Raw genomic sequence first — 144,179 nt, forward strand, 5'->3', positions numbered from 1 at the left:
TTCCACCTCAAGCCATTGATGTATCTGATTACTTTGATGCAAGGAAGGGGTGAATAAATAGGGCCAAAGGCTCACCCAGCTATCCAAACCACCCTACAAGAGTTAACACAATGGAAGCAAACACAAAGAACAACCAAAGGAGGAAGAAGAGTGAAATAATTTTATTGATTCATCAAAATATCTTCATACATGCTTAGTTGTAAAGCCTTCTAGGTTATGGCCAAATAAAAATCCATTCACATTCAAAGATCCAACAGCAAATTTGAACCTTCCAGTTCTGCTCTGCAATTCTCTTCAAAAACTACTTAACTCCAAGCCTAAACACCCTATATATACTTGCCAAAATGGCTTACAAATCATTTTAGAACATTACATAAGAGGAAGGCCAACCTAATAATGGTCTAGACAAATCCCAAGAAAAGATCTTAACATAAATATTGTGATCGAAATAAATCCCACAAGTTAGCTCATAGAAATCATGTCCAAATGTTGAATCTAGGCATAAACAAGAAAACTCAACACATGAAGGGCCACTCAGCATACACTGGGTAACTCAGCACATGAAGAGTCACTAGGCATACACAGGGTAACTTGGTAGCAACTAGCACTCGACAATAACTAGAACTCGACAGCAACTGGCACTCGATAGTAACTGGGACTTGATAACAATTGGCACTCAGCAGTAACTAGAACTCGATAGCAACTGGCAGAATGAATAAAAAGTGTAGGATTACAAGGAAACCCAAGATGCTCCTACATCAGACAACCAAGGTTGGAAGAAATGAGTCTCCTAAATCATTGAGATGTCACAACCTGAGCTGAATCTAACTCAAATTGAGAAATCCATGAAGCATCTTCAATAGGTCTATTCTTCCACTTCACCAAATATTCATAGTAATCTTTTCCTCTTGTGCTCCTTCTAACTCTCTAATCCAATATATGTTCAACTTCTTCAATTTGCTTCTTAGGATAATCATCTGATACACCAACTTCATCATCTGACTCATGATACTTATATAAAGATCAGTAAAATTGAACATAGCAGATATATCCATGTCATTAGGTAACTCAACTTCATAAGCATTACCACTATCAAACTTCTTCAAGATCTTACAAGGTCCAAATTTCTTTATCTTCGGCTTACTATATGTTCCAACAGGAAATTTTCCTTTCTCTAAATGAATCATCACCTCATCACCAACTTCAAAATCATGATGTCTTCTAGAATTATCAGCATTCTCCTTATACTTCTGATTACTTTGTTCCAACCTCAGCTTCACTTTCTTATGCAAAGACTCCATAAAATCAGAAAATTCTTCTCTTCTAGTGCTTTTTTTTCTTCACCAGCAAAACCTCTCAAATTTGACATACCTCTAGGCTGCATTCTAGTAACAATCTCAAAAGGTGTTTTCCCTGTTCTCCTATTCATAGAATTGTTATATGTAAACTCAACTTGTGCCAACACTACTTCCCAATTACTTGGCTTATCTCCAATTAAACATCTCAGCAAATTACTCAAGCTTCTATTCACAACCTCTATCTGTCCATCTATTTGTGGATGGAATGTAGAACTAAACTTCAACTTAGTACCCATCTTCTTCCACAAAATCTTCCAAAAATAACCAAAAAACTTACTATCTCTGTTAGAAATAATACTCCTTGGTAATTGATGCAATCTCATAATCTCTTTAAATAAAATCTTAGCAACATGCTTAACATATGATGTCTTCTTACATGGTATGAAATGAGCCATCTTAGAAAATTTGTCCACTACAACAAATATGGAATCATACCCCTTCACTGTCTTAGGTAATCCATGAACAAAATTCATATTGATGTCACTCCAAGGTTTCTTAGGAACAATATTATGTGTATATAAACTAGTATTTTGACTTATTCCTTTTTCAATTTGATAAACTCCACAACTCTTTACAAATTTCTGAACACCCTTATACATTTGTGACCAATAATACTTCTCTTTCGGCAAACTCCATGTCTTATCAATTCCAAAATGTCTAGCCAATCCACCACTACGATTTTCCTTAATCAGATTCAACCTCATAGAACTTATAGGAATACACAACTAAATGCCTTTGAACAACATACCTTCTTGAATGAAATACTCATTATACTTGTGTGATCTCTCAGATTTAGTGCTCTGCACTTTCTCCACACCTCAGAAAAATCAAGGTCAATATCATACAACTCTTTCATTTCATCAAAATGAAGAACTCCAACCTTTATTTCAATCAACAAAGAACATCTTCTACTCAATGCATCAAAAACTCTTTTAGTAACTCCACTCTTATGCTTGATCATAAATGTGAAACTCTACAAGTACTCAACCCACTTCATATGTCTCTAGTTCAATTTATGTTGACTTCCCAACTATTGTAAATCTTTATGATCAATATACAACACAAACTCCTTAGGAATCAGATAATGTCTCCACTTTTTTAAGGCTTGAACAACAACATAAAACTCTTGATCATACACAGAATACTTCCTTTTAGCATCATTAAACTTTTCACTAAAGAAAGCAACATGTTTTCTTTCTTGACTTAATACAACTCCTATTGCATTACCACTTGCATCACATTCAACTTGAAATAATTTGTTGAAATTAGACAAAGCTAGTATAGGTAATTCAACAACCTTTTGTTTCAAGGCCTCAAAACTCTTATCAGCTCCATGTGTCCACTTGAATTCCTTTTTATCTCCTCTCATTGTCTTAGTCGTAGCATTACAAAGAACACTAAAATTCTTTATAAACTTTCTATAAAAACTAGCCAAACCATGAAATGATCTTACCCTCAGGTCTAGGCCACTCCAAAATTGCTTTAACCTTCTCAAGATCCATCTTCAATCCATCAGTTGAAATCACAAATCCCAAATACACAATCTCCTCTTGCATAAAAGAACACTTTTTCAAACTAATTAGCAACTTTTCCTCTTTCAAAATCTATAATACTTGTCTAATATGCTCAAGATGTTCTTCCTTAGTCTTTTTGAATATCTGAATATCATCCAAATAAACAATTATGAACTTACCAAAAAAAAAAATTAGAACTTCACTCATCAACCTCATGAAAGTACTAGGTACATTAGTCAAACCAAAAGGCATAACCAACCATTCATACAAACCATCTTTTATCTTGAAATTAGTCTTCCATTCATCACCTTCTCTAATTCTAATCTAATGATAGCCACTCTTCAAATCAATCTTGGTAAAATGCTTTTCTCCACTCAAACAATCCATTATGTCATCCATCCTTGGCACAGGAAACCTATATTTCACTATTATCTTGTTAATAGCTCTAGAATTAGTACACATTCTCCATTCTCCATTCTTTTTAGGTGCTAATACAATAGGTACAACACATGAACTCAATCTTTCTTTGATCAAACCTTGCTACAACAACTCATCCACTTGTCTATTAAGTTCTTCATTCTCTGTAGGTGTCAATCTGTATGGTGCTTTGTTTGATAAACTAGTTCTAGGAGTCGGATCCATACAATGACTTATGCTTCTTACTAGAGGTAAACCATCAAGAATATCATTAGAAAGAATATCTTTATAGTCATTCAGCAATTCTACAATTTTTGTTGTCATACCAACTTTTTCTTCTTGGTCATTACTACCAACACTTGGTTCTCTAAGAACTATACCAAAACAAACTTGATTCTTCTTTACTTCCTTTTCAAATTATTTTCCATTAACCATGCAAAATTTTATTTTGGTAAAATTGACCTCATCTGGACTTTCAATCAAAGGTAGAAATGTTTGTTTCTGTCCATTTACCCAAAGAGTATATTGATTCAATCTTTCATCATGCACAAGATATCTATCATATTGCCAATGTCTACCCAACAAAATATGACAACAATCCATAGGCATAATATGACACAAAACTTCATCAAAGTAATGTCCAATCTTGAACTTCACAAGCCATTGCTCACTTACCAATATCTTATGCTCATCTTTGATCCATGAAACATGATAGGGTTTAGGATGTTTCAGCCTCTGCAACTGCAACTTTGTAACCAGCTCTTTTGATGCCAAATTTATAGAACTTGCATTGTCAATTATCACTTTGCAGCATTTTCCAACCATCTTACATCTTGTCTTGAAAAGACTTCTCCTTAAAATAGGTTCCTCATCACTTCCCTTATTACATAAGGTTCTTCTCACCATCATATTTTCTCCAGCCTTAGGTCCACTTGGTGAACCCTCATCATCTCCTTGAATCACAACATTTTTGTTACCTTGCCCACTTTTAGAGGATCTACATTCAAAATATTTATGTCCCTCTTTACCACATCTGAAACAATTACCATGAAATCCACCTCTAGAATAAGAGTCATCTCTTCCTTGATAAGAATTAGTACCTCCTTTGTAAGAATTACCACTTTTCCATTTCATCTTGCCTTTGTCATCATTCTTCTCCTCATATTTTCCTTTATCCTGTACAAAATTGTCAGATCTGCCACCTTCACCATAAGATCTACCTTTGCCTCTTTGGAATATATCACCTCTACCTCTTTGTATTTGTTCATGCTTCTTTGTTAAGATCTCCTCAACTTTCAAGGCATATTGATATTCTTCTTTAACACTTTCCAACTTCAAAAAACTTATTTCATCTTGAATTCCAGATCTCAATCCATTATTGTACCTTGTAATTTTCTCAACATCATCATCCACATGTCCAATTCTGATGTCCAATCTAAAGAATTCCTCGGTATACTCTTTCACAGTCATGTCTTTTTGTTTCAAATTTTGCATCTTTCTCAACAAGCTAACTTGGTAATCAGTAGGAAGAAATTTTTTCTTTACCTTGTTCACCATCTTTGGCCAAGTTTCAATCTTCTCCTTTCCTCTCCCTTTTCTATCAATTTTCAAATGTTCCCACCATAGTGATGCATGACCTTTCAACTTAGTGACTGCAATCTTCACCTTTTTATTATCAAGAGTGTTTTCATACTCAAAAAACTTCTCCATATCTAAGATTCAATCCAACACAAAATTGTTATCCAATTTTCCATCATAAGTAACAACTTCTACATTAGGCTTTGAATTTTCCCTAGAAAACACTCACAACAGTCTTTCCTCATCTTGATCTTCTTCAGGTTCTGGATAATGGTTTGGTGTTGTTGCTTCATCATCACTTACATCATCAAGATGTGCTCCTCTCCTCTAGGTTTTCTCCACAACATCTAATTTGGCTACAATTTGTCTCAATTGATTCAATATGACATTATCAACATTTACTCTACCACAAACCATCTTTACAAATTACATTCCTACAAGATTGTAACCCTTTGCAAGTTATAGGTCAAATCCGCAGATCTGCCACCCTATAACCAAATCTGAATTAGGGTTCTACACGATCCAATCTCCACAAGGATGAACCTCAAGCTCTAATACCATTCTACATAGGGAAGGGGTGAATAAATAGGGCCAAAGGTTCACCTAGCTATGCAAACCACCCTGCAAGAGTTAACACAATGGATGCAAACACAAAGAATACCAACCAAAGAAGGAAGAAGAATGAAATAATTTATTAATTCATCAAAATATCTTCATACATGCCTAGCTGTAAAGCCTTCTAGGTTACGGCAAAATACAAATACATTCACATTCAAAATCCAACAAAAAATTTGCACCTTCTAGTTCTACTCTACAATCCTCTTTAAAAACTACTTAACTCTAAGCCTAAACACCCTATATATACTTGCCAAAATGGCTTATAGATCATTCTATAACATTACATAAGAGAAAGGCCAAACCAATAATGGTTTGGACACATCCCAAGAAAAGATCTTAACATAAATATCGCAATCAAAAGAAATCCTGCAAGTTGGCTCACAGAAATCACATCCAAATACTGACACTTGGCATAAACAGGAAAACTCTACACATGAAGGGTTACTTAGCATACACTGTGTAACTGGACACATGAAGAGTCACTAGGCATACACTGGATAACTTGGTATCAGCTAGAACTCAGTAGCAACTGGAACTCGGTAGCAACTAGAACTTGTTAGCAACAGGAACTCTGTAGCAACTAGCACTCGATAGTAACTAGAACTTGGCAACAACTGGCACTCGACAGTAACTAGAACATGTTATGCATCCATATTCCCACTAAATAGGGCTACTCCTTCAAGGGATTCTCCACTGAAAGCCTTGATAGCTTTGAGGAAAGGTTCCTCATTCAATATTGGATTAGAGGTAGGTACCACATCTCCTGTAGATACCTTCTTGAGCCTCTCCTTCTCTTCCTTTTGAGTGACTTTTCTTGTCACTTCCTCAACCTTGAGGGCTACTTCTCCAAGCTTGGCTTCCAGGGCTGCAATCTTATCCTTCAACTCCTAGTTCTCAATTTCTTGATCTTGCACCTTCTTTTCTAACTCTACATTTGTCACTATGATAGATTCACCAAAAGAATCTTGGTTAGACACGCACTCTTACTTTCCCAAATCTAACTAGGCTCTGATACCACTTTGATAGGAAAAGCCTTGATATCATACCTTTCTTCTTATATCTTATAGGTTACTAATTAACCTAAGTATCTCCTAGGGAATAAATGATCTCTTGGAAGAAAGAAATCTACCTTGCTTAAAGGATTTCCTATCATTTATGCTTGCTTCACCATTAATGTCTTTGCTTCCTTCATGTGCCTCATGCCTCCACACCATCAAAAGATCTTGCAAGAGTGTGGAGGATTCTTCCTTAGGTTTGGATTTCTCTAGTAGGTGTCTTGATTCCATGGTTTAGTGGATCTTACTTAAAAATCTCACCTAATTTCTTTAATCTCTCATTAGGCCAACTAAGTCTTCAATTAGGCATCCTAGTTCAATTTTTGGCTCTTAATTCTCCAAAAAAAATTACAACCCTATGAACAAATTTTTTTTTGGAATACCCTTTTGGATGGTTTCCAAGATTATTAAGACTCGGGACCTAATAGGGTTTGCACATGCCCTAACCAGAATATGAGGGTTTACTAGATTTTTGAGGCTTTTACAACTCAACTTGGAAGTTGATCTCTAATGCCTACTCGAATAGATTGACAAACCCTTCTCCTTGGCCATACACCTTTGTTAGGCACTCCACTAACACAATACAAAGTTCTTCTTCCAACTTCAATCTAGTCCTACAAATACCATTCATCTTTTTGTGATAGCCACCTAGCCAAGTTGCTTTAGGACTTGCCTAGAGATGACTTGTAAAATTAGAAAAATATCTCTTTTCTAATCTAAAAAAAAATGAATTATTATACAGAGAGTCTATTCTCATTTTCCACAAGGCAATCATTTTCTAACAGTGGAAAATGAAGTTAGACTCCATTCTTCCCAAACTGCTTAGGTTTGTCTAGAGACTAGAAGAATGTAGAAAAATTAGCTTTACCATACCAAAATCAATAAAAAGAACTTAAAAATATGTAGATAATCTCAAAAGAATATAATATAACTATATAAATTCAAAAATCAATCTATATGATCAAGGGTGTTCACACTTGCATAGTTCTACAGTAAAAAATGTTCAACATTCAATTGCTCAAAATTATAATCACAACATCCAACTACACAAGTTGGTTTAGATGGGACTAAATAGTCACACCTTCCCCAACTAAATCTTGGGAATAGATAATTAACTAGTGAATTCTTCTATCATGTTGCAAAAGTTGTCAAAGTGGCAAAGTTCAACTTGAAAACTTTTGTAATTTCTTGACAATTCTTACAAATGCTTGGCTTCCTTTCAACCAAAGTATGTAGAAAATTTTGAAATGATTTCTTGATTCTATGTGGACATATTTGAAGCCATTGTAGGTCTTGGACCATATTCTTGATCGGTTAATTAGACCAACTTGACACCTTTTCACCTAATTGTTACAACTTTTATGCCTCTAGAAACAACTTTGTAGTTGACCTTGCACATATGAAAGATAATAGTTGACCAAAACCATGTGATTCTATTGAACCTGTTGAGCTATCATTTTGCACAATGCTTAATGGAAGGAATCCTTTTGAACTCCTCTCTTGAAAAGCTAATTTGTGATCAACTCCAAGGTTTTGGATGATCTTGTGACCTACTAGAATCCATTGAGCTGAAGATAAATTTTTTTGTTCACAAAGAGGCCTTTTTTGGTTCAAACCAATTTCAAATAAGATGACCAATCTACTTGTTGTTTCAAAATTAACCATAAACGAGATATGTTTTTTGGTATTTTCTATTTTTAAATGAATGCAATCTAACGATGCAACTAGATGAATTCCTAATTTAACCAAGGGTTAGCAAAGTAAATAATGAAGATAAGGTAATGAGAGATTGAAGAAAATAACATGAAATGGAAATTACCAACAGACATAAACCATAGTAACAACACATCTGTGAGTTAAATTATCAAAAAGATCAGGTAGGAAACTAATGAAAATAGGAGCAAAAATTTCTCAAACCCACTGATGCAATCATCGATGGAAACTTAGTAAAAATCGAAAGATGTTTCACTTCTCATCAAATTGCAAGGCCATGGAAAGTGCACTCATGCAAGACAAGAAGCTATGTAGGAACAATAGGGTGATCTCTTCTCCAACTCGGTATGTTAGTGAAATTCATCAACATGCCACAAACACCAAAACTAAAAGATTGCATGATGAAATCAACAGAACAAAACCATTGGCTCCATTATTATCATGAACAAGAATTCACAAAAAATAACACACTCTAGCAAGAATAACTACACTCAGAATGAGAGCACCAATAGCATATATTATTGCATCAAAATAATGGCCTGAAATACATATTTAATTCCTCAATTTATAGGCAATTGTCTCCTCAGTTTGCAATGAGAGTGAGAGATTCCTTTATGAAAATATATGCTTAAAACTAATAATAATCATCTAATTATATACAAATTGACTCTCTAAGTGGTGCTAAGTATGACTCCACCCTTGTTTATATTAATTAAAGGGTGTATGAGGCTTTACATGTCTTAAAACAAAGAAATAAGTAGTAGATAAGAATAAGGGAGTTTTAAGAGGATTTGGGAGTCACTGGAAGCTCTAAAAATGGAAGCTTGGCCTTCTCTGAATGTTTCTAGGAATTAAACCACTGTCAGAATGCATTTTCAGTGCATGGAAAGCTCCAAATTTGGAACTGGTAGTTAACTGTTAGCGCACCTCTGACTTCTTCAAAATTGTTAGTGTACCTTTGGAGTAGCACACTTTGCACACCTTGCGCACCTTTGGAGTAGCGCACCTTAATGAAATTTATGCAAGGTGCTCAATTCACCAAAAAAATCAAAGTTCTCAGTTTTGATAATAGTTTCTGGGTTTTACTTAGACAAGGTCTAGGAGCCCTGTAGTGTAATTATTTTTCCCTTTTTGATGATTTATACCCTCTTTATAGCCAAAATTTTCATAGACTTATACTCCTTTTACTTCTTCTATCTAAAATCCCAATGCACGTATGATGAATCTTGTCATTAATAGTTGCATAAGATGAGGAACCTGTTTTGGTTCTTATGTCCAACCTCTATATCTTTGATCTTTAGTGTAAATTTCTTGATTTTTTCTTCTCTCCATCTACCTGATCCTTCCCAGTCAAAGACCAAGTGATCTAGATTCTCCAAAATGATCAAATGTTTGAAACTTTTTCATATCTTTTTAACAAGCTTTACAAGGCATTTTTAGCTGGCCTTTTTAGAGACTTCTGCTCAAAATTTCAAGTTGAAACTTTTGTCGGTCCCTAAAACTAGGCAACCAAGGATTCTCTATTTTAGGGATTGAAATTATATTTTTAGTTCTTCTTTCCAACGGTGTAAACAATTTTGAATTCTGAGCTCTAGGTCACAAGTTATGACCCCAACAAGTTAAGGATGCTATATTTATCTACACAAAGAAGCAAACATTAGTCCAAAAAGCTAAAAAATATAACTTAAAAAAAATGGTAACTGATAAAAAATCTAGCCCAAATCACCAAAACAATAAAAAACTAGCTTAGTCCCCCCTAATAACCCTAGAAAGCAAAACAACACACCTTGTGCACCTTCACAGGTGCACTGAAAAGATTTATCAAGGGTATTTTGGTGTAGTTGTGCACCTATGAACCTAGGTGAGCTATGCACATGCACATGTGTGCATATGCACTTAGTGCAAGTATTATGTTAGTGGGGACTTAACTTTTAAATGTGCAAAAAAGGGTGTGCACTTACGCACCTTCACATGCACACCCTTATGTTGGTTTTAAGAGAAAGGTGTGCATGTGCACACCTTGGAGAGGTGCACACCTTTCCTTGGGTTTTTTATGTTATGTGTGAACAAAGGTGCGCACATGTGAACCTTGGATAGGTGTGCATGTGCGCACGTTTGGTATTGTCTAACTTTTTTTGTGTTGTGTGTAGGTTTAGCACACTTTTGGAGGTGTGCACCTTGGAAATGTGTGTAGGTGTGCATCTACAAAGGGGAAAGAGTGTGCACTTATGCATTTAGCGCACTTGCGCACCCAAGTTTGGTGTGCAAGTGCGCTAGTGCCCTTTTATGCAAAAAAAATTATTTCCTACAAAATTTCCTAGTTCTGACACAAGGGGGCTTCTTAGCTAGAGACAAATGCTTGACCCAAACTCAAAAATAGTTTCAAAAATGACCCAGGACCCAAACTAGAGGTCTGGGAAACAAAATTTTTATTAGAGGGTCCCCATTTCTAGTAGAAATGGGGCGTGCATTGTGAAACCCTAACAAATAGCCCCAACAAAAAGGAAGAAATGGCAAAGGCATTTCTTCATCAAAAAACATTCTTCTGACATGTGTCAAATAACAACTAAATTATGAACACTTCAAACAACTTTCAAGTTCCTTGATAGTCAAAACTTCATAATCTCAAATCTTCAAGCTTAATTTGTACACAGTGTGTTCATTTTCTTTGATATTTCAAGATGCCATCTATTATGAGTCATGTAACAACTTAGAAATAGTCCTCAACTCCACCAGTCCATTCACCGGGAATCCTAGTAGATCATGTGTAGTAATCACTGTTTAACCAGATGAGAGAATCCGTTTAGAGGTCTCTTGATGGGTTATCATATTTTGCATTTTAGGCCCCGAGTAATCTTTTGAATCTTTCTTCATAAAGCTCGCATGTTTCCATTTGATTCTTCTATGAAGCAATTTGTATAAGTACTGGATAGCCATTTTGGAGGGCATATTCCTATTGTTGGATTATCTTTCTCAAATCTTTTTGAATATTTCATTCTTAACACTATCATTCCTTTTTTTATTTTCATTATGTACCTTGACCATGCTTAGACTGTGTGGCCAAGGCATTGGTGTCATTTCTTAGATTCTTTCCTTAGTTTGGAAACCTTTGCATTCATCTTTTAAGAACTTTTGGATACTCTCACACTAAATAGTGACCTTAGCAATTCCTTGAAAAGACCTTTTGTCTGAACTGACAAGTTTTGGACTATCCCTTATTGTTGTCAACCTTAATTTTAAAAAAAATACTCCTATGAGAATGCAAATACCAACAATAGCCAAACTGATAATCATTCCTTGGCTTGTGGGTTTCCTTCTACAATAATCATGGCCTTCATAACAGAGATGCACATTTCCCAAAAGACTTCAAAATAAATAAATTTTAAATCAGATAATTACTAACTTTTGGGTTTGAAGTAGAAATAAAAGTTTTGACACAGGGGAAAATGACCCACAAAACTATAATTAAAAGTCCTTATTCATAATGGATTTTTGTTGACTTAACCGAAGAGTTAGGTTCTTTTTACTTTTCAAAGTTGCAGGCACTATTCCTCTAAGGTCGTTGCTCTCCAGGTCATTGAAATCAATGTTTCATTCATTCACAAAAGATATTTAGATTGAAGAATCACTATCATCTACCTGAGTTCTATAGCAAGTAAAATAATTCCCTTGACATATAAAATAGTAGAACAAGTAGGAGAACAGAGAGTGCACAATTTTAAAATTTCAAGGAGATACTCATAGTTTCTACAAGTTTGTTAGACTAGCAAGTGATTCAGGTTTTGTTCCATTTAAACTATTGTCGGACAGATCACTGGAAAACATACATATAATTTTCTTACTTGAAGCCTTAAGAAACACGTAATCCTTATTTGAAAATTGTTGGAATGTGTAATTTCCCCTCAAATGAAATGTAAAAACATAATAGAGGATTCTAGAAATTCCAGATTCACGAATAGGGTTAGGTAAAATTAATACTTAGGTTTGTAAAGTTCTAGAAGTCATTTATGTTTAGATAGTTCTAGAAAAGTCTATTTGTTTTAACCATTTCTAGAAATAATCAAAGACTCTATAAATAGAGGGCAAAATATAATTAATTTGAGCAATGTAATTGATATGGGAAAGTTAATGAAATATATTAGTGTGGAAGCACTGTGAAAAATTTTCCATTTTTAATTTATTTTGTCCATCCACCTTTCACAAGGTGTATAAGAATTTTTTTCAGTTTCAAATTTGAATGGATATTATACTTGTACTTATTTAAGCCCTCCTTACCAGGGCATATTATTTACCCAAATGTTCGGGTGTTGGAGTAAGCATAATCCAACCAAATTAGATATCAATTATAAATCTTTAGATTAGGCATCTAGTGTATGAGGTTATAAATCTTTAGGTCTACTTAATTTTTATTTTGGAAAAGTTGGATATATTTCTTTAATACAAAATATACAACATTCTTAAATTCTTAATTCTTTTAGAAATCATCTCATTTCATCACTTTAGGAATCATCCATCTTCATCATTTTGGAAATTTCAATATCTATAGATTGTGATGTCCATTAAAAAAACTTGGAAATAATTTCACAATATACCTAAGCTTGGTCAGATTTGATTATAGATCAGTATACACCTAAATTTGGTTAGTGACCTCATAACAACCTTCTCATTTTACCTTTGGTAAATGTCATCTACAAGAACACCACATTTATATGACAAAAATATTTTGTTACATACATAATCTGAATGTGATGTTTTAGTACTAGCTCACTTCAACCCACTCGAAAACCATTTACACAAGGTTCCTCTAAAAAGGAGATCATGTTACAATACATGATTTTTGAAATTAATATTTTTTCATACTATACAATTAGTTGAAAATAAATGAGTATTTATGAAGAATGCAACACTATTGATTCTCTTCTGATTCCAAATACCATTAGTGAAAACATCTTTGTTAGGCTCATAATTTTTTATTTAATTTTTAATTCAAGTGGGCTAGACACCATAAATATATTAATAATAGAAATTGATTCAAAGACTAATCTGGGAAAGAATCAAAAGGAAAACCCAAAATCCTTGTCATATACATGCATAAAATTGACAGTCACATTCTATTTTCAACAGGGAGATCTCGCATTCCTTGAAGATAAAGCATTGTTCTTAATGTCCTTCAACATCAGCCTATTGAGTTCCCTATTAGACTTAATAAATGCCCCCAGATTTAGATCCTCAAAATCCATCTCGTCACATCCCATGTCAACCAAAAAAATTTCTAGGATATCACCTTCTCTTAGGGTGTAGGAAATATGGATAACCTTAAATGAGTCAAAAATCAACCAAATTTGTTGAAGGATATATGAGAGTTTCCAATTATGAGATTCTCATTTAATACATGCATTTATGATCACCAAGGAATCACCTTCAATTTGAATTAATTGATAACCCCTTTTTTTACCAAAATTAATCCTTCAAAGAAGGCATAACCCTCAACAACGTTGTTGATTTCTAATGGAATAGGGGATGCTTTGATTGCAAGAACCTCTCCATGATGATCTCTAATACAAATGTTGATCCCAAATTTTTTTGGATTGTCGTAGGAAGAACCATCAAAGTTAACTTTAACTAAACCACATGTGGGGGGCAACCATTTAACTGAATCCCTAAGTGATGGGAAGGTAGGTTGTTTGTGATGAAGCCATCCAAAAGGAATGTGGATGCCTTTGTGATCCCAAAATGTTTAAAATTTTGACGAAACTTAAATTTAGTGTCAAAATTTTGACATCCCTTAAGTTTAGTGTCAAAATTTTGATGAAATTATGATATAAACAAAAGAATTCAAGCTCAACATTTTTTTTGGGAGGATCATGGGTGGGAGGAAGGGCTTGTGTTGCATGATGTAACATTGTCTAGTAAGTCTTTTTTTGCATTGATGGTAGTATTCCACCATAATGATCGTCAAATGAAACTATGAATGTGTGTTGGTAGTAATGGTGTAAAGTAAGTGAATGAAAAAATATGGTTTGCCCTAGAAAATGGGTGTAGGTAAGATCGATTAAGGATTATCTTCATTGCCTACCACATACACGTGTTTTTCCTTTTCAATTTATTCTATCTCCACTGAAACCTAATACAAGGAGTAAATCATTTCTTCCATCTCCAACTCCTTGGTTTGTACATGTATAAGTTCCGAAGAATATAACTAGTTTTGGTGGCTATAATGAAGTATGCATTTGGAGACAATTTTGGGCTATTATTCTATTGGGATCAATTAAATGCATTAAAAGGATTCACTATTGTCAATCATTATTACCAGAGAGTTTATATTTTTGCATTCTCATGCCATTGTGTAGTCTTTTAAAGAGAATAATTATGCAACAATTTTATTATTATTAAAAATGGTATTGCTTGTTAAACATCTTGAGCATTTGATTACGACTAATCGATAAACTTCGGATAGAAAGAAATGATTTTCTCCTTGTATTAAACTTCTAAATATTATGGAAGATCATTGCAGAGACATAGATGACAAGGGTACAACAATAGACAAAACACATAGTCACTCAAACCTAAATTAATGAAACCTAAAAAAAATCCACCTATTTCTTATAAAATCCATTCAGCTTTATCAATCAAAACCCCATAAATCAGGGTCAACAGATGTTTTTTTTCGTTCAATACATATTGATGTATATTGTTATACCCTATTGTGACATAGATGGACTTGGTTGAATTTACATCTAGTATTTTGAATCTGTTTCTTCATTAATCCATTATTGGATGTGTTTAATGTGTTTCTTTATTCCTTTATTTAAGAAGTATTTACATAAAAATCTTCAAATTTCATAGCATAGATTAGATGACAATCAGAATAGGACAATGAAAGCATGTATGTGATGTATATAGAATGAAATAAATCAACATAGGGTTTTGATAAAACATATTAGCGAAATTTCTATACTTGTAGTGACTAGACTAGACCATGACATCTAGGTATTGCTAAAACAAATTACTGAGTTTTCCCTTATAATACTCACTGATGAAAATGGTCCAAAGATGGTAATTATGAGTTACAAATAGACATTAAATGTTCACTTACTAGTAGATGAGATTGACATATAAGACACATATAAAAAAGTAAATCTCATCCATAGTTTGCATAGTAAAATAGTGATCATGAAGTGAATTGATCCTTATTTTGGGTTGTCTAATAACTCACTATGCATCCTCCAAAACCTAAACAAGGGAAAGCAAAGAATGTTGGTGGCTAATGGTGGTGACCTTTTATCATGAATCTATCAATAGATATCATGAATGTAAACTATGCCCACATTAAAAAAACCTTAAAATAAGAGTACATATTAGCTTGAAATAAGTTACATTTTTTAAGCACATTTGTAAACATATACATATTCTAGAAAGTAAGAAAAAATCGTCTACATTATTATTAAGTGGTTATAAAGATTTTCTATTAAGAAATGACTTACAAAGAGATTTTTTTCAAGTGTACTTGCCAAGCCAGAGTTAGAGTACTCAAAGGTGTTGGGTAGACATCATTATTATTTTTCCTATGTTTTCCAAGTGAGGTCCGACCAAAGCTTGCAAGGAATTATCATTGTGAAATTCTCTAGTTTTAGTAATAGATGTATGTAAATGATTCAAAATTCTTGGAGAAGCCATATATACCTTGAGTGTGAGTCACAAAAGTTTACAAATGTTTTGAAACCCTAGTTAAGAGGCCACAAATTCATTATGGGGAGCCTACAATGATATTTTCTTTACTACTAAGTTATGTTATAGGTGTAAAACATTTATGAAGAAGGATTACTATTTAAGAAAAGTAGTCCAAAAAATCTTATTAAGTCCATAAGGGGTGGTGGTTATAAAAGCACCTCACATGAAAATAAACCTATATATTGAAAGGATACCAATCTGACTATAAACCTTAATTTTTTTAATTATATCTTATAAAAATTTAAAAATATTATCTTGACTATATATTTATATTGTTACTTTTGATGATGACAATATAAGTTTACTATTTAAGATGCCTAGAGTTGATCAGGATTCACTCCACTAATCTTCGAAAGGAAGCTTGCTACATAAGTACACAAGTAGGACCTCTTTTAGTTTCATAAAAAAATTGGTTTCTCTTAGATCGTCCTTGGATGAAAAAAATAAATTTATATTAATTTTTTCTAAAAAATTTAGTATATAATTCTTAACATGTAAAATTACTAAGACAATCTTTCTTTAATACCATATTGTTTATTTGAGAAGATAGTAGCTACTGATCTTATTTTCCAAGTTGATTCGTGCACCACTCTCATTCATGTCTACAAAATCATAGGCTCTTCTTGCATCACAGGACAATAATGATGAGGAGATTTTACATAAATAAGAAACCAATAAAAGAGGACTTCAATTCATATGATCTACCCAAGGATTGATAATCACATGATTTCTCAAAATTTTCCTCTTCCAAGAGGTCTTATTAATAATGCTAAATCAAACTCTGCATATTGCACTACGCTAGAATATGGTGAGCATCAATATTATACAAACAAGATTGATGAGATATAAATGTCATAGTCGTTGATGTATATATCATTTCTTTCATCATTGAATGATAACTATTATCACTCTAAGATATTTGTATACATGCAACCTTAGATCCATAATATAATAATGCCACCACATTTAAGGCTACAAATTTTGTGTAAAATTCATGTGATTGATCACTTTGATGTCATTTCTCATGCTTGTGTCATTTTATATGCACTCATGATCTTATGAAAAGTTGTTATTATGGCTCTTGACTAATTGTAATTATATTCACTTTCCAACACTATATCTTTTAAATTTATCACATTATATGTTGCTAAAGAGAACACTATTATATTGAGTTGGGGGGGGGGGGGGAGATGGTGGTGGGATGGTGATTCAATATAATAAAAAATTCCCTAATTTAAAAATTGTATCCAAACAATTACCTTCAAATACTCAAATGAACAATTATGCACATCAACACATTAACACATTGATTTGCATGGAAACCCAATGTGGGTGAAAACCACCAAAAAAAAAATTATATTAATTTTTTTCTTTTATCATGTATTGTAGGCTTCAACCTACTAGAGGCTCCAACCTCTATGTTTATGAGCACCAACTCACTAGAAGCTCCAACTCCTACACTTTGTAGGCTCCGACCTACTAGAAGCACCAACCCCTACTACACAAAATTATTTTCACCTCGTTGATGTTTCTTTATCAATTGATGATGGAGTTCTTAACTATGAAAATTTTAGAGATGTGGATATGGTAATTGAAGGAAGTATAATATAACATTTTTTTTTTAATCTATTACTAAGAAAAATCATCTTTATTTTTTCATGGGAAAAAAATTTGTTGCATGTTGATGACTATCGCAAGTCCAAGTCCATATTTTAGCATTAGTTTGAGCACATAAGGTCCTCTAGCAAGTTATCAAAATGTAGTGACTATGACTAGAGTTGTAAATCCAAGACATCATGACTTTGTTTCTCTTATTTCCCTTTCTACTTTAGAGTAAGAATTGACAATTGTTTTTCATATTTATATTTGAATGGGTTAGATTTGAAAACCATTATTGCATTGGATTCAAGGTTATGTTTTTGCCTTGTATTTAAATTGACAAGGTTACTATTTGTGGACATTAATATGACTTTTTTTGGTCTTCTTCATTTACTTGAGTTTGTATTGATAATTGAATTTTAGATTACCTTTTGAATGCAATTAAGTTCTCAGAAATAGGGTATCTGAAGTCCCATCCTCTATTATGCCACTATATCCTATAAAATTACAAGTTTATTCTCAACATTAAAATATAGTGAATGAAACCATGCCTTATTCATGTTAGTGAAATAAATGGTTTTTTAATTGATATGGGAGGGAATGTCTAAGATTAATGGGAAGTAAAAATAAAATATTTGGTTGGGTCCATTACTTGCTTAAGTGCTTTAAATTTTCCACATAGTTTTATGTGGAATTCATCATTTTCCTTAAAAGCATATTCGAAGTATTAAAATTTTCTTTAAGGATTTAGATTCATTTTCTCTCATCCAACATAAACAATTTATGTTATGTGATGATTTTGATTTTATGATTATTTTTCTATAATTCTATATTTTGTTAATATGTTTGAATTAAGCAACATTATTATGAATTATCAATTTAATGGCTTGTTGTTTTAACAGTGATTGGGTTTTTTTTTTTCAATAGTAAGGTATGCAAACTCATTCAATCAATAGTTCTAGGGTGTTCATCTATAAGATATGGATGGGGCATGGTGGGATGTACTGGAGTAGTTGGGAATTGAAGAAGGAAATCAGCTAATGGCCTATTTTGAAAATTAGATAATAGAGTGCGATGAGACTATCACCATAGACCAGCTCAGGCTCCACTCAAGGGAAACCCATGAATCTAACTATGTCAATTTCTTGAAGCCCAACATGGATATCTTGGTCTTCAAAAAATTGGCATAGTCAAATTTGAAGGTTTCCCTTGAGAGGAGCCTAAGTTGGTCTAAGGTGGTGCTCTTGTCATACTTTTTTGTCTGATTTAAAAAATGGCTCAACTTCCCTCATTCAATTTGTAGCTACTCAACATCCCACTAAGCCCCATCCACATATGCATCCACTTCAACCCCTACCATATCATCTCAATTTGCCTTTGTTTCACACAAACAACCCAATAGAAAAAACTATAGGTATAACAATATGCATGACATTTCATTGCAACCTTCAAATCCTGTCAGAAAATTTGCATGCGACAAAGGCTATGATGTGCATCATACTAATGGAGGTATTAATGAAATACATGTAACAATAAAAAAAATTTTAAAAAATTTAATCCATTTTCCTTTTATTGTAATGGACCCCCCTTTGCATTTGCCCTCCTACCATTGTTGTTACAAATGTGCCATTGTAATCTACACCTCAAAACTACATTGATACATACTTCAAGGTAATGGCTCTATATTTATTTGCAAAATTTATTTTTCCTCATTTTTTTTTCATTATTTCTTATCAATAATCCACTTGATGGTGTATAGACCTTGATTACATAACTGGTTATATTTGGTCTACATTTTATTATAGTGTTGATATCAAGCAACTTCCTGCCAAGGATTGGCATGTATTCTTTGCCATAGCAAAGGAAACACATTCCTTGTTTGAAAGAAAATTGGCTAAATCAAAGCTAGAGGATTCATTTCATATCCAATGATTATATATTGGCTGATCATATCAGAGGTCTTGAGCATTCGAAGAGAGGAATAATCTCAAATCAGGTATATTTTCTCTATTAATAATGATATAGTATGTAGGTTTAATATTTAGAGACCTAAAATATACATGTGTACTTTTGAATCAACATTTCCTATTGCTTTTGTACTTTTGTGCACATTCTTTGTGGTTTGGTAGTTTCATGAGCATTCTTTGTATTTTTATGTGCATCACATTAACAAATTAGAGGACACGTGTATTTGACAATTGAAAGGTTTCATTTATACAACAATTCAAAATATGTATGAACATTTGAAGATATAATGAAAGATAAAAGAAATCCAACTGAAAAATTAGAGTTAAGTATCAAAGAAACTTTATCCATAACCAATCCAATCTACATTTTCAAATTAAATTTTTTGTAGACTTTTGCACTAGATCTAAAGTTCTCATCTATTTTGATAGCAATTCTAGTTGTGCTAAGACATACCTCAATATATTGTGTGTGTGGGTGTGTGTGTGTGTGTGTGAAGAAATTGGTACATTAGGCTTTCCAATCCATATTAAGACCATGCCAAAATTCACTATCGGTATTGAGATCTATCTACACTATATCAATTAAAAAGAATCTAAGAACATCAAAAGGTAATATTTTGTCAAATCCTTCTAACATAATTAAAATTAGAAGTGATCTTTACTATATCTCTATAGGCCTTGCCTAACCTGAGCAACTCCTATTAAATTAGGCCACCAACATTTCCTTGTTTGCAATTGTAATAATCAGACGTATGACTAGGTAAAGTAATGTGATTATGTGAGTTTTGAAATATTTGACACTAAATTAATGTGGCATTACTATTATTATTTACTTTAGTCTTTTAGTTTTGCAATATTATTATTTTTTATTTATTACTAAACTCTTTAGACTATTAAAAAATTGTCATCTCCAAGTATCCCCATCTCCTATTTTAGAAAAATTGTCGTATTGGTAGTTGTACCAGTACCAAAGACCTCCAAGTCTCCCTGTCTCCCAATGACCTTGCTTAATAATATACCTTTAGCTTGAAAGGCACACACTTTGTTATGAAAATGTTCAAGTTGGACTTTTTGGCCCTTCTCATTAGCATAAACTTTCACTTCTTCCTCCCATTCCAAAATCTACTACTACTGTAAATAAAATATGTACCACTTTGTAGCATGTCCTTTTGCAATGTCTATTGTACATGATCAACCATGTTCATGTTGCAGTGAAGTTACATGTCATTTGTTTATCATTTTAGTTAGTATTATCCTTAATGCATCTTAATACCGATTGTGCCTTTAATTTTTCTTTTATGTTTAACATGTTTAAATTTATAGGGCACTCACCTCTCACTTTAGCCATGTCTCACTCTCTAATAGCAATTTGAAACATAACTTTAAACAAACAACTTGCATTGGATCTTCATCTTGTTGTCAAAGACTACATTCATTTGACAGAAAACAAGATAAATGTAAAAGAATGTTCAACAATGATCCAATAATGCAAATTTCAAGAGATCTTAGTAAGATACCACAACCATAACATCAAAAGGCAAGAGATATAACTACATTCCATGCAATATTTTCCATGTTACCTCATCTTCCCACCTTTTCCCTTTTGTTCTTTAGAGTTGGGGATATTTTTGTCAATTTTGTTTTAGCTTATCTTATTGAATTGTTGCTCTTTTGCTTGATAGTTTTATTAAACTACATACTATTATAACTCAAAGTAAATTGCTTAATTTTAGTTTCTTCTCCATATTTATGTTATGATGGCATCAAGTGCCACTAACATGGATGATTGTAGATTTATTTAACTTATTTGTTTATGAACTTTTATGTATCACAATAGGGGAAGGTCACATAGAAGATACTAATATATATATTTTTATATGCAACATTTCCTCTCCTAAATTAACAATGTAGAAAAGTAATAAAGCAAGATACATGAAAAAGCCATGTTTAGCAGTAGGAACAATCCCATACTAAAAATATATGAAAGTAGAATGATGAGATCAAGAATCTACAACTTAGACCTTGGTCCATATTTGCAAAGGTTTCCCCTAGGAATTTTGATTGTTGTGATTATACATTATCATAAGATAAAGGTGCTTGGAAGAAAAAGTTCAATTTAGACAATGGTGTTGTGAATCAGTGCATAGTTCCATCAAAGAAAATGAATGATTTGTTTTATACAAATGCAACTCTAGAAATAAATGCTATGGGATGCCACTCTAACTAAAAATACATGATAGTTGGCTTAATCTAGTAAATGTTATTTGCAATCATACAGTCTTTTTCTTGTTCTTGATCATAACTTTATTAATTAACTCTTAAATTGTTTGATCAGGTTGATGGGCTTAACTTTTCCCTCTCTTTAGAATATAGCTCTTGTTGTGTCAACAATCATTATGGTATGAATGTTTCATGTGGTTCTCTAGGACATGGTGACACACCTTCAATTGCAGTTGTAAGTATTTAGGAAAATGCTATCAATGCTTCCAATTTAAATATGACATATTTAAGTAAAATTGAGTGAATGGATACTTAGTTTCTTAATTAGTAACGTCTCTAATAAAAATTTAATTTCTTTGGAAAAACTAAATCTTATGGATGCATAATTAAAATTGAATGTTGTATTTTTATTCTATAAAATTTTCAATACATTTTAAGTTCTTAATCAAATGAAATGTCATACAATTTTTTACTTACTTCTGATTGTTTTGGTTTGAGCCATAGTGAACGTGTGCTCAAAATGTAAACTTTACATGAATGGAAAAAAGTGATGTATAAATGAACATGATTTATATGTTTTTTCTACATATTGATCAGGTTTCAAGTTGAAATATCTAAGAGGATTGGATTCTTGAAAAATTAGTGTGCATGGTTTAAGATTATGTTTGTTGAAAAGCATGAATAATATGTGAGTTATTGTTTATCTTTGTACTCATTTTTTAATGCTTTTGGTGGTATGACCTTAAGAAATTATGTTTTAAAAAACAATTTTGTTGACAAGTTGTTTCTTCTAGGCAATGGCCTCCTATTTCAAAATACAAAGCTTTAGTGACGACCCATTCTCAAAAGGTCAAGATGATTAAAGCCTTATACAAACCAAGATGTTTGGAAGATGGAAAAACAATTGATGTTGGCATGATAAGGTGTTGCCCCTTTGGGATATCAGTATTTTTAATTGTTTTATACTCTTTACCAATTTTAATTTTATGTATTGTTAATCATCTTTGAAATGCTCTTTATTGTGAAATACAATTATAAAGTTACCACTAATATTGTCCATGTGTTTACTCTTGTTTTAGCAATGAGTTTTTGCTAGAAGCTATTGTGCTCATAAGAGGGCAATGATGACATTCTTTTTCTTGGAAGATGAAACTATAGTAAAAAAAATTATCCTTTTGAGGAAACTTGGTTTGCATCTTTGTTATTGAAAGAGAAATAGATCTTCTCATCTCAAAAAATTTAATTGATTTTCAATGGCTACTCTCTTTCATTTCTTCATCATATTTGTTTGGTCATTGATATGCATATTCATGTTTGCAACTTTCTAGGTAACATATTGTGTACTGCTATAAGAAAATTTTTGGAAAAAAAATATAGTTTTGTACTCATGTGATTTAACTAGAATATTAGGGCTTCTTAATCCAAATATGTTTATTGAAATAATTCAAAGAGAACTAATATTGATAAACAAAGTTCTGGTAGTGGTACTAATGAAAATGATGAAGAAGTTGTGTGTGTTTCTATGAAAGATGATTTCAATGAAGATGAAAAATGTGAACAGACTACTCTAATTTCACATATAAGCGAAAATGAAAAATGGATAATTGATAGTGCATGTTCACATCATATGACTGGTGATACAAGTAAGTTTGAAAGGTTGATTCAGTATAATGGTAATGGTATTAAACTTGGAAATGATGCAACATGTTATGGAAAACAAAAAGGATCAATTTTTCTAAATGACAAAATCATATGTGATAATGTATATTAGGTTGATGGTCTAAAATACAACTTGTTGAGTGTGGCACAGTTGATTAGTTCTGGCTACAAGGTTGAATTTATAATAAGAAGGAAAAGATCTATGATGTTATTGGTGAACTAATTAGAAGTGGAGAGAAAACAAGAGGTAATTTGTTCAATCTAGACCTATCTAAAGATACATGCTTATTTTCACAATATGAAGATATTTGGTTATGGCACAAGAGATTGTGTCATATAAATTTTGACAATTTGAATGAGATCAGCAAGAAAAGAAAAGCAAGAGGATTGCCAAGATTGAGAAAACCAAATAAGCTGATGTGCAAACAATGTCAATTGGGAAAAATAACTAAGTCCAGTTTCAAGAGAAAAAAATTCTCTTCTAATAATATTTTGGAATTAGTTGATACTAATTTATGTGGTCCTATTGGAGTGCAAAGTTACTGTAGAGATAAGTATTTTATCTCATTTATTGATGACTTCTCTAGAATGATGACTATAATGTTTCTTAAAGAAAAATCTAATTCTTGTCAAATTTTTAAGTGGTATTTGGCTAGAGTGGAGAAAGAAACAAGTAAAAGTTTGAGGTGCTTGAGATCAGATAGAGGAGGAGAGTTCATATCTGGAAAGTTCAACATATTATGCAATGATAGAGGAATCAAAAGGAAAATGTCTACACCTGGAACTCCACAACAGAATAGTATAGTTGAGAGAATGAATTGATCCATAATGAATTGTACAAGAACATTGATGATGGAGTTCATAAAAGCATTGGAGAGAAGGTATCAACACTATAGTCTACACACTAAACTGAGTACAAGTCAAGAAAGATACAAAAAAAAAACTTTTTGAGCTATGGTGTGGACACGCACCTAATGTAAATTACTTCAAAGTTTTTAGAAGAAAATGTTATGTTCTAAAAGATTCAAGGAATGGAAAGCTTGATGCTAAAAGTGATGAAGGCATATTCCTAGTTTATTCCACAAAAATGCAAGATAAATAAATGTTTGAATTCTAACACTAACAAGGTTGTGGAAAGTGCAAATGTTAGAGTTGTTGAATTTGTAGAGAAGAATGAGGTGGAATGAAAGAAAGAGCCAAAAGACTAGATACATTTTGTATATGTCCATGAAGGAGAACCAAGCACCATTTTTGAACTTGAGAAACCAACTAAAGAAATACAGAATGTAACATTGCCAAGTCACAACAAAAGGACCCTATCAAGCAAGAATAACCTATCAAACATCAGATTGTAGAAGCTAAGCAATAAGAAGAGAATGGAAACCATAAAAATGATGTACCTATAAAACATAAATAAATACAACAAGAGGAACTTGAAGTGATTGAATATGTTAAACTAGGTGAGCCTAGTGAAAAACAACAAGAAAGAGGAAAACAACCTATCCTAGCAAAGTATGTAAGAAGAAATCATGCACCAAACCAGATCATTAGAGAAAAGGATTTGTGAGTTATGAAAAGAAGCAAACTAAAGAGTGATACATTCTTATTGTATGAGTATGAGCCTAGATCAATCAAGGATGCATTTGAGAATGAAGATTGGAGTGCAGTAATGAATGAAGAGGCTAAGAAAATTGAAAAGAACAAGACATGGACACTAGTACCCATACTAAAGGGGAAGAATGTGATTGGAATAAAGTGGGTATTCATAAATAAGATGAATGAGAAAGGTAAATTCACAAGGGACAAGGAAAGACTAGTTTGTAAAGGATATGCAAAAGAAGAAGGAATAGATTATGGATAAACTTTTGCTCCAATTGCAAGATTAGAAGGAGTAAGGACTTTGCTTTCATATGCTACTTACAAAGGTTTTAAAGTTTATCAAATGGATGTGACATCTACATTTCTAAATGGTATACTTGAAGAGGAAGTCTACAATGAGCAACTTGAAGGTTTTGTTGATTCTAGCAAGAAAAACATGGTATGTAAATTGCATAAAGCTTTGTAAGGTTTGAAACAAGATCATAGACAATGGTATGAGAGATTGCATGCATACTTGGTGAAAAAATGCTTTTGCAAGAACAAATGACAATAGTAATCTATATCTAAAACATGAATCTAAGAGCAAGATATTGTTAACATATTTTTTTGTGGATGACATCATATTTGGAAGAAAAGATGAATTGTTTAAATCATTTGTTGATGAATTTAAGAAATATTTAAAATGTTTGTGTTTGGAGAGATCAAATTTTTTGTTGGCCTGCAAGTATATCAGATGAAGAAGGTGTCTACACTACACAATCAAAATATATCAAGGAGATACAAAAAACTTTTAGTATGGAAGACTCAAGACTAGTTTAACTCCTATGGCTATTGGACATAAACTTTCAAAGAATGATGATTCTAAAGAGGTGAACTAGACATTGTATATGTCGATGATTGAAAAAATCTAGTATGTAGTTTGTAGAAGACCTAACATTGCATTAGTAGCCGGAATAGTTGGAAGATTTTCTACTAATCCTAAAGAGAGTCACATGATGGCCATGAAAATGATACTAAAATATCTGAAAGGAACAAAGAATTATGGCCTCTGATATAAGAAGAATGATAAATTTGAGTTTAAGGTGTATACTGATGAAGATTGGGTTGGAAATGTTAATGACAAAAAATGCACTAGTGGAGGAACTTTCTTTCTCAGAAAGAGACTAGTTTCCTAGATGAGCAAGACGTGGAACTACATTTCTCAATCCACAACAAAAATTAAACAAGTTGTTTTAGAAATAAATTGTTCCAACATTGTTTGGATTAATCAATTGTTGAAAGGTATGAAGGAAGGGATTATTGAGCCTATAGTAATCTATTGTGATAATACGAGTACTATAAATATTTTGAAGAATCCTATAATACATACTAAGAAAAAACATATTGAGATCAAGTATCATTACTTAAGAGAGTTGGTACAAGACAAAGAAGTGAAGCTTGAACATATGAACACTAAGAAACAAATAGCTGACAAATTTACTAAGAAATTACCTAAGGAAGCACATGAGTACTTGAGAGACAAGTTAGGGGTCCCACACTGAAGCTAACTAAGGTGAGATGTGCTATTGTATCAATTGTTATTGTCAAAATATAATACACATTGATGCAAAAGATCACACTTTAGGATCTACCTAAAGGTTTGAAATGATGTGAAGAGATGATCTTGAAGATGAGCTTGATGATAGGGGGAGAAAATATACAAGTGAGATAGATGATATCTACTTGAAGAAGATGTATGATAGTGCACCTGATGTTGTTATGGTGATTAAGATGCACTTGGCATTATTGTTGAAGACGAAGATGAAGACTATTATTAATGAAAACATAAAGAAAGAGGTTGATGAAGACTATAGATAGTTACCATCATAGACATAGAAGGAGATGAAGATGGAAGATCATATGTGTGTTGAAGACTATTTTTATTACACCAGCAAACTGGATGAGAACCACAATGAAACTAAGGAGTTATACGTATTGAACACAAAGGGACCAATGTAGTTGAACACTTAAGATGTTGTGTCACTTTTTGGATTGCATGGTAACTTGAAGATATTTCATATCTCATGAAAGGTGGAAAGATGTTTCCATTGAAAAGGTGTTGTTAGCAATGTGAAAGAGGGAGATTGTTGGAGCTACCATTGTTGATAGCTTAATTGGAGAAATTGTTATATTGTCATTGATTTCAAGGTCTATTGGTAAGATCAAATGTCAAACCAATTAGAGAGACATTCACTAACAATGTAGAGTGCCATATCTATTGATTGATGAAGAGGATTTGAAAGGAAGAGATCATGAGATGATCTAGTGAAAGGTTGAGTTGAAATGTAATTATAATGAGCACTTGATAAGTTAGTACATGACAATATACTTTATTATTTAATCAATACATGAAGTGAAGATTATAGTTGGATGAGGCTTAGAGCTGAAAAAAGTCATAATGATAATCTTGACTGGGTATTAGTGTTGCACAATCATTGAAGGAGTTGAAGCATAAGATTAAGGAACTTAAGACTTGTCAAGGAGAATAGTGTTGGATGAGTACCTATGTTGGCCGAGTGAGAGAGATTGTTGAGTGACTGAGATTGTCAAGTTAAATAGTCATGACGAAGTTAGATAATTCAATGATGACTGAGTGATACAGTGAAGATTGAGCAAAAGAACATAGCAATGACCTAGTATTAGTAAAAGAACAATCTATGAAAGAATCAAGATTTGTGTCGGATATAATTGAAATCTTGGAATAAGTGAAACGTGTTGACAATAAGGATTGATGAGGTCTATTATTTAATATAAGGAAAGGACTAGTTGAGCAATCAAAGGCTATGATTTGAGGAGATATTTCTAGAAGTGTTGAGAAGAGAAGAAGAACAAGAAGGTGGACATAATCATTGAATGTTTTGGATTTGATTGTAAACCCTAAGATATACAATTATGATTAAGCAGAAAAAGATCAAAACCAGATATTTAATGAGGTATCTAATATATTTTGGAGGTTTGTTGGACTGGGAACTTTCAAAGATATACTTGGAAGGAGAAGTGTGAAGTTTGTGATGTGAAGGATTGCTTGAAGAGTTTCCAAGTAGAACTGAGATGATGAGAATGATGGAGTCCATTTAATGAACCAGAGTTGAGCCGAACATAGATCTGAATTTGTAAAGTGAGTTGTATGTTATTAGATCAAAAATTTGGTATTACTTTCTAACTATTGTGTTAGTAGTAAAAATCATTTTGATAAGGTTTACCTAACAGTCATTTGTAAATCTTTTAATCAAGGTGACATTTTAATGTAATGTTCTTAAGCCCCCTAGCAATACCACTCTTGATAGGTTGGTTAAATCCTTTTATAGGGTCACACCTAATAGTGTGTTTTGTAACCTTTAACAAGGTTGGCTCCTAATAGAGCCCACTTCAAAAGAGTGAAAAAGTGGTAGTGTGTTATTGGTGGTTTTCCCTAAATTGAATTTCCATGTTAAATCCTAGTATTAAACATTGTGTGGATGTTTATTATGTGTTTATGCTACTTTTTATTTTTAAGTTTAAGTTTATTGTTGACTATGATAAGTTTTTACAAGTCAGCACATATAGAACAAAGAGCTATAATGCAATGAATAAGTTGGATTATAGTGAATAGTTTCAATTAGTGAGTTATATGGTTAAGTTTGTTGAAGTTTCATATGTTTGATTTATACATCAGAACCTAGGGATAACTAATTCACTTCCTCCACTCTTAGTTATTCCAAATATTCTAATGGGTTGACCATAGAACTAGTGAGACTGTAGTTGAATGAGTAGTTTAACAATTGTCATGTACTTGATGTCTATTACCCAATTATCGAAATTGTCTCAATTTTGATCTTATTAATGCTATGGATTTTTTGAAATATGCCTTGTTTTAAGCATTAAAATGGTCATTTCCCCTCTGATTTTTTGATAAATTTTTCCCTTCAATACCTCTAGCTCGTTCCCAGCTTTGCCCAACACTTTGAATTTTCAAAATCCAGCTTCTGAGCCCAAAGTTATCGTAGGTTAATGGAGAGACCCAAAAATATGTATTTTCAATTTTTTTCATTAACCATTAACCTCTCAAAAGGTTAATGATAAGTTTAAAATTACATATTTTGGAGGAGGTTAATTAACCTCTCCAAAATTATGTTTTCTCTCTCTCATCATTAACCTCTCAAAACGTTAAGGTTAATCTCCAAAATACGCATTTTGGAGGTGGTTAATTAACCTCTCAATCTTCTTCAAGCATTTGCAACTTGAGGTTATGCAGAAATGCAACGTGTATTCCAGTGGGATCTAGATTTCACTTCTCATAGTGAGCAAGGACAAAGGTATCTGGAATTGGTGCATAGAATAGATGAAACTCTTGGATTCATGGCATCTTGTGGGCTTATAATGGAGGATCCAATCATGAACAACACCACAGAGTTCTAGACATCACATGAGTACCTTGGAAACTTTTTTTTAAAAATGCAATTGGCAGGTATTAAGCTGGACTCCACAACCCTTGCCACCATCCTTCCAGTATATGCCAACAAGGGAGCTTTAGAACAGGGTATAGGTATCCATCAAAGCATAATTGGAAGCAAATATTTGTCAAATATTGCAGTCACAAGTGCCCTGGTAGATATGTATGCAAAATGTGGAAGCCTTCACATAGCACATGAACTATTTGACAAAATGCTCAGAGGAAGTGAAGTTAGAAAAGCATTGGATACTTTATTTATGTTTCTTAAGATAACAGACAAGAAGGAACAAAAGGGGGCATTAAGATTTTTTTGACTTTTTCAAGCTCTGACCTTGCTACTGAAATGGTTGCGGCCATGACTATAGCTTCTATGGTCTTTAAACATGCTCAACCATAGTACTCACAAACCTTATCACAACATTCTATACAACTTTTCCAATTTGTAGACTAATATCGTTGCAAATATGACAACAACATTACCAATGTTTAAAAGTTCTATCAATCTACAAGTGGATACAGAGATGAATTGTTGTGGGCTATTGTGTGGCTATATGAGGCTACCAATGAGGATTCTTATTTGCAATATGTAGTAAACAATGTTGAATCTCTTGGAGGCATTGGATGGAAAGTGCAGGAATTTACCTAGGATGTCAAATATGCAGACTTGCAGATCCTTGCAACTAAGATATTACTGGAAAGAAAAGGTGGTCAATATGTTTTAACATTGCAACAATCCTAATGGAGAAGACAATCAATCCTGAGAACCAAGAACCTAGTTTGTTGAATAAATTTGAGATATGGAAGCCCTACATAGAATCCAAAGAGGTCTCCATTAATTAGATTTTTGTGGTTTTTTAGATTGAACCTGCCCACTTTCGAGATTGTGATTCCTTCGTATGAGAATGTAAAGAGAGGATTGAAATTTTTTCTATGTCTAGTCACAAGGATGAAGACGTAAGAGTTGAATACGATGGTAGTGATGCTTCCTCGATAAATTTTCACATTTCTGAGCCAAGAAGAAGTGAATCAAAAAGTGAAGTTAAAGAAATGACAATAAGCATGTAGAACACTACAATTGCAGAAGATAATTCATCTGGTGAAAATATTCACACTAGCCAAGAAGCTAACAATGTAGGTGATGAATGCATATTGAAACTAGTACAGGCTATTTTAAGGCCACTAATGTTGAGGAGGACAAAAGACAACACTGACAAAGATGGTAGGCCCATTCTTGTTCTTCCTCCAACTGATGTCCAAGTTATTGAGTGTGAGCTTTCTGAAGCCAAGAATGACTTCTATACAACTTTGTATAAAAGATCTAAGGTCAAATTTTATCAGTTCACAGAACAAGGCAAACTTCTTCATAACTATGCTTTGATTTTGGAGTTTCTCTTAAGGTTATGCCAATGTTGTGATCATCCCTTTCTTGTCATGAGTCGTGGTGATATACACTTGTATTCTGATATGAACAAACTATCAAAATGTTTTCTTGAATCAAGCAATCTATCCACCAAAGGAGATTCTCATAATGCACTCACAAAAGCCCGTCTTGAGCAGCGAGGTAAAATAATTTAATTTGGAGACACAAACAAGGTTCTATCCTTCCTACTTGAGTCGAGTCATAGTAAAAGCACTCAAATGATGTTTAGGGAGCTATTGGAGGACCTTTATAAAGAATCACATTTGTAAAGCTCAAATTCTACCACACTCATCGAATGGTGATTTAGATGCAATTATTGTGAAGACATATCACATGTTGAGGCACCTGAACTCTCAAAATCCCCTCATAGGCTTGTAGATATGTTAATTTGATGTGAGGCCTCACCCTATCCATCATAGTATAGATGACATAATTGCATTGTGGTACTTTTAATTTGGTACTTTCATATACTTTCAAGGCTATAGGGTTATGTTATTTTAATATCTACATTTTGATGATCCACATTTATGTTTGTACATTAAGGCCTAAATGACATAATTAATGATTTCGTTCATGAGCTAGACCTTTTATATTCCTTTGATAAAGGCTGAATTGCAAAAATGCTTGTGATTCAATATTTATATTCAGTATTTGGATATTTGACATTATTCAAGATCTAGTAGGACAATGGCTTACTTTATCTATTGATTTTGACACTTACAGTAGTGTTCTGCTTCTACGATATGCACTACGAACCTAATATTGTGAATGGAATGATCGAACACATATGGATACAACCTTATGACATGATAAAACTAGATTATAATATGATGATTATGATGATCTATGACATGCAGATAAATGATAATTTGATTACAATGGCTTATGATTTAAATGTGGATAAATGTTCATTTGATAATGATGATTTAGGATTTAATGTGGTATGCAGATAAATGTTAATTTGATTATGATGATTTATGATACATAGACAGATGTTGATTTGATTTTGATATGCAGATCCTGATATTTTAACATTTTGAATGATTTACTTGAAATGATTAGGAAAGGAAATTTATTTGAATTATGTTAATAAGATTACGTAACATTTGAAATTATAGGCATTTATGATATTTATTTATATAACCTCCTTGGACTACTGATGCTTGAGTTGAATGTGCAGGAAGTGGAACCATGGAATTTTTTTTTGGGGAAACAAGTTCCAAACCTATGTGAACACAGTTTAACCAAGGCAAATCTTTGGAAGATTCAAAAGCCTCATTGTGAAAGCGTTTTTGTTTTTGTAATGTAAATTTGTTTGCATGAGGAAATGCTTGATCATAATTTAGTTGTATTAAGGACATGCAATCGTGAAGTGTAATGTATTTTAATGTGTCACTTGACACTTGTATTTGTCTATGTGTTGATGACATGTCACCTAGAGTGTTGGTCATAAAGTCATTTAATCTTTGTTATTTCATTTTCTTCAATTAATGTTTAAGTACACTCACTTGGGAGAGAGTGTTAGGATGGGTCAACATCATGTTGATTTTCGAATTCAAACTTGTTAGGGATTTTAGGAGGCCTAAATGGGATCCTAGAGTGTCTTTTTATTGAAAATAAGCCACCCTAATGGTAGTATAACATGTTAGGGGCCTAAGTTCAACCATTTTAGTGATTTGCTAACTTAGGAGTCCCCTTAAACAATGCTCTCTTAAACCAATTCGAAATTTGGGGTTTTCCCACGAGTGCACCATCACCATCCCACTTGCTCAACTTTCTTATTTGGAAGGAACAACAATGTAAGAAAAAGGAGGCTAGATGTTCCTACTAAAAAAAGGTTTCAAGGAAGTAAATGAAGTATAGGTTTCAAGGAAGCTACAGTTGTTGATAGTTGGTGGTGGAGGATGTGTATGAAGCCCCAAAAGGGTATGATATTTTGTTGATTTATGAATCCTTGAAAGGGCATGCTATTTTGTTGATTTGTGAAGCCCCAAAAGGGCATGAAAGTTGTGTATGGCAGATATGATATGATATGGAAAACCTCCTCAAAAGCATACCTTCACCCTATGTTCAAGGTTCCAATAGTGAATCTTTTTGAAATACCTTGGGATGGGATTGTTAGGTGTTGAAATGTGATGTTCATGCATTTGTAAGATTGGGATGAAACCCGGTTTGGATCATATTTCCCCTGCTCGAGGGTGGCTTCATAGAAGCCTAGGTTGGGAGGTGACCCTCCATGGTTCCTATTTGTGTGTGTTATGTGCAGGTTTTGTGAAGATGCATGCCATGAAGTATTAGGGTTTCACCCTTGTCAAAGTGGAGAAGATCCAAATGTGCAAAGAGGGCTCAATGTTCATGTTTCTCAATGATCATGATTTTGGAAAGTCTCTTGTGTTGTCTCATTGTGATGTGAAGAGATTGTGCCATTGTTACTATGTGAATATGTAGAGGAAAGAATTTGAGAACGTTGTACATGTATGTTTCCTTGTTAAGAAATGATCATTTGAAGTTTTATGAGTTATGGAAGAGTTAGTATGAGATGTAGAATCTATTGGTATCATTGTTACCATTTGAAAATTGTGGAAAAAAAAAAGAAGAAGTTGAAGGGTTGTATGCTTATATTTTACTTGTAATGAAATCCTCTATGTTAAATTTCATGTGTTATGAAGTAAGATTGTAGATAATTCTTCTCTTTGATGTATTGTACATATGTATTTTATATGTGACATGTAGAATAATGTTATCAGAATAATTGGTAAGATTCAAAATGTATAAGTTGCATGGAAAAGTTGAATGTTGTGCATTCTATAACTTGGAAGAAAATCATCTTGCTTGATTATTCATTGTATATGTTTAATCATTTATTCATTTGATTTTTTTGAAGATCAAATAAATTTTCTAAGTAGACAATACCATCCTATTACAAATATATCCACTTAGAATTTTTAAAATAGAATAAACCAACTCAACATAAGGAAAGGTTAGTTGGGAAAAAAATAACATTTAGATCAAATCCAAAATAGACTTGCTATAGACCCACATTTTCCTCTCTGGAAAATGTATGGGGAGGAAAATAAAGTCCTTTCCTAGATTACAGAGGAATATTTTATTCTAAAGGAGTCCTAGAGTCATGGGTTTCAAGAAAATATACATTAATTAATAAATAATTTGTGTACTAAATGAGACCAAAGTATTATAGTATGTTACTCTATCAAATTCTTGTAAGAAACAAACATAAATCTCGTGACCCCAAGTCTCCATAAAATCTACTTCCAAATAGAAAGGACAAGGACATGACAAACCAATAAAATATTAGCTTGGTAGCATACACCCTATGAAAGTTTCCATATTCTCTTTCACCTCCTTATTTAAAAAATAATAATAATAACATGTGGAGAGGACTATCCATAGATATGTACTGGCAACCTTATGTTGAACCCAATATCCTTTTAAAAAAATAAAAAATCTATACAACTCACCACATGCAAAATGTTTAACCATTTGGAAGAGGGAACAAGGCAATCATGACTTGACATGACTAATACGTTGTTATAGCCACCTACCCTCACGCCTAGCAAGGAAGGAAGGAGTGGAATTTGTAAAAAATAAAATGTGTCTTTAATTCCCATCTCGCCTAGGTAAGAGGGCCAGGCGCTTAGAAGAAAGGGGGAAGAGAGTAGCTTGGGGGGAGTCTTGTAGGGGGCTAAATAAACACCTTGAAATTAATGAGGCAGTTGTCTACACCAGTAAGCCAATCACATTTCCTTGGGAAGCAATGTCAAGTCCTTTCACATGCATAACAATCACCTCTCTTTCCCCACACGCCTAGGAAGAGTCACATGCATTTTGAAAAAAGTGGAGGCTGGACAAGCTTTGGTGAAAGTGTTCCAAGATAATGTTGGATAACATCAAACTTGCTGCCATAATCTTCTTTGATGAATGTTTTATTTTGCAACATGGATGTAAGAGAGTCTAGGTGGACATGTGACCCCATGTCCAATCATCAATATTGTAAAGAGGGGGCTTTTCATTTGAAGGGTGGGGTTTGTGTATTTAAGATTAAAATTTTAAACATTTGTTAGGAATTTTTTTTGAGATTAAAAAATAATGGTTATGAAACTAAATAAAGCTAATCATCATAGGCATGTCTCCTCATAAAACTAAGGGGATGTAATACATTAATTTGGGTTATAAGAATTTTAATAATTAATTAATTAAGTAGCTATGAGATAGTCTTGGGGACTATAGGATAAGAATAAAAATTATAAGAAAATTGGATTACATATAGGTAAGAAATATGCGAAGGTAAAAGATAGACTTGAAAATGGATTAGAAATGACATAGTGGTGATAAGAATAGGAGTATGGTGTACACCCATCATTTGTAGGGATTTTAAATAATGGATTTTAAATGTTTGGAGAATTAAGTGAGTCCGATTCAACCCAATGTTTTTTTCCAAGAAGATTAGGCATGATGCATCGTGTTAAGGGTTGAAATTATAGTTAATGAGAATAAATTAGTGAGCAAGCTAATAATTATTTAAAATTAGATCAAGAATAGATAAATGATAAATTAAATAAATAAAAAAGTGGAAATATAGCAAATAATTAGAATGACCCTTTTTCCCTAAAAACACTAAAATGGAAGGTTTGATGTTAGCATTAAAAAAAAATCATTCTGTAGATTGAGGAAGGGAAGATTCAATAGTTAACTTTATAGTAAAGGTAACAATGAAATAAGTATTTAAAAAAAATTGGGTTCTATTTTTAACTAGTAAAATTTAAGGCATGACATTTGAACATTTGATGCTCAATGGGCAAAGGGAATCATTCAATATGATCAATACCATGAAGGGTATGTATGCAAGATTTGATCATATCATCATATGATCTTTTCTATTTTTCAAAGGACCGTAATCTTGGAAGAAAGAGATGCTTGGCAATTCTAAATGTGATTGGAGAGATGGTGAACATAAAGTCAATACTTGGTGGACATGTATATACTTCATGTGCATGTTTTCTTTGACTCAAGTTGGATATGTACTCATTAAAGAAGTGACATAATTAAAATAGATGGTTCATGTATCAAAAAGGGAATGGTAAAGATTGATTATTCAATCTTCTTTTCGAAGAAGTCTAAAGTCTGAGTCTCGAGTGATATTTAAGTTAAATTTTGTAAGTTTAATTAACCTCACCCAAATCACGTATTTGGGAAGTGATTATTAACCAAAAAGAGGTAGTTATTAACCTCTATGTCTATATAAGGGCTCTTTTTGGCTTTGTAAAGGGACTTTTTGGACTTTAGAAAAAGGGAGCACTATGCTAAAATTTTGATTAGAAGATGATATTTGGAAAGTATGTACAAATTTTGTCTTTGTAATTAGAAATTCCTCTTAGGTTCTTGGTGCAAGAAAATGAAGGAATGTGCAATTTGAGTTCCCTCCTTTTGAATCTAAATTGTTAGAAATGTTGATTCTCTTTGCAGTGAGCATTCTCACGGTATTGTGAAGATGTTTATGAATATTTTGATCGACATTTTGCTAGTAATAGTTCTTCAGTGTAGATCTTGATTGTTGTTATTAGCAGTTTTATGTTAATTCATGAAAGCTATGAAGTTGTGTGGTGCATTTGTCATCATGAGCTCTCTCATCTTTTAAAGTTTGATTTCATATTTATTCGAAAAACTTCAAAATTATATCATACGAGAGAGCTACCCCTCTAAATGCAGAGGAAGGTCGAATACCAAGGGCCTATCCAACTGTTGCGAATGGTTTGCCACATACACTCCATGGGGCCGATTTTACAGTGACAAATCTGCTTACCAACTATGTCATCGTTTTTATACTAATTATAAATTAGAATTTAAATTAAAAATCTTAATACTTAATTTAGATTTGAACATGGTTTACCAAATTTGTTTATGACATAGTTGAAATTTGGTTTGGTTTGAAATGTTGAGTTTAACAAAAAAAATTAATAGTAGACAATTTATTGTTTGCCCATCTAACTCCGTCAATTCTAAAAAACGTATTTTAATATTGAATACAACTATTATTTTAATATATTTTGAAATTTTTTATTACAAATAGGAACAATTGAATTTCAAAATAATAAGAGACTAATTTGGCATTCATGAACTACATACAATATATCAAATAATTGTAAATAGAAAAGAAATATCTATAGTAAATTTGAGAAAATTAATTTTTATAATATATTAAATTCATAACTAAATAACAAAAATTTAAATGACTAAAAACTAGTTATATGTAATGTAGAAATTAATTGGCTAATCGTAAATAGCTATAAAATATATTATTGTAAATAAGATCCAAGAAGAAACAACTTATGCAAAATATTTAATATAAAGAATTAAACCCTAATATGTATGAGGTGGTGGTGAATGTAGTGATACATTGTATAATTTACACAATTTTGTATTTACAATAGTTATCAAAATATTAATATAATTACTTAGCAAGTGATTAAATTTTTTATCTTCGTCATCATATTAAAAAATTAATCAAACTTAATACTTGCCTAAAATTTAATGGAAAAAAAATCAATATTACTCTATGAGCGCTAACTTTATAGTTTTAACCATATTTTACAATTTTAAAATCAATTAGACCATATAAATTGACTGATATTTTTATAAAGTCATATGACATTATATATTATACCTAACCCTAAATGTTTTTTATTAAAAATAAATATAATATAGTATTCTCATTTATAATATATTGGTTTTCATAAAAAAAATTACAAAAATATAAATTGACACAAAATATTTTTTTAAAGATATAATTTTTAATTTCTAGATTTGTTTTAATATAGATTTTAAAAGTAATTTCTAATATGAATTTGAAAATTTAGAAACTTCATCTATTTTTTAAACTCAATTCTCTAATCACATTTTTTTATCATTGTTTTGGTTAATGATACAAATTTTAAATAAAAATTATAAAAACAATAGCATTAAAGTTAACCATTTTATTTTTTATATCAATCAATTATAATTGATATGCATTTTTTATACTTTTTAATTGTATACATCTCTTCTTATCTTCCATCTTAATGTTGGATCTAAAATATTGATGTTAAAAACATATACACAACTGAATATTGATGTTAAAAATATATACACAACCAATTCTAAAAACTTGTGATAACAATTGTGATAGACTGTGAAAAATTGTTATGTATGAATGTTTAATTTTAATTTTCAAACTCTAAGCAATGAGAGAGATATCTAAAATATCAATTGCAAATTATATAATTAAAATTAAAAAGTGTCATATACTATAACCACTTGTTTAAAAATAAAATATCAATATCTATTTATCTTTTTCATGAATTAATTGATAGTATCTTTTATTGTTGGGCTCTTTAATTGCAATGTTGTACCGATTGACCATAGAACTAGTGATACTAGAGTTGAATGAGTATTTTTATAATTTGATAGTTTTAACCATATTTTACAATTTTAAAATCAATTAGACCATATACATTGACAAATGATATTTATGTAAAATCATATAACATTTTATATTATACCTAACCCTTAATAGTTTTATTACCTGAAAATATACAATGTCACAAGATTTTCCCTGCCTCATCGCTAGTGAGCCCTAATGACCCACTTAGCACAGAGGCTAACCCCTTGTTTGTGAGTGGAAAGTAGTCCAAGACCACCAAATTCTTTGGGCAAACAACAAAAATTCACACAACTCTATGAAAGTCATGATGCCCGGAGGAAATGCCTTAGGAGACACTCAAGCTTGAGGTATGAAGCTTTGAAAGGGGAACAACACAAGGAATAGTAGACATGCATAGCAACCAACACTTTAGAACAAATTTGAAACTCTAGTAAGGGAGAAAGGCTTGGTGATCCACTAGTCCAATTTCTTCTCAATCCGTGTCGATAACATTCCACAGCTCCACAGGGGAAGCTTGAAAAGAAAATTCCCAAAAGACTTAAAGATTTTGCCATGTTGAATCCATTTCCACTCATAGCACTGCAGCCATAGAGGGCCTGACAAGAAGGATTGTCTGTCATAAAGGATCTTGTGCCATTGAATAGAATCCCCAAAGGAAAGGCAAAAAGCATCCAAGCATTATGGAGGTAAGTGTGTGATGTTGTCAAGGAGGGGCTTTTATAAACCTAAGCAAATGGATCTTATCGCACAAGAGGGTAGGGGTCAATGGTCTGTAAGTCTTCGGGATACAGACTTAGACCTGTAAACTTTGAAGGAATCTGTTGTTGGGTTCCCTACAGCTTCCATCCTATAGCCAAATAGTAATATGACTGGATATTTAGAATTATTGTTATATTAATGTTAAGTTTGAATTAAATATGAAATAATCACGTCCAACCTTACCAGGAAACATTACATTAAGGAACAAAATTACTAAATGTGTACTACAAAAATGTTTCCATTCCATAAAATCCCCTTATTTTGTGGCAAATGGAACATGTCACTCCATAGATGATTCCTACCAAATGACAATCAAAGAAATTATGTGAGAATGCCAAAAAGCTGACTCAATTGAGAAGATGTACTTATATCACTATGCATGCGAGGCCAGCATTTTCTTATAGTCAACAGCCAAGCATTTAGATAGACTTCTATTCTACACAGATAGAATGCTACGGCTACCAGCTAACTGACTGCTTCATTTCAGAAAGGGGCTCCACAGGCTAATATAACTTCCATAACCAGCCCAGTAAGTTGCAACAACTTGTTTCTATCACCATAGTCCACAAAAGAATTGCAGCCTAATTTTTCCAAAAACGTTATTGTGGGTTTAATGCTCCAAAGGCTAATATAACTTCCATAACCAGCCCAGTAAGTTGCAACACCTTGTTTCTATCACCATAGTCCACAAAAGAATTGCAGCCTAATTTTTCCAAAAACATTATTGTGGGCTTAATCTACAGTATTTAAAAAATACTCTGCAGCAAAATTTTCAGGAGCAATTACACCTTTCACTGCTTTCAGAAAAGGAAAGTCTACGGAGATGAATCTCTCTCATATCATGTCAACCGTTGATGCTTTAATCCATGATTGCAAAGACATCAGCATGTCATCTTATAGTTCATCATGAATCTCCTGGTTTAATGAATCCAGACGTTTTTGAAGATCCTGCCATGGTAATAGATTTTAGAAGCAGAACCTTTTCCTATATAAAATTAGGGTCCAGCTTTCAGAATACATTTTAAACAATGTTTTAAGTCTGAAATCCCCTCTGAATCAAACCACTAACCTTTATTCTTTCTTCTAGACACACAGCTGGAGTTAAGAGGCTTGCGACATACCTGCACGTTAAAAGGAAAAAATAACAGAACAAACCAGACATCAGACTCTAAACTAAGCAAATAGAGAAAATACAAAATCAAGATTTCAAAATTCTCACTCGCATCGACTTGGCTCATCAACATCAATAAGCTCATTCTTCAAACCACATTTGAGCCTGATCTGTAACCGAACATGAACTGATGATTATAACACAAAGAAATCTCATCCATTGATTTACAATCAATCAGTTGTGTCACTACACTTGCTTGAGAACAAGTTACTTTTTCAAAAGAAAAGTGGGGGGCTTAGATGCACAGGATAGTAATGTCAAAGGAAAAAACCTTACCTTCAGACTTCTATCTGGACCATTCCAACACCGATCACCATTTGAGAACTCCATGATTTTATATGAATCTTTGAATCCACTCCAACGTCTGAAAAGGTTAATCAGAGAATGTTTCAAACTAAATAATCAAAAGAAGTTGTTCAAAACTGCATACTCACATTCATCAGCAATTTGACCTCACTCTATCATCCATCATCAAGATAGTGACACAAAATGATAAGATTGCATGTTAGCTAAATGAGATGCCAAGAAGGACATATAAATCAACACATAATAAGAGCTTGTAGATAAATAATTTATTATTTTACAACATATGATGTGCTGAATAAGATAATAATAAAATTAGATTAGTAAAAAAATAAAAACAAAAATTATCCTAGAGAGATAAAAAAAAGCAGAATATGAACATTAGTAAACCAAAGATAAAATGTCCACTATAATAAAAGTACAATATATATAATAGTTACTATCAGAGAGTTGAGTTAGATTAAAGATGTGGGATGGGAAGGGGGATTGTGGGTACAAAGAGAGACCCATGGCTATCTAGCAAACTAAACGCATGGTTATCAGAAGAGTTCAAAACAAACAAGTGTTCATTTTAGTTTTCTATTTCGATGTTTTGCAAAGAGAGTGGGATATAAAAGAAGTGAGAATAAAATCTTGAACAGACAGAGCAAAGTAAAATGACAAAGCTCAAGCATGTGAGATGTGTTGGTTTTATTGTAGTTGTGGTCGGAATCCACAAGCCGGCAGATTTCACAAACTTGTTATTATATTTAGATTATTATATAATAATATTATTATATTATTACATAATAATTATTATATTATATTAATAATATATTAAGTGGTACCACTTAGAGGAGCAATGTCCCTTCGTAAAATGTCACCTCTCTCTCTCTCACACACACATATATAATGAGGTATGTGATCTCATTGAACAATGAATATATAATACTTGAATAAATATGCAGATTAATATATCACAGTGCTCGGGGGAGACAAATATATCATCTGTGGTTGGGAGGGCAATAAAAGTTATTGCCTGTGGATACTCAAGCAACCCTGGAAAAACAACATGGTATCAGAGCAGATCAATCCAGAGAGAATTGTGTTTGGCCATTGATCAAATAAACAATGACCAGCTGCTGCAAGTATATATGGCAGCAAAATTAACAAGACACCAGAAATCTTAGGAGACCAAGCAATGTGTTATAATACAAAAAGAATATTTTATGAAGATCAGCATTCAGTGCAGTAGACATTGATGAATGCATAAGTATCAAACGAAGCTGAAAGTATTTTCAAGACAGACAGGTTTGTGGGAACAGATTTCTTGTTTATTTCATCTTGTTGAATTGCACCTTTAGGCCAGCCAGGGAACTAGTCATTTCTCTGAGTGTAGCATATGGGTGCTGTGAGTATATGGTATCTCTTGAAAATAAAATAGTAATATTGATGTACAGCTGGAAATGGTAAAATACAATAGGGCCACTTGCAAAAGAATGTTACATTAAATGCATCAACCTACATAGAAGAAAGCAGTGGAACATAAAATACAGCAATTTATATTATCTTTATTGCAGAGATTATTTTTTGGTTTCATTGTACATGAGAGATCAGCGGCTTAAAGATAATACACAGCAATAAATGATATACTATATAAACAATAATTAAGAGCAGCAATTGACTGAAGTCGTTGAAACGGTTCTACTAAACAGCAATTACATTTGAAAGAAGCAATATAAATATAAGAGGTCTGCAGGACTTTATACAGTGGTAAAGATGACTATGCGGCAACAACAAATTCACACATCAATTATCAACACTAAATTGGAAGACAACGGTTAAAGCTTGACCTGAGTTTCTCTGCTTCCCAAGTCAAACCATATTATGAATATAACAATGAATCAAGAGCAACTTAACATGGAAGATGTTGATAAATCATTAAAATAGAGATACTGATATATATCTGTTTTGGATTTGACATGGCAATACATGCGTCGGCAAGAAAAAAAATCTTTTGGTAAACTTCTTTGTTATTGTATGTGTATGTATAAAATAATGGCAGCTTCATTAAGGCGGCAGCAATAAAATAATAATGAAGACTATAAAGACAACAAATGTAATGGGCTGGCCACCCTCACCAAGAAATAAAGCGACATGAATATGATGGAACAGTGACAGTATATTAACATATCAACAAAATATGAGTACAGTGACATGCGTAGGAAACTCATGGTGACCCTGTTAACAATGAAGACATCTGTCTTCGTGAGTTTTGTTCAAACATTTTGGTGGACACAGTACTGTAATGCATGTCTAGACAAAACCTGTATCTCTTGCATTGGAGGAAATAAACTTTCAGTTTCTGCAAGTACAGTTTAATTCTTCATGACATGAGTGTTGAATCATTGGCAACTATTTAAAGTTTGGAGTATTTACTATTTAATATAATGATGTTTCATATGAAGTATCTGAGGCATATCGGCTAATTCCTGTAAGATCATAATAATACTCGAATATTGGAGTCATCATGAGAAATTTTTCTTTTTTTTGGGACGTTGAAAAAGAAACTTTGGCATGGGAACCATTTATTGACCACTTCTAGATAACACTATCAACTTAGCAATATAGGAGTTCTGCCGTGAGAACATAATTCAATATTGATAAAGTGGAACCACAGATTTGGTTAAACATTTTATTCAAGCTCGGTAATTGGCCATTAGAGTGATGACTGTTGCTGTCTAATGATTGAAGATATTGAACTAACTAGACACTTCGGAAATTAAGTGTGAATACTTAAATTAATTAAATTAGTGTTTTTACCTTTTTTGAAAATAATTGATTTAGTTATAAAGGCACAACGATAATTATATATCTGATTGGCTCAGTCAATCGGCATTATATTATGAGTGAACAATCATTACTAGTTAGAGTACAAGTCTCAAGAGGTGCAATTTGTTAAGAATTGGAGGACTGAAGTTACATATGGATGTAACGCAACAGAGTTCAAGTAATGTAACAGAGTTCAGTTACTACTCAGACCTTCATACTCTAACAAATACCAGAGGCAGCATCCTAAATTGTGAAGTTACATATGAATGGAATTACATTTGGTTCTAACATAGTTTAGAGATATTTCAGACCTGATTACTTGGAGCAAGATATCTTCTGTGATTGGAACCATGTGAGAAGAGTATGCTTCCATGTCAGACGTAGCAGCTAGAGGGTCTGGATCAGTTGACTTCCAAGGATCTTGGTCATTTTGGTTCAGAGGGAGTAGACCATGTCAAAATGTTTTCTCTACTAATCAAGAAACTATAGCAGTCAGAGGACTATGATTCATGAAATGAAGTTCCATATGTGTAGGCTGGAAAATCTTTATGCAAACACCGAGGTCATGATAATCCTAGATAGATGAATACTTGTTGGATTGAGGAGCATTCAAGAGAAGAACTTGATGCATCCGATGTAAAAGTCATGCAAGCTAAAGAATGAAGACACAACTTGCTACCATGAGGCAGAGTTGATGGCACATCTAGATCAGTTTCTATGAAGAGGAAGAATTAATATTAAGAGGGACTCTGAAATTCCATCACAAGCAACACTGGACGAGAAGGTCAAAGATTGATATCAGATTTAGAGGGAGTTAAGCATTTCATTAAAAGCAACCTTGGATGAGGAGGTCAAAAGGTTGATATCTATTTCGAAGAGTCTTCTTAATAATTTCTTCTCTATGAGGGAGAGGTTTGGGGTGTAATCCCTTGTATACAATTTTCACTAAGACAGAAGATTGAGGTGTTGACCGTCGTAGTGCATTTCTCTGAGACGGGAAAATTGAGGTGTCAGTCATCTTAGTGCATTTACCTAAGATGGAGAAATTGAGGTGTCAGCCCTCATAGTGCTTTTCTCTGGGTCGGAGAAATTGAGGTGTCAGCCCTGTGCATTTCTCTAAGACGAAGAAATTGAGGTGTCAACCCTCATAGTCTGTTTCTCTGAGATGTAGAAATTGAGGTATTATCCCTCGTAGTGCATTTCTCTTTGAGAGAGACATGAGGTGTAACCCCTTATTACCAACCTCTGATATGGTTTGTGGTGGATGTCACGTATGTGACACCATGACAACACTATGTGAGAGACTTTGTGGTGGCCTTCTTGTACGTGTGTGTTCACCCTCTGGATGAGCCATAGCAAATATTATTGCAAGGTAATGATCTCACAATGATGGACACTTATGCATCTTACCATCATTGTGAGGTGATTGTAGGCGACAATTATGCCAAAAATAGTTAAATAAGACTTTTGTTAGTTAATAACAAAATATCATTTTGAAGGGGTGTCAGTTGTGTCATTAGTTGGTGACAGTTGGAGACACAACCATGTCGAGTTTGTTTGAATGGAATCTAGAACAAGTGAAAGGGTGGTGAATGTTGGTACATATGTTAATGTAAGACTTTGGTACAATTAAGAAAGTAACATTCTGCCATTTGAATGTGTCGTGTGTTTGCTATGGTATCGTTCTTTATACTGCTCCTTTGTTCTTAATAAAACAAGTTACATGACATCAATACATAGTTACAGTAATAATATTACTTCCATATCTAGCACATAACAGTGGCAATCTCACAATGATGGTTGACATCTCATGGAGTACTATTTATGGATAGTCATAATGGTGGAAATTAATTGTGGAGATATTTGTAAGCCACAATGATGGATATCATGTAAAGTGATATCCACAGATAGCAATAGGGGTAGACATCTCATGAAGTAATATCTATGTATAAGCCATATTGGTGGATATTACATATGGAGATATCTATAAGCCATAATGGTGGATATCAAGTAAAGTAATATCTATGGATGAGTCATAATGATTGATATCATAGGAGGTAATATTTTGTTTTCACATATATATGTAGCTATTGTGGTCAACCACCACAATAAGGTGATTTAACATGTAAATGATAAGGAGGATTCTTCCCTAGTTAAGATGGAGTGTTGATTTTATTGTAGCTACGGTCAGCATCCATAAGCCGACATAGATTTTACAAAGGTTGTGATTATATTTATATCATTATTGTGAGATAGTAAAATTATATTGTAGTATTATAATATAGTATATTAGAAGTTAGAACTAATATTATATAATTGTTATATATGATAATATAGTAATTATATTATATTAGAAATATCTATTAATTGGAGCCACTTGGAAGAGTGGTGTTCCTCACAAAAAAGTCACCTCTCACATGTGTATATGTGTGTGTGTGTGTGTGTAATGAGATGTGTGATCTGATTGAATATATAATACCAATTGAATAAATATGCAGATTCATTTATCATAGCGCTCAAATGAGACAAATACATCATCTATAGTTGGAAGGACAATAAGAGTTATTGAAGGGATAATCGAGCAACCCTTGAAAAAAAACAAGATGTTGAGTTGAAGGGATAGAAAAGTTGGAAATGGCAAAGAATGCTTGGAAAGAGTCGTGTTGGTTTTGATCGGATTATAGGTTGTAGGAATTTTAAATTTTAATCATTGCTCTCCAGAGGTATATGTAGATTCTATATGATATGTTACTCCTATATCTTGCTTTGCACTTATCAATTTTTGTACTAACAAGATACTTGGATCGAAATTATTACATATATAATAGTGTGGAGACATGTCTCCCATAGGGACATGTCTCATGACTGATCACTAACTAATCAATATATTAATTAATATCAACAGCAAGATTAATAATTGTTACATCCATCTCAATCAAGTAAATATGTATATTTAATAATGAACATATACAATAATAAATATATGATATATCTATACATGATTGATAATCATAATCATAGTAGTATACAGAAGAAGGATAGTAGGCCACTTGTGCATTTGATTTCATTGATAGGAATAATCCAACCAAAGCTACAATTCATTAACACTCCCTCTTCACTAGGGAGGATAATTTCTATCCAAATAAACAATACAATATGCTAATGTATTCTGAGAAGAATATCACCTCAGCATGATATTCAACTATATCAAATAACATCCACCATAATAGATGTTATCTCACAATATCATCAAGAGTATGACATGTTCATGAATATCAACCATATGATATTCACCATGCTTATATGGTTTCTCGTATGTGCACTAGCATCAAGTCTCATGATGCCTACCAGAGAAGATATGTGCTCATGGCTTATCCACGGATATTACGTCACATAATATCCATCATGAAATATCTCAGTAATATAACTCATTGTGGCTATCCATAAATATCAATTCTCGTGATATCCACCACTCAATAAACACTACTTAAGAGATATCAACAATCATGACATGTCCACATTTATGAACTCTCATGATATCCATCATAATAGATTTTCATAGATATCATCTCATTGTGATAGCCACCATTATTGTGAGATTGTCACCTCCATATGATGGTAAGATGAATAGGTGTTCATCATGGAGAGATCATCACCTCTTAATGATGTTCACAGGGGCCCACTAATCATTGAACCAATGAAGTCATGGACTCACACACATGTCAACCACCATGAAGCATATCAGAGGGTGGATCCACCATGGCTCATCCTAAAGGCTGGAAACAAGGGCTTTCACCTCAAACTTCTCCCTTACGGAGAAGAATGCGTTAATAACGAATTGCACCTCGAACTTCTCCCTCACAAAGAACTCATTAAGAAGATCTCCGTAATGATGTGGCTCTCTTTGAAACAAATATCAACCTTCTGGCCTACTCATCCAAGGTTGCTTCTGATGAAATGTCAAACTCCTAAATCTGATATCAACTTTTTCACCTCCTCGTCCAAGGTTGCTTGTGATGGATTGTCAATGTCCCTCTTAATGTTATTTCTTCCTCTTCCTAGAAACTGAGTCTTGCAACTCATAATTCAAAAACGGAGGGGTCAAAAGAAATAATTAATTCCTAGAACTTATAAGGTGGGGCTTTATAATAATCTACTGGAGCTATTGCAAGGGTTGGTGAATATTATAAAGTAGTCAAGCCTTCATATTGCCGTGGAAATCAAGTTTGGAGTTCAATTTCTTATTTGTATTATGTTCAATAGTGGTTCCAGAATTATTAAATAAACTTTATTATAAAAGAGTATGATGCCTCGATTATCACAGATGGTATTCAAGGTTGGGAATTTTGAATATGGAAGACCCTTGTTATATTCCCAAGCTTGGCAAATATTTTCCCAATGTACATTTAAGTTTCTAAGGTTAGCCACAAATATAAATGGTCCAAAAATTATACTATGTAAGCAAAGATTATTAAGAAGGAATAAAAGCAATACATAGTTTGGTGTGAACATGTTTTGATTGGAATTGACTTTACATATATATATATATATATATATATATATATATATATATATATATATATATATATATATATATATATATATATATATATATATATATATATATATATATATATATATACTTTTTTTTAATTTTTTTTTTTTTTTCAAAGACAGGATACATACAATGGTTCGAGCTGATTAAAGTTTATATCTCATGTTTGTCATAATCTATTTTGGAGAGGATCTTTTAATTGACACCAAATTTTTATTGGAGTTGTAGACTTCAATTTTTTCAGGAAGCTATTAGAAGGGTTAGAATTTTAATCTTACAAGTGAGACGACAAGATTCTTTGGGCCCAGCATATATAATAAATAGCTATGATATCTTAGTTGAGACAAAAAGTTATTTATTTCACTTGTTAATCTTATTTATTTATTTTTTCTATAACATTTATAAGTTCTCATGTGTTCAAGTACTGGTCTATTTTTTATCAACATTTGGAATTTCTTTGATTTACTTGTAGATTATTTATATATAATATATAGTAAAAATGTGTGGTAAGACTGGATAATATATTCACAAGAGGGTGATTGACTATTGGACCCCGCTCAAATATTGGTCCCTCTCACCTAATTCATTGAGAAGCTTATGAATAAGCCAGAAATTAATTGTATGCAGCAACAATAACCTGGGAGATAGAAAATTATTTGCATATAATCACATCTGAAAGAATCCATAGAGTCCATAATGTTCAGCCAAATCCCTGTTATTACTTCGAACAATGATTCCAAGAAGTTTTAAATTCTGTCATTGTATCTGCTGGAAGGACTTCTGAGGTCATGGGGCTGTTAGAGATTCCAGATTACCGAATTTATCTAACAGAAATTAAAATATAGAGTTTTCACTATCACTCTTGATGATCTGGCCTCCTATACTAATGAGATTTGATTCAAGATTGTTCAATATAAACTACCAAACACATAACCTTACTTCTGTCAAGATTCAGAAAACAAGACAAATCATGTGTGTTATTTTCAGAACTGAGAAGAAAAAAAGATTGAGGCAAATGTTTGCAGTGGTAAGTATCAAAGCCAGTGCATCTTGACTCGTTAACGGAGAATCTGAAAAGTAATCTGTTCTCAAAAGAATTCAATGACACATTTAATGATAATCAGTTATGATACTTGCAGAAAGAAAAATAAAATAGGAATTGGTTGTATGTGATTGGTTTACAATTAGAGTTTGTGAAATTCCTTAATGATGTTCTTTCTGAATTAGAATAATTAGATTCATATCTATCTTAAGTTGAACAATCAGATTGGAGGCTTCTTAATTGGGCCTTGCAGCCCTAATGCGTACTGTGGTCCAGCAAAGGCTTATGGAACATCCTCATAAAGATGTTAGATTTGCAGTTAATTCGTGTCTTAGTGAGATTAAATGGATAACAGCTGCTATAACAGCCTATAATGATGATGTCCTGAGAGATTGTACAATTGATTATAAAGAGCTTTCAGGAGTTGCATGAAGATAAAGGCCATGCCTTTCTTAAGAGAGTTAAAATCTTAGAAATTATGACGAAGGTCAAATTATTTGCCATTATGATTGACCTTGAATGTAAAGATTTGAATCTTCAAATGTTTCTGAAATCAGGAAGCATCACCCAGACAATGTAAGGGCTTGCATGCACACCGTGATGTCCTTAATCCTTGAGGAAAATGATGGAATATGCAAGTAAATGCAATCAGATCTGTTACCATTTGGAGGAAGGAACAAGCTGTACCCCCAATTGTTGAATTCTCAAAAAAAATTATAAAAAATAAAATTGAAAGTTTCAAGGAGCACATGACTGGAAATGATCTTATATCAGTGGGCTTACAGGTTGCAGGACATCCTAAAATACACAAGCACCAAATGGGAAGAGGACGGACATGTTTTGCATGCCAAGACACTTAAACACATGATCATGTTTGTGGGGATTGTAAGGAAGATAAGGCAGCCAAAGAATTGAGACCAGCAATGAAGAAGATAAGAATCACAGAGTTTTGTCCCAACATAATAACACAAATTTTGCTGATGATGTGAATTCAAATATTGTCAAAGGTGTGGGATATTCAAAACTCTACATTGGTGACTTGAGGTTGTAATTGACAAACATTCTGTTGAGGATAGCAAAAGCATCTTGGGTTCTTAAGATGTTTCTAAAGAAGTTTAGGAAACTTAATGGCATGAGAAATAGTGTGAGAAAGAGTAGCAGCAACCTTGTCTATGCGTACAAGTCAATCAAATGGGGAGTTTAAAGCATATGATAAATCATGTGATTCTTATAGCAGCAACTCACTTATACAAGATAGTCATTTAGAAGACCAATCAAAGATGGCAATTCAAGATGATGATGATTTGGATGTCCAAATCAGAAAATGTATTTCACTATGACAATGATGAGAACCATGCTTTGAAGAACCAGCTGAGAGTTACAGAAGAGATTGTTGTTGCAGCTCCAGTGTGTTCTGATGACACTCACAATTTCACTAAGGATCTCTACAGGAAAGCTCAAATGGAAAAGAAGAAAAGGGGAATGGAAGATGATTCTCTTGTTGCTGATTCGTAGGTAGTCAGAGTAGGCTTTAAATCTATAAAATCAGATCATTTATGTTTTCTTTCAGACAAGGATATTATTTTGAAGGTTGCTGAAATATATGTTGGTCAATTAAGGAAAAAAGAGGATGTGGTTAATAAGCTCAACAGGGAGCTTAAGGATGCTCAAGAGGCTTTGGATAATACACGGGTTGCTCTTCATAAAGCAAAAAATCAGATTGTTGCCACCAATCAATCCAGGGATCAGGAGATTAAAGTAAGGCATGATTTTTCCAGGAGGTGATTAAGGAACTTGATAGTATTCAACAGACTTGCGACTTCAATGGCTGCCCCAAGAGATCCAAGTAACGGAATTTTGGATCACATTCAGCTAGGAGACAATTCCTTGTTTTTGAGGTGGATGCTGATTGGACATTTGATAATCCACTTTTAGAGCTGAATGAGGAAGACCTTTCTGTTTTCCGTGATGAGGATGGGAATGATTATAGGATTGTGGACCCAGGTGCAGTTTCTACTAATGAGTTTTAGTCACAAGATTGGAGTGGTGGATCGATTTCAGTTAGCATTGCTGCTCATTCTTTGATCAGCTTATATATGGTTCCAAATTCTGACTTACAAATGATTGGGATGGACTCTATGCTTCAGCAATTGAATAGATCTTGGTTGAAGATTGATGAGAGTTATAGTTTGATCAAAGGGGATGGATTTTCAGTCCTTTACTTGCTCATGATACCCATGTACCCAGGTGCGTTTCGGACTGACAACTCTAGCATTAGCCTTTCCACACCTTTGGTGTTGATTTCAACTTTTGAACAGTTTGATTCTTTCATCAGAAGTTTAGGATGGGTGGTTATGATAGATGGTATGCATTTCAATGGAAGATCATCCACAGATGGAGAGTTGTCTAGTGTTGATAGCTCCTTGAGATATTTATATCTCCTCGTACCAGATAGCTGTGATAACGTGATATTGTGGGATCCTGGTATCAGCATAGTTGTTGCAATATTTCAGTGGGGTATCGATGAGTGGCTTCACAATTTAGGATATATTTCTTGTATCAGAGTAGCATAGTGGATTGATGATAAAGTTTTCTTGACGTTGACATCGGATCGAAGTATATTGGTCACAACATGTAGAGGTTGATTGCTTGAGGACAACCTTTGGGAAGGGAGGATTGTGATGTCCCCTTTCCTAGCCCTTTATTTTCTGATGCGTCGTTAGCTATTTCCACCATGGTCTTGCGAGCTAACTTGATCTTTACAGAGATCAGTGCGGGTTTTCGCTTGGGCACTTTCAGTTGCAGGCCAATCAAAGTTGTTTCAACAGGTTTTCCAACTACTTACTATTTTTAGAAAGTCAACAGGGTTCAGTCTTTTGACCATTTCCAGGATTGGACTTAGAACATCTTGCCGAGAGCATTTCGACAAGCTATCACACATTGTTTTCTGAGTTCAATTGGATATTTCTTTTGATGCCAAAATATTCACTAGTTTATTAAAAGTGACTTTTAAACTAAGGCACATGTTATTAAGTCACTTTATTATTAAAAAAGGATCTTTTATTCTCCTAAGTGGAAAAGGTTATTTTTTAAAATAAGAGTAAAAGAAAAAGAGACATGAAAGGTAAATTGAATCACAATGTTGGGCATTAAAAGATGAATGCTTTGTTCATTTCAGCATGCTTGAATTCAATTTTATTTTGGGATTGTCTTGGAGAGATTGAGGAAGCTTCGAGATTTCTTTCTATAACCTCCAGACAGAAACCTTCAAGCATACTGGTGGATTGGACGATAACCCAGTTCATCATCGAGTGGTGAATACCCTACAAAATTCACAACTGTATTTCAGGTTCTTTGTTTATCCGATCTGGTCGTTACTGCTGTGTTTATGATTGGATTATATTATGTTATTGTATTGCTGAATATTGTAATGCAATAACAATTTTGAGAATTTTAATCTGAGTATTTGCTAGGTTTATTGCTGGTTATTTTAAAATCTGTTGCAAAGTTTATCTGCTTGTAGTTCTAAATTTTGTTGTGAAAGATTTGAGATTAAATATCTGGTCAGGATATTACAGTTACTTTTGAGACTTCTGAATGTGATCAGCAATGTCTACCTGAGAAGTCTTGGCCCAGTTAAGTGCTCAAACTCTTGAATGTGTGGCTTCCTCCATTGAATCCATATATCTATGCCAATGGAGGAAGATGTCTCCAAAGCACAACTCCATGCCAAGAAGCAATGTCAGTACTTAGCCATGTCTCTGTCCAACTGCTGCTTGCTGTGGGTGCCAAGCAACTATCATCTCAAGTGTCTCCACTCATCGCCATCGCCACCCTCATGAGATGAAAAATTTAAAGAATTCCCCATCACACCCCACCTACATTAATGTTAGAATCTGCTCAACCTCATCCCACTTAAGAATCACAGCCAATATCCAAGTTGTGAGGGGTGCCCCCAACTATATCCATAAGCTTAACCGTCGACTATTGTCCTCCAATGTAGCATTGTACTGTGTTGATAGGATTCTAGGGATTCAATTGGCCCAACTCTAGAACAATCCCATCAACCTCAGAAGATGATGACTTTTCCCCTAGTGTGGCTGCCAACTGCACAGCCTACAAAGGTGATGGAGCATAAAAAATTCGCAAATTATAGTCTCCACTCACAACTTTTTTCATTTATGCAAATATGCACGAGGATATACAAAAATTGGAAATTAGCATGAACTGGGTTGTCTATGAGTGGCATCCAGATTGGTGGCGATCATCTACAGCCTTATATTTCTGTTACAAAGGATATAACAGAGGGAAAAGCCACGATTCTGCCTGGTAACAGGGTACTTATTGATGTACATCAAAGACCCAATGTTATGAGTCAGCATCAACAATCTTAAAGCAATCCTGAGAATATAATATATTGATGAAGTACAATATTCAGCATCGGAACTAGAACATATAAAGATTTTGGACAATTTGGGCAATACTTGAATGACGAGGATGTGTATACGTTGTCCTAAACTTTGGGGAGTGAAAATATTGTTTGCCTTTAAATATATGCCAGATGTATTCAGTTCAAATTAAGATGAATAATAAATATTCTATCAGAGACTTGGTGGATATGTGTCTTGAATTCAGGCAGATTCAGTAATAAAAGATGCAAACCCAGATTCATCTGCATCATAAAACATAGTTGATGAGATAGCTACAGCAATAAAAGATACTGAGTTATGAACGAAAAAGTACAGATTGGACATAGAATCAAAATTATCAGGTTTCGAGACAAGGATTGTTAATGGCACAGTTCAGACTTATGTATCATAGCCATACTAAATATTCTGGTCATTGGAAATAAGAACAAGCTTATGAGCAGGTAGGTTTAAAAGGCCAGTAGTTGTGAATATCAATGCCTATCATATAGACCCATTTCCCGAGCAACAAATAAATTCTATTTTTCATGATGCATGATTAACTTTTCTGTATGTTTTGTTTCAAGGATTTGAATGGAATGAGGCAGAACCTGTGAAATCGTGTGGAGATTAATACACGGAGAGGAATATTTTCAAATTGCAATTGACACAATAAGCACCAAACGGTGTACATTCCTATTTGAAACTTATGGCACCTTCAATATTTGCAGTGATGATCGATTGATCTGATAACGGCGGAGGATCTTCATGGTATTGGCAATATCTGTTCACGTGGTGAAGTCCAAGGTCAAGTTTCCATTTGATACTGCCAACAATGATGCATACTTTGTTCATATGTTCCAACTGAATGCAACGTGCAGAAGCGGATATACAAATGCACATGATTACGAAGTTGACAAGCTTTCAGATTTTGTGGGATTGAAAACCAAAGTGCTTCACCTTCTTTGTATGTAGAAAATGTTATATAGATTACATGGTTGATCGGGTAAAACAGAATAACTACATTCAGTGATTTGTCCTACGTCATATCCTAAACTCACCAATTGATTAGCAAATTGGTTTATTGTTAGGAAAGGTTGTGTTGGGGTTTTAAAATGCACTAAAACTACTAAGCGACAAAATGCTTAATACCAGAATGACAGTACATACACAATCTAAAGACTAGCCAATTCTTATTAACAATTGTATATGAAAAGTATTTGGACCCAACTTCAACAAACCACAGATGGTTTTCTACTCTTTTGGCTCTGCAAAACCAGGGTGGGTATACCCAAGGATGATTCAAAACTGGAACAACTGTATGAGGATTATTCTTAGTTTCATTCTGATTTTCATTTCAAAATCCTCAAACATATACATAATTCTTACTAATTTGATAAACACATCCCATAAAACAGATATGGCCAAGAAATATTCTATAGATCTGCATATGTTCTTAACAATAGTGGCTAACTGAAGCTAAAACATTCCATGCAGACAAGTGTTTGCCAACTTTGAAGATCTACATGAAATAAAAGTAAAATTTGATTTGATGCTGCATTTTGATAATCATTTATGATATATTTCTCCTTCAGCTGTATCAACTTGATCAGTGCCTAATCCATTGGGGTTCAGAGTCTATAGCAAGTTCTCAGATTATCAACATCTCCAAAAACATCCTTATGGAGAGTTGTGGTATTCTCTTCTAACTTTTTATTTTGCTCTTTCAAAGTAGCCATCCTTCTTAGCAAAGCATCCCTTTCTATTATGGCATCCAAGGTGGCTTGCTCCTCCTCTTTTTCAAGACGAATGCGTTTAGCTTCTTCCTCAACAATCCATTTCTTCAAAAATCCTATCTCAGAGTGTACTTCTTTAGGATCTACAGAAGTTGCCTCTGAATCAGCAGGGTCATCTAGATCTATAAGATTTGGTTCCACGTATAGGGCTGCTCTAGGATTAAAAGGATTATCAAATGAATTCCTAAATCCTAGCCTATAATTCATGTCTACTACAGGATCTAGCCTTGATGAAGCAACTCCTACAGTGGACACATCCTTATCCTGGAAAACTCTCTCATCAAGTAATGGGGTACTGAAAATGCCTCCTAAGAGTCTTGTAGTTTCAGATTCAGAACTAAGTGAAGAAGACTCTCTCCCTAATACTGGTTGATACTGGGAATTAATGGATGGATTGCCTCTGGGTTTCCAAGTGGGATTCGGATCTGTCTTCTTCTTATTTTGATTCTTTCTACCACCTTGGGGTAGATCAGTATACATTGATACATCAGGATTGGCTCTCATGTAAGCTCTTGTGTTCTTTCTCTTGTCAGCCATATTCACCTTCTGTTACAACAAGCACTAGCTTCAAAACCTTGACTGAGTCGCCACCCTATTTCGGGAAAATATGTAATGACACTTTTGCTAACTCAAGGAAAACAATACACAAGTAGAAACAAAAATATCTGGCACAGATAGACCAATCACTGATGTCGTAAGATTGCAACTCTTGCTTGTTAGATAAGACACTTGGATAGGCTGGATACGTCAGTGTGTAGCAATGGTACTTGGGCTTTATCTTCTTTAAATTCTCAAGGTTTGTCACTAAAAGATTCCCTTATAACCACGAGCAAAACTTAGATAACATGACACACACGTACACAGTAGGACCAAAGAAACTGCAGTACTTTCTCACAGATGTGTTGGACAAGTCCCCAGCAAGGTCGCCATTTTGTTGGGGTTTTAAAATGCACTAAAACTACTAAGCGACAAAATGCTTAATACCAGAATGATAGTACATACACAATCTAAAGACTAGCCAATTCTTATTAACAATTGTATATGCAAAGTATTTGGACCCAACTTCAACAAAACCACAGATGGTTTTCTACTCTTTTGGCTCTGCAAAACCAAGGAGAGTATACCCAGGGATGATTCAAAATTGGAACAACTGTATGAGGATTATTCTTAGTTTCATTCTGATTTTCATTTCAAAATCCTCAAACATATACATAATTCTTACTAACTTGATAAACACATCCAATAAAACAGATATGGCCAAGAAATCTTCTATAGATCTGCATATGTTCTTAACAATAGTGGCTAACTGAAGCTAAAACATTCCATGCAGACAAGTGCTGGCCAGCTTTGAAGATCTACAGAAAATAAAAGTAAAATTTGATTTGATGCTGCATTTTGATAATCATTTATGATATATTTCTCCTTCAGCTGTATCAACTTGATCAGTGCCTAATCCATTGGGGTTCGGAGTCTATAGCAAGTTCTCAAATCTAGTTTGTTGCCTTACAACAAATTCTATCAGCAATTCTTATCAGAATTCATCATTCAAAACCCTTTCCACTACTAAAGAAACCTTATCACATTCATCAAAGCTTTTATTTAATCCATTGAATTAACAGCAGTGATAAATAGATATACAACCTAACTAGATTGCATTCAATTGCACATGCCTTTACTTATACAATATCAAGACAACCAAGTAATTAAAAGGAGACAAGATTCAGAAAGAACTGATATGGGGACAGTTCACAATTTGTATTCATTTTCTTTGAAAATGGTATATCCTTTACAATAGACTCAGAATGACCTTTAGAAAGAAACACAGCTCATTCTATATTCATGTATTCTCACTTTCTCAGAGAATTGACAAAAAAATACATTATAAACTTGCTTTCAAAATTTGGACCAAAAACAAACTAAGCATAGTACTTAGAAAAATAGAATTCGGACCCTTCTTTAGCCTTGGGATCTCACTTAAATAGTGTGAGATGCAACAAGCTTCCGGCTAAAGACAAATGACAGGTGTCCTTTAAAAGACACATATACTTGTAACAAGATGACAAAAACGCGAGTAACAGCAAGACATTCCTTTTGTGGGCCCTTTTGTTACACGCTCCTGTGTTGCTAAGTTGGTTGCTATTCTGATCCTTCCTCGTACGCAGCAGCCAAATTAACCAACAATGAAGTTTGTTCTGATAATGGCATGTCAACCTCCACCTGTGGGCTTTCACAATCTTTATCCTGTATGGGGAAAATGACTTCTGCCTTTTCCCTTTCTTTAGTTGTATCGGCATCCTGTGGTCCTGGGTTTGTAACTGAAGGTAACAGATTATCCTTGTCTTCTTCTTCCGGTTGGGTCTGAGTAGTGATAGGGTCAGTGATTTGGATCTCCTCACCTTGCATTTCATCACTATCATCTTCATCTTCATCAAACTGCTCAACGGGAGCCATATCTGCCATCCATTTGTCAAATAATGTATCATCTGGCCAATTGAACTGTAAAATATCCCTCTGTCTTTTTAGCACATATTCAACATCCTTATTAATGGTAACAAACTCTTGCTTTAAAGAATCAATGAATATTTTGGCCTTCACCATTTCTTCTGTTGTGGCGGCCCACCATGCATGCCCTGATTCATTAATGACTTGATTCATTCTTAAACAGAATAAATCATCAAGTTCCTTTGCCCATTCATCTTTGCTTTTCAAATTATTCTCTTTATCTAAGGCATGAGGAAACAAATTGAATTTCTGGCCTTTGTACTTTTCAAAGTAGCATACTACTAATTTTTGTAAATGAACCCTTTTATTATTAAAATCAGTGAGATCATAAACAATATCAAATGTCTTTTCAATTTGATCAAAAGAATTATCTATGACAGAGAAACACAAAAGTGTTATTTCTTTCTCCCTTGTCACCCATTTATTCAAAATAGGCATTAGAGCCTCATCATTAGATTTCAAATCCTCCCAGATACTGATCACCCTGGCCAACTGATCATAACTTAGCAGCCATTCAATCTTGTCCCCCAAATATGTGAGAGCTTTTCTCAATTTATCTTCATATCTGGATTCCAATTCTACATGTAAAGCCCACAGTTTGCCTTTTTCTTCTTCAAAATCCTCAACAGTGTAGTATTGTGGCCTTTGGGGTGTATCTGGTATTTCTATGAGAGGGGTGGATTTAAAAGGTTCAACTGGGGGGTGAGGGTATGTTATTTTTTGCCTAGTGGTTTTTCCCAATAGCTTGTTCTCAAGCTCAATTCTCTTTTTAACTTCTTTATTGTAGGCATCCACCACTGTTTCATACTTGCTCTGCAGGTCAATCATTTCCTTTTCTTCCTTTTCTGCAGTGGCCAAGGCAAATTTAGAATAGTCCACATTCATGTGGGCTGCCTGTACATGTGAAGTATCAGCGACCGTCCTCACAATGATACTCCCTATTAGTCCTGAATCATCAGGCTGTGATGGAGTAGTCCTGGATCCTCTTCTTAATGACCACATAACAAGAGCAGCTTGGTCATTACTGAATGCTGTTCTCAAGAATTCCTCTTTATCTGGATCCTGTAATCCTAAATTATTTGACACAAAATTAAAAATTAAGGCATCAACAATATCCCAGTTGGGCAATAATAAAATATTTGCATCTTTCACCATCTGTCTACCCTCTTCAGGGGTTATATTCTGGAACTCTTGTATCATTTGTTCCTTTATTTGATTCTGAATAGAGGCTTCATCCATTTCTGGATGCTCTGTTTTCATATTCCTACATCTTTTCTCAAAAATGTGCATGTTTGCCATCCACGCGAATTGATGGAAAGCCCTAGATTTTACAAAACTGTTATCAGACAAAAATTGCTGACTGGCTTGTTCTAAAATAGGGTCTAATTCCCTTCCCCTGAAATCTGCTATAGTTAATTAAAAACTCGGCACAGGAGGCTCCTGGGGGTTCCTTTCATCAATTTCTGCCTGAGTAACAAAAACTCCTTGTGATCCCATTTGTTCATTTTGCTCATTGGTGAGCTGCTCCTCCTCAATTCTCATTGGAGTTTGGGAAGGTGAGTAACCTTCATCATGTGATTCCTCTTCCCTAATTATTTTTCTTCTTTTGGGAGAGGGTTCAGGGGGTCTTTCTTCAAAAACAGTACTAGTAGATTCAATTATCTGCTTTCCTTTGTTTATAGTGGGCATTTGATCCCGAATGACAGTATATCTTGTCCTCTTTCGCACAACCAATGGACCTGCCCCTATGTTAGGGGTGAAACCCAATTTCCTCGTTACTTCCCTGGCTTTATCTGGAAAAGAATCAATAAAATGTTGTTTCTTCTCATTCATTACCTCTATTATTTCGGGGAATGTACTCATGAGCTTATTTATTCTATCTGCATTAGTTGCAGCATTACTAAGAGGACTGTAATCCTTGTCAAAACAATTAATAAACTCCAAAACTTTTGAATAGACTCTCCATTTCTCTTTCTTTGTTTCTTGCTCCTGGAGAGAATATTCATTCCTTATTACATCTTCACGGATATAGAATTCATGCTGAATTGGACGAAGCTTGATCCTATGTCTAAGAGCAGAATTAAAGAAATCTTCTGCATCACAAAAACGAGAGTGAGATACTGCCATCTTATACTGATCCAAAAATTTGTAGAGGAAGATCCACCCCTCTTTAGTTATTACAAACTAGTGAGATACAGTGCAAGTAGGAAAAATTGAACCTGTTCCCCTTTTGTGCAAAAAGGTCTCCTCCACTCCTCCCAACTGCCATAAAAATTCAGCTACTCCTACCTTTAAAGGCACTTGATAGGGTAGTACATGGGGTGTCCCTTTGAATCCATAAACTCTAATGACAGTTGAGACCGGATATGGGATAATATCTCCCCAATTATGTGAAACTTTTAGACTATGGGGTTTGTCCATAGGCCTAACAAGGTGCATTAGTGCCTTAGGAATTCTGGGATTGTCACTCAATATGAGGCACCTTAGTTTAGAAGCAAAGTGCCTATCAAATCTAACAAAACTAGCATTTTTTGCTTCCCCAGTCATGTCTGCACTCCATAATTGAACTGGTAGTGCTTCCCCCTCTTGTTCCCTATTTAAAACCATTTCTTTACCGAAATATGTAACCCCTTTAAATAGAAACATATGCATCAATAGGGAGTACTGACCCCAAACCTTCTCCACCTTGCCCTTTGCAATCCCCACCAATCCACTGTGAATCTCATTAGCTAGGTAAGATGCAAAATCAAAAATTATTTCTACAAAATCCATATGCTGGCAATTGTTTCATTTCTTTCTTTTGAAGAATTAATATAATCATTTATTTCATTAATCTATACTTATTCTTATTTTAAAAACATTCATATAATCATTATTATTCTTAATTTGTACTTTGCAAATTTAAAGTTTTCTGTGATTCTTGTCGTTTTGGAAATTTTTATTACATTTGCATTCTAATCGATCTGCATATAGTATCTTGGACCCAAGTGTTTTGTTCAGGATCAAGTGCACCTGCCTTGGACCTACAGAGTCTAAAGCACAGGGGATTTGGATCGCATCAATCAGTCTCATCGAGTTGGCCATTACCAGTTGGATATCCCAACATCAAGTTGGCAAGACTCGTAGGATTCCAACAAAAGGTGCTTAGGAAATTGCAAATGAGCATTGGCTTTAATGAGGGCTAAATTGTTTACTAGTAGGTGGTGGCTCTACAAATCGTTGAATTATGTCCTTGAAAAGTGTTTACTCTATGAGTGGCTAAATTGGTTGTGACTATGTATGCTCCCTCTGTTGAGTGCCAAATGTTGTACCCTGGCATGTCCAACTAGTTATCAATGTCGATGACTTAACCACATTGTTCAATTCCACAAAAGGTGTGTGATTGGCACTGTTGTTGGCAATGGTACATTTAGTGGAGGGGCTGCCATCACTGGGAAGTCAGCAATGTTATTGCTTGTGATATGACTATTTAGATTGTTGGTTAAGTTGCTATAGCTGGTACTGCTGACTTTGTATCCTAAATAGGGATGCCCTCGTCTGCATCTTCTTGAGAACATTCCTTTGCTAAGAGTGACACCTCTTAGTACTCTCGCTTACAGAAGATTGTTTGATTGCCTCACACTCGTCTCCACTCTTTGAATACTCCCTCTATTTCCTCTTCTTCCTGACAGGCTATGTTGCATGTTCGGCAACCAATTGCAATCCCAAGTATGCCCAATAGCATGTGGTTGGCCAGAAAGCATCAAGTTTGTTGATTGTCTGAAGTCTACCACACTTGTATGGGGGCACCTCAGTGTGACTGACAGCAAAAAAAATACTGATAGCTTACTGTGTCATAAATAATGTCCTATGCTTCAAGCAAAAGAATTCCCAAATTCTCTGACAACACAAACACACACACTGTTGTAAACTGAATTTGAAAACTGATATAAAATAAATTGAAACCCTTCAAATATGGAGCTCGCTTCAGTTACAATAAAAAATATATAAAATTGAAGTCAGGATTTCTCATCATTAAAATCAGTCCATAAAATATGTAGCAAGCTCACTTAAACTTGACAAGAAAGGGCACATGCAAGTACCAAAAACCCTAATATCAATATATAAACTTAACCAGCAGAAACCGCACATATAGTTACCACAAAGAGCAGGTTATAGAGCTCCAAAAGTCTGGTTTTTTAGCTCAAAAAATCACACTACACACCAAATACTAGAAACCCACATCAGTAAACTGCAAAGTACTTCATAACTCCAAATCAAGTCCTTTTATAAAGCTTCAAAATCATTGAATTGGAACTATGAGAGCTAAACTGATGCAGGGGCACCTAGTCAAACTCCTTGTTTTGATTTCTAGTTTTGATTTTGGCCTGTACTGACTCTAGCCAAGTTAGGAGTGTGAGTTTTGGACCCTTCACGGTCAGGTTTGTTTGCTCCTAGATGGATTGTGTTTGGTTCAATCCAGTCTAGAGGTTTTGGTCTTCTTTGTTGTTTAGGGGTTTTTGAGAGCAAACCTAGGAATAGGAGCCAAATACCTTAGAAATCTTAGTAAAGTTGGGATTTGATCTACATATGTCCTCTAAGGTGTTTTTACACCTTTTTGCATAGTTTAGAGGTCACAAGTTGTCATTTGGGGAAGGATTGCATAAGTTGTCAAAAATGTTGCAATGTTGTCAACTAGGCCTAGGAGGGCAAAAATATGAAATTGCATTGAAAATGGTGTCTGAAGGTTCAAACATGCTTACACATTGTTAAGGAATCAAGTTAGGGGTATGTAGCAAGTTCCAAGTGTTAAAATGCAAAGATGCTTAGAAATGCAAAATGTTGCCCATGACAATATTGCATTTAGCAATATTGTCATGACAACATTATGACAATTTTTACCTTTTGTCATCCTAATGACACATGGCTCGGAGAAACAGTTAGGGCCCATAGGGAAAAGGTATTGAAGCACCCCCAAATGACACTGCAAAGGTTGGACATTGTAAGAAGGAAGTTTTGTTATTGAAAGCCACGAATTCTGTCACAGTTTCCACAGTTTTGATGATTTTGGTTTGCATGTTCATAATAATGGATTGAAGTTTGAATTTTGGCATTGGATTAGTGAAGTTCACGCTTGTATAGTACTTTTGATTTAGTTCATTAGTTTATAGAAGTTCATTTGAATAGCTTTTGAAAAATCTTCTGTAATCAGACAGTGTGCTGTTCCAATCTTGACAGTTTTTGCAAAAATGGCTCCCCAATGAGTTCCTACCGTGGATTCATCACAGCCTTGAGGGAATGGAAGTGGAGCCAGTGTACATAATGTACATAGATGCCTGGGCCCTGAAAAGATGCATAGCTATTTTTCATGTGAAACCCTAGGCAAGTCACAGTCACTTGGTTAGGCGTTCACAGTGCATACAAGGAGCTTTTGGAGGTTTGAAAGTGATAGATACTTCAAACCATGAGATGGAAAATGGAGAGGGGTTAGTAATGTTTATATTTACAAGAGGAAGAAGTTTCAAATCAAGTTTTGCTAAGACATTGATTAGACCCTAGTCAAAACTGTCATTCATAATGTGAAACCCTTGATTATAGGCATAAAAATTGCTTTCAGGTGTACGGATGGCTTGGAAACCTGAGACCCACAAAATCTTTTAGGTTTTCCAAAAGGGTACTCGAGTCCATGATTGGATTTTCATTTTGTTCAGAGAAGTTTTGAGATATAGTCCAAAAACCCAAGTTGGAGGGCTAATTCAATTAGGCCTGTTTTGGACAGTTTTGGAGTAGATACAAAGAACTTGAGGAAAACTTGTGGGATTTGTGTCCAGAAGTCTAGGTGAAGTCTGCCGCGTCATGTATGAGCCCCTCACTCCATGCAGTTGAAGAAATGCTCAAGAAAACCTAGGAAATGAAGTTAGCAAGTTAGGTTGAAGAGACATTTGGTGAGTACAAGAAGTCAAATCCTTGGTGTATCTAGATAGTGAAGAGTTAGGGGGGTAGGAAAGAGACCCTCTATATGTCAGGGCATCCAAGTGGACCCTGTTAGAAGCCTAAGTAAGTCCTAGAGAAGAGTAGGACTAAGTAAGCAAACTTTCTAGTATTACACCATAAACAAAAGGGGTGGGCTTTTCACCACCAAACCAACAATCTGAAAGAGGGGGGTCGTCCTCAAGCAATCAAAAAATGAACACCTTACAAATTGTGTGTCTCCTTCATGGATTCTTGATGCGGTTGCTCTTGGTTTTGGCTTTTCACCTTTATGATAATATTCCACCTTCAAACATTTCATTCTGATTGGTTCTTTTCTGGTACCATATAGTATCATCCTTTCAAAATGCTATTTATAGGAATATTCATAGAATATCAATCATCTAAGACACATTCATTCAGCCTGTGCAAACAAGTAACCATGGCATATTCATATGAAATGCAATATATAGACATTTTAATAGGACAATAATCATCTAACTATCAAGCCAACCAGTGGAATACCAAAACGCATGCAACTACAATCTGATGGTAAATGACATCAACATACTTCTTTTGAGTATCGTGCATGTGGGTGGGGCCCATTAGACTACAAGGGTTAGGGTAACTGGCCCTAATTTTTTTTAAAGTCCGGTTTTCTAAAAGAATCACTTGTTCAGGAACTTGACATTGGAGGCGGCCAAGCATTTCTGACGTCTTAAAGGAACATCAGCAACTCCTCTGAAGAATTTTGGAACATTGCCATTTCCATGAAGTCTCCGAATTAAGAGAACAGGTCCAAAATGTCCCTTCTCTACTAGCAATGGTGGTGGCTTGCCAGAGGAATGTTTCCCAAAAGTCCCAAAAATGCCCTTGCCTCCAAAACAACATTAATTTGAAGGGCAGCAGGGGGCACATTCTTGTGTAAAATTGCAAGTCACCAAACTTTATACCTCTGGTCTAAGACATGTGTCAAGACATATAGGAAATAAAAGAAAAAAATGATTAAGGGAACATAAAAAATTCAAATGGTACACTCTTTATATGATTTGCATTTAAAATATTTACTTGCCATGCAATAGCAACCATGTATGGTTGAAAGAAACTGCTGAAGGTTCTAGAAGAAACAAAAAAAATATTAATCTTTTACATGAGGAGCTTATTAAGTAATAAAACATACTAGAAAGTTTTCACCATTTACCTTCAACAAGGTAAACATAATGCCACAAGTAGCCAAAGCACATGTGAGTTTATAACCATATCAAAATAGCAAAGTGGAATGTTAAAAGGCCTACCCTAGGTTAGTAGTACTATGGCCTTCCACCTGAGAAGCCTGGTTGTATGGGCATATCTTGTAAACATACCTGAAAGAAGATCATTAAATTTGACATTGAAATGAAAGAAACAATAAAAACAACGTAATGCATGAGAGTCCCAAAATAGTATAGTAGAATACAATCAGAAAGGATCAAGGCCATACTTGTTTTCTTTGAGTTCAAAACATTGATCATAAAATGTGTAGAACTCCCCCTCGTTGCCTAAAGATACAACAAAGAGTGAACTCTTTTAATATACTATTTGCTAAACTTAGCTAAGAAAAGAACACTTTTCATATCCCTGGCAAACTGCTCAGCTAAAATTTGATACTCACCGTAATCTTGCTTTAACTTGTTTTCCAATTTAGAAATCCGAGATTGCATTTTTGATAGCTTGTGACTTAAATCATTATAATCCTTCCGGACACGAGCAGCTTCTGCAATATCAAATAAATGCCTCACGAACTCTTCACTTATTTTCATGGCTTAACCCTCCTAAAATCTCCACAGTCATCAAACCAAAAAGCATCCAGAAATGCAGCAAATATTACCTGACATGTCTACTGAAACCCTTGATAGCTTAACTGCTCTCAAAATGGATTGGAAACTTTGCCAAAGTTTACCCCACCAAGAAAGGGTAGCTGATGTTGGTAGTTCTTTAAGCCCAAAGAAGATAAAACTTAGAAGGAAACAACACTAAAATCTAATAAGTAGGATAGTTATAGTTTCCTATATACTTTTAAATCCCTAGCAGGTGAAAACACCTCAAATCATAATCGCAGACCATTGAATAATGACATATATAGATCAATGACTTAACAAGAATTGTGCCCTTTCCCAATATTTTACCTTTCAACTTTTGGATAATGCACACATATAAATGAAAAATATGACACCAGATGTGGTTAAGCAGAAAAACTTTGTACAGACCTGGAGAATATGCTGACTCTGTGCGATCCTCAGTGTTATCCTCTTCACCATATTTGTTATCCTCTTCATCATATTTGTTTTCGAATTCATCATATTCGTCCTCAGTTTCCTTTTCAACTTCCTCGTCTTCAGAAGAATAGTCCTCATCCTCTTCATGATGTTTGCTATCCATATCATCCATCTTTTCATCGTTTTCATCACGTTCATCATTATTTTCCACTTGTTGGTCTGAAGCTTCACGAATCCAACGAGAAGCTACAAGCTTACCTAATTCTGCTCCTGAAAGCCCCTCTGTGGTATCTAGCTTTTTATGACCCTGGAAAATCATGATGAAGAATCCAGCAATTGACATCAGTAGCAACCAAGTTAGAGACAATAGTCACAAGTCACAACAATGATAAATATGTATATCACGTGGGTTTTATATGTTGCAGGCTGAACTGTTCGGTGCCAAGAAATTCCATGAGATCCTCACCTCACAACCTCCACACTCCTGAATTTTGTGAGTTACGGGGTTGAGGAATGACTGCAGACCAGGGTCAATTTTTTAATCAAGAAAAGGGTAAAGGTACTTCTACAGCCCTGGCCTAGTAAACACCAAGCTTAGCATACAGAACCCTTTTAAAAACATAGTCACCCATCCCCAAAGTGGATTTCAACCCTGTGAAAGGTCCAGAATCAAAATGGATTTTGATTCTGCTAAGCTGCCTATAATCCTAAGGGTGCAAAGTGATAATGAGGTAAACTGTAAGACTGCCCAAAAGCAAAAACCCAAAGAATACATCCATTTGACTATAAAAGAGGTGGGGGGGGGGCGGGGGGCACTGCCACATTTAGTAATAACCAAATAAATATTCTCTTAAAACATTTAATAAGATAGCTGCTGAAATAGCTAGAGAGTTAGTAACAAAGCAACATTATATTGCCACAAGTAATGCAACCAGAATGAAATAAAAAATGACTCATTCACCAGGCTGAAATTTCTTATCTATTATTCTTTGCATCAAAAGTAATGAGATGGTGACACCACAATAACTGTTACTGCAAATAATGATAAATTGTAAATTACAAACTTTTTGGTTTGTCAATGTTTAGAGATTTCTAGGCCTCTAACCTAGAACCAGGGTCAATATGTCAAGCTTATTAGGGAAAACAAATTCAAAAGCTATCTGCATTTCATACTCTCCCTGAATGACAGACACTATGAACATAGATCCCCGAGGGGTATGAAAGGTTTGTGTTATTTTTCCCTTCACCAGGAATATTAGAAACCTCTGTTTCTTTCAACAAATCCCAGTAGGTTGTAAAGCCATCTCCACATTTTTACACTTCTAGAGTTTCATTATTTCCAAATGCCCACCACCTTCCAAAACAAAAAACTGGCGAAGTCGAGGATGTAAAGCTTCTACAAATTCTGTAAGATCAGACTGTATTGAATATCTTCTGTTATGCTTGCTGAAAATAATCTTTTGTGATTCAGACTTGTAAGAAGTAATTTCACTATGATAAATATTATTCTGCGATGTTTTTATTTCTGCAAGTAATCGAATAAGGCAGAATTTCTTAAAGGAGCAGACTATATTTCTTTGTGTCCTTATCCACAATTATACCTTATATATATATGACAACCAAAGCGCATGTCCCTTGAAGAGACATGACCCTATCTAGGTCAGCCCTTAATAGTACCCCCATAATTGGCGCTCAATGAAGAATATGATTTGTAAAGACATTAACTTAGTTAAGTTTTATCCTTAATAACCACTATCCCTAAAGAGATGCCAATAATGCCTAAGAAGGAAGATATATATATATTTAATGCTAGATAAGATCTGTGTGATCTGTACAATCAGATCAACATGATAATCGAAGTTACAGTTTTAACACTCCATCTTAACTTGATAATCATACTGAGAGATAACATATCTAGCAAAATCAATTAAGATGAATAAGCATAGATTGATACCCTATATCTATCTGAATCTTCTAAGCATGTGGTATCATAGAACACATGATACTAAGTCATATTACCATCTTGTGATATGACTTATCACTTATACTAAAGATGACAGTATTGCATGGAATTCAAAACACAGGATAAAATCCGAAGAATGATTAATTTATTCATTTATCCAAGTTGTGACTCATAGGTACTCGCAATCCTATATCATGAGTAAAGATCTACCCGAACACAAGATAAAATCCAAAGAATAAATTCTTCTTTTATCCAAGTTGTGACTCATAGGCATAAAAATGTTTGTCACAAATGATCTTGAACTCTTTTGGATCTGATAGTAGTTCTCTAGTAGTTCTCTACTGTTCAGCACATTATCTAAAAGATCATCATCTCTCATAATGTCTTTTATGATAATGAATACAAATGGTGAAGTCCATAACAGCCAATAGCATAACAATAAAAATTATTTATTAATAATTTAAAGAATACAAATGTTTTATAATTCAACCATACTAAGTTTTTTCCATAAGTGATCTATCTTCACTCAAGAAAGAGGTTTGGTAAGAATATCTGTTGTTTGATCTGCAGTACAAATGTATTCTAATTTTACAATATTCCTATCTACCATATGTCTAACATAATGGTAAGGAATTTCAATATGCTTGGACCGGACATGGAAAACTAAATTCACAGAAAACTTGATGAAACTCTGATTATCACAATGAATAATAGTAGGATTCATGGGTTGACCAAATAATCCCACAAGTAACTTTCTGAGCCAAACTACTTCCTGGAAGGCCATTGCAGCCGCAATGTATTCTGCTTCTGTGGAACTCTGTGCTATTGATGACTGATTTCTGCATATCCAAGATATCATTGCTGATCCTAAACTGAAACAGCATCCTAAAGTGTTTTTCCTATCAATAACACTTCCAACCCAATCTGAGTATTTGTACCCCATGTAAGTCCAAGTCAACTTTCTCATACTTGAGTCCAAGGTTAAGAGTTCCTTGTAAGTATCTCATAATCTGTTTGACTGCAACTAGGTGAATCTCCTTTGACTCACACATAAACTGACTTAAGGCATTAACAACATAGCAAATATCAGGTCTTGTATTTACCAAGTACATAAGAAACCCAATCATGGTGCAGCGAAGTCTTGTGCTTCCTCTATTGTCTTAATGCCCCAAAGTGGTCTTTTTTTTAGATTTTGAGTTTCCTCAAGATTAAGATTTTGAATTTCATCTTCACTTTCATCAATGTTCTCTCTCTAAAACACAGATTCATGATTTTCTTCAGAACTAGGTAAATGTGTGGGATCTTCAGAACTTAGGGCTATTTTGAATGCTAAATCTTTTTCAAATATTGCATCCCTACTAAGTTCAATGTTTTTCTGACCAAGTATGAAAATTTTATATGTTTTAGATGTTTCACTATGCACAACAAAAATGTCTTTCCTCCTAGAGGGTTCTAACTTAGTTCTCTTTTCTTTTGGAACATGTGTATATACTAAGCACCCAAATATCCTAAGATGGCTTATATTAGGTTTAACCTTAGTAAAGACTTTTTAGGAGTTTTATCTCTAAGGTGGGAGTGGGGACTTTTGTTTTGAACATAGAAAGCAGTACAAGAGGCTTCTACCCAAAGATAATATTCTAAATTTTGATCAAATATCATAGCTCTTGCTGCTTCTATAATTGTTCTGTTCTTCCTTTCTACTACCCCGTTTTGCTATGGATTATAAAGAATAGTATACTCCCTCTTAATTCATGCTTCTTTACAAAAATCTTTAAATAAGTCTGAAGTATATTCCCCTCCACTATCAGTCCTAAGAGTTTTAATTTTGTGTACTAATAATTTTTCAATTAAGGTTTTGAATTCTTTAAATCTCTTAAGGATTTCTTTTGATTCTTTAAATTTTAAGAAGTAAATCCAAATTTTTCTAGAGAAGTCATCTATAAACAGTATATAGTACTAGAATCCTCCAAGAGATGGAATAGACATAAGTCCACATAAATCTGAGTGGACTAATTCCAAAACACTCTTAGTTTTTCTAGTGCTATCATGAAATGGACTTTTGGCGTTCTTACCCAGAGCGCATCCTTTGCATATGCTTGAATGATCTTTATTCAACTTAGGCAAACCAGTAACCATCTTCTCCATAGTCGATAAGGTTTTGAAATTTAGATGTCCTAACCTTTTGTGCCATATTTCATTTATATCAGCAACTTCAAGAATTAAGGCTTGAATAGGTTGACTAGGTTCTGTATTTAATTCATACAAGAATCCCTTTCTTTGACCAATCAACTTTGATTTCTTGATTGAAGAGTTCTTAGACCAGATCATTACTTTACCATCCATGAATGCAACATTATGTCCATCTTCAAGTGTTGTAACAGAAATTAAATTCCTCTTTATTCTTGGTACATAGAGTACTCTTTTGAGATGTAGAGAAATACCAGACTTCAGTTTCAAGGTGCAATTCCCAATTCCTTTGACTAAATAAGAGGAATTATCACTGATGGTAACTTCGACGTCAACTTCTTCTAATATTGAATCTAGTACTTCTTTGTATCTTGTAATTTGTGGAGATAATCCACTATCAATCATCCATGCTTTGCTTGATACTTCATTTGATAGTGCAGAATACAATACACGATTCTCAGGATCATAGTTTTCTTCTTTCATGGTAACATTTGTACAGTTTACTTGCTGCTTTGAATTCTCAGGGCAATTAGATCTATAGTGTCCAAATTTTTCACATTTGAAGCATTTTATTTTGGATAAATCTTTTTTAGGTTTGTCATTTCTTTGATTACCCTTCTTCTTGAAGTGCTTCTTCTTACATTTACATGAATTTTTATTGAGAACATGAAATTCTTCATCTTCAATTTTCAATTTTCCTCCTTTGTTAAGTATCCTAGAGTCTTCTTGTAGGCAATCTCCTTTAAGTCTATTAGATTGTCTCTAGCACTTACTCCTTGTGAGAATGTTTCCCATGAATCTGGTAACCCATCTATAGCCATAAGTGTTAGTTCCTTGTCTTCAATTATGGTCCCTATACTTGCAAGTTCGTCTCTTAAACTAGCCACCCTTAGAAAGTATGAGTTTATAGATTCTCCCTTCTTTATCTATATATAATTTAGTTGTCTTTTTAGTGCAAGGGTTCTAGTGGCATTGTTAACCTCATATGCATTTAATAATGCATCCATCATATGAAATGTTGTTTGATGTTTCATGAGCATAGGTACTATATCATGTTTCACTCCATCTAATATGATCTGCATGGCTTCCTATTTCCTTTACTCCAGATAGTTCTATTAGGTTCAATAGCAGGTTGTTTGGATGCTGATTCAACGAATTATTTCACATCATTATCTTCGAGAATCGTCATGATTTTGAATTTTCAAGCAACAAAATGTTCTTTCCCATCAAACCTATCCTCGGACCTAATTGTGCTTTCCATTGAAGATAGAAGGAAGTTGCCAGATATTCAAAGTCTGATTGTCAATTTGTAGAGCCTAAGTTCGACTACCAAAGCTCTGATACAATGTAAAGTTTCTATAAATTCTATAAGATCAAATTGTATTTAATACCTTCTATTATGCTTGCTGAAAATAATGTTTTGTGATTCAGACTTGTAAGAAGTAATTTCAATACTATAAATATTATTCTGAGATGTTTTTATTTCTGCAAGTAATCGAATAAGACAGAATTCTTTAAAGGAGCAGACTATATTTCTTTGTGTGTCCTTTATCTACAATTATACCTTTATATTTATATATATATATATACACACACGACAACCAAAGGGCATGTCCCCTGAAGGGACATGACCCTATCTAGGTTGGCCCTTAATAGTACTCCCATAATCAGCGCTCAATGAAGAATATGATTTGTAAAGACATTAACTTAGTTAAGTTTTATCCTTAATAACCACTATCCCTAAAGAGACGCCGATAATGCCTAAGAAGAAAGATATATATATTTAATGCTAGATAAGATCTGTGTGATCTATACAATCAGATCAGCATGATAATCGAAGTTACAGTTTTAACAAAGGAGAAACCCACTACTAAACAAGCTCAATGATTTACTCCCAGCCTCTTTATTCACTAACCTTTCTGAGGGTTAACTCTCTTCTCTTTACTGTTATATGTGTCAGTGTCCTTGGATTCAGAAGAGGTAAAGATGCCCATATCCGAGGATGTACAGTAGGCCAAGGGCATGAAATATATAGACCATTTGCTAGTAAGAGGACATCCATTATAATTTCCATATGAATACTGCCGAATATGTTTTCCTTTCTAATGGCTCCCACGACGAAGACATCTTCCCGCGACAGTAAACTTGTTGCCTGCGGCTGTTAGTATCGTGGTGACCTATCCGCATGGCTTCTCTGATCTGTTCCTGTTCCTTTTGCACTCGTGTGCCCTCTGTGTTCCATCATTTGACCTTCCTTCTTCGTTTTATTTATTTTGTGTTGTTCACTGTCGTTCCTTTCTTCTCTCTCGCGATTGGAGATCGGAAATGTAATGTCCCCTTTTTAGCATTCATAGCATGATGTTGTCATTAGCCTATTTCCCCACCGTCCCGTAGGCTAATCAGGGCATTAAAGGGGCTTAGAGGCCATTTGGCCTAGATAGTTTCAGTTGCAGATCTTTCTGAGGGGTTTTGAGGCAACTTTGGGCATACTTACTATTTATAGTAAGTCGTCTTGGACATGGGCGGACATCCAGTGGCAACGGTATGTTGATGCTAATTGTTTAAAATCGACAAGAAGACTTGTTTATCATTGATAAGATTTGTTATGCATTGATAAAGCTATTTTATAAAGTTAAATTTAAATATTTAACTTTATTAATGCATAGACTATAGTTTGTGGGAAATATTTAAATTAAAAAAGTCCTCTTTATTTTATAACACATTGGAGACATAAGTTACATAAAGGGAGTTATGTTTTATCCCACATTGAGAAAACGAAGGATGAAGCTCTTGTGAGAACACTATAAAAGAAATGGAAGAGCTTTTATTAAGCATGCTTGGAAATATCAAAAAAATTGGGAAATTTGTTGGAGATTATGTCTCAATAGTTTGGAGGACGAAATCCCTTCAAGCTGGAAACCTTGACACCATTGAAAGATATGGTCTTGAGATTCAACATAGTAGCAGTCCGAAAAAGCGGAACCGAAAAAGCAGGCTGAAAAAAGCGGGTACGAAAAAGCCGTCCGAAAAAAGCGGAATCGAAAAAGCAGGCCGAAAAAGCAGTTCGAAAAAAGCGAAGTAGAACGGGTAGCATAGGAGAAAATTATTACAGCCATCTACAACTAGGTTCTTTGTTATGTATTGTTTTTTAGGGTGTTATAAGCTTTCAGCTGTAAGTGTGCATTATACCAGCATTATCATTTTGTAATCCATGTAAATGCCAAAGTCTTGGCCATATTTCATGAGCATTGTAATTTTCATTGCAATTAAAAAGATAATAGTTGCTGGTGCCATTTAAGCAATTTAATATCATTATTTATCAGCTAGTTAGTTTGCATACCAACTGTTTGTAAAAATGTCAGTTGGCTGTAGGTGTTCATTTCTCATACTTAGATCATATATATGCACTGAATATTGTCAAAATTAGTAGCACACTCATGTTAGGTCATTGTGTAGTCCATTGTAGTCTTCTAGCACAAGATTTTCATTGATGCAAATTGAAGAAAAAGTCATTTGAAGCTAGCTGAAATACTATATCAGTCATACGTGCCTTGCATGTGAATTGTTTGATGAAATTCCTTGAGCTTTCATCAGCATTTTTTTGAGGGCAGATTAGAGGTGGGTTATTACAGTGGTATCAGAGCTTGCTTGCAAAGTGTTTGACGAAATGTCAAACAACTGAAGTATAAAGATTTTTGGTGTTTGAAGATGTTATAACCTATTGGGGTTATTACAGTGGTATCAGAGCTTGCTTGCAAAGTGTTTGACGAAATGTCAAACAACTGAAGTATAAAGATTTTTGGTGTTTGAAGAAGTTATAACCTATTGGGGTTATTACAGGAAACAACGGGTTCTTGGTGTTTTTGCGTGCGTTAGTTTACTGGCCTTGGGTTTTTGTTTGACATGGTTTGCATTCCACTTGGGCCTTCCTTCCGTCCGTCCGTCTTTGATAGCTTCTCTCTTTTATGGTGGATTCTACCTGTGATTGCTACAGGTGTTCACGGGTTTGTGTTTCAGTTGGATTTTCGGACATCTTGTTCATTGCGGGTTGCGTGAATGCAGGATTCTGTGTCTCTTCTTTTGCCATGGACAACTACCCCCGACCTTCCTCATTTGTGTTGACTGTTGCAGATGGCATGTTGGTTCTGTGATTCTCCATTTTTCCTTTCGTGGCCGTGGGTTTTTCTTACTTATTGTGCAATCTGATGCTCCTACTGGTGGGTTTTCGCTATGCCTCCTGCTGATGGATGTTAGTCACTAGTGTTTATTGTGAATCCAGCTACTCTTGTTGGTGGGTTTTTGCTATGAATCTAACTGGCCTTTGAGTTTTTGTACAGCTCCAAACAATGACTACAAGCGATAATCAAACCATCACATACCAGCGTTTATGCGATCGTGTTTTGAAGCTGAGAATGATAACTTCTTGCTGAAAGAAGGAGTGTCTGAATTGATAGCAAAAATTGAGAACCTCAAACAATCCACAGAATCGAACACCTTGAATAATCAACATTTTTCAAATACTTTCATCTCTGAAACAGCTAGGTTAGAATCCAACATAGAGGCTGTCATTGAACAGCTGGATAGGCTAGACAAAATCAAAGAACAGCAGACTGAAATGGCAACAATACACTCTTCTCTGATTGCGGAAACGGAACAAAAGGTGAAATTATGGGCTTCACTTTGCACCAATATAAATACTACTACCCCGAGGCTAAGTATAGAAAGATTGTCCAAGGTAAGATTGATGACGAACAGGTGCGGCATGCACGTGAGCTCAACTTGCGTGTCCGTGGTCTTACACGCACTTCCGACCCTACTGCTGCTGGACATTCCTTTCTCTCTAATCAACTTGGTATCTTAGATATTACCTTGGATAGATGCTGGTTTGGTATGGGGGACACCCTTTTCATCAAATTCTTCTCTTTTCCAGATAGGCTTTGTGCTCTTAGAGTGAAGAGAAAGTTGTTTTCTCTCCCCTCTAAAATTTATCTGGACGAAGATCTTACTAAGGCACAAGTTACAGAACTCAAACATGCTTGGGGAATTGTGGCAAATGTTAGGCATGTTGGGAAATGGGTTGTTATTAGGAATCTTAGAGCAATGGTTCGTGATTCTCCTATTGGTTGGGTAGAGAGGACAACCTCCAAATCAACATGATGGTCCCGACAGCAGTCTAACAAGAGGAAGCTCCCTTCTCTTCTTGTCAACTACTGGATGGTAATGGCTCTTTATAGTAATTACCTGATCTTTTTCAGCATGCGATGGGGCCCTCAAATATTTTGGCCGTTACTGAGATTGGCGAGAGCCCTGAGCGCCCTCTTCCAGGTTATCTTGGTTATCAGTGGCTATCAATTTGTAGGGATGAGGTCTGGACTTCTGGTGGGGTCCGTGGGTCTGGGGGTGTTGCTTGTTTGGTTCGAGATGATATTTTCAGTTTCACTTCAATTGTTCACTCTGACGCTTATGCCAAATTTATGTGCGTCTGGATTGGTCAGTGGAAATACCGACAGAGAGATATTTGTATTGTTGTTTGTTATTTTCCTCCGACCTCCTCTCCTTATGCCATTCATGACCCGGAGAATGGAGATACTTATTGTGATCTTCAAGAGAGTATTTCACAGTTTGAGGCTTGGGGTGATATTATTATTCTTAAAGACTTCAACGCTCGAACCAAGGATTTTCAGATTCCTTTGCATGATCGTGGCTCTAATTTGAACTGCACTTCTGAGTTAGATCCGATTACTATGGGCTTGCAATGCACCTCAAAGGATGTTTTTGGACCGCTCTCAAGTTATGGCCATCACCTCCTCCAGCTTTGTGAGTCTTCTGAATTGTTGATTCTAAATGGTTTATCCTTCCTTCTTGGATCGAACCTCTTTACCTGTTGGTTGCATTGTGGTGGTGCGAGTGTTGTTGACTATGTCATTTCCTCTCATTCTTTCATTTCTTCCATTCACAGTTTCACCATTTCACATCTCCCCTTAGCTGATCATGCTCTTCTTAGGATTTCTATTTGCATTTCACCCCACCCTCAGTCCTCTCACAGCCTAGCTAATACTATCTCCCTTCCTACTCACTTTCATTACCCTGAAAGCGATGGTGAGCTTTTTACTTATCACCTTAGGAGACTTCTGACACCTGCTAGCATTAATGAGTCACTTGTTGCCTCTGACATGTTTGATTCACTTGCCTCTGCCATCTGGGATTATGCTCTTCTTTCTATCCCCCACCATTCCCCTAACTCTCTCAGAGCTAAGCGTCAGAATACTTGCCCTATGAATAAATAGTTTGATGCTGATTGCAAAGCTTTCCATCGCTCTGTTTGAGTCGCCTGTGAGACTCAGTCTCTTGCCTTCACCCATCTACGCCTTTCATACCTTCGTTTTCTTCACCACAAGAAACATTCTTTTTTCTCCTTTCAGTGCAGAACCCTATGCTCCGTGCTTATTCAGAATCCCCAAATCTTTTGGCATACCCTTTTCCCTCGTTGCTCCCCCCCATCCTCCACTCTCGACTACCACTCTCTGACCTCCCATATCATTACGCTTTATGACATTCCTAGGCAGCCACCTCTCCACTCCACTCCACCTCCTTACTACCACTTGTTCACGTACTGCAATATTATTGAGGCCATCAGATCTTTGAGATGCAACAGAGCAGCAAATGAAGAGGGTTTCCAGGCAGAACTTTTCAAACTTGGTGCTTCGGTTCTTGGATCTTACCTTCCTATACTCTTCAATAGAGTGATTTGCACTGGGTTTCCTAAACCCTGGTCTAGACATGTGGTTTACCCTATTCACAAGTGAGGGCCTGCTTCTGATCCAGGTAACTATAGAACTATTATGATCAAACATACTTTTGCCAAACTTTATGCCACTGCTCTGAACACCATGTTATCTAGTGAGCTTGATAGAAGAGGTTGTAGAGTTAAAGGGCAGGCTAATTTTCGAGCAAACTACCAAACTATGGATCATGTTTTCACACTGCAAGCTATCATTGAGGAAGTTAGAAACCGCTCTCAGAAAGTCTATTGTTGTTTTGTGGACTTTCGTAAGGCTTTTGATTTTGTTCCTAGGTTGGCCTTATTTCAACGGCTTCATGAGATTGGGATTTCAGATATGTTGCAGACTATTATTATGAGACTTTATGAGAGGGTAACCAGTAGGCTCAGGACTCCAAAGGGCTATTTTGTTCCGATTCAGAGCACCATTGGAGTGAAGCAGGGTTGTCCTCTTTCTCCTACACTGTTTGGTTTGTATATTGATGAGTTGGAGGATTTCCTTCGGAACTCCTCCCAATTGGGAGATGGGTGTTCTTTGCATCAGGTCTTGATCTCCATTCTCCTCTTTGCTAAAAATGTGGTTCTCTTAGCCTCTTCTCCCGACAGCTTACAGAGACTCCTTGGTGGTCTGGCTTCTTTTTGTGATCAGTGGCAACTTGTGGTCAATTTGTCTAAGACTCGGGTTATGGTCTTTAACTGTTTAAAGACCTCTCATCTTCATTTCTTCTTTCAGGGTCAAAAGGTTAAGATTACTCCCTCTTATATGTATCTCGGTGTGAAATTCTCGGGGCTGTGCTTCAGCTTGAGACTAGCTATTCAGTCCAGAGTTAGTAAGGGCATGGGTTCCCTGGCTTTGCTGGAAAGACAATGCTTCAGGCATCATTTCCAAGATATTCGTCCAAGTTGTCCCTTTTGGACTCCTTGGTTCGTCCGACAATTCTCTGTGGCTCGGTTGTTTGGGGGCCTTCTCTTATTACTTCTAATTGGGCTTCTATTGAGCAGGTTCAGATGTTACAGCATATCATAAGATCTCACAAACTCACCCCCCACAGCATTGTCTTGGCTGAGTTTGGAGCCCATCATCTCAAACTTGCCGCCATTTTTGACTTGATTTGGTTTCTTCATCGACTTTGTGGTTTTATGGAGATGAATGTGGACTGACACAGATACTCTCATCTAGCATACTGTTCTTCTGTGGAGAATATGAGATCCGACACTAGGTCTCATTGTATGTCTATTTACATGCAACTGTAGACACCTAAAATCCCTTAGAAAATAAAGTATTTTTATTTTCTGAAAAGTCCCTGATGACATAATCATTTATTAATTAATTATTTATTTAATTAATTAATTATTTTTTATGCCATTAAATCCCCTTGTCTTAATTAAAAATATTTAATCAAGGAATCCCTCCCAAAAATGTTTAAATCTTATTTAAACATTATTTCCTTATTTATTAATTATTTAATTAATAAATTCACCAAAAAAATCCAAAATAAATAAAAAAATTATTTTTTGCCCAAAACTTGGCCAATTTCCAGACCACTAACCTCTTTCAAAATCTTCTAATCCTTCTTTAATTTTGATTAAAGGCTAATCCCATCATTTCCTACCCCTAATCCCAACTCAAAATATTTAATTAAGATTAAATATTAATCCTCATGTTTATTAAAAAAGTTTTAATAAATATCTCCTCAACCCAAACCCTTGAAATAAATAAAACTTTATTTATTTTCTAAAAATCTAATTTATCCTCATCCTAAAAAGTTCTAGACTCTTCTAGTAAGTCTTTATCCTCATCCTAAGAAGTTCTAGACTATTCTAGAAAGTCTTTATCCTAATCCAAAGTCTAGACTCTTCTAGAAGATGTCTTTAAACCTAATCCTAATCCCTTCCTAACCTTGTCACATTCCCTAAAAATGGGTTAAGACTTACTAACCCAAGCCAAAGTTAACAAATATCTCCTCCTTCACCCACCCTCATTAAATGCCATCCACTTGCCTATCCCTAAGCTAATCCTAATCCATCCTCTAATCATTTGCACAAGCCTAAGCAAGCTTAAAACCTTCCTAATCAAGCTCAAGTCGAAATTCCTCTCATCTCCCTCAAAATATCCCAACCATAAAACTTTATGAAGTCCACTAGGCCATAAATGACTCTTCCAAGCCCTTTTATTGCTCTTACAAGCCATTATGAGGGTCTTATGAAGATTTTATCCCTTGAGCCTCCTTTGTTGACTCATCCTTCCCCTTTCCTCCATCCTCTCACCCTGTGACATGTGTCACTCCCTGATTGGCTGTAAAGAAGCACAATCCATGTGCTCTCCTCTCATGCAATCTGAGCCCTCCATGAGCTTTTCCCCATCCTTGCATCTTAGCCCTCAATCCCTCAAGCCTCTTGCCTATAAATTGGATCCTTCCCCTTTGCAAAACAACACAATCCATGAAGTAAAGTCATAATGCCATTTTAAGAAGCCATTTTACATCAAAACCATACACTCACACTCAAATTCCAACTCCATTTGAAGCCCTTTTTGAAGCATAAGCTTGAGCATACATCCTATCTATTAGACAAAGCCACTCAACAAGAGAGCTTCTCATTGAGAGAGCCCATTAATGGCTCATATTCTCAATTAAGAGCTCATCTTAGTCTATCTTGAAGTTTATGAATTTTGTTTAGTTTGTAGAAGCTCTATTTAAATTTGGTTTCTATCAGCATACTAACATTGCTCATATACAGGAACATGTAGAGATTCTCATGCAATATTCTTGGGACCACTTGGTGAGCTGTATTGTAACATTATAATATTTGATGTAATTATTTTATATTGGGGAAATAAATTAAATAAAGTACCCAATATTGAATGTGAGCCAATGGAATTAAGTAGCACGTGGTTTATGTAATGCCATTTACTAGTTTAGAGGGAGCTTGTTTCTATAAAAGAAACCACAGCGATAGTTGTTGAGGTTAGCTAGGTTAGCATTTGTGGAGGTTGGAAGCATGGCATGGGATGCGTGGATTCATGCTTGTTCACATGGAGTGCTTGTTTATGGTTGGGGTTTTCAAGGCTTTCATGGTTGTGTTGCAATTTTGATTTTTTGAATAATACGTGTATGATTGGATGTTTCCCTCATGAGGGTTTTCCTAGGATATATCTCGTGTCACATTTTTGTGCGTATGTTGTCTATTCTCTTGCATATGGATTCTAAGTGCTTTTTTGCATAAGATCTATTATGGGTTATGTGGAGATTGTCAAATAGTTGGCTGCAAGTTTCGTATGTTCGGACTCCTAGGGTGTACTCCAAACTTCTTAGAGAGCATGTCCATTTTTAAAAAGACTCCAACTTGGACCTGATCATCTTCTAACTGCTTCAGTTTCTTCCTGGTGTGATCAATATTAAATTGTGAAGTCTTTGCAGTGCTTTCCACAACTCAAGTGAATTATTTAAAATATGCAATTGAGTTTTCTTGTGACATTTTCACATATCACCCCATTACAAATGGGGTTGCAAATGGGGACCCCCTCTTTTTTTCACTTGATTGCTTAGTTTGTCATAGGTGTTTTTCGGTTTTGCTTAGCATGGCAGTAACTTTGATCTCTTGGCTAGAGGTTGAGAAGGTAGTAAACCCATGTTAGTCTAGAGAAAATACAGAGTCCATCCTTAATGAGGGTAGTTCAAGTCTTATCCTTTGCACAAGTCAAGTTAGGAAATTCAAATCCAAAATCCATGAGTGACTTTCAAAATTGGTAATAGAGTGAAAAATCATGAGGAAGTTTGTCTGAAAAGTTGTGAATTGCCAAAGTTGGAAATCCATGAGCATTACAAGAGGATTGAAAATCAAGCTTTCAGATCATAAAGGACCAAAAGATTTTCAATCCCAAAGTCCTAATAAAGATTCAAGAATCTCAAAACCTAATTCAAGATCAGTATTCCAAATCTGTGATTAGAGATTTCAAAGTCAATACCCTAATTGAAGAAGTGATATCATGATAATAGTTCACACTTGCATTTTAATTCTTCTTCATGATTTTATCCAAAATTATTTTGCAGGATTGATTGCATGGAAGTGCAAAGATCCAAAATTTTACTTCACAACATGAGGATGATGGTCAAGGGAAGATGGCAGACGGGTTTGAGCATAAAGACAAGACTCACACCACAAGAAGGAATTCAAGGACAAGTTATACAAGGAACTAGATAGCTCTACAAATGAAGAATGCTATTCTTGGGTTTCCCTTGGAAATCCAAGGATCAACAAGAAGGGCCCAATTATTACGAGTAGGTCAAGATAGCAAAACAAGAACAATTTTGAAAACAATTCAAGGAGGAAGAATTCGGAAAACTAGGAAGGATTATATGAAGACGGCATTCAAGAAGGTGATAAAGAATAACAAGTCAAGGTGGAGCAATTTGGGAATGTGAACTATCACAATCAAGCAAAGGTTGAATAATGTTGACCATCAAGAGATATTAATAGAGATGCAGAAACTTCTTTATGACGATGATTGTAACATCCCTTATCTAGAACAAGTTGTATGAGTTTGTCGTTAGCCTATTTCTTCATGGTCTCATAGGCTAACCAAGACTTTTAAGGGACTTTGCGGCCATTTTGCCTAGGCAATTTCAATTGTAGGTCGATCCAAAGTGTATCGATGCAGTTTTGGGAATACTTATTATTTGTAGAAAATCAGTTTAGGCATGTTTAGGATCTCCAGTGACACTGTCATGTTGATGGTAAATGACTAATATCTACAGAATATTTTAATATACTCAATTGATTTATTTGTGCATTGATAGAGCTAGTTTTTTAAGTTAAATATAAATACTTAACTTTATTAATGTGGGGCTATAGTTAAGTGAGAAATAATTAAAGTTTCTTTGTTAAAAAACACATTGGAGACATAAGGGAAAGTTATCTTAAGTGAAATGGGGTAATATTAAAGGAAAAGCACTCGCGGGAAAATAGGGGGGAAAAGCAACTGCAGGAAAATAGGAAAAACGTTATTTTAAACTTCATAAAAACAGGACACAGAGAATTTCTCTAACCTCGCTTTATAGTAAAGTGAATGCTTTAAGGGCATGCCCTTGTATTTATATTCACTGATGATTATCCTACACATCCGTTATTGCAACATTTTAAAATACATTACCTCTTCATGTAAACCATCTTGTAAAGTTTCACCATGGGCATTTTTTGAATCAATATGTTGCTCCACTTCAATATGATTCTCATTATCCTTATCTCTATCCTGCATAAAGATTTCAGCTCTGTTAATTAATTGATACAGCATTAAATTTAGAAGCATCAGAATAAATTTCTCAAAAAGGGGTATCAAATAGAGGAACAATATATAAATTAGGCATAAAATGCAATAATATCCATTGCTTGGAGATAATCTTTAGAGATCATTTATTTTCAATTAAGAAGGAAAACTGCCTGTACCAGTCAATAGTCAGCCACAACATTTCCATTAAATTTATATATTAATCTCATAGGACTGATGATTAGCATAAGAAGTGATAATTTGATCTTGTAAATAAAATATGGATCAGAGATGAACAATGCACAGTGTGACTAGTTAACTCCATTGTAATAGAACATTTGAAGTTTGTTAAGCAACTTTAAGGCTTAAAGTAACCATCAGAATCTCGTCCATTTTCATACTGTGGAAATTAAAGGAAACACGGTCAATTGGTAACAGAGCTCTTCTTAACACACTCTACTAGTGTAGTACATGTTCCCCTTGCATTTGATTAGAAAATCTGACAGATTTTGAGAATGAAGCTTCCCTCAATTTCATGGTCCTATATAGTGTAATCTTTATGTGCATGCCAATCCATTTAAGTCTCCTGATGTGATAGTTTAAGAACACGAAAAAGACTATCTCCTTCTGATGCTGAAATTTTAAAAAAAAATATCACACAGAATTTCTCTCATATCACTTTGTAGTAATGGAATGCTTGAAGCATATAACATATATCCTATGCTTATCTTTTCTTTGATTATTATCTTGCACATCCCTTGTTGCAGAAAACGGGATTAAAATACAGTACCTTTTCATGTAACCTATCTCGTAAAGTTTCACCATGGGCATTTTCTGTATCAATTCCCTGTTCCATTTCTACATGATTCTCGTTCTCATCATCTCCATCCTGCAAAATGATTTCAGTTCTGTTGATTAATTGGATACAGCATTAAATTTGCGAGCACTATTAAATATCAGAAAATTCTCAAAAGAAAAGGCATGAGATAGAGAAACAATATACTGATTGTGATGTGAATATCAGGATTTAATTGTGTGATTTTTGAGTCAAACTCGATGACCCATGTTTCATGAGTAGTGATTCAACATGAATCCATCTCTCATGAGAATAAATGGAACACTTAGCACTCATTGGATCTAGGTGATGCTCACAGGGGTGAAGCACCAGGACTTCCCGGGAGGTCACCCATCCCAGTACTACTGCAGCCTGAGCGCGCTTAACTACGGAGTTTCTTCCATAGTTAAACCCAAAGCTTGCAACCCCATTTGCAAAACCTTCACCAAGTGTTGTGCCTTATGAACCATTCATTAGAAAGCCTCTTAAGCTCATCAATTGATAAGTAGGAGATGATTTCCACAGCTAGTCAAATTGTGATGTGAATATCAGGATTTAACTGTGTGATTTTTGAGTCAAACTCGATGACCCATGTTTCATGAGTAGTGATTCAACATGAATCCATCTCTCATGAGAATAAATGGAACACTTAGCACTCATTGGATCTAGGTGATGCTCACAGGGGTGAAGCACCAGGACTTCCCGGGAGGTCACCCATCCCAGTACTACTCCAGCCTGAGCGCGCTTAACTACGGAGTTTCTTCCATAGTTAAACCCAAAGCTTGCAACCCCATTTGCAAAACCTTCACCAAGTGTTGTGCCTTATGAACCATTCATTAGAAAGCCTCTTAAGCTCATCAATTGATAAGTAGGAGATGATTTCCACAGCTAGTCAAATTGTGATGTGAATATACTGATTATACAAAGTGCAACAATGCCCATTGAAAGTACATATGCCAGTTATATTAATCTCATAGGACTAATAATCAGCACAAACTTCCCTTATTGAAGAACCGGAGTTAAAATAAATTACCTCTTCCTTTGTCCTTTCCAATAAAATGTCACCATTGGTGTTTTCTGTATCTATACCTTGTTCTGTTCGTACATGATTCTCACTAGCCTCATTTCCATCCTGCATAAAGATTCCAGTTCATAATTAAATGGGCTGAGCCATGTGTGGAGAAAAAGAAAACAAATATACCAATCAAAAATTAGATAGAATTTTTTCCATATAATTTACAGTTTGGCATCTTACAAAAAAATGTGGAAACTCGAAACATAAACATACAAGATGAGCATACCAATCTAATTTGTTCAAGAGAATGAGATTAGAGAACTTCAAGGTGGACTCAATTTAAGCATCCTGTAAAATACATCAGATGATGTTCATTTCAATTTCATTAGCAAGGCATGCATATGCCATTTAAAACATTGACCGCACTATAAATCCAGGAGCAATTGAAATCTGTTTGCCCAAGGTCTGAGGATCGGTAAGATGGTCAACAGTTTCCACCATTTAGTGAACGACATTGTTCAAAGAGTCAATGTGTACTCAAGAGTTAATTGTGCTGAGTTTTTTCAAGTTTCTATCAAGTTTTGTGAAGCTAATAAATTCAATGAAGTAGTTTTTTTGTCCTATGTTCCACAGCATTTTGGGGGCAGGGATGGCAGGAAAGCAAGGGATGTGTTTCACAGATAGCAGTCCATGGGCCAACAGTTTAACATGACATGATAACAGTAGTATTACAGCAACAAAATATCTGATTTCAATGTTTCATAGTTCTAACTTTAAACTCAAACTTTAAAAAAATTAGATAGACAGCAGCATTAAAATTTATAGATGTTAGTTCCACTACTTAACACTAAGAACAAGTGTGCTTCATCTGACTGGAGATATGGATCAACCACCAGAAACCTGTCAATCCTGGCTGCACCTCCTCCTCATCAACCTACCTAACATTTTTAGGATTACAATTCCAATGTGTTGTTGGAGCCTATCAATATTTAGTAGTCTAGCATTATTTAAATCTAAAGACACAATGAATTGCAACTAGCCTCTGTACTCATCTAGATGTTGACATGTCCCTCTTTGTAACAACCCATTTTCCCGAGTCTTAATTAACAACTAACATACTCAAAGAGAAACAGTTATCACTTCATTTTCATAGGACAACAATTAAATCAGTTCGTTCGAATGAAAGAGGTTGACGGTTAAAATCAGTAAAAAAAAATTTCTTAACTAAGAACTTAAAACACCTTCAAATGAATTTACTGTAGAAATTAAAAATCCACATACCATGAAAATTGACTCAAGAAAACATTGTGAGGATGCTTTTGCAGTCACCCAAATTAGTCCACAAATACCACTATAGCAATATCATATAACAACTTCCATCCAATATTGCTAAATCAAAATCAAATGACGATTATCATTAAATACCACTATATCAAATTAGGGCATCACATACCACTATAACCATTAGGGCATCGATTACCATTGGATCTTTTAGGGCTTCAGATACCACTGTATCACTTAGGGCTTCAATTACCACTGGATCAATTAGGGCTTCAGATACCACTGAATCAATTAGGGCTTCAGATACCAATACATCAATTAGGGCTTTAGATACCACTGAATCATTTAGGGTTTCTGATACCATTGTATCATTCATTTCCTTCTGATTGCTTAACTGAGGCAATAACTCAAGATTAGAAGATATGCTCATATTTATTATTCATATAAATGAAAGATTGCTATAACAATCCAAAATGTAAAATAACTGTAACGATGATATAACTCTATTAATCTTACTTTCAACTTGCATATACATCATGAAAGTAAAATACCGGTTTCCAACAAACAATTGAATGCATAGCTTATCTCTGTCTGTTGAACGTCCAACAACTTGTGGAGAGGTGAAACATTGTCAGGGGCTTAACCACCCAACCTCGGACATCAACTTATTCCCCACACAATCTCTAATGAGAAAGGCCCTCCCTACTCGGAATAGACAAGGAACATCTTGTCATTTGTTGAGCATCCTGGTATCCAGCCACTCCACTCGACTTGATAGCAGAAGTTACAATAATAAGATCATGCATGAGTTATTAAATATTTCATATTAAAATGATAAACAATGTATGTCATATCTGATACTGATTCATGTTATTGCAAATTCATTTCTCTTTACCTCTCCACCCTTTTCTTTGGCTACACAGCCGAGTGAGTATCAGGTGTTTGAAATCTCAAAGCAAACAGCTCTGTCAATTATTCAGGAAGATTACATACATCCATCCTTTCACAGGAATCGGGAGCAGCTTTAAATCGAAAGTAAAAATGTTAATGGTTATCACAGTAGCATGATTTGTACGCAGTTAAGTCTGCTAACCAAGGAGATGTGCAGTCAAAGCTAGTAGGCAGTCCAGACATCGGCGACAGTCTACACGTGAGTCTATACAAATGAAATATCATTTTCAAATGCAAGGATATCTGGCATAAAATGTTGTAATCGTAATGCACATTATATAGAACAAAGACCGGTAGAAGAGCGCCTCGTTTTGTGGAAGAAAAAGACATATTGCAAAGAAGGAACATAACACATCAGCTTTCCATTGTTGATAATGCAAATATCATCACTGTTATGAAATCTGCTCACACACACCACACATAGAAAAGAAGATCGGGAATTTATAAAGAAAACCGATCTTCTAAAAAAAAGTAGTCGGGGGAATAAAAAGGATAGATATATCCATCCACCTCCCTCACAACTTTCATTTAAAGAGCAAGTTGTGACTTCTTGGCTTCTGAAACATAAAAGAAAGATTACATGTCATTCGAATTCCAAGTAATAAATCGATTTATCATGCCAAGTGTTAATCAATTATAAAAAGAATGGAAAGAGAGTTGGAAGATTAAAATTTGAATATTGTTATAATTTATATTTACATACATATATGTAAATATATTAATGTGGTGACATCATTTTATTATATCATTATAATTTAATGGTGCCATTTCATTTTTAAATCAATATGTACGTATATACATATATATTATAATAATATGGAGAAAGATCATATTAAATCCTTAAAGGTACGTTTTATATTTTAACTCAATTATTTTATGTTTCTTTATCTATTTAAATAGCTCATGCAGGTCCGACAGATGTATCTTATTTCAAGTCGCTAGGTCCTCAACGCATCTGCCCAATGATGGTGATGCTCCTGTGCCTAATTCTTTTTTGACAATGCTCTCACCCCTTCGACGTATTTCCTACAAGGAAATTCCCCGCGGTTAAATTATATTTTCATAATAAATTATTTAATCATAATGGTTAAACATCTTCTCAATTTCATGAATTCGTGATAAATGATCAACTAACTTGTTATCTTCACTTGAAATTATAACGACTAAACATCTTACCATTTCGCAAGATTATAACAAATTAATCTGCCAATTGACTTCATGTGAACCTCAACGGCTATACTTTAAATTAGGTCAAAAATTGGGATGTAACATACCATTCCCCTTGTGGTTCATCGTCCTCGATGAACTTGTAACGAATATCAAAAAAGAGTATTTTAAAATTGGAATGTAACGTACCATTCCCTTTTGCGTTTCATCGTCCTTGATGATCTCTACAAATTAGACACTAAAAGAATATTCCAAATACAAGATACATATATAGCATCGTGATATCATTTCTTTTTCAAAATCAAAATCATAATCGAAACTCAAGATCCATTTTTACTTCAAAGTTTCCAAAAAGATACTTGTATGGTAACATAAAATTAAACACGTACTCACCTGAGTTCACTTTACCATACTTGTGGTCGTCTTAGCATCAACTGAGTTGATTCTATTTCATATTCTTGTCATACTCTTGTAGACACTCACCATATCATTAGTTCGATTCCATATTGATATCTTCATTTAAGAGAATTTTCAGGGTTCAATGACTGAAAGTAAGATAAATATTCAAAATTGGAATCCTTCAACTAGCAAGTTCTAGATCTTGATCATAATTTAAATCACTTATACGTATCATTTGGTATATGGCACTTATTAATGGGTAAATCATCCTTGCAAACTTACGGATCACTTAAAAAAAGGTCAGTGAATCCATGTTTTTCCAATTATGTGACTTCGGTCTTCATGCCCATCTCATAACATTTCGTTAGAATAATCATCTCATGATAGAATATACACTTCATCTCCAAAACATTATACAATAGCTTAGTATGAGAAGTCAACATCACATGTGTATTATACATGTATAGTACTGTGTCAAGGGGTAAAGACATGATATACTATGCAAGATCTTCATACATCTATTCAAAATCATAAGCATCTGAATCAAATTCTCATAAAATTCTTGTCGAGTAGCTCATCATTCATCTATAAATATCTGGAAGTTTATCTTTTCCATTTGTGTGACCTAGGCTTTCATGCCCATCTCGTCAATGTAATGTTTCAAGGAAAACTCAAGTCAAACAAAAGTTTACATCTGTAAACAAGCATTGATAGTTTCAATTATGCAAGTGTGTTTACTCCATAGTAGAGCACATAATGACCTTGTCAACATCAGAAAGGATCATGGTTCACGATTTTGTTTTCCTTCAATTCAAGTTCAAAACAGGTAACAATTTATTTCTACCATTTCATAAGAACAGGAATATAATTGTATAAAGTAAATGCTGAGAATATTTAACTGAAAAGAATTATTTAGCCATCATCATGGACTTTGATAACATTTTATCATGATTGCAAAAACCATTTTGGATTGCACAAGCTTTGGCCTCGAACCATACTTATCCCCACACATCCTAACATATTAGAATGGCTTCCTTGGGATGTTCTTCAGTCTAGCCACCAAGCTTCCCGGTGGTTTGAGTGCCCAATCAGTTATACCTATATAACTGACATCTATAGACATCAAGTGATCATAAAATGGCACATATGCCTATAAAGTACCTTGGCCAAGGATTTCCGTTTGGGTTCAACAACCCAATCACCACCACTCGACTTGCCAATGACTTCATCTTCTTAATTTTGTTTCATCTTTATGATTTTGCAATTTATACATTTGTCCATTTTATATCATTTCAGCCATTCCCAGCTATTCTGGATGATTTCCCGATGTGATTTTCCAATTGATTGTAATATCCAGTTATGCAAAATAAATCTTTTTCAACATTTACATTTTTAGTTTCTCAAAAGCAGTGTTGGACCCAACGTTTCAGCATTGAACCCAGCACTTTGATACCATATGTAACAACCCATTTTCCCGAGTCTTAATTAACAACTAACATACTCAAAGAGAAACAGTTATCACTTCATTTTCATAGGACAACAATTAAATTAGTTCATTCATATGAAAGAGATTGACGGTTAAAATCAGTTAAACGAAATTTCTTAACTAAAAACTTAAAACACCTTCAAATGAATTTACTATAAAAATTAAAAATCCACATACCATGAAAATTGAATCAAAAAAACATTGTAGGGATGCTTCTACAATCACCCAGATTAGTCCACAAATACCACTATAACAATATCATATAACAACTTCCATCCAATATTGCTAAATCAAAATCAAATGACGATTATCATTAAATACCACTATATAAAATTAGGGCATCACATACCACTGTAAGCATTAGGGCATCGATTACCATTGGATCTTTTAAGGCTTTAGATACCACTGTATCACTTAGGGCTTCAATTACCACTGGATCAATTAGGGCTTTAGATACCACTGAATCAATTAGGGCTTCAGATACCACTGAATCATTTAGGGTTTTCGATACCATTGTATCATTCCTTTCCTTCTTATTGCTTAATTGAGGCAATAACTCAAGATTAGAAGATATGCTCATATTTGTTATTCATATAAATGAAAGCTTGCTATAACAATTCAAAATGTAAAATAACTATAACGATGATATAACTCAATTAATCCTAGCTTCAACTTGCATATACATCATGAAAATAAAAATACCGATTTCTAGCAAACAATTGAATGCATAGCTTATCTTTGTCTGTTGAATGTCCAACAACTTGGAGAGAGGTGAAAAATTGTCAGGGGCTTAACCACCCAACCTTGGACCTTGACTTATTTTCCACTCAATCTCTAACGAGAAAGGCCCTCCCTACCCGGAATAGACAGGGAACACCTTGTCATTTGTTGAGCATCCTGGTATCTAACCACTCCACTCGACTTGACAGCAGGAGTTACAATAACAGGATCATGCATGAGTTATTAAATATTTCATATTAAAATGATAAACAATGTATGTCATATTTGATATTCTTTCATGTTATTGTAGATTCCTTTCTCTTTACCTCTCCACCCTTTTCTTTGGCTATACAGGCGAGTGAGTATCAGGTGTTTGGAATCTCAAAGCAGACAACTCTGTTAATTATTCAGGAAGATTACATACATCCAGCCTTTCACAGTCTGGCTAGCACTTGCCATGAGCAAGGCAAAATTTGAAAGAGAATCAAATCCAACGACGTATCTTTGGCTTGTATTTCATTTGTTGAAGCCTATGATTCTACAAGAATAAACATGTTGCACTTAGAGACAAGGAGTCGGGTAATTTCAATGGCAATCACAGATGCTTGATTACATTGAGTCAAATTGAAATCGTGGGCCAAAAGACTTTAAAAAAAATAGTAGTAATATCAAACCCGATGAGATGACAATGATTCGTTCCTATATTGTGTTGTCAAAGTTTGCGATGGATTCAACTATGCAAATAATATTTGAAGTACCTCATAAGCAAAAGTATATTCTAAATTTCACACAAAATGAATCGCTCGAGAAGGAATTGGGAGCAGCATTGAATCGAGAGTAAAAATGTTAATGGTTATCACAGTAGCATGACATGTACATAGTTAAGTCTGCTAACCAAGGAGATGTGCAGTCAAAGATGGCAGTCAGTCCAGACACCGGTGGCAGTCTACACATGAGTCTATACAAATGAAAATATCATTTTCAAATGCAAGGATATCTTGCATAAAATGTTGTGATCGTGATGCACATTATACAGAACAAAGACCGGTAGAAGAGCGCCTCGTTTTGTGGAAGAAAAAGACATATTGCAGAGAAGGAACATAACACATCGGCTTTCCATTGTTGATAATGCAAATATTATCACACTTATGAAATCCACTCACATACACCACACATAGAAAAGGTCAAGAATTTATAAAGAAAACCGATCTTCTAAAAAAAGTGGTCTAGTGAATAAAAAGGATAGATATATCTATTCACCTCCCTCACAACTTCCATTTAAAGAGCAAGTTGTGACTTCTTGGCTTCTGAAACATAAAAGAAAGATTACATGCCATTCAAATTCCAAGTAATAAATCGATTTATCATGCCAAGTGTTAATCGGTTATAAAAAGAATGGAAAGAGAGTTGGAAGATTAAAATTCGAATATTGTTATAATTTATATTTACATACATATATGTAAATATATTAATGTGGTGACAACATTTTATTATATCGTTATAATATAATGGTGCCATTTCATTTTTATATCTATATGTACGTATATACATATATATTATAATAATATGGCGAAAGATCACATTAAATCCTTAGAGGTACATTTTATATTTTAACTCAATTATTTTATGTTTCTTAATTTATTTATTTAAATAGCTCATGCGGGTCCCACAAATGTATTCTGTTTCAAGTCACTAGGTCCTCAACGCATCTGCCCAGTGATGGTGATGCTCCTGTGCCTAATTCTTTTTTGACAATGCTTCCACCCCTTCGACGTGTTTCCTGCAAGGAAATTCCCCGCAATTAAATTATATTTTCATAATAAATTATTTAATCATAATTAATCATAACAGTTAACCATCTTCTCAATTTCATGAATTCGTGATAAATGATCAACTAACTTGTTATCTTCACTTGAAAGTATAACAACTAAACATCTTACCATTTCGCAAGATTATAACAAATTAAACTGCCAACTGACTTCATGTGAACTTCAACGGCTATACTTTAAATTAGGTCAAAAATTGGGATGTAATACTCTTAATCAACTAAATAAAGCTATAGGTAGGCTAATTCCTCTCTACAACAAAGGAAATAACAATCTCTAAAAATAAGCAAGTGGTGAGTTGCTTCAATTCCAATGTGTCCTTTCCATGAAATTTCCACCATTTAATAGGACTTGTTTGTACAATATTGACCCTATCGATTGTAGCCTCTAGTTTGTTGAATATTGGATTCTAAAGATCACAAAACTAAAGACACTACTCTTGAAGTATAGTTGCCTCACCAGTGTTATACATCTTATGAAGAACCTTCATAAACCCCTCCATTACCTCGTCATCTTTAAAAGTAAAAATTTGGTTAGTCCAACTGTGTACCACTTGGAATTAAGGACATTGAGAAACATATGAAGAGGGGTACTCCATTGTGTTTCATGTCTTTGTGATAATAAACTTGAAAGCCTTATGGTATCACAATGCTATATAATTGTCACAAATTACTTGCTTCATTTGACCAAAAATGTCATTAGAAGTCTCATTAATCTCTCAATGGATAGGAGAGTGTATCTATATACCCTGTAATTGATTACCCCCACAACAAATGTCATAATAGAGTAAATATATCAGCAACCAAATTTAAAGAATATAAGATATTAACAATATTTAAAAATATAAACTAAAAATAAAAATACATATCTATTGAAAAAAATCGTTTCAATCGCAAATATTAGACTACCAAAGATTATCAAGTACCCTTTGGTTCACCATCCCTTCTTTTGTCTTTCATTGAATAATATTACTATTTTTAGAGCAGAATAAGGGCAGATTTAAGTGCAGAATTTGAGCATATGCTACAGTATATTTATGAGCAGCAAATGGACGCTTATTTGGGTTCGTAAAGAGTACAATTAAGAAAAGGTTACAGCAGATTTAAGAGATTCTTTTAATCTAATTTTGTGAGGACACTTGAATGAACTCATGCATGTTTCTACAAGAGTATTATGAAGACTTGAACAAGGGAAGCTTGTATACCTCTATAATATTATGCTTCAGTTGGAGGCTTATATTCTAAGACGTCAAGAGGTTAGTGCATCTCACTCAAAGAGATTGGAGCCACTTGCTGAATCAGTTCTTTGTTGCTGTGATTGGTGTCTCCAAAGGGTTGAAGCCTGCACACTATGAAAAGAGGATTGGAGCCTCCAGTTGGTTGGTGCTTGCGAAGCTTGTAGGACGATTCATATATGAAGCAATATTTTAAAAATCTCCATAGATTTGTCCCACGAGGGTTTCTACATAATATCGTGTGTGCATCTTGTGTTCTTCATTGCTAGATCTTACTTGTGATTATCACTCGGTGATTGTTGAAGTTTAAATAAGTGAAAATAGTTGTATACTGACTTGCCCGCCTCTTAGCATTAGTGTGTGTTTTCTTCAGAGACACAAATCCTCTCTTAAATGATTTGTGGGCACCAACCCCTATTGCTAAGCACCAACTTAACAAGAAACACCAATCTCTTCTTTTGGTAGGCAACAAACTCCAACAAAACAAAATTCCACCTTTTGAATGTCACTTACGTTGCAGTAAATATGTTTTGTAAATGTTTACTCTACTTAAGGTCACTTACATCGCTTCATGGAACATGCTACAATCATTTGATAATTTTTACCTTACATTTCATTATTTAATAGTTTACATTGAACATTTAATATTCGTAGCAAGGTAGTTGTAACCAATTCCCTCCACACTTGCCTTTATAAGCAAGCTCTCTTGTACATATGTATCATCTCAATAGATTCAATGGCAATTCATTGCATTGCAAGTTCTTGTCAAGCATTCGATCTCGTTGTTCTTCCTTGCTCTCTTGTGATTGATAGCTTCCTTTCTCAACCCCTTGAAGTTCAAAGCTTCATGGTGAGCTCCTAATTTTTCCAACATGGTATCAAAGTTTTGTCCAAACAGATTAACTTCCCATTTAGAGAATCGAGATTCGATATTCATCTTCCTACAATCCTATTTGTAGATTTGATATCATTCCAACATGAAAAAGTCTTCGTTTTTTAGATATTGTCTACATTTAAAGTGTCATTTAATCAACGGTGATATTGTCGATTATTATGCCCTGCTCTTTTTGCTAAGTTGTAGCAATATCATTGTGTGTCATCTGACAAGCTCCAGAATCCCAAACCATGTGGGGCCACCAATAGCCATATCCATTGAAATCTCCACACCTTATCATGACTATGCAGGCTCCCTCCTTAAACCCTCTAGATACAATGCTATAAAAATCTCCAATTAACATTTGCTGCAATATTTTGATATAAATAATGCCCTACACATAGTTGCCAAGCATATCCTAATGAACCCTTTAAGTGTCTTAGTCATCTTCAACAAACGTTGGTCCTTGATACTGAGACTCATATGATGCCACACGATTCCTGATCTCAATCCCCACTGTGTTCTTTGCTTCAACAAATGGTAGAGCCTCCTCATTTATAAGATCATTGGTAAAGCCCCCATTTCCATGAAACAGAACGACCAATGTTGGCATGGAAAATTTCCATCCTCCTATGGTTGAAGTTGTTGTAGGATTTAACGATGAACAAATCCACAAACCCTAGATATCCTGCATGCAAATAACCTGTTACAAGGAAGAAAGAAAAGCAGAGAGATAGAAGGGTTTTCTCAACAAACAAGAAAATTGTATTTGCTTGTACAAAACAAAATAAATGAATTTACAACTGATCAATCCTTATGAAGGAGATCAAAACCCTAAAAGGGAAACCTTAAGAGGTAAATGACATTTAATTATTACTAACTAATTATTAAATAGATATGCAAGATGCATAAAGTGAAATCTTAAGAAAGAAGTAAAGGTAAATTAATAAATTAAATTAAATTAACCTTTTACTCTAACACCCCCCTTAAGATGAGCAACAATGCAGCTACAAACAATGCAAGGAAACTACATTGCTGAAAGCAAACTTGGGTCCCGGCAACAAGGCCTGATGAGGTATCCAATCACAACCAAACTTTTATGAAATCGAGAAATATAGAAAACACAGTGGGGAAAACCCTACTCCAAAAAGAGATAGAAAAGGATACACAAATGAAACATCTCAAGAGAATCTTTCAAGACCATAAGTACAATGAAAGCCCCCATGATAGAAGCTTTAGACTTCATAGCCCCCCCAGAATGGCAGAACTCCTATGTCGATGAACATACCAATGTGACTCCAATCTTAAGGAAACAGAGACAATGGACAAGGATGATAAAACTCATGTATGTAAGGCGTAGCTGGAAGTCCTAGCTGATGCTCAAAGGAGAAAGCATGAGAATCCTGAAATGGAATCTCCAATGGAGGTGGGATAACAGGTGTGATGAATTTGTCATCTGAGAGGAGATGTGTGTCCTCTAATACATCCTCAACAACTACAGTAAGTGGCTCAATGACTGGAGCTGCAATAATAGGCAATGTTGAAGAGTAATCCTATGTGAGAGATGGAATCTGAATAGGAGGTGGAGGTGTAGAAGTCACAACATTGGTCTCAGGGACAACACATAAGTTCAAGCGACCTAACTTCACCTCAGGTAGTCTCTCGTAAAGGAGAGTGAGTCTCTGATAGTGGAGATGACAGACTAAAATGAGAGGAGTATAGGCAGGAAGAATGATCAACAGCCCCTGTAGCAATAATATTGTTTGTCTCACTATCTCTGACGTGCGCTAAATCTTGTGCAAACTCAATTGTCTTCCCTATCCCACTATGTGCAATCTGCTAGATAGAGAGAAGGTTAGAGGACAAAGATGGAACACAATGTACATCATGAAATGTAACATCATCAATGTCAAAATAACCTTTCCCACATATAGTCATAACAGTGTTGTTCCCCATCAAAATGTGTAGAGTAGGAGAAGCCTCAAAAGAAGAGAATAAATCCTGAGAAGATGCCATATGGTGTGAAGCACCTAAATCCAATCACCATCTAAAAGAGGGTGGAATAGCAGTTGCACATAGTGCATGACCCTTTCCTATTTTTTTAAATATCTAACTGAAATGATGATGATGAAGACGATCTGTGAGAAGTAGAAGGAATATCAATGTTGCTCTTTTGAAGGAGAGCAAAAAAATCTGAAACCTGTTTGGCATAGCCATCTAACTTCTTCTCATAGTAATGTGACTCATCATGATTAGGCTTATTACAATAAGCACACTTCGGTCTTTTTGGCTTTGGTTTACCCCCCTTAGGAGGAGGTGGCCCTGATGAATTGTGAGTGCTAGAATCAATCAGAGACTCTACAGAATGAGATTTTTGTGTCTTCTTCTTCGTCCCTAAAGATGGACGAGCTACTAATGCATAAGTCAATGAGCTTGTGAGAGAATCCAACTAAGAGATTAGCCTGCTCTTGAGTCAAACGATCACAAAAAACCTCAAAGGATGGCATAGTAAATCTATTACCCAAAGCATCTTTGGTGGAATAGAAAGTAGAAGCAAAAATCTGAAAGTTTCCACGAAGCTTAGAAACAATCAGATAGATGTACTTAGTGTCAGTCTTAGTTTTCCCACAACCATGCAATAAAGATCTATGTTGATTAAACTTCATCAAGAAGTCCTCAATGGAAGGCAAAGAATCTGGTACGAAAGAGGTAAGCTCTGCCTCAATCTAAAGTGCCTTGAACTCATTCACTGTACCGAACAAGCCTTCAAGCTTGGTCTACATAGCTAGAGGAGTATTGCACCATCAAGATGAAACTATAGACTGTCGGATACCTGTAAAGCAATCAACTCCATTGCCTCATCCATATTGTTCTTGTGCTGCAAAGTCTAATATTGACTTTGAAATATTGGCTACACCGTATCTAAACAAGACCACAACCCTTTTGACCAGAGAAGCCATGTCATCAAGGTCTTCCATGTGTGATAGTTATGAGGAGTCAGAAGTTCTAGACAAGAAGAGGTCTCAGTCATTGTTTTAGAAGGTGTTGCATTGATTTTTGAAAACATTCTGGTTTATTGATGTAAATAACAAAAACAATAATACAAATCACCCCCCACAATACAAAAAACTGAATCCCAACTGCTAGAAGGAATGCATAAACAAGAAGAGAGCTAAAAAACTTCAATTTGAGTATCAAATGTGCCTTTGAGAAATAATGATGAAAATAGCAGAGAATCTGGATAGGTCTCAAGAAGAGTTTTCTGGCGCTTTTTCCAGAGTGAAAAATGGAGCTATAATGAAGAAGTTACGGCCCCTAGAAGATAGACGACATCAACAAACTTCAAGTGCAAAAACAGGTACCAAACTGGGAAAAAATAACTACTCCATTGTCTTCATCTTTGAACCAGCTTTCTGGCGCTTCTTTCGAATCAAAAAAAGACCCCTGAATGCTCAAGATATCGTCAAAAAACTGACAAGGCCCCCAGAAGAAGAAAAAAAAACAAAGCCTTTAAAAAAAAATTGTTGGGGGGCTAAACCAAATAGCCCTCGGCCCCTATGTGATCATGGGCGGGCAAGGCAGAGCTAGGAGGAGCGACGGTGATATGCTCAGGAGGAGCGACGATGGCGGCAGGCCATTAGCTGAGCGGCGGCGATGGTGCTCGGGAGGAGTGGCGGCAACAGCGGCTTGTTGGTTGAGTGGCAGCGATGGGTGGGTGTAGCCCCAACAAAGCGGTAGCTGTTGGCCAAAAGATAGCCATAGCGGTTTGGATGACCGCTTGTTGTCACCACAACAGTCTAGATGACCGTTGGCGGTCACCACAGTGGTTGTCGGGATTGCTAGCGATTTTGGTGACCACTGGCAATTTTTTCACCTTTTGCGGACCAAAAATGTAAAAAATTACAACTTTTTTGCGATTTTTTTGTCTCGGATTGCATGCAGAAGTTGTACGGCCCTGTTATGCAAAAATATTTTGCCTCCCAAATCAATGTTGTCCAAATTCGACAAACTTTATATGAAAAATGGGGTTTTGACGCCTTCTGAATCCAACCATGAGGTTTGTTTGGCCTCAAAGTGCTCCAAAAATCAAAGACCCCCTGGTTTCACAAAAAATACACAAAAAACACCAAATCTATTCTGTCAAAACCTCATTCTTCTTTTTCTTCAAACAAGAACAAGCAGCCACAGGCAAGGCTCTAATACCATGTAGGATTTGATGATAAACAAATCCATAGACCCTGGATATCTTACAAGAAAATAACCTATTATAAGGAAAAAAGAAAAGCAAAGAGAGAGAGAAAGAAGGGTTTTCTCAACAAACAAGAAAATTGTATTTGCTTGTGCAAAACAAAATGAATGAATTTACAACCGATCAATTCTTATGAAGGAGATCAAAACCCTAAAAGGGAAACCCTAAGAGGTAAATGGAAATGCAAGGTGCATAAAGTGAAATCTTAAGAAGGAAGTAAAGGTAATTTAATAAATGAAATTAAATTAACCTTTTACTCTAACAATTGTGAGCATGCCTACATCTTCCTTACAATGTATGGTGTTAAGTACCTCGTTATTGATCTCTCCTATGAGATTGTTGTTGTAGGTTATATTACCTTTAGAGAATGGATACCTTGTCCTCAAGTTTATGTAGTCTATGAGAGATAAGTCAATTTGCTATCCACCATCAACCCAATCTTGCTCAAATTGCTTCGGTGACCCAACTGAAGTGGGTGTTTGCATTTCTTGTTGCTTTATCTTTGGAAGGAAGGTCAACATTGTCATCCTTGTGTTGAACCACTATGAAGCTCCCTTCATATTTGCTTCTCTCGAGTGGTTGAGTATCTCCTCCATTTGCTAGTATCCTCTTGCAAGGGTCTTTCTGAGTTGTTGTTGACTTCTTATTAACTCCCTTAGCAAGGTTGTTATATGGTCATTTTCCACTTCATCACTAGGTGTCATGATTCTCCAAACAAGCTTGCAAAATCACTAGCTTTGACACCACTATGATGTACCGAATGATGAAAGTCACCCAATGGCAAGTCACCCGAGGGAAAATGTTTAATGGCAATGTACTTGAGGACAAATACTTGATGGCATTGTACCTAAGGGCAACTACTTGGTGACAATGAACCTAAGGCAAAACACTCGACAACAATGTACCCAAGGGTAAATACCAAACGCCAATGTACCTGAGGACAAGTATCTAATGACAATGTACTTGAGGTCAAATATCTTATGGCAAACACCTAACAGCAATATACTCTAGAACAAGTAATCGACAGTAACATATCTAAAGGAAAATACTTGACGACAATGTATTTGATGGCAAGTACCTAACACTGGACAGTAATGTACTCAAGGGCAAGAATCTGACAACAATGTCCCCAAAGGCAAATATCTAACAACGATGGACTCAAGGGAGAATCCTTTGAACACCTTCAGCCCTCAATCATCAACTCCCTCCGGCACTCAGTACCTTTCAGCTCCTTCGACACTCAATACCCTTCAACATTCGACAATTGAAATTAAGATTATTTATCTTCAACCCTTCATAATCATACACAATATTGATAAATAGGTAGATCTTTGATTACACAAATTTTAGGATTAAGTACAAGGTGAAATATCTGAAGCAATATCTCCAATAACAGACTAGGGTGAGGAATGACACCTATCAAAACTGCAAATACAAAATAGGGAGGATCTTGCACCTTCCAAACTGCAAACAAAGACTCAATTCCAATTGGAATTACAAATAAACAAGAATATAAACTTCTTGATGTTTTCCTACAATGCCAACTACCTCCTTATAAACGGCTCCAAGAAGTATCTGAGAGGTTACAACTGGACAACATCATCTTATTTATTATTTTATTATTTTGGCCCCTTTATTTAGTAATTTAATTAATTGATTGAATTAGTCCTTATGATATTATTTAAGTTTTAGGACCACTTAATTAATTAACTTAATAAAGATATTATGAAAACTGGGTACATTACAGCACCTCAGATATAAAGTAGCACAGTAGAATTTTCATCTTTCACTATATCTAGAACTTATCATTGTTTTCAATTTGTGAAAATTTCAAATATTTTGTAACATGCCACCTAGGATAGAATTTCGTGGTCATATTTGTAATCACACCCAGAATATTATTGTGAATTTTCTCTATTTAAGCAAATGTTGCTCTTCATGTGAAAAGTTAACTATAAACAAGAACAGAAACAGAATATTATGACTAGATCGACTACTTAACGACATGAACAATTATATGAATAGTATGGCAACCAGTATACTGTATTTTATTTTTCAATAGCGAACAACTGAACTTCCTTACTGTAAAAGCAAGACATCCTAGGTTATTATTATATAAAAAAAATAGATGTCCCTGCTTATTTAGAAAGCTGTGTCAATCGATCACAATTACAGTAAACAAAACCTATCGGTATAACAATTAAGCACCCACTCAATAAATAGATAAAATTGGCAAATTGGCAAACTGACAGCCCATGGCATCACCATATAATACATTCAAGCAATAGTCATAGGGACAATGTTCACCTTCTCAAATGATTCTGACACCTCCTCAGAAAGATGTCGGGAATCTTCACTTGAGCTTTCTAATGATTGCGGTGCCTCCTGGTCTTTTTCCTTCTGTGCTGCATCTCTTATTTTCTGTTCCTCTTTTTCTCTTTTCAATCGTTCCTCCTCCTCTGCCTTTTCTATTGCTTCTTTAATTTCTGCAAAGTCGTACAGAAATGACAGTATTTATGTAACATTATTCAATACTTGAGAAACATATCATATACAAGATTGCAGACAGAAAACAATTATCTAGAACTTATGCCACCTTTTTCGAATCATAATGACCTGAATAACGCATCTTAAAGCTTGGCCTTTTGTAATTGGCATAAACACCTGGTGCAAGCATAGCTAGCAAAAACTCTACCATTAAAACATACTCTAGAGCTAAAAGAACATAGGAATCGCAGTCAGCAAACTTCAGACAATCAATTGTTACCAAAGTGGCCATGTCAAAAAACAAACAAGATACAAGCAATCAAAAAGGTGCAGAATACATTCAACTACAAACATTTAGAAGAACAATTTTTTATAAGATTTATAAAGCCAAACAAATTATTTATAGATTAAATTCTTCTCACAAAATTCGAATTATGGGCATAACAATCTGACACAATATGTCCATACACCCATTTGATTCTGTAATGAATCTAAGAGATACATTTGTAAGTATAATATATACATAGAGATATATCATATTAGCATCAGAAGAGTCTCCTAGTTCTTTATTTTCTTCATTCATGTAATGCAAACAGTGTCAAGGAAATGAGACTGTCATTTTAATTTGCCACATGAAAAAGCCAGGATATGAGTGTTTCCCTCTCTCACCACAGTCTTTGCACTACCAATATCACCATCAGACATAATTAAAGTTATGTTATCATCTCTCCAATTAGCTATAGCCAAAATAAGACTCCTTCCAGCATTTATGGCACACCAGTCTATAAACCTATTATACAGAAAATCGAATTCAAAAAAAAACAATCAGCACTTTGGAAACTTTACTAATTAAGAATTCAATTAGACTGTACCTTTAAGTTTGTCAACAGCATCCTTTAGTTTCTGCTCTTCCTGTTTCAATGATGCTGATTCAGCTTTCTCTTTTTCCATTAGCTGCTTTGCATGCTCTATCTCCTGCTTCCGAATTGCAAACCCTTCTTTGAATGTTGCCAACCTTTTCTTAAGCTTCTCTCTTGTTGCTTTACCAGCCTCCCAGCAAGTATTTGAACACTTCACTTTGCCATCATACTCATCACTCCCATCACAGCAATCTGCAAAAACAATCTATTGATCAGAATTTCCAGAAGATGGAAAAGATATTGTAATAGCAGTCCCAATATGTCATATTACAATTATCAAGGGTTCCCCACTTACAAACAGGGTAATATGTTAGTTATCAACCTTTCTCAAAAGAAGAACAATAAAAGATGGATATTAATATTCAAAACCAAATACCATAATATGAACTACGAATGCAATAAGAAAAACCTAGAAGATGAGCTAAAGTATGAAATTAAAATAGACTAACAATTCAGAAAACTTAAAAAATTAGACCTACAAGGAAAGATCTGAAAAGCTGTAAAATGCATGTTCAGTGGGAAAAAATCAGCAGCAAAACTGCACATCTGACTAACTTGTCATTCTGAGAAAGGCATGCTACATGGAAAAACCTTACAAAAAAGAACAGCAGAGAGAAAAAATATATATATAGCAAATTTGAGCCTTAATATTTGTTACTGGAAAGTAGAGGTGGTGAATGTTAATCTGATTATACTGCACCACTTATAAAGATTGGTGTGATGCCCTGAACATGATCTTGCATATACACTGGATTTGCAATGACACAAATGAAAAAACATCGATATCAGCAACATAGAGTTCAACACACTCAGCAAATAAGCTTCGAAACCAATTGAATGTCATTTTGAAAATAATATGCTGGCATACAACAGCGACAAATGCCTCAGATACTCAGGCAACCCCTGACATCTGGGATGCCCTAGCAACCTGGGGAAGGGGATGAAATATTCCTCCATCTCATGAAACAGAGAAAAAGGTATGTCCTTGGCGTTTGAGGATGCTCTCTCACATAGCAAACCTCAAGGAGATGCCTTACTGTCCCTGGCATTCCCTGGACATCTCTTATTGACAGCCGCAACAAATATAAAACCTAGAAAAAAATTAATAAAAATAAAATGTAAAAACACATAAGTAATAAAGGGGGGGCAGTGAGGATGCTCTCTCACATAGCAAACCTCAAGGAGATGCCTGTCCCTGGCATTCCCTGGACATCTCTTATTGACAGCTGCAACAAATATAAAACCTAGAAAAATATTAATAAAAATAAAATGTAAAAACAAGTAAGTAATAAAGTGGGGGGCAGTGAGCACCCCCAATGCCCCCAATCCAATTGGCTAAACCCTGAATCTAATACTGATCTTGGTGCTCAATGCACACATGCATATTTTGTTTCTGCAGGTTGATAAAATTAGTTTTGATTTAGTTTAAAGTTTGTAATTTTATCTCATAAATTGAAGAAATGCATATCATATTGTCAGATTAATCATTGGACCAATGAATTCTCATTGTGAATTCAGCATTTTGGAATTTAATTATAAAACTTCAGCTTCTACTAGTTTTTATATTTATTTACATTTTAAATTCTAAATAATCAAATATAAATTTTTAACTATTATTTTAATAGCTCATCCTTTCTTTCTGCCAACCCCAAAGTCTGGAGAAAATGTCACAATTCCTGAAACCTGCTCATCATTCCCAGACTTCAGATAAGCATCTGCAGCAAACCTATTTAAAAGAATGTTTGAAGTTTGAAGTTTGAACTATATGCTACATTTCCACACTAAAGCAATTAAAACTTGTATATGGACATGTATAATGTAATGTCCCCATAGCAACTTAGTGGAGTTCTTAGCCTTTACACTCTCCAAAGGCTAAGTGGAGAAATAAGGAGAAATTGATTAAATTAATTTCTTATAAAGTCATTAAATAAATTAAAATTAAAAAGTGACTTTATATTTAATTAATTTAATTTTCTAGAAGCACAATTAATTATTGTATTGCAAGGGAGAAGCTTCTAAAGAGTGCATTAATTATTGAAAAAGGGGAAACTTCTAGTAATTTAATTTTCTAGAAGCACCATTAATTATTGTATCGCAAGAGAGAAGCTTCTAGAGAGTGCATTAATTATTGGAAAGGGGGAAGCTTCTAGAGAATGCAATTAAAAAATATTTTATTTCCTTTTAGAAGGGTGAAGGAAAAGAATAAATAGAGGTGAGCACATTGTTTATCATCTGATTATTGTGAATTGCATTTGATAAGAACTTGAGAGAAGAAACTAAGGTTCCTAATTTCAGTCAGCCATTGGAGAACGTCAACTCTTCAGCGTTGCAACCATTTGAGGTGGTGAAATATCCACTGAATTTGGTATTCTGGAGAGCTTCATTCTGGAGTTCTATTTGTGCTTAAATTTGAGAATAGATTTTGGCTCCTACAGTACGCATGCACGATGCTGCACTACAATATTTATGTTTGATTCATTTCCATTCTTGGGCATCACTATTATTAGCTTCCTCTTGCAACTATTAGTAGTTATCATTGTGATTTCTAAGCATATGATTTTGCTGTGATAATTCAGAATCAGATTTTAGCATTACTGAAGTCATTATTGTAAGCCCGTGAGGATGAATTCAATAAAGAAGATACATGTTGCATACCATTTGTTTGACGAAATGTCCATCTAATAGCATATATAATCAGCATAATAGTTGTATGTCAACTGTTTGTCAAAATGTCAGTTGGCTGTAGGTATGCATTTTATATCTAGTTTCCATGTATATGCATTATACCAAAAGAACTGCACTTGCATATTAGTTCATTGTAAAAGGCATTGTAATATCATTCTAAATTTCTTAGCTTGGAGAAGCAGCATACAAGTGTTTGACAATATTCCTTGAGCTAAATTCAGTCAATTTGGGCAAAGGGTATTACATTGGTATTAGAGCTTGCTTGCAAAGTGTTTGACGAAATGTCAAACAACTGAATTAGAGAAGAATCTAGTATTTGTTGAAGTTATAACCGGTTGGGATTATTACATATAAGGGAACATGTCAAACCACTCTTTCAAGACTGAAAAAATAATCCTAAAATTTATGATATTACAAGAGTTCCCTTAACAAGGCAAACATTCTTTACTTATTTATTTCTAATGGATTCTCAAGAAATTATATTTGAATAATATCAACAAATGGATTATTTAGGCATAGAATTCCATATGAGATAATGGCATGAATATTGAACAATACAGTAATAACTAAAATAAAATGACTCATAAGATGCCACAAATTAATATAAGGAGAAGATTGAAACTAACGTTAACCCAATTGATCAATGATGCTGGGCTTCCTGAATTAAACAGGAACCACTTTTTATGTTTCTACAAAAAACTGAAACAAGTGAATCCAATACCCAAAAGCTCAGTACAAATGGGCTTTTAAAGTTGAGTTGAGGATGAAGAAGGAATAATTCCTAGTCTTGTATTGTCAGAATATGAGCATAATAAAAATTATTTCCAAAGAAAATGGAACTGAAGAAATTACAGTTACGTAAATGAAAAAAATCCTGAAAATAAAAAGAGAGTTACCACAAATGCCATCATTCACACGAGAGGAGAACAATATGACTGGCATATGTCCAGAATTTTGACAGTAAAATTTTCCTTCTGGACAGGCTGATGTCCCTGCACTCCACAAATTTTAGAACAGAATTGAGATGTGTTTCACAATGTGATAGTATAAAAGGAAATACAAAAAACCACTAAATATGTGTGTTATGCCACTAACAGAACATGTTTGCTTGATATTAGTATTAATAAATGGCATTTTCATCTGTAAAAGCATTCTCCTATGCACCTTTTATTGAGAATGCATTGTAACTAAAAAACATGCATAAATGGGAAATGAATATCAGATATAGAAAAATTCAACTAGAAGTTAAGAATCAATGGAAACTAGCTAACTAGCTATGGAAAATGATTCACAAGAAACGCCAATGACTAATAAACAACCAATTTGAAGACATATATCATTATGCATATGGAAGATAAGAAATGAAAGATACTTATTCTTAGCTTCTCCCAATATTTGTATACGTGATTATTTTCGAAGGAAGAACACTCTCCAGTTATAGAAAAATTTCTTGAAAAGACTATAAATTCAAGCATTCAACTAAGACAGACAAATCCAAACCCTGTTGACAGTAAACTATACAAAGTATCTACTGGGTTTGGAAGGAAGCTCAAATATTAGAAGGAAAGAAATGGAGTTAGTTCCATGAAAACCACTCTTTAATGATGAATGAAGGAATTTTAATGACATCCACGAGACCAAAATCCTAAGGGACCCAGCATCAAAACCTAGACCACTTTCAAATTGTTTTCAATGTCAATCCTCCTATTATGAATCAATATCAGAAAACCAGTGGTTTTGTGCAGCCTGTCTTCATCAAAAGTTGGTTTAGGCAGCCCTCCTTCAAGTTGTCCTCATACTGCTCATGGATATCCTGCTAAGCAGCTGTAATGTCCCCTGACTATTTAGGCCAGTTTAACATAATTAACCTATTGTTTGAATTGGAAGACATATATACCAAAAGACCATATATATGAATGAACTAAAGTTTCATACTGATCTGATTAGTATTTAGTTTAAGGACACTTGGATGTACTCAGATTGCTTGGACACCAATCTGCAATAGGCTTCCCTAAAGTTTACAGATTGCACCCTTAAGCCTTTCTAGAGACAATGCCCTCAAGGCACTTGGGGTCACTGATCCCCACCTTATTTTGGGATCAACCCATTGGCTGGAATTTACTTTAGCCTCTCCCTGAATACATCTCTGCTCTCCCCCTCAAATGCTAAGTTTAATAATTACTGTAATATGCACAGCTGGGAGAGTATATATGTATTAATTATGATTAACACGAGCTTAGGTTTCTATACATACCTGATTATAAACACATAAATTGATGCTTATTGAGGCTGTACTAAGGTTTCTATACATACCTTTACTAAGGTACTTATTTTTTGGTATCCTCAATCTCCAACTTCTGACATTTTCTTCTATATGCTTTTTTGGAGCCGATGATCTTAAAATACTTCTAATGTTGTACCAGGTAATAATGATAAAGCCAAGGTTTAAGGTGGTGAATGGATGAAAGGGATTCTGAGAGGGAAAATAATGAAGTTCTGATAGGGAAAGGTGTTGTTTTATGTTTAGATTGATAGTAATGCAGATATGAGACAATTCACACAAATTAACACAGTATATACCCTGGGAAAACCTTCCAGCTTGAAGATTAAAAATAAAAACCCACCAACAATATCTTTTATATCTGTTGAAGCTTAAAGGTTAATCTCCAACATTTTTCACCATGCTATCTCATTAGTATGCCCTAATTTTGCTACATTTTAAGAGTTACTCTAGACTCCCAATCCCCACCATCACACACTCTATTAAGTATGGCATTGCCAAAACTTTGAAATTCCCATGTTTCTAATTATTCACTCTTACCTACCTCCCTAATGACCCAAAGCACCATCAGTGACCAAATTTAATGCTGCAACTACTCCAGAAGGGTTTTCCTTGGCCAAGAACAGTTGTCCATCTTAAGGGCACAGTATTCATGACTCTGCCTAATAGAGTAGGCACAGGTCCATATTGGCATGGGATCAAACATTCATTATTCAAAACCTCCAAACTCGTAAGACTTAGAGGTTGACTGGTTTTAATTTAATATAAATGTGGCTCATGATTCAGTATTACAAACTAGGGAACAATCCCAAACAAACTTAAATCATGAGAGAATCATATCATGTATATTTGCATCTTGCCCCTATATATGAACATTAAATGGGATAGGTATGACGATTATAACACTATTGTTATCTAAAGATGCATGTGCAAGGCATTATATCAGCTTTATAAGAAGTCTTAAGAAGCCAGATTATCTTGACCTGGTGACGAATATAGGTGCCAAGTATACACTGAATATAGCTGCTGGTTGTTGCAATCATGTTACATTTTTTTTGGTCCATAACCTTATAAGGATACCTCTGAGGATACCTTCCCAGACCTAGCTGAGCACAAATTGTAAGAGGGACTACCCATTCTCATCAAATTAACCTCAACCCTCCTTGATCTATTATGAACCCCTGTTTTACCTTCTTGACAACACATCACTTGCCTATAAGGTAAGAAGAATTATAGGATTGTAGAGCAGCGGTTTTAGGACCTCACATGGTGAACATTCATGATATTCCTAAACCATATTGAGCTTGAGCTAAATAAGCCTTCAGATTAACTAGAGAGCTCTTACAACCTTTAAGAAGTTTAGAATTCCAGCGGACCTTCAAGGTGACGAGAAAATTATATGGGGCGGTGAATAGCACTGGATCCTATTTAGTCAAGAAAGGTATCAGATACTAAGAGGTACCCTTCCTATCATGCCAAGTTGGAAGCACATATGGGCACAAGGATGCCATCCCCAAAACTGTTTTTTCTTTAGCTCGTCATGCAAAATCAACAACTCAACTTGAAATTTTTAAAAACAAGAGGTATAATGGACCCAAACTGGTATGTTCTTTGCAAGGCTGCAGAGAAAAACAACAATCATCTAGTCATAGTTTATACAATGTAGTTATGCCAACAACGTGTGGCAAAGCATCCTGATTCCTAAGTCCATTCCTCCCAAAGTTTAAAGTTCAAGGCAATGGCAAGCTTGATTAATTTTCTCCTCAAGGAGACTGCAAACTAGATTCAAAAGCTCCTTCCTGCTGGAATCAAGACTAGGTCAGATACTCCTCTTAATCTTAGCAATGATTTCAGTCTGAACTTCGATAGGATGTCTAAGAGGAAACCCAGATTGGCAAGAGGCGGGAGAGTTCTCATGCTGCACACTAAAAATCTTCTCAGATATGCTGTTAGCAATAGTTTTACGTCAAAGAATAGTGCAGAAATTCAGGTCTTAAACTTGGGTCTTTCTCTGACCAGGGATGAAAGCGTAGAAACTCCTGAGAGTCTTTGAAGACTCTCATATTGTTATCAGTAGAGCCCAGTTCAAGTCTGTCAACCTTGCATATTTTGTTGCAGGCATTCAATATCTTCTTGTCTACCTCAAACAGGTGGAATTCAAGCATATCAGAAGGACCCACAACGAGGAAGTTGAGAAATTGGCAAGCTCTGGTACTTGTCTTCAGGTCAGGTCTCTACATATTCAGAGGCCCAAATGATTTGTATTCTGCTCGGATGCAGCCCCCTCTGGCGTTTTCTCCGACTGACACCCTCTCTACTGGTTCAGGCAGGCATGATGAAACTCTCTATGGCCTCGATCATAAGCTTCAAGAATTTTGCTTTCCTGTTTAGAATAAATAGTTGGCTTCACCAGCCCTCTGTTTTAGGCTGCTGTGATTAATCTCTGCCTCATAGTTTGAACTCCGTGCATAAATAAAATCATTTCCTTTTATTAACAAAAAGAAGAAAATGTCGCCAATTCCAACCCTCTTATTGGTTATGGATGAAAATGTGGCTTCTTGTGGCCTTAAATCTGCTGGGTCTCGTAGTTGTTATTGAAATGAGTTCAGTTAAGTCAATGGCAAAGATCCTCCACATCATTATGCTTTTCGCTTAAGCATATAGTTCTAATTAGTTTAGTCATCATTTTTCCTAGTTTGCCACATATCGGATTGTAGTTTTATTAATTCACTAATATTCTGCTGAACTAAACATGCTTTACTGAGATGCAATGCTTACTCACCTGGTTCATCTGTTCCATCTGGACAATCACAGAAATCGTCATTCAATTGGTCCCGAGGAAACGTCTTGGAGCCATCCTTACAATTTATTCGCGCGGATGAAAAGTATTCTACCTCTGAAATGCAAGTGAAACAAATTCATATAAGCTACCCAAATCTTAAACCACGTTTGAGCTTTAAAAGATATACAGCATTTGTTTTGAAAGTGAAATAACAGCGAATAATAGAGCCAAAAGTATTTGAACACAAACCTTGTGGAGGTATTCCTAGTGTGTTGATACTGTTTACGGCCGATCTAGCCAAACTAATTAATCCCAAGAAAAGAACACAGAAAACACTGTAAAGCCCTTTCATTTTGGCCTAGAAACTTCGTTCCTTGACCAAATTTATCAAAAATGGCGCCGAAGATGAGATTTGCACGCCAATGATTTTATATTTTGCATTGGAGAAGAGATCAGATTAGTGCATTTCAAATTTTCAAGAAGAATCAATTGATATTCTAGCGAAACCCGTGCAACGTCCGTCCTGCTCGTCTGATTTATTATTATTATTTTTATTTTTATAATGTATTGATCAAGATGTCCTTTTACCGCCCATGAAATGTGTTTACTGAGATGTTGTAGCTAATTTTCTCGAATGATTACAACTATCATTTGTGTTTAATAAAAAAATAAAAATTTAAAATATAATCTTGTATAATAAATTAGATTATTAATATTTTTCAATTTAAATAACATGATATTTAGTAAAATATTTTAAATAGATTATTTATTTAAATTCAATTGATCAAAAAAATTTCAAAAAATTAAAACGCCATCAAAGAATCTATTATGAAAAATTAATAAGAAAAATACAATAACATAATATGAAAAAATAATGTCTTTAACAAATATTCTATTGACTAAATAAATTATAGAAACTTAAAAACAATATTTAAAGAAAAAACTAAACTAATATTAAAAAATAAATTAAAAACTAAAGCATAAATCAATTTTATAAATCAAAAGTTAAATAAATAGAGATCACAATATGAGCCAATGTGAAAAGAAAAATAATAGTTAAAAGAAGAGATTTAAAATATATTCTTATGTGAACAAATTATATTATTAATAACTTTTAATTTAAATAACAAAATATCTACTAAAATTTTTTAGATGGATTAATAAATACTATTTATTTAAATTCAATTTATCAAATATGAAGAAAAAATTCATTTAAAAAAACTTTATTAAAAAATCTATTATGAAAAATTAATAAGAAATATAAAAAAATAATATGAAAAAATAGCAATGTCTCTAACAAATATTCTATTGATTAAATAAATTATAGAAACTAAAAACAATATTTAAAAAAAAAATCTAAATTGATATAAATATTTAATTTAAATAATTTAAAAACTAAAATCTAAATCAATTTTAAAAGTCAAAAGTTAAATAAATAGAGATCATAACATGAGCTAATGTGGAGATCACAAATAATTATTTTTAATAAATAGAAAAAATAATAATAGTTAAAAGTGTAGATAACAACTAATAAATATATAACAAGAGTTATAAGTGGAGTGAAATTTTTAAAAAAATTGGCCGATACATAATTAACGGGAAAGATTTACAATTTTTCGGCCAACTAACAACTTTTTCGTCAAGAATTTAATTTTTGGAAACAAAGTTCCCACAAATAGCCTATAGTGGCTAAATAAAATGAACTTTCATCACCCTTAAAATGGCAATAGAGTAGCAAATAATGTGGTTTTGTCCATAAGGGCCCATTTGGCTACAAGAATTATCAAATGCGACATTTGTCTATGCTAGAATAAGTTATCTTCTAGTATTCACACATTCTTAAAATAAATTCTGGAATATCATTTCGACCTGTTTGGTTGATCTCGACAACAAGTCAAAAGATGCATATTATGTGTTTGGTCGCAAATAGGAATTGGAATTATTTTATTTTTATTTTTATTTTTATTATATTTTTTTAGTTTGGTATTATTTTAAATTAACAAGAATTTTTATTTATAAAAAATGGTTTTTGTTATTAATTTTTTAAAAGCCAAATTATTTTAAGTTGCTTGTAATTTATTTTATAAATTGACTTTATGAGTGAAAGTATACCACAAACTTTCAAATTTAAAGGACATATTATATTGTAAATTATAATTTTAAATTAAAACAATTTATTTTAAAATCATATTCAATATTGTCTATAGCTTGTTAAATTTTAAGTGAGATTTTTAAATATTTTTTTTTTTAATTATAAATAGACTTTTTCTATTAATTAAATATTAAAGATACATATCCACACAAAAAGGGGTTGAGGATACAAGATCGCCTCATGATGCACGAACATCTTGGGTTTGCTTGCAATCTTGCATGTTTGGAGGGATTTTGGTCAAGTGTTGTGGAGCTTGGCAGATACTGATGTTTGGAATACACTAAGAGCTCGACATGGTCTGGGAACTCGGTATGGTCTTTGGTTGCTTGGCATGGACTAGGGACTTGGCATGGTCTTTGGTTGCTCAGCATGGTCTAGGGACTCAGCATGGTCTTTGGTTACTCGGCATGGTCTTTGGTTGCTCGGCATGGTCTGGGAGGAGCTCGGCCTTGCTCAAGAATTTGGTGCCTGTTGCAAGCCGTGTAACTAATTTTTTGCAATGAGTTAGTGGTTGCAAATTTAAGAGATTGAAGAGGGCCTAGAGTACTAACTATGGTTCAAAGCACGTATTCTAATTCCATCGGAGCTAGGAGATATTGTGATTTTACTTAGATATCAATTTTGGGCATTTAGTTATTGTTGCAGGCTGACTTGTGGCTTAGATTGGTATAAATAGGGGTTGTGGGGAAGTCTTTACTCATTATTCATCCATTGTGGAGAAGAAGAGGAGCTTGAAGATCAAATTTGGAGAAGAGCTAGTAACTGTAGCTTGGAAAACAAAGAGATTGCTTGTGGGCTTCCGAGCACAAGTTGAGATCTTCTTTGGAGATTTCTACCAGAGTGTGGATCTAGACTAGCTAGTGTTTGGATTGGATCTTGAGGGATCTTGCAGAACTATTATTTGCTTTGTATTTGGTTGTAACTGGGAAGGCCTTATAGCCCGACACATTACATGTAATCAATTATATTGTAATTTGGTATCAGATCTTGCATTGTTGTTCCTTGTTGTTGTGTTTATGTTATATGGTTATATAGTTGGGGGCTAGGACATCTCCTTTGGGGATACTCCTACCTTGCACTATGTCACCTCGCAAGCTCGCTTGGCACAAAGCTGAATAAGACAACTATTCATCAAAAAAAAATTAACAAAATAAGTAAAGCCCTCAAGCTGCAAGAGTAGTGCCAGTCGAGGGAGGGTCTTTATCATCAAAACCCTAGAAGTCATTAGGGTTGGCAGTTGGGTCAGGGGGGGACCAACCATCAGTAGAGGCGGAAACAACATTATCAAGTTCTTTTTCTCCCTTTAGCTTGGGCGGAGAGATAGCTAAGTTCAGTCGAGGAAAAGCCCACTTGGGGTTTTTATGAGCAGAAGGTCAGCCCTCCATGGAAGTGAGGTCGAGCGACGATGAGGCTACAACCTAGGAGTATGTGAGCGGCATGTAGAACTACCCTAACCTCTCTGGCAATCACAAGGTGGAATACGATCACTAGATAAGGCATGCAGTGGCACCCGAGAAACCATACAAGAGGTATTTCTCCAATGTGCTAAAAGCTCCTGTAGGTGAGCAATGTCCAACGTGACCTTATCAGTTTGTACTTAAACCTGCATCATGACATATATATATATATATATATATATATATATATATATATATATATATATATATATATATATATATATACATACATACATGCTTTAGAGTACATAACAACATGTATATCAAGAAAGTTGTAAGAGAATAAAAAAACATTGTGGTCCTTCCAAATAGTGAATAAAATCTTCATTTTGAATGCATGCCATATCTGGGAGTACTTGAAAGGAAACTTGGCAGAATTTCCTAGCACAACCATATACCATGTAAAAGCCTAGTTTTGGTACTTTTAGTATTGAAAGAGTTAGTAGATATCAATTAGAGATTTTGTACCTAATTTTTTTGTCATTTTACCAATCTTTGTGTGTTTAGAATAAATATTTTGGTTTTAAGTAGTTTACTGTCCTGAGACAAGTTGTATGTAAAGATGGAGATCTAGGGTCACTTCCCACCATACGTATTGTATGGTTTCTTGGGATTTGGAACTAGACTCCATGTACAGTAATGGAGGACCCATGGGAAGCACAACTTGAGTTCTATGGTGATGCCATAGGTAAGACCTAGTTACTTCGTTAGGGATCACTAGTTGTTGTAGAGTAGATAGATGTGGTTGAACGTGCAGATACTTCAACCTAAGCATGACATGTGTTGGAGGAGGAAGTGATGTAACCCTAATCCAAGGGTGGAGTTTTGATGGATGCCCTAAGGTATAGAAATCAGGTTTTTTCATTAGATAACAATGAAACCCTTGAAACCCTTAATTTGAGGCTAAATTTGTGCCTATACAATAAAGACAGGATGGATACCCTAGACCCCAAAAATCCTCTAGGTCTTTAAAAAGGGTATCAGGAATGGTTGTTTTTTTTGGCCATTGTTGAGGATTGTTTCAAGAAATTGTGGTTTTAATGCATTTGGAGGGATAATTCTAGTAGCTTTTTTCCAAGGATTTGAATGCATTTTCATTGGTGAATTAATACTTGATTAGGGTTTCAATGTGGTTTTTGGGTTGGAAGCTTGAAGGGATTCCACAAACATATCGAGGTGGTTATCCATCCATTTGGAAGTTAAAAAAAAAAACATTTGGGGTTATTTGTGTGAATGAGAAATGGAAGCAAGTTGTTATACCTTATTGGTGTATACCAACTAAATGATTAGGAACTATTGTATAGATTCCTAGGGAGCATAGGGAAGTAGAAACCCTATTTAGGTAAAGTAAATGGCCTGAGGAAACCCTAAGATAGCTTGGGGAAAGAGCAAGGTTGGTTGAGGTTGGTTGTCACATCAGAGTGGTATCGGAGCCAAGTTAAAGATTTCGGAAGAAGTGGTGGATGTTTGTAGCTATTGGAGAGTCAGTAGGTGAAACTAGCATGGTGACTAATGTAGAACTACCGAAGGAAGTTGATGAGAAAAGGGAGAGGAAAATAGTTCTTGAAGAATCCCTAGCAAAGGCAAAGGTAAAATTGGATGCAGTTGCTAATGCAGTCAAGATGAAGGAAGAAGAGGAAAATGAGAAGGGTAAGGAGGTAATACAGGAGGATGTAGTACCTGAACCTAACCCTATCTTGAATTAAGAGCCCTTCTTGATGGCTATCAAAGCCCTAGGAGGAAAATCTTTGGAAGGTGTGCCACATTTTAGTGGAAAGATGGACATAGATGCAGTCATGGACTGGATAGGTGGAATGGAGAACCATTTTGATGGGGACACAACCCAACAACCAGAAGAGACACAATAGAAAGGGGAAATTATATTATCTGAGAAAATAAGCTGGTACAAACAGTGCAGAGAAAATAAACTCAAAACATGCCCTGCGGGCTTACAATAGCATAAATCTGGAGAATATTTCTCCTTTTAGCACCTCCTCTCAAGCTCCAATCCGAACTGCCTTTTACAATGCCAAAAATCTCCTTAAATAGACCCCAGAGGGTTAAGGACTAGGAGTACATTCTAGAAAGTGCTAGTAGGCATCCACCGACAAAATAGAAGGTTCTGGAAGCTGCGTTAGAAGTCGGTGCAATTCTAGAAGAATCCAAAAACGGTAGCCGAACTTTCGGGAGGCATAACTTTTGAACCGTAACTCCGATTGACGAACCGTTTACATTTTCGGAAAGCTCTCGAAGCGCTCTATAGCCCTATGGACAAGCTTTGCTCGTCCCCCATTTTTCGGCCCTTTTCGAGGTCATTTAATGCCCCAAAACTGACTCTGAAGCATTCTTAGGGGGTCTCCAAAACCCGAAAAACTGCAATAACTTTCAAACCGTGGGGCCTTTTGACCTGATTCTTTTTCTGGAATGCTCTAAATCTCGATTACATTCATCTGGCAAAGTCACACCTTTTAGGTCACCAAAATGATGGTCAAATTGCATGCTCCTATTTTTTCAGGATTTTTAAATGCACTGATAGTTGAACTATGAGAGTTGGAACCTTTATTTGAGCCAAATGGGTATCCAAAAATGTAAAGACATAAAATAGAAACTAAGTCTAAGTACATTTTTTTTGGGTGACACAGGATTGCCCTTATACCTCTGGATGCTCCTGCATCAGACACCCAGGGTAGTTTGAAAAGTGACCCTGTCACTTTATGGATGGTAGAGGAAATCCCAAATGGGAAACCTCAGCTGCTGAAATCCAAGTCGAGTCCTCAATTGGCCGTCCTTTCCATTTGACCAAATACTCTTCATATTGCCTGTTTCTGGTACTCCTACCCACACGATGATCTAGAATGTCTTCTATCTCCTCCTTCTTAGAAGTAGGAATTGGACACGGCTCTAAAACCAGCTCCTCATCTGCACCATCATCATGATACTTTGTCAAATCTGCAATGTTGAAAATGGGAGAAATGTGAATACCATCTGGCAGCTCCACCTCATATGCATTTCCTGAGTTATGTTTCTTCAAAATTTTGCAGGGGCCAAATTTCTTCATTTTCAGCTTGTTGTAAGTACCAACTGGAAATCTTTCTTTTCGTAAGTGCACCATGACTAGATCCCCTACTTGGAATTCCTTATGTCTTCTCCTTGCATCAGCCCTAGCTTTATACTCTTGATTCATCTTGATAATGTGTGCCTGAACCTCCTCATGTAGACGCTTGATGTGTTCAGCAAATTCCTCAGCTTCAGCACTTGTTCTCTCCCCTTGTTCTATCTTCCTCAATTCTGGTGCAGTCCTTGGGCTATTCCCATATACAATTTGAAATGGTGATTTTCCAGTACTCCTATTTACAGAGTTATTATAAGCAAACTCTGCCTGTGGTAGAATCAAATCCCATCCCTTGGGCTTATCTCCAACTAAACATCTCAGCAAATTGCCCAAACTTCTATTTACCACTTCTGTTTGGCCATCAGTCTGTGGGTGATGCGTGGAACTGAATTTCAAGTCTGTTCTCAACTTCTTCCACAATGTCCTCCAGAAATACCCCACAAATTTAGTATCTCGATCAGAAACTATACTCCTTGGAAGACCATGTAGTCTTACCACCTCTTTGAAAAACAAGTCTGCAATATGGACAGCATCATGAGTTTTGTGGCATGGAATGAAATGTGCCATTTTGGAGAACCTATCAACCACCACGAATACTGAGTCATTACCCCTTTGGGTCCTTGGCAATCCAAGAACAAAATCCATACTTATGTCCTCCCATGGCCTTGATGGAACAGGCAATGGCTGATATAGGCCAGTATTTTGACTAAACCCCTTGGCCACTTGACAAACCTGGCAACTCTGTACAAACTTCTTCACATCCTGTGTAATTTGAGGCCAAAAATAATGTTCTCTAAGAATGGCTATGGTCTTATCCCGACCAAAATGTCCTGCCATCCCTCCACTGTGTTTCTCCTTAATCAGATTTTCCCTCATGGGACTCCTTGGAATGCACAATTGACTACCTTTGAACAACATGCCATCCTGAATCAAATAGTCTAACCACTTGGTTCTATCTACAGCCACAGGTTCTTTACAAGCTTTCCATGCTTCAGCAAAATCAGGATCCTCGGGGTACAAATTCTTGAGTTCATCAAACCCAACTACTTCAACCTGCATTGTTGTAAGCAACAACTGCCTCCTACTTAATGCATCTGCAACCCTGTTAGATTTTCCACTTCTATGCTTCAACACAAATGTATAACTCTGCAAGAATTCTACCCACTTCATATGCCTCTGATTCAATTTACCTTGGCTATTTAGGTACTGTAATGCCTGATGATCAGTATACAAAACAAATTCCTTTGGCAATAAATAATGCCTCCATTTCTTTAAGGCCTGAACTATTGCATAGAACTCTTGATCATAAACAGAATACTTCTTCTTTGCATCATTCAATTTTTCACTAAAATATGCAATAGGCTTACCTTCTTGGCTTAATACAGCCCCAATAGCGCTACCACTAGCATCACAGTCCACCTGGAATACTTTTCTAAAATCTGGAAGTGCCAACACAGGCTGTTCAGTCACCTTCTTCTTTAGCAATTCAAAACTTCTCGCGGCTGCTGCAGTCCATTTGAACTCTTTTCTATCCCCTCTTATTGTATCAGTTAGAGGTGCACATATGCCACTGAAATTCTTAATAAACTTTCTGTAAAAACTAACCAGACCATGAAATGATCTCACCTCAGTAGCAGACCTTGGAGTAGGCCATTCCAAGATGGCTTTTACCTTCTCTGGATCCATTTTGAGACCTTCAGGTGATATAACAAATCCCAAATACACTAACTCCCTTTTTGCAAAGACACACTTCTTTAGATTAATTAACAGTTCCTCTTCCCTTGGCCTTTCAAAGACACTACGAATATGCAGTAAATGTTCTTCCAAAGTCTTGCTGAAAATTAAAATATCATCCAAATAGACAATAACAAATTTTCCCAAGAACTTCTTAAGTACCTCATTCATGAGCCGCATGAAGGTGCTTGGGGCGTTCGTCAATCCAAAGGGCATGACTAACCACTCATAAAGACCCTCCTTGGTCTTGAAGGCTGTTTTCCACTCATCTCCTTCTCGAATCCGTATCTGATGATAGCCACTCTTCAGATCTATCTTTGTGAAGTACTCAGCTCCACTCAAGCAGTCCATAAGATCATCCATCCTTGGCAAAGGAAATCGGTACTTGATGGTTATCCTATTTATAGCTCGGGAATCTGTACACATCCTCCACTCTCCATCCTTTTTTGGTGCGAGTAATGCAGGTACTGCACATGGACTCAGGCTCTCTCGAATCAAGCCCTTCCTCAACAGCTCCTGAACCTGTCTATTTAGCTCCTCTGTTTCAGTAGGAGTCATCCTGTGAGCAGCCTTGTTAGGCAAACTAGCTCCTGGAATCAGATCTATCTGATGACTGATTTGCCTTACTGGTGGTAATCCATCTGGAACATTATCAGAGATAATATCTCCAAATTCTCCTAGTAAATCTGAAACTTCAAATGGTATTTCACTACTACCTTCTTTATCTTTTCTAGGAATCAAAGCATAGCACATACGCTGATGTTTCATGCCATCTAAAAACTTCCTTCCATCAACAAGACAAATCCTAGCACTGCTACATACCTTTTCACCTTCCTTTTTCATGGGCTTCAATTTGTGGCGAACTCCATCCTTTGTCAGAGAGTACGTGTTTGCATGTCCATCATGTATTGCATGTCTATCAAACTGCCATGGTCTACCCAACAATAGATGGCAAACATCCATTGAAATAACATCACAAAGAACTTCATCACGGTAACTCCCAATTTTGAATTTTACTAAACATTGTTCACTTACCAGGACCTTATGATCATCTTTTACCCAAGAAATCCGATAGGGCTGGGGATGTTTCTCCCTCTTGAGCTTCAGCTTAGAGACCATCTCTTCGGATACCAAGTTATCAGTGCTACCACCATCAATGATCACATCACAACATTTATCCTCACACTTGCATCTGGTACGGAACAAGCTCCTCCGTTGTCCTGGTTCATTTTCACCACTTAGTAGGACTCTTTCATTTACCAAGGTCTCTCCTCTTTCTGCATCCTCTGAATGTGATGATTGTGCATCCTCGTCCACATGAGCAACCCTAGCTTGGCCCTCAGCTCTCCTATCTATCCTTCCTTGTCGTTGAGGGCATTCAAAGGCACGATGACCTTCTTCATTGCAATGGAAACAGGTACCACGGAAGCCTCCTCTTCCTTGCCCACGTCCTCTACCTCTTCCTCTTTGATTTCCAAAATCTTGATCACGGGAGCGATTGAAACCCTCATTCCTCTGGTTCCTACTAGTACCCTCATCTTCATTTTTCTTTTGAGTTTCATTGCGGCCTCCAGATGATCTACCGCTTCCCCTTCCTCCTTGACCGCGCCCTCTTTGTCTTCCTTCAAACCTTTTACTCAGCTTCTCTTCAACTCGTAGGGCAAACTGGTATGCTTCTTCAACGCTGGTCATTCTTACCAGACTTAGTTCTTCCTGGATGCTAGGTCGTAACCCACTGATATAACGAGCAACCTTCTCCTTATTTGCTTCTGCATGCCCTGCTCTAATCAGGAGTCGGTAAAATTCTTCTGTATATTCTTGGACTGATCTTCCTGCTTGCTTTAACCCATGCATCTTCTTAAACAGATCTAGCTCGTAGTCTACAGGAATGAACTGCTTCTTCAATTTGTCCACCATGCGATCCCATCTTGTGATCTTCTCCTTTCCTCTTCTAAGTCTTTCCAGTTGAACCTCTTGCCACCAGATTTTGGCATGGCCTTTTAGTTTGGCCTTTGCAAACTTAACCCTATCTGGGTCCCTTATATCCTCATACTCAAAGTATTCATCCAGTTCATTGATCCAATCGATCAACTCATCTGGTTTCAAATTTCCCGAAAATATACCCACTTCAATTGTAGGCCTTTTCCCAAACCTAGAAATGGCCCTAAAAAGCCTTTCCTCTACAGGATTCAGAACTTCCCCGTCAACTTCCATTACTTCCTCTTCATTGTCATCCTCACTATTGTCATCTGCAGCAATATTTGCTCCTCTACGAAGCTCCTCTTGCAATGCTTGTACCTGTCTCTGGAGGGCTCTAACCTCCTCAGGATCAACAGCTCTGGCCCTTCCACCACGCTCTCTTCGTGGAGGCATCTTCTAACTCGAACCCACAACCACACAGTCCTGGTGCAAACTGCCTCACAGTCGGCGCTCTGTCTACACACTCAGGAAAACCCGCTCTGATACCACTTGATGGGGACACAACCCAACAACCAGAAGAGACACAATAGAAAGGGGAAATTATATTATCTGAGAAAATAAGCTGGTACAAACAGTGCAGAGAAAATAAACTCAAAACATGCCCTGCGGGCTTACAATAGCATAAATCTGGAGAATATTTCTCCTTTTAGCACCTCCTCTCAAGCTCCAATCCGAACTGCCTTTTACAATGCCAAAAATCTCCTTAAATAGACCCCAGAGGGTTAAGGACTAGGAGTACATTCTAGAAAGTGCTAGTAGGCATCCACCGACAAAATAGAAGGTTCTGGAAGCTGCGTTAGAAGTCGGTGCAATTCTAGAAGAATCCAAAAACGGTAGTCGAACTTTCGGGAGGCATAACTTTTGAACCGTAACTCCGATTGACGAACCGTTTACATTTTCGGAAAGCTCTCGAAGCGCTCTATAGCCCTATGGACAGCTTCGCTCGTCCCCCATTTTTTGGCCCTTTTCGAGGTCATTTAATGCCCCAAAACTGACTCTGAAGCATTCTTAGGGGGTCTCCAAAACCCGAAAAACTGTAATAACTTTCAAACCGTGGGGCCTTTTGACCTGATTCTTTTTCTGGAATGCTCTAAATCTCGATTACATTCATCTGGCAAAGTCACACCTTTTAGGTCACCAAAATGATGGTCAAATTGCATGCTCCTATTTTTTCGGGATTTTTAAATGCACTGATAGTTGAACTATGAGAGTTGGAACCTTTATTTGAGCCAAATGGGTATCCAAAAATGTAAAGACATAAAATAGAAACTAAGTCTAAGTAAATTTTTTTTGGGTGACACAGGATTGCCCTTATACCTCTGGATGCTCCTGCATCACATTTTGAGTGTGAGGAGCTGTTAGAGGCACAAAAGGTTAAGGTGGCTAAGGCAAGGCTTGGAGGTTCAACATTGACATGGTGGAAATACCTACAAGATGAGAGAGTCAACATGGGTAAGACTCCTATAGCTAATTGGAATGCTATGGCCACTAAAGTGAAGGAGATCTTCCTACCTAGAGACTTTGAGATCCAACTCCAAAAAAGAAGAGAAGGGCTGAATCAAAAAGAATTAGATGTAAACTCTTACGCTAAGGAATTTCAAAGGCTATTTCTAAGATCCAAAAAGAAAGAAGAAGAGCAAATCAAAGTGGCTAGATACTTACGTGGGTTAAAGTGGAATATACAAGAGCTTAGTTTGTGGGTACCTACCATAGTCCAAAGATGCCACCAACTAGCTCTAAATGTGGAAGAAAAGAATAAATGGAAAGGGTACTCCAACTTCAAGGATAGAGGCAAGGGCAGAAATCAGAGAGGATCGAGAGGAGGCTACTAGGGTAGAGGTAGTGAGCAGAAGAATCAAGGTGAGAGCAAGCTCATAGAGAAAACTAGTGACAACTCCTCAAAAGGTGGTTATAATAGAGGAAGAGGTAACCAAGGGGGATTGAATAGGGGAGAAGGATCAAGTAGATCCAACTCATACTTTTCAAGTATGAAATGTTATAACTATGGTCGGCTGGGACATCCAGCCTATACATGCCCAGAAAAGCCTTCTTCCTCAAACCAGGACAAAATGATGGAATATGTACAAGAGGACAATTGCAAAAAGGAATATGATGTGGACCACATTGAATCTAAAAAATGTGAGAATATCATGTTTAGGGGAGTGTTGATTAAACAACCAACTCCTAATGAATCCAGACATAGAAGGGCCTTTTTTAGTATAAAATGAAAAATCCTAGGAAAAGTGTGCAAAGTGGTGGTGGATTCAGGATTCACTGCTAATGTAATATTAGAGGGGGTTGTTACTAAACTAAAATTGCAGAAGATACCTCATGACGACCCCTACAAGGTTACTTGACTTAACAAAGGGCAAAGTATCTTGGTGAATGAGAAAGCTTGGGTGGATTTTTCCATAGTAGGATACAAGGACAAATTCTTGTGTGATGTATTGCCTATGGATGATTTCCATCATTTGCTAGGTAGGCCTTGGAAATTTGATAGAGAGGTTGTGTATGATGGTAGAGATAATTCCATAACCTTTAAAAAGGGAGGAAAGACATTCAAAATGTATTCTTTATTGGAAGGGGAGGAAGCATAGTCCAAAGTACCTAGTGTGTTGTTTTGTAGTGGGAAAGAATTTGTTAAAGATCTGAGAGATAAGGAATGTCAGAGTTATGCAATAGTGCTAAAGTCTATAGCAAAGGAAAATGCAGTCAAGGAACACTTACCAGTTGAAGTCCAAACTTTTCTTGAAAAATACAAGAATATATTAAGTGACCGTACTCCGACTACCCTACCTCCTAGGAGGGTTATAAGTCATCAAATTGACTTTGTTCTAGGTGCATCCTTACTAAATAAAGCAACATACAAGCTCACTCCAAATGAGAACTTAGAAGTGGCAAGACAAGTACAAGATTTAATGGATCAATTTTTGATACAAAAGAGCACAAGACCATGTGCAGTCCCTATTGTGTTGGCATCTATGAAAGGGGGAAAATAGAGATTATGTGCAGACTCGAGAGCCATCAATAGGATCACAATCAAGTATAAGTTTCCCATACTTAGGATTGAGGACCTTATGGACTATCTTGGAGGAGCTAAATATTTTACTAAGTTAGATTTGAAGACTGGTTACCACCAAATCAGGACAAAGAAGGGAGATGAATGGAAAACAACATTTAACACTACTGATGGTCTTTATGAATGGCTTGTAATGCCATTTGGTCTTTCCAATGCTCCTAGCACATTCATGAGGCTCACAAATGAAGTGCTCAAGGACTTTATAGGTAGATTTGTAGTTTTATATCTAGATGATATACTTATCTTCAATGAGAGTAGAGGAGAGCATATCAAGCATGTCGAGGTATTTTTTAAAAGACTTCATCAAGAGAAGCTCACCATCAACCTTGAGAAGTGTGATTTATTCAAATAAGAACTTGTGTACCTAGATTTTGTGATGTCCCAAGGCACGCTGAAGATAGACAAGGATAAGGGTGTTGCTATACTAGATTGGCCAACATCTACCACATCTACTGAGGTAAGAAGTTTTCATGGCTTGTCTCAATTCTATAGGAAATTCATTAGGAATTTCAGTGGTATTTGTGAACCTTTTCTTGATACTATAAAGGGTGGAGTAAAGTCTAAGTTTAAGTGGGCTTTAGAAGCTAAGAAGCCATTTGAAATGTTAAAGAAACAAGTGGCTACTTAACCTATCCTACAATTTCTTAGTTTTGAGAAATTGTTCACCCCAAAATGTGATGCAAGTAGCTTAGCAATAGGTGGTGTTTTGAGTCAAAAAGGTAGGCTAGTAGCCTTTTATAGTGAGAAGCTTAATGAGGCCAATAAGAAGTATTCATCCTATGACTTAGAGCTATGTGCTTTAGTTTAGTTTCTTAGGAAGTGGAGACACTACTTGTTTCCCAAAGAGTTTGTTGTGTTTACAGATAATCAAGCTCTTAGCCACATCAATCCTCAAGAGAATTTGAGAAACATAAATTTGAAGTGGATGGAGTACTTGTAGGCCTTTACCTTCACAATTAGGCACAAGAAGGGGTAGTTGAACAAAGTGGCAAATGCACTAAGTAGAAGGGTCATGAAAGTCCAAGAGATTTAGCTCCAAAGCATTGGGATAGAGAGTTTTTAGAGTCTTTACAAGGAATATGAGGACTTTGCTAAATCCTACAATGTATGCAATGATTTTAAGAATCATTTTCATAGCAAATTTTCATAATATACTTTGCAAAATGGGTTTCTATTCAAGGGTAACCAATTGTGTGTACCAAGGGGTTACATGAGAGAGAACCTAATACATGAGAAGCATAATGGTAGCCTAAGTGGATATTTTGGTGTCAAGAAAACCTTAGAACTAGTGCAAATGTTCTATTATTGGCCCAAGCTAGCGAAGGATGTCACTAAATATGTGAAGCAGTGTATGGTATGCATGAAAGCCAAAGGAGGAATGAGCAATAAAGGTCTTTATCAACCTTTACCAATTCCAAATAGGCCATGGGATTGTGTATGGATTTTATTGTAGGTTTACCCAAAACCAAGCAAGGGTATGATAGCATTTATGTTGTTGTTGATAGATTCAACAAAATGTGACATTTCATTCCACGTAGGACAACTAATGATGAAATTCATATTGCCTATCTATCTTTTAAAGAGGTTGTAAGGATTCGTGAACTTCCATTAAGCATTGTGTTCGATAGAGATGTCAAATTTATGAGTCATTTTTGGAAAACTTTGTGAAAAAAGCTTGTTACAAACATGTCATTTGGTTCAGCTTACCATCCCCAAACTAATAGTCAAACTAAAGTAGTTAATAGGACCTTAGGTAACCTTTTAAGGTGCCTAACTAAGGAATATGGTTAGACTTGGGATGTTATCATTTCACAAGCAAAATATGTCTATAACGATAGAAGGAATAGAACTACTAGAAAGAGTCCTTTTGAGATAGTTTATGGAATGCATCCAAGGGGTATGAACTCAAATATCTTGGAGACGTGGATCAAAGAAGTGGTCAAGTTGAAGACTTTGTTTAAACCATGAAGGATATTCAAGAGCAACTCAAGAAGACCATAACACTAAAAAACTAAAGGCCAAGGAGGACGAAAAGAGAAAGGATATTTAGTTTTCTATCGGTGACTATGTTATGGTCCATTTGAGTAAAGCAAGGCTTCACAAAGGTGTTCCTACCAAGCTACAAATGAAGAGGGTAGGGCCTTGCAAAATATTGGAAAAGTATGGGGCAATTGCCTATAAGGTAGATTTACCATTAGATCTAGGTATATCCCTTATTTTCAATGTCCAAGACTTGGTGGCATTCAAAGGTACATTACCTTATATCAATCCAGATGTTCAAGATGACATTGAACTTCCTGCAACACCTAGTATCAACAAGTTGGAGGCAAAGATGGTGTTAGATTCAAGAGTGAAGAAGTCTACAAGGCACAAGGTATATATGGAACACCTCCTTTAATGGAAGGGAAATCCAACTTCAAAGGATACTTGGGTTTCTAAAACAAAGTTCAAGAAGGTTGGCATTCCCTTGGACATGTTTCCATCAAGTATAACTTAGTTCTTTTGATGGGGGAAGTATGGTGTAGGAGCACCTAGGTAAGCTAGTGATAGACCTAGGGCTTCTTAGATGTTTTGGATTGTGGTGAATCTAGCCATATTACTAGATAAATAATAGGACTAACTTGGTACTAAGGTGTGGATGGGTAGGCTAGAAGAGCCCAAAATGGCGAAGTTGCCATAGTTGCTCAAAAATTGTTCATTTGGCTTAATAGAGCATTTTTGGGTTTTGAAGGATAAATGGGTCAATTAGGTTTTTTTGAGGACCTTATTAGGTATCTTGTATCCATATAAGGAATTTTTCATAGTTTGGTAACAAATAGAGCAAGTTTGAGAAGTAAATATGCAAAATTGCAAAAATTGCTCATTCTTTCAAAGTTGTCATTGACAACCTTTGCAATTTTCTCACAAAATGATAAATTTCTTCATGAGATCTCTTCAACCACCTAATTCAGTCGGGAGTTCTCTTGTAAATACTATATAAGACCAAATTTGGAAACCTATTCCAAGGGTTGGAGAAAGTAGATCTGACAATGTACAGACTGTGCAACAACATTTGATATACCAATTTTATGCTTTTTAGAATTTTTGGCATGTGTATGGATTAGTTTTGGTACTTTTAGTATTGGAAGAGTTACTAGACATAAATAAGAGATAATGTACCTAGGTTTTTTTGTCATTTATCAATCTTTGTGTGTTTAGAATAAATATTTTGGTTTTAAGCAGTTTGTTGTCCTAAGACAAGCTGTATGTAAAGATGGAGATCTAGGGCCACTTCCCACCATAGGTATTGTATAGTTTCTTGGGATTTGGAAATAGACTCCATGTAATCCATGTAAAGTAATGGAGGGCCCATGGGAAGTACAACATTGAATTCTGTGGTGATGCCCTGGGCAAGACCTAGTTACTTGGTTGGGAATCATTGGCTGTTGTAGAGTAGATAGACGTGGTTGAACATGCAAATACTTTAGCCTAAGAATGGAATGTGTTGGAGGAGGGAGTGATGTAACCTCAGTTCAAGGGTGTAAATTTGGTGGATTCCATAAGGCATAGAAATAAGGCTTTTGCATCAAACATCACTCAAACGCTTGAAACCCTTAATTTGAGGCTAAAATTATGGGCGTATAGTATGGACAAGATTGAGACCCTAGATCCCAAAAATCCTCTAGGACTTTGAAAAGGGTATTACGAATGGTTGTTTTTTATGGCCATTGTTGAGGATTTTTTCAAGATATTGTGGTTTTAATGCATTTGGAGGGCTAATTCTAGTAGTCTTTTTCTAAGTGTTTGAATGCATTTTCACTGGTGAATTGGAACTCGATTAGGGTTTGAGTCTGGTTTTTGGGTTGGAATCTTGAAGGTAGTCCAAAAAAATATCAACATGGTTATCCATGCATTTGGAGATAAAAACAAACATTTGGGGTTATTTATGTTAATGAGAAATGGAAGCAAATTGTTCTACCTTATTGGTGTGTACCAACTGAATGATTAGGAACTATTGTATAGATTCTTAGGGAGAATATGGAAGTGGAAACCCTATTTAGGTCAAGTAAATGGCCTAAGGATACCCTAAGATAGCTTCGGGAAAGAGCAAGGTTGGTTGTCACATCATTTATGCAACAGAGATAGATACAAAACCTCTTTACAATGTTGATATCTTCAATATCTAATCTTTCCATTGCTTCTCTTTACATACCTCTAATCATACATTAGAATTATCATCATATATTGTTTGCATATGAGTTCCCATATCACTTACATCTTACACATAACTTTGCATATCATCATCTTTCATTTATACCTTTAGATTTAAATTATCCATTACGCCTTCAAGCATTCACATGCTTGGAAAAATGTAGAAATAATTTTTTGTTCTCTTTGGGTTAACATCTAGGATGCCATCCCTAATTAGTCAAGTAATTATTTCTTAAACAAAATAATTTCTTAACTCATAATTCACACCATTCTATTATACTTTGTTCTACCTGTACACTGCCTTTACTGATATTTAATTTGTAACTTATTTTGTACTATCCATACTAACTTGCAAACTTACATACATCATCCTAACATTGTGTACTATTCATACCCAATTGTACATGTGCCATAACATCTCTTTCATATATACACATCAAAACTATCTTTTTTCTGCTTGATAACTATTTGATATTTAGACAAATTTTCATGTCTATATGTGGAATCTTCATCTGTACATAGTATCTTCTTTACACAAAGTATATGTTACCATAAATGATAACTCTAAAATTATTCCAACTTACCCTACTTATCCATATTTCCAACAACAAATGCTATATACTAAAGGATAATAGATATGGAAAACTTGATTCTAAAAGTGATGAGGACATATTTTTAGGATATTCCACTGAGACAAAAGTTTATAAGTGTTTGAACTCTAATACTAACAAAGTTGTGAAAAATGAAAATGTGAAAGTTGATGAATATGAATAAAAAATAAAGTTGAATGCAAGACATAACCTAAAGAGTACAACACATTCATATAACTAAATGAAGGCGCTCCCTGCACCCTACCTGTCATGCCCAAAAATTAGGGAAAAAGCACACCAATTTTTTTTAATAAAAAAAGATAATTACAACTAAGTTTATTACAACTAACATTGAATGTGTTGTGGAAAGATGATGATATGGTAAAGTTGAGTTCAAGTCTTTCATTACATAATTAATTTACTAGAGTTCTAGGGTTTCAATTTCAGAACTAAATCATTGATTAGGGTAAGGGTAGATAATGTTAATCTTAGATTGGTTTTGACAAGTTAGTGCCTATATACTTAAGTTATTTACTTAGTTCATACCAAACAAGTAACATATGCCAAGTACAACATATGAGTTACATAATGCCAAGTAAATAGTGAGTGTCGAGTCACTCGTATGCCGAGTCACTCAAATGCTGAGTAGATAGTATGTTATAAGTGATTCAGGAGCCAAGCAAGCAGTACATGTTGAGTCATTTAGTTGTTGAGTGATAGCATTGAAGTCACAGTTGGTGCCGAGTACCAGGGACTTCAGATGTTGAGTAACATAGTTTTGACATAGTTGTTTTTATTGGCATAAACTACTGTGTAAACTATTTTTGAGCTGACTTAAGGATTGAATTATGATCTTTTGTTGATAAGGACAAATCTTAAGTGGGAATCCCTATGTATTGCATGCATCCAATCAGGAAAAGGGAAGGTTTAAGAAGAAATATGGGTGAATCACAACCATTGATTCATACCTAACCCTAAGTCACCTAGGTCTTCTTAAGGAGGACAAACCCTAAATTTTTTTTATGAATGACCAGAGAGAGAGAAGGAGAGTTTTCATGTGCAAATAGGACATTCATGGTGACCAAGGTATTATGATCTAAAATGCATTGCAGAATTAGTTAAAAGAGAATAGAGGAAGGAAACAGTGAACAATAGAGAGACATTTGATCAAGAAGGATCAAGTACACAATAATATAGAGGTGATATGACATCAAGCAATAGAGTGATAATTACAGGATCATTGCTGAGACATTCTAACAAGTGAATCAATTAAATCTCTTAACAGAGTAGTCCTAACAAGCTATATTGAAATCCTCTAACAAGGCACTTAATTATGAGTTGAAGTCCTTCAACTAGGCACACATCTAATAGGGTATTGAAATCCTTTAACAATGTAAGATCTAACAGTCTTTGTAAGCTTTTAATAGGGTAGATCTTTCATAGGGTAGATCATGTTTCATGATCAAACATTGTAACCTTTATTGGCTACACTTTATTACTGCAATAGTGAAGATTTGTGGGTGCCATTCCCACCCTAGTTTTACCTTCTCATTGGAAGGTTTCTAAGTAATCATATCTTATGCCATATATGTGTGAGTGCTTACTTGTTTACATACTTTAGATGTATATGATTTACATGGTATTTCAATTTACTTATTGAATTTTTAGATGGATGTATGGTGAATGTTTTTATGAGTAGAAAAGGACAAGTCTAAAGAGACAAGTTTGAGACCCAAGCTGAAGGAGCTAGTAGCAATCCAAGCATTGGTGTCATTACAAGAATTTGGCACTCCTTCCAGTCAAGCTCTTCAAAGGTCGAGAATAGAGAAAACTCCATTAAAATTTTCAGTGTTGAGTCCTAGCTCATATAAGGCAGAAGAGGTAACTAATTATGGAGATATTAGCCTAGATGAAGAGATTTTATTACCTAAATTTGATTTGGCAACCATCATACATGAGTAGATGGGTATATTACAAGAGACCCTAGCAAAGAAGAAACATCAAGAAATGCTTAGAAGGGAGCATAGGCAGAAGAAAGCTTTGATTGATATCAAAGATATTTTCTTAGATGCATTCAATCTACCTACTCCAGATGAAACAAAGTCCATTATTGAACAATTGACCAATATGGTGGAAAGAGTTAGTGACACAAACCTGGATACTAATGTCAAACTATTAGAATGGTCTAAAAAGAAGTTTTACAATAAGGTAAATAAGAAGATATCCAATGGTATTGCACTGACATAGGTTGAGCTAGCAACCAAGATAGAGAGTGTGAAGAAGGTACTAGAGAAAATTTTCTCTCTATACACCAAACTATGTAATCCTACACTCTTCACAAAAGAGGTAAGGAATCACATCCTAAGTTTGGAGATCCAAATGCAGTCATCTGGTGCAACATTTCCCAAGTCTCTAACTCAAAGTGAGAAACAATTTAGGAACCTATTGCAATCCTAGAGTTAGTTAGCATCATTACAAGCAAATGAAGCCAGCATAAGGGCTAAACTAATTAGCATCCAATTAACATTGACTCCTCGCATGGAGATTTTACACAAGGAACTAGGCTATGCAGAAACACTTATGAAGAAAGACCCTAATCTTTCTACATTAGACAACTTAGTCCACCTTGTTGCTGAGCTAGCCATCCAACTTAAGTCTTTGGAGGTAGCTTGTGATAGTTGTGATGCAACTATTAAAATTATACTTGAGGTCCATAAATCTTTTTTGAACAAATACACTATTAGTGTATAACCCATTGACATCAATATCAAAAAGGGGGAGTAAGAGCAATGGAGGAGAGAGCCATGAGGGATCAAGAAAGTAGAACAAAGAGATATCTACCCAAAGAGGGGGTAAGAACAAGCGAGAGTAAGAGAACAACGAACTGCAAACATTAGTTCTGATAGACACAGAGAAAGAGTATCAGTTGATGCAAATCTACTCAGTAGGAGATATATTTTGATATAGAATATAGTACAAAATAGATCAAACAACTTAGGGGGAGTTATGATATTTTCAAGTATATGTCATGTATTACAAAATTTGACATTTTAAAATTTTGTATAGAAGTTGAATAGACATCTATGTTATGCTCATAAGAATAAGATTATTAATGTATGACCAAGTGTTTTTGACACTCATGTCAAAGGGGGAGATTGCTAATCTCATATTCATTTTCACAAGTGAGTGTCTATACACTTAAGTTATTTACTTAGTTCATGTCAAACAAGTAACATATGCCTAGCACAACATATAAGTTAGAGCATGTCGAGTAAATAGTGAGTGTCAAGTTACTCATATCTGAAGTCACTCAAGTGCTGAGAAGATAGTATGTATCGAGTAATTTAGGACTTGAGCAAGCAGTGCATGCTGAGTCATTTAGTTGTTGAGTGACCGCATTGAAGTCATAGTTAGTGTCGAGCACCAGGAACTTCAGATGTCGAGTAACATAGTCTTGACATAGTTATTTGTATTGACACGAACTACTATGTAAACCATTTTTGAGCTGACTTAAGGATTGAATTATGATCTTTTGTTGATAAGGATGAATCTTAAGTGGGAATCCCTATGTATTACATGCATCTAATCAGGAAAAGGGAAGGTTTAAGCAGCAATATGGGTGAATCACAGTTATTGATTCATAACTAACCCTAAGTCACCTAGCTCGTCTTAAGTAGGACAAGCCCTAATTTTTTTATGAATGATCAGAGATAGAGAAGGAAAGTTTGCATGCACAAACAAGACATTCATGGTGGCCAATGTATTATGATCTAAATTACATTGCATAATTAGTTAAAGGAGTACAAAGGAAGGAAATAGTGAAAACCAGAGAGACATCTGATTAAGAAGGATCAAGTACACAATAGTATAGAGGTGATTTGACATCAAGAAACATAGTGCTAATTGTAGGATCATTTTTGAGACATTCTAATAGGTGAATTAGTTAAATCTCTTAATATAGTAGTCCTAACATGCTATATTGAAATCCTCTAACTAGGTGTTTACTTAGTTGTGAGTTGAAGTCCTTTAACTATGCACACTTCTAACAAGGTGTTGAAATTCTTTAATAGGGTAAGACCTAAGAGTCTTTGTAAGCTTATAATAGGGTAGATCATGTTTTATGATCAAACATTCATTGGATACACTTTATTACTGCAGTAGTGAAGATTTGTGGGTGTCACCCCCACCCCAAGTTTACTTTCTCATTCGAGGGTTTCTAGGTAATCATATCTTGCGTCATACATGTGTGAGTGCTTACCTCTTTACATACTTAATATGTATATGCTTTACATGGTATTTTAGTTTACTTATTGAATTGTGAGATGGATGTACAATAAATGATTTCATGGCTAAAATTTTTAAGCATTGATTCACCCCCCTAGAGTTTACCTTTCCTATTATAATTCCAATAGATAAGTGTTATTAAAGTAAACATAAAAGGGTTAATTCTCATTTATAGGTTTAGACATACCAATGAATTCCAATTACATTTCATAAAGATGTGGATTCGGTATTGAAACATACTACACTAAGTCAAAACCATAAGTGGTTGTGCTATAGGAACTCTTAGCACAGATTGATTAGGTTTGATTGATTAAACTATAGGGTCATGAATACAATGGTATGTCATTAATTCAATGAGGTAATTTAAGGTTTTCAAGTTCTAATACTAAATTTGAGTTAGTTAGGTATAATTATTCGAAGAGGTTAGATTCACATATTTTTCTTTTTGACACAAGGAAGGAAACTCACCTCTATATTGTCACAATCAGGTTTAGCCCTAATTAATGGATAATAAGCCTTACTCAACTATATTAATTTATGTATAATTTTATGTAAACAATAACATGGATTACATTATGTCTTACTTGTAACTATTTACCTAATGTAATTTACCAGAACGTTCCCCTAGAGAACTAAATTTCCACTTAATAGGTTACTTAACAATATAATATTACTTAACTCCAAATATTAATAAATCCTATTAGAACTTAATAAAACACCGAATACTTACCCTTTAATCAATTAGAACATTAAAACCAGCTTCTAATTTCAACCCTAGACAACCTTCAAGTCATCTATACAAACCCTAACTTATAACACATACTAACCAAATAAATCCACTTACAATTAAAAGTTATTACTAATTTTTTTTGTCAAAATAAAGTTCACTAATAGAAATAATACATGATATTAAAAACATCCTACACTGATCATACTTAAATCATAAACTACCAATTTACTTTCTACACTCTACTCATTACTAACTAATATAAATTAATAATTACCCAGTAAACTTTATTAAATTAAAAACCCTAAATACAAATCATATTATTAAAACTCTAATACTAATCATTATCATGCATACTAATTACTAATTAAATCTTCTAAACACTATCTACTAACTTAAACATCTCCTAAAGCTACTCCTAATCCTAACGAATAGTCCCTATCTTCCTACCCTAAAACTCTAGGCCACTTGGCCACTTGTCAACCCACTTTTCTAAGCCCATCGATGCTCCCCAAAGGGAGAGAGAACTATACAAAGGGCTGACTTGAACTGACATGTTGGGAAATGCTCCAAGGATAAAAAGGGGTGGGAGTTATAGTGGGTAAGAAAGGTGAGTATAAAGTTGATTTATATATATATATATATATATATATACACTTTGTTTTAATGCCATCTCAAAAACTAGCATGAGCTTTGGCAAGGGCAAGGGATAAATGGGGTGTGGGACCCACCCTCCCCCCTCCCCCCCCCCCCCACCCCCCCACTTGTCCATTATAATTTATTTTAAAATTCCCTCTCATTAGTAAGATGATGATGGTTTTTTTTAAACATGTCCCATATATATATATATATATATATATATATATATATATATATATATATATATATATATATATATTCAAAGCACATTTAAATTTAACATAAAATATACTGAGATATCATCACAAGGGAATATTTTATGTGGTAATGTTGGAGTTTATTTAATTTTTCAATTCCATACATTTTCTAGAGAGTTAATAGACTCTACCAAAAATGTATGGATTGCCAAGTTTGATCTTCTCTTCTAACCATTTTAAAAGTGTAATGGTTTTCAAATTTGTTTTAATTTGATCTTGTATAGGATCTTTAATTAGTCTAAGTTAGTTAGGCTATAGTATAGTTTGATTTTTAATTTAATCTATTGGCTTATTCAATTTAATTTATTCAAAAAAACTAGAAGGAAAACATGAGCTACATGTATGCAATTGAGTATTGAATTGATTATGCGCGTAAGGATCCTATTCACATTTTGAATTTAATTCCATCATGAATTACTCTGAAAATACTAGAATCAATATTTATTCTTTCATTATAGAAAATAAATTAGAAGGAGATCGAAACATGATGTAAATCAACCTTTAATCACTGTCTTTCATCTTCATTTCAAGACAAGAATTAAAATGGAATCACTTTGAAATGTTATCACAATACTATGCACCTTTTTTTAACACAAAGATAACTTCTTTCTTATTATTGAATATGCATTTATAATTTTGAATCCATTCATAGATCACAATGAAGCTACAATTTCTTCCGTCAATTCATGAATGCAATGATATAACAAGAAGGGTTGCCAAATGGAGAAGCATCCAACACAAATGACCTAAGAACACCATCAAGGAATCCAATTCAAGCTTGTTCCATCATTAAAATCCATCACAAATATGCAAATACAAATGACATCACCTCCTAACCTAGGCCTCAAGCAGGTCACCCACTAAGCTAGGATAAATAATTCCAGTCGGGTGACATTCAAATTGAATCAAAAATCACATAAACACAACATGAAACACCCAACCAAGGTATTCACAAATGGTTTGTAGGAGATGTCATTGAAAAAAATACAATAACATGCCTCTTAAAGGCTAAATTTCATGTACATCTTCCATACTCATTTCTCCTTATCTCCCTTAAACAAGATCAACATGCATTGGCAAGAAAGGGCCCCTACACCTTTTCTGTTTTCCTCTTCTCCATGAGAAGAGACTCTACACTTCCATGGAGTCCAACTAACCCTTTCATCCAAACATGACCACTTCTTCCCTACCCAATGGTGAGTAATGTCATCACTCCCATTATAATTCCATCAAGCAAAATTAAAGAAAAGAACATGAAAAAGATTGAAAACAAAACCAAAATCCCATCCTCCACAACATAATACCATAATACATAAAATGCACATATGCAAGATATTTTCAAACACATACTAATCTATTGAAAACACGAAATAAGAATCCATGGCAATGGAGATCACCAACCTTCACAATGTGTTATGGAAAATGAAGTTTGAGGAGAGCCTATTCCCTTTGTTGCTCCAATTCCAAAACCTAGTTTCTCTAACGATAGAGATTGGGTGAACACCCACTAAAACCTCCAAAGGCCTCTAAAAAGGCCTCCAAATCCCACCCACCTAATAGCAATAAATTTAGATTTGACCCTAAGTCCTTTGGCCATCAACATGTCCCCTACCATTAATGCAAGTCTTGGGCAAGAGTGTGGATTTGGGAAAAGTCATAAGGTCATTCCATTTTCTAAACATATGAAAAATGGAATATTTAGAGGGTCACTAAATCTACTTGGGGGTTCTAGTAGTGTTAAAAAGGTCCCCAATCTGTACCCTTACCACTTAGACACTTAGATTCCACTAAATTTGGCCCTTAGGACCACTTTTTGGCATCTAAAAGTGACTTGAAAATTTTGAATTCAAAAACCTTATTGGTGAGACTTTACAAGTTATCTCTAACCAAGGGGATTTAGTTGGTGATGTAGGGAGGGATAGAGAATAACTAGGGCCAAAGGCTCACCCAACTATCTAAACCACCCTACAAGAGTTAACACAATAGAAGCAAACTCAAAGAACAACAACCAAAGGAGGAAGAAGAGTGAAATGCTTTTATTGATTCATCAAAATATCTTCATACATGCCCAGCTGTAAGGCCTTCTGGGTTATGGCCAAATACAATTATATTCACATTCACATTCAAAGATCCAACAACAAATTCACACTTTCCAGTTCTACTCTCCAATCCCTTCCAAAAACTGCTTAACGCTAAGCCTAAACACTCTTATATATACTTGCCAAAATGGCTTATAGATCATTCTAGAACATTACATAAGAGGAAGGCCGACCCAACAATGGTCTGGACACATCTCAAGAATAGATCTTAACATAAATATCATGATCAAAATAAATCTCACAAGTCAACTCACAAAAATTGTGACCAAATGCTGACACTCGGCATAAATAGGAAAACTTGGCACATGAAGGGTCACTTGGCATACATTGGGTAACTCGGCACATGAAGAGCCACTTGGCATACACTAGGTAACTCAGCACATGAAGGAACACTCGGTCACCACTAGATTGCTATAGTAACTCGACACCAACTAAGTGCTATAGTAACTCGACACCAACTAAGTGCTATAGTAACTCGGCACCAACTGAGTGCTACAGTAACTCAACACTAACTGAGTGCTACAATAACTCAGCATCAACTGAGTGCTACAGTAACTTAGCACCAACTAAGTGCTATAGTAACTCGACACCAATTAAGTGCTACAGTAACTTGGCACCAACATGCAGAATGAACAAAATGAGCAGGATAACAAGGCAACCCAGGATGCTCTTGCATCAAACAACCGAGGTTGAAAGAAATGATTCTCCTAAATCATTGAGATGTCACAATCTTAGTTGAATCCAACTCAGTTTGAGAAATCCATGAAGCATCTTCAATAGGCTTGTTCTTCCACTCAACCAAATATTCACAGTAATCTTTTCCTCTTGTGCTCTTGCCAACTCTCTGATCCAATATCTATTCAACTTCTTCAATCTACTTCTTAGGATAATCTTTTGATACAACAACTTCATCATGTGACTCATGATACTTATACAAATCAGCAATATGGAATATAGGAGATATATCCATGTCATTAGGTAACTCAACTTCATAAACATTACTACTGTCAAACTTCTTCAAGATCTTACAAGGTCCAAATTTCTTCATCTTTAGCTTACTGTATGTTCTAACAGGAAATCTTCCTTTCTTTAAATGAACCATGACCTCATCACCAACTTCAAATTCATGATGTCTTCTAGACTTATCAGCATTCTCCTTATACTTATGATTAATTTGTTCCAACCTCAACTTCACTTCCTTATGCAAAGACTCCATGAAATCAACAAATTCTTCTCTTACAAGACTCCTCTTTTCTTCACCAACAACATATCTCAAATCTGATACTCCTCTAGGCTTCATTCTAGTAACAATCTCAAAATGTGTCTTCCCTGTATTCCTATTCACATAATTATTATATGGAAATTCAACTTGTGCCAACACCATCTCCCAATTATTTGACTTATTCCCAACTAAACATCTCAACAAATTACCCAAGCTTCTATTCACAACCTCTGTATGTCCATCTGTTTGCGGATGGAATGTAGAACTAAATTTCAATTCAGTACCCATCTTCTTCCACAAAGTCTTCCAAAAATAACAAACAAACTTATTATCTTTGTCAAAAATAATACTTCTTGGTAATCCATGCAATCTCACAATCTCTTTAAAGAAAAGTTCTGCAATATGCTCAGCATCTGATGTCTTCTCACATGGTATGAAATGAGCCATCTGAGAAAATCTGTCCACTACAACAAATATGGAATCATACCCCTTCATTGTCTTAGGTAATCCAACAACAAAATCCATACTGATGTCACTCCAAGGTTTCTCAGGAATAGTAATGGGCGTATACAAACCAGTATTTTGACTCACTCCTTTTGCAACTTGACAAACTCCACAACTTTTTACAAATTTTTGAACATCCTTATACATTTGTGGCCAATAATACTTCTCTTTCAACAAACTCAATGTCTTATCAATTCCAAAATGTCTAGCCAATCCACCACTATGCTTTTCCTTAATCAGATTCAACCTCATAGAACTTCTACGAATATACAACTGAATGTCTTTGAACAACATACCTTCTTGAATGAAATACTCATCATACTTACTTATGTGATCTATTAGATTTGATGCTCTACACTCTCTCCATGCCCCAGAAAAAATTAGGATCAATATTATTCAACTCTTTCATTTCATCAAAACCAAGAATTTCAACCTTTATTTTAGTCAACAAAGAATGTCTTCTACTCAATGCATCAACAACTCTGTTAGTAACTTCACTCTTATTCTTAATAGCAAATGTGAAACTCTGCAAGTACTCAACCCACTTCATATGTCTCTGATTCAATTTATGTTCACTTCCTAAGAATTGTAAAGCTTTATGATCAGTATACAACACAAACTCCTTAGGAATCAAATAATGTCTTCACTTCTTCAATGCTTGAATAACAGCATAAAATTCTTGATCATACACAAAATACTTCCTTTTGGCATCATTCAATTTTTCACTAAAGAAAACAACATGCTTACCTTCTTGACTTAATACAACTCTAATTGCATTACCACTTGCATGACATTCAACTTGAAATACTTTGTTGAAATCAGGCAAAGCCAATATAGGTAATTCAACAACCCTTTGTTTCAAAGTCTTAAAACTCTTATCAGCACCATGTGTCCACTTAAATTACTTTTTATCTCCCCTCATTGTGTCAGTCATAACATTACAAACAACACTGAAATTCTTTATAAATTTTCTATAAAAAGTATCCAAACCATGAAATGATCTTACCTCACCCACATTCTCAAGTGTAGGCCATTTCAAAATCACTTTAACCTTCTCAGGATCCATCTTCAAAATATCAGCTGAAATCCCAAATCCCAAATACACAATCTCCTCTTACATAAAAGAACACTTTTTTCAGATTAATCAACAACTTTTCCTATTTCAACCTCTGCAATACTTAACTAACATGCTCAAGATGTTTTTCCTTAGTCTTACTAAATATCATCCAAATAAACAATCACAAACTTACCCAAAAATCTTTTCAGAACTTCATTCATCAACCTCATGAAAGTACTAGGTGCATTAGTCAAACCAAAAGGCATAACTAACCATTCATACAAACCATCTTTTGTCTTGAAAGCAGTCTTCCATTCATCACCTTCTCTAATTCTGATCTAATGATAGCCACTCTTCAAATTAATCTTGGTAAAATACTTTGCTCCACTCAAACAATCCATTATGTCATCCATCCTCAGCATAGGAAACCTATATTTCACTGTGATTTTGTTAATAGCTCTGGAATCAGTACATATTCTCCATTCTCCATTCATTTTAGGTGCTAATACAACAGGTACAACACATGGACTCAAATTTTCTCTAATCAAACCTTTCTGCAACAACTCATGCACTTGTTTGTCAAGTTCTTCATTCTCTATAGGTGTCAATCTATATGGTGCTTTGTTTGGCAAACTGGCTCCAGGAATCAGATCCATACAATGACTTATACTTCTTACTAGAGGTAAACTATCAAGAATATCCTTAGCAACAATATCCTTATACCCATTCAACAATTCTATAGTTGCTACTAGTACTTTGCTATCACTATTTGCTATAACTCGGTCATTACTAGCTTCTATTGCTCGGTAATTACTACCAACACTCAGTCCTCTAGGAACTATAGCAAAATAAACTTGATTCTTCTTTACTTCCTTTTCAAATTGTTTTCCATTAACCATGCAAACTTTTATTGCAATACAATTGACCTCATCTAGACTTTCAATCAAAGGCAACAATATATGTTTCTTCCCATTTACCCAAAGAGTATATTTATTCAATCTTCCATCATGCATAGCATATCTATCATGTTGCCAAGGTCTATTCAACAGAATATGACAACAATCCATTGGCATAATATCACACAAAACTTCATCAAAGTAATGTCCAATCTTGAACTTTACAAGCCATTGCTCACTTACCAATATCTTATGCTCATCTTTGATCCATGAAACATGATAGGGTTTAGGATGCTTTAGCCTCTGCAATTGCAACTTTGTAATCAACTCTTCTGATGCCAAATTTGTAGAACTTCCACTGTCAATGATCACTTTGCAACATTTTCCAACCATCTTACATCTTGCCTTCAAAATATTTCTCCTTAAAATAGGTTCATCATCACTTCCCTTATTACATAAGGTTCTTCTCACCATCATATTTCTCCAACCTCAGGTCCACTTGGTGAACCCTCATCATCTCCTTGAATCACATCATTCTTGTTACCTTGTCTACTTTTAGAGGATCTACATTCAAACGATCTATGTCGCTCTTTACCACATCTAAAACAATTACCATGAAAACCACCTCTAGAATAAGAATTACCTCTTCCTCGGTAAGAATTAGTACCTCCTTGGTAAGAATTACCACTTTTCCATTCAGTCTTGCCTTTGTCATCATTCTTCCATTCAGATTTGCCTTTATCCTGCACAAAACTTTCAGATCTGGCACCTTCACCATAAGATCTACCTCTGCCTCTTTGGAATCTACCACCTCTACCTCTTTGTCTTTGTTCATGCTTCTTTGCTAAGATCTCTTCAACTTTCAAGGCATATTGATATGCTTCTTCAACACTTTGCAACTTCAAAAAACTTATTTCATCTTGAATTTTAGATCTCAATCCATTTATGTACCTTGCAATTTTCTCAACATCATCATCCACATGTCCAGATCTGATGTCTAATCTATAGAATTCCTTGGTATACTCTTTCATAGGACTATCCTTTTGTTTCAAATTTTGCATCTTTCTCAACAAGCTAACTTGGTAATTAGCAGGAAGGAATTTGTTCTTTACCTTATTCACCATCTTTGGCCAAGTTCTGATATTCTCCTTTCCTCTCCTTTGTCTATTAGTTTGTAAATGTTCCCACCATAGTGATGCATGAACTTTCAACCTAGTGACTACAATATTCACCTTTCTATTATTAGGAGTGTTTTCGTACTCAAAGAACTTCTCCATATCTGAGATCCAATCCAACACAACATTGGTATCCAATTTTCCATCATAAGGGGCAACTTCTACAATAGGCTTTGAATTTACCCTAGAGAACACTCACAATAATCTTTCCTTATCTTGATCTTCTTCAAGTTTTGGATTATGGTTTGGTGTTGCTGCTTCATCATCACTTACATCATCAAGATGTGCTCCTCTCCTCTGGGCTATCTCCATAGCATCTAATCTAGCTACAATTTGTCTCAACTAATCCAATATATTATTATCAACATTATTTCCTCTACCACAAACCATCTTTACAAATCAAGTTCCTGCACCATCGTAACCCTCTGCAAGTTATAGGTCAAATCCATAGATCTGCCACCCTACAACCAAATCTAAATCAGGGTTCTACATGATCCAATCTTCACAAGAATGAACCTCAAGCTCTGATACCACCAGATGCAGGTAGGGATAGGGAATAACTAGGGTCAAAGGCTCACCCAACTATCCAAACCACCCTGCAAGAGTTAACACAACGAAAGCAAACACAAAGAATAGCAACCAAAGGAGGAAGAAGAGTAAAATTCTTTTATTGATTCATCAAAATATCTTCATACATGCCCAGTTGTAAGGCCTTCTGGGTTACAAACAAATACAATTACATTCACATTCAAAGATCCAATAGCAAATTTGCACTTTTGGGTTCTGTTCTCCAATCCCTTCCAAAAACTACCCAACTCTAAGCCTAAATACTATATATACTTGCCAAAATGGCTTACAGATCATTCTAGAACATTACATAAGAGGAAGGCCAACCCAACAATGGTTTGGACACATCCCAAGAAAAGATCTTAACATAAATATCATGATCGAAATAAATCCCGCAAGTCAGCTCATAGAAATCATGTCCAAATGCTAAGACTCGACATAAACATGAAAACTCAGCACATGAAGGGTCACTTGACATATATTGGCTAACTCGGCACATGAAGAGTCACTTGGTATACACTAGGTAACTTGGCACATGAAGGAACACTCAGTCACCACTAGATTGCTATAGTAACTTGGCACTGCGTGCTATAGTAACTCGGCACCAACTGAGTGCTATAGTAACTCAACATCAACTAAGTGTTATAGTAACTTGACACCAACTGAGTGCTATAGTAACTCAACACCAACTGAGTGCTACAGTAACTCGATACTAACTGAGTGCTACAATAACTCGGCACCAACTAAGTGCTACAATAACTCGACACCAACATGCAGAATGAACAAAATGAGTAAGATAACAAGGCAAGCCAGGATGCTACTACATCAATTAGGCTCCCAATTAAGTCAGTCTTAAGTTAAGGGTTGCATTTCCAACCCTAATTAAGATGTCATTTAACACATACACATGACAAGTGTCAGGTGCCACTATAAAAATTACATTACATAAACATTTGACATGTCACTAAATACATAATGAAATATGCACATTTAGATTATGATTATGAATAAAATCACTAAACAACAAGGTTCAAATCTCTTCATTAGATTCAAACTTGGTTTTATAGTTTGCACATAGGGTTGGTTATTGTTTCTTTGATTAATTCCACAGTAACTTTCCTACACACTCAATTTGAATATCAATAGTTTGATAAAAATTCACATTTATATATAAACCGAATTCGCATAATCTAACCAAAATATTCTAAATTGTTGGAAATAACAATGGGAAAGTAAGTTCTGAGGGGGGCGGGAAGGGGGTTAATCAAGACTTAAATTTTTTTACCTCTAAAACATATCACCAACATCCATCTCATAACTTAATAAATAAACTGAAATAACTTAACATGCATTACATCCATAACATAAAGTAAATAACTACCCATAAACCCTCCAATGAGAAGGTAAAATTGAGGTGGGGATGACATACACAGATCTTCACTACTGTAGTTGTAAAGTGTGGCCAATTATGGCTACAAATTATTTGATCATAAGCTATGATCTACCCTGTGAGGGGTCTGCCTTGTTAAAGGATTACAAAGACTACTAGGTCTCACCTTGCTAAAGGATTTTAACTCACAATTATATAAGCACTTGGTTAAGAGATTTACAATAGCCTATTAGGACTACTCAGTTAAGAGATTTACTCTGCATCATTTGTTAGAATGATTCAACACCTGATCTTTGGTTAGCACCTTTTTGCTTGATATTAGATCTCCTCTTTACTAATTGAATCTTGATCCTTCAAATCAGATCTATCCTTTATAATCCTCTCACTGCTTGTATTTGATCCTTTAGATTGATTCTTCTTTGCATATCTTTGTCATAGCTACCATAGCCACCATGAATGCTCTCTCACCACTTAGCATTCATCTCCTCTCACAATGATAAAATTATTAGGGTTTAGATATCTTAGATAAACATAGGTGGAGATGGAATAGGTTATAATCAATGACTAGGGTTTATCCTTATTGCCACCTAATATTTCCCTTAATTTGAATGACTCCATACTTCTCTCTTATAATCATAAATTTATGATTATGTTGGCTAAAAAAGGTTTACATAGGAGTTTGTGCCATAACAAACAACTACATGCCAAAAATTATTCACTCGGCATCCAAAGGCTTTGATGCTTGACCTTCACTATGCTCTAAATGTTGTAACTCAACTTATGTAGAACTTGGCACTAACTATTACTCAACACTTGAATCTTTCGGTATTTATAAACTAGTCATATTACTTGGCTATACTATCTGGAAACTTATGCTCGACATGATTTGATCACTCGACTCGTATTGATTACTCAGCTTGACATGCATTATGCACTATAATTTTGATAGATAATGACTAGGTGTTTTGTCACTACCTTGTCAAAACCAAAATGAGATAAAAAATCTCACCCTTTGACATAAGTGACAAAAACACTTTATCATGGCATATATGTCCTTATTTTGTGCATAGGTTAGACAATCTATATTCGTTGCTCAACTTCTATGCAAAACTTTGAAAATTTGTATAAAAAATACTGTCTATCTTCCATACCTTATTACTCCCCCTGAGTAAGTACTTCATTTCTATGTTGCTTCAATTACTCCTGCTAAGTAGATATCTGCCTTAACAATTAATCCAAAATTTTATAGTCCCCCTTTTTTGACACTTATGTCAATTGGGTTATAGACTGAAAATGTGTTTATCCAAAAATGGTTTATGTAGCTCCATTATTATCTTCAATGTTGCATCCCAATTTCCTATTGCTACATCTAGGGATTGATATTGAATGTTTAATTGGGAAGAAAATTCAACTAAGCCTTCATGTATAGAAAGATGGCAATCTTTCTTCAATAGTGTCTTTGCATAGGCTAGTTCCCTGTGTAATACTTTCATGTGAAGTGTCAACATGGATTGGATATTGATCAGAGTAGACCGAATATTTGCATCATGTGCCTGAAACTTGGAAAGCCTACTTTGAGATGATAGTAATCGCTAAAAATGTAACTAACTATTACCTAGAGATTGTTGTAGTGTGGTGCCTATGAATTGTGAATCTCTCCATAGCTGGTCAATATCCCATTGAGTCTCCTTAGTAAATATCTCAAAATTGCATAGCTTTATGTATAGAGAGAAAATGTTCTCTAACACCTTCTTTACATTTTCCATTTTGGT

At 34.9% G+C, this 144,179-nt stretch overlaps 1 protein-coding gene across 4 annotated transcripts; it reads right to left on the reverse strand.

Annotated features, from left to right (window-relative positions):
• Positions 1-39,338: 39,338 nt before the first annotated feature.
• On the reverse strand, positions 39,339-109,824 carry PSL4 (calmodulin-binding protein). 4 transcript variants are annotated; one of them, XM_089807627.1, is made up of 17 exons: positions 109,545-109,824; positions 109,296-109,409; positions 105,129-105,224; positions 101,500-101,739; positions 100,448-100,626; positions 83,972-84,070; positions 82,894-82,992; positions 81,990-82,088; positions 65,898-66,213; positions 65,519-65,623; positions 65,303-65,404; positions 65,132-65,189; positions 64,947-65,015; positions 40,564-40,651; positions 40,336-40,397; positions 40,186-40,237; positions 39,339-40,064 (listed from the first exon to the last, which is right to left on the reverse strand). In XM_089807627.1, exons 1-17 carry the CDS (start codon positions 109,645-109,647, stop codon positions 40,011-40,013), a joined length of 1,935 nt encoding a protein of 644 aa, XP_089663753.1. In that variant the 5' UTR covers positions 109,648-109,824; the 3' UTR covers positions 39,339-40,010. The 4 variants fall into 4 exon arrangements, with proteins under 4 accessions (XP_089663753.1, XP_089663754.1, XP_089663755.1 ...); XM_089807628.1 differs by lacking the exon at positions 83,972-84,070; XM_089807629.1 differs by lacking the exon at positions 65,519-65,623.
• Positions 109,825-144,179: the final 34,355 nt, after the last annotated feature.

This window comes from Cupressus sempervirens, chromosome 10 (assembly GCF_028749045.1).
Source record: "Cupressus sempervirens isolate cs-2001-9-10 chromosome 10, ASM2874904v1, whole genome shotgun sequence".
Lineage (NCBI taxonomy): Eukaryota > Viridiplantae > Streptophyta > Pinopsida > Cupressales > Cupressaceae > Cupressus > Cupressus sempervirens.

Bases quoted from the DNA above. Each gene is read 5' to 3' on its own strand.
- PSL4 (XM_089807627.1), bottom strand. From the start codon at position 109,647: ATGAAAGGGCTTTACAGTGTTTTCTGTGTTCTTTTCTTGGGATTAATT. The intron at 82,089-82,893 runs GTACTGTATTTT...ATCTTTATGCAG, and splicing joins GAGATAGGTTACATGAAAAG to GATAGAGATAAGGATAATGA. The intron at 40,065-40,185 runs GTTAGTGGTTTG...TTACCATGGCAG, and splicing joins GTCTAGAAGAAAGAATAAAG to GATCTTCAAAAACGTCTGGA.